This window comes from Durio zibethinus, chromosome 10 (genome assembly GCF_047325235.1).
Source record: "Durio zibethinus cultivar Kanyao isolate XHJ-2024 chromosome 10, ASM4732523v1, whole genome shotgun sequence".
Classification (NCBI taxonomy): Eukaryota; Viridiplantae; Streptophyta; class Magnoliopsida; order Malvales; family Malvaceae; genus Durio; species Durio zibethinus.
In genome coordinates, this window is record NC_143171.1 from 103,716 (window position 1) to 247,894 (window position 144,179).

Genomic DNA, 144,179 nt, shown 5'->3' on the forward strand with positions numbered 1-144,179 from the left:
GAACTGAAACAATTATTTTATGACTAAATAAAAGGTCAAAATTATTTGAAATAGAAATTGTTCTAATAGTCTTAACTATTTGAATTAGATCAGTAAATATATTTATTTTTTAAATTCTCATTAATTTTTAGAATATTGTTAATTTAGCAATATTTTACTTTGAATAAGCTCGTATGAACAGAAACAAATGTTTTAGGATAAAACAAAGATCATAATAATTTGATATAGGTAATTGTTTAAATAGTCATAACTATTTGAACTGGTTTCGTCAAGATTTGTTTTTAAATCTCTTATTAATTTTTGAAATAGTAATAAACTATTATTATTTTATTCTAAATAATTTTGTATGAATAGAAACAATTGTTTTATGACAAAACAAAATGTCATAATGATCTGAAATATATAATTGTTTAAATGGACATGACTATTTGAACTTGTTCAGTAAATAGAATAATTTTTTAAATCTTCAACTTATTAATTTTTAAAATATTAATAAATTAGTATTATTTTATTCTAAATAAACTTGTATGAATAGAAACGGTTGTTTTATGACAAAACAAGAGATCATAATGATTTGAAATAAATAATTGTTCAAATAATCAAAACTATTTAAACTCGCTCGGTAAACAATTTTATTTTTAAAATTTTTTACTTATTAATTTTTGAATATTAATAAATTAGTATTATTTTATTCTAAAATAGCTTGTTTGAATAGAAACAATTGGTTTATGACAAAACAAATTGTCATAATGATTTAAAATAGATAATTATTCAAATAGTCATAACTATTTGAAGGTGTTCAGAAAATAGCTTCATTTTTCAAAATTTTATTGTTAATTTTTGGAATATTAATAATTTATATTATTTTATTCGAAATAAGCTTGCATGAATAGAGCCAATTGTTTTATGACAAAACAAAAGGTCATAATGTTTTGAAATAGATAATTGTTCAAATAGTCATAACTATTTCAACTTGTTTGGTAAGCATATTCATTTTTTTTATTCTCCTACTCTGTAATTTTTAGAATATTAATAAATTAATATTATTTTATTTCAAATAAGCTTATATGAACTAAAATAATTGTTTTATTACAAAACAAAAGGTCATAATGATTTGAAATAGATAATTATTCAAATAGCCATGACTATTTGAACTTACTCAAAAAACATATATATATTTTAAATCCTTTACATACAAATTGTAGAAATATTAATAAATTAATATTATTTTAATTTGAATAAGCTTGTATGAGCAGAAACAATTGTTTTATGCTGAAACAAAAAGTCATAACAATTTGAAATAAATAATTATTCAAATAGTCATAATGATTTAAACTTGTTCGATAAACATATTTATTTTTTAAATCTTTTATGTATTAATTGTCTTAATATTAATAAATTTGTATTATTTTCTTCAAAATAAGCTTGTATGAATAGAAAAAATCATTCTATCATGAAACAAAAGGTTATAGCAATTTCAAATAGATAATTGTTCAAATAGTCATAATTATTTAAACCGGTTAGGTAAACAAAATTATTTTTTAAATCTCTTACTTATTAATTTTTAAAATATTAATAAATCCATTTTATTTTATTTCGAATAAGCTAGTATGATTTGAAAAAATTATTTTATTACAAAACAAAAGGTCATAACGATTTGAAATAGATAATTATTCATATAGTCTTAACAATTTGAATTGGTTCAGTAAAAAATTTATTTTTTAAATCTCTTAGTTTTTAAATTTTGGAATATTATTAGATTACTATTATTTTATTTCAAATAAGCTTGTATGAACAAATATAATTGTTTTATGATAGAACAAAAGGTTGTAATGATTTGAAGTATATAATTGCTTAAATAGTCATAACAATTTGAACTGGTTTGGTAAACAGATTATTTTTTAAATCTCTTACTTATTAATTTTTGAAAAATTAATAAATTAGTATTATTTTATTTCGAATAAGCTTGTATGATAAAAAACAACTATTATATGACCAAACAAAAGGTAATAATGATTTGAAATAGATAATTGTTGAAATTACCATAATTATTTAAACTAATTTGGTAAACAGATTCCCTTTTTAAATCACTTATTAATTTTTGGAATATTATTAAATTAGTATTATTTTATTTCGAATAAGCTTGTATAAACTAAAACATTTGTTTTATGATGAAGCAAAAGGTCATAATGATTTTAAATAGATGATTGTTCAAATAGTTGTAACAATTTAAATTTGTTCGGTATACAAATTATTTTTTAAACTCTTGCTTATTAATTTTGAAATATTAAGGAATTAGTATTATTTTATTTTGGATAAGCTTTTATAAACTAAAACAATTTTTTTATGACAAATCAAAAGGTTATAACGATTTTAAATAGACAATTGTTCAAATAATAATAAATATTTGAACTTTTTCAGTAAACAAATTTATTTTTTTAAATATTTTCTTATTGATTTTCCAAATGTTAATAAACTAATATTAATTTATTCTGAATAAGCTTGTATGAATTGAAACAATTATTTTAAGACTAAACAGAAGATCAAAATGATTTGAAATACATAATTATTCTAATAGTCTTAACCATTTTGAACTGATTTAATAAGCAAATTTATTTTTTAAATCTCTTACTTATTAATTGTTGAAATATTATTAAATTAGTATTATTTTAATCCGAATAAGCTTTTACGAACAAAATAATTGTTTTACGATAAAAGAAAAGGTCATAACGATTTGAAATAGATAATTGTTCACATAGTCTTAATTATTTGAACTGGTTCGACATTAGATTTATTTTTTAAATTTTTTGGTTATTGAGTTTCAGAATATTATTAAATTAGTATTATTTTATTTTGAATAAAATAGTATGAATAGAACCAATTATTTGATGACAAAATAAAAGGTTATAACAATTTGAAATAAATAATTATTCAAATAGTCAAAACTATTTAAAATGGTTTGGTAAACAGATTTATTTTTTAAATCTCTTGTGGATTAATTTTCTAAATATTAATAAATTAGTATTTTTTTTATTTTGATCAAACTTATGTTGTTTTATGACAAAACAAAAAGTAATAATGATTTCAAATAGATAATTGTTCAAATAGTTATAATTATTTAAGTTGATTCAATAAATAGAATTATTCTCTAAATCTCTTATAAAATTTTGAAATATTAATGAATTAGTTTTATTCTATTCTGAATAAGCGTGTATGAGTTGAAATAATTGTTCTATTTCGAATAAGCTTGAAATAAATAATTGTTCATATAGTCTTAACTATTTGAATTAGTTTGGCAAACGAATTTATTTTTTAAATCTTTAAGTTATTAATTTTCAAAATATTCCTAAATTAGTATTATTTTATTCTGAATAAGTTTATATGACCAGAAACAATTGTTTTATGATAGAACAAAATGTTATAACAATTTAAAATAGATAAATATTCATAGTCATAGCTATTTGAACTGATTCAATAAACAAATTTATTTTTTAAATCTCTTAGTAATTCTTGAAATATTAATAAATTAGTTTACTTTATTTTGAATAAGCTTGTATGTTGAAAAATAATTGTTTTATGACAAAACAAAAGGTAAGAATGATTTGAAATAGATTGTTATTCAAATGGCTAAAATTATTTGAACCGATTCAATAAATTGATTTATTTTTTAAATCTCTCACTTATTAACTTTTGAAAAATTAATATAGTAGCATTATTTTATTTTGGATAAGCTTTTACGAAACTAAAACAATTGTTTTATGACAAAACAAATGATCATAATGATTTTAAATAGATAATTGTTTAAATAGTCATAACTATTTGAACTTTTTTGATAAACAGATTTATTTTTTCAAATCTTATGCTTATTAATTTTTTGAAAGTTAATAAATTAGTATTGTTTTTTTTCCAAATAAGCTTGTATCAACTGAAACAATTATTATATAACTAAACAAAAGGTCAGAATAATTTGAAATAGATAATTATTTTAATAGTCTTAACTATTTGAACTAGTTCAGCAAACACATTTATTAAACACATTTATTTTAAATCTCTTATGAATTTTTGGAATATTATTAAATTAGTATTATTTTTATTTGAATAAGCTTGTATGATTAGAAACAATTGTTTCATGAGAAAATAAAGATCATAATGATTTGAGATTCATATTTGTTCAAATAGTCATAACTATTTGAACCGGTTTGAAAAATAGCTTTAGTTTTTAAATCTCTTACTTACTAATTTTTGAAATATTAATAAAGTAGTATTATTGTATTCTAATAAGATTTTATGAACTGAAATAATTGTTTTATGATAAAACAAAAGGTCATAATGACTTTAAATGGATAATTATTCAAACAATCAAATCTATTTGAACTTATTTAGCAAACAGATTTTTTTTAAAAATATTTTGCTCACTAATTTTTTGAATGTTAATAAATTAGTATTATTTTATTTTGAATAAGCTTGTATGAACTTAAATAATCATTTTATGACTAAACATAAAGTCAGAATGATTTCAATTAAATAATTATTCTAATAGTCTTAACTATTTAAACTAGTTTGGCAAACATATTTATTTTTTAAATCTCTTACATACTAATTTTTGGAATGTTATTAAATTAGCATTATTTTAATCCGAATAAGCTTGTATGGAAAGAAACAATTGTTTTATGACAAAATAAAGATCGTAACTATTTTGGATAGACAATTATTCAAATAATCATAACTATTTAAACTGTTTTGGTAAACAGATTTAGATTTTAAATCTCTTATTAATTTTCAAAATATTAATATATCAGTATTAATTTATTTTGACTAATTTTGCATGAACAAAAACAATTTTTTTATGACAAAACAAAAGGTCATAATGATTTGAAATAGATAATTGTTCAAATAGACATGACTATTTGAACTTATTCGATAAACAGATTTATGTTTTAAATCTCCTACCTTTTAATTTTTAGAATATTAGTAAATTAGTATTATTTTATTGCTAATGAACTTGTATGAATAGAAACAATTGTTTTATGATAAAACAAAAGATTATAACTATTTAAAATAAAAAATTATTAAAACAACCATAACTATTTTAACTTATTCGGTGAACAAATTTATTTTTAAAATTTTTTACTTATTAATTTTTAGAATATTAATAAATTAGTATTATTTTATTTCGAATATGCTTGTATGAACAGAAACAATTGATTTATGACAAAGCGAAAGGCATAACTATTTAACGTGTTCAAAAAATAGATTTATTTTTAAATTTTTACTTATTAATTTTTAGAATATTAATAATTTATATTATTTTATTTGGAATAAGCTTGTATGAGCAAAAACAATTATTTTATGACAAAACAAAATGTCATAATGATTTGAAATAAAAAATTATTCAAATAGTCATAACTATTTGAACTTGTTTGGTAAATAAATTCATTTTTTAAATCTCTTACTTATTAATTTTTACAATATTAATAAATTAGTATTATTTTATTTCAAATAAGCCTATATGAGCTAATATAATTGTTTTATGATGAAACAAAAAGGTTATAATGGTTTGAAATAGATAAGTATTCAAGTAGTTATGACTATATGAACTTGTTCGATAAACGTATTTATTTTTAAAATCTTTTACTTATTAGTTATCAAATATTAATAAATTAATATTATTTTTATCTGAATAAGCTTGTATGAACAAAAACAATTGTTTTATGACAAAAGAAAATGTCAAAATGATTTAATATAAATAATTGTTTAATAGTCATAACTATTTGAACTTATTCAATAAAAAAATTTATTTTTTAAATCCTTTTACTTTTTATGGTTTGAAGATTAATAAATTGTATTATTTTAATTGAAATAAGCTTGTATGAGTAGAAAAAATTATTTTATGACGAAACAAAAGGTTATAGCGATTTGAAATATGTAATTCTTTAAATAGTTATAACCATTTAAACTTGTTCAATAAACAAATTTAGTTTTTAAATCTCTTACTTATTAACTTTTGGAATATTAATAAATTAAAATTATGTTATTCCGAATATGCTAGTACAAATAGAAATAATTGTTTTGTGACAAAACAAAAGGTTATAATGATTTAAAATAGATTATTGTACAATTAGTCATAACTATTTGCATTGGTCAAGCCAACAGATTCATAATTCGTTACTTATTAATTTTTAGAATATTAATAAATTAGCATTACTTTATTTCAAATAAAGCTGCATCAATAGAAACAATTCTTTTATGACAAAACAAATTATCATAATAATTTGAAATAAACAATTGTTCAAATTCTTATAACTAATTAAACTAGTTTGGTAAACAGATTTATTTTTTAAATCTCTTATTAATTTTTAAAATGTTAATAAATTAATATTATTTTATTCCTAGCAAACTTATATGAACAAAAATATTTGTTATACAACAAAACAAAAGGTCTTAACAATTTGAAATAGATAATTATTCATAATAGTCATAACTATTTAAACTATTTTGGAAAATAGATTTAATTTTTAAATGTCTTATTAATTTTCAAAATATTAATAGATAAATATTATTTTATTTTGAATAATTTCACATGAACAGAAACAATTGTTTTATGACAAAATAAAAGGTCATAACAATTTGAAATAGATAATTGTTCAAATAGACATGACTATTTGAACTTGTTTGGTAAGCAAATTTATTTTTTAAATCTCTCACCTATTAATTTTTAGAATATTAATAAATTAATATTATTTTATTTTGAATAAACTTGTATGAATAGAAACAATTGTTTTATGACAAAACAAAAGATCATAACTATTTGAAATAAATAATTGTTCAACTAGTCATAACTATTTAAACTTGCTCAGTAAACAAATTTATTTTTTTAGATCTTTTACTTATTAATTTTTGGAACATGAATAAACTAATATTATTTTATTTCGAATATACATGTATGAACAGAAAAATTGGTTTATGACAAAACAAAAGGTCATAACTATTTGAAATAAATAATTGTTTAAATAGTCATAACTATTTAAATGTGTTTTATGACAAAATAATCTCAACTATTTGAGCTGGTTTGGCTAACACATTTATTTTTTAAATCTCTTACTTATTAAGCTTTGGAATATTATTAAATTAGTATTATTTTAATCCAAATAAGTTTGTATGAAAAGAAACAATTGTTTTATGATAAAATAAAAATCATAACGATTTATGATAGATAATTATTCAAATAGTCATTACTATTTGAACTGTTTCAGTAAATAAATTTAGTTTTTAAATCTCTTATTAATTTTCAAAATATTAATAGATCAGTATTATTTTATTCTGAAAAATTTTGCATGAACAAAAACAATTATTTTATGACAAAACAAAATGTCATAATGATTTGAAATAGATAATTGTTCAAATGGACATGACTATTTGAACTTATTTGGTAAACAGATTTATTTTTTAAATTGCTTGCCTATTACTTTTCAAAAAATTAATAAATTAGTATTATTTTATTCTGAATAAACTTGTGTGAATAGAAACAATTGCTTTATGACAAAATAAAAGATCATAACTATTTTAAATGAATAATTGTTCAAACAATTCTAACTATTTGAACTTAATCAGTAAACATATTTATTTTTTAAATCTTTTACTTATTAATTTTTGGAACATTAATAAAATAGTATTATTTTATTTTGAATATGATTGTATGAACAAAAACAATTGATTTATGATAAAACAAAAGGTCATAACTATTTGAAATAGATAATTGTTCAAATAGTTGTCTTAATGGTTTTGTGTTTGCCAGACGAATTTGGAAATGAAAAAAAAAATAACGGAGTTGCCACCAATCTTTTTTGGCTAGGTGCGATTGGTCACCTATTAAAATATATCCTTTTAATGAAATCTTAAAATTAATTAAAATTTATTAAGAGGATAATTTTAGGGTCTGTGCAACGGTCTGGGTTTGGGAGTTGGTTACGTGTGGGGAAGGATTAGCACCCCCACAACGCCCGTTTAAAATAGCACCAATTAACTATGTGTTATCCATTAATTTTAATATAAATAATCTTATTTTTGGTATTTGAAAAATAATTTTTTTCATTTGTTGGAAATTTTTTTAGTGCTCAAATTTTATTCGAGAAAAATAAATTAGAACCTTTTTATCGAAATAATTCTTAAAATGTTCAAATACGTTGGTAACATTAGAAGAACCTTTTCTCACCAAGAGATTTCTTAGGCATCGCTTCTCGAAATACCTTAGAATCCCATCCTTGGAGGCTCAAATTTACTTTTTGTAAAAAATCTATATCATGCATGCAATACAGAATGTTACCATGTTGACGCACACATTTTATTCTCTTTTTTAGAAATTTTATTAATTGTTTTATTAATATTTTCATTTAAAAATAGAAAAAAAGAGGAATTTTTATTATATTGAAGTTTTTCTATAAATATTCCAATACATTGGTAATATTTAAAGAAACCTTCTCACTTAGGGATTTCATAAAGCATCACTACTCAGAATACTTTTAGAATCCCATCATTGGATAAAATTTCCTTTTTCCTTATTTATATTACTATTTTTTATAAATTAATTAATTTTTATTTTTTATTAACAAAAAGGAAAATTTTATTGTATTGAAAACTTTTTATAAATACTCCAATACGTTGGTAGTATTTTAAAAAAAAATCTTCTCACCTAGAGATTTCTTAGGCATCACTACTCGAAGTACCTCTGAATCTCATCGTTGGATAAAAATTTCCTTTTCTTATATTTTTATTATTTTTGTATTATTATTAAGTTTATTTTTTATTTTTAAAGTTTATTTTAAGAATTAACAAAATTTTAAAAAAATTAACTACATATTTCATCATTTATTCTAAGAAATATAAATATTTTAATATGCAAAAATATTAATAAAATAATATATAAAAAAATTAAAAAAATTTTTTTTCCCTGAACCGGACCGATCAATGGTTCGGTCAATGCGAGTTTGGTTGGTTCGACAACTCGGTTAGGTCTAGTTGGTTCAGTGGTTCGAAATCGATCTTGCTCGATTTGGATCGGTTCAAAAGGATCAATTTGGGTCTAAGGGTGAGTTGGGTCATCGAGTCGGTTATGGGGACCCTGGGTCAGGTCTGTAGGTTGACGCGCAGATTCTGGTTGTTTAAAACGGTATCTTTTTGGTCTTTATTAAAACGACACAGTTTTGGTTCTAGCCATTTATATAAAAGACCCTAAATTTTTTTCTTTCGGTCATTTCTCCCCCTTTCCCCAAAAAGAACACTCTCTTCTCCCCTTTTTTTTTGAGATCAATTTGGGGCCAATGACTGTCCGTCTTGATGATCGTTGTATTCCTTACTATCGATGAGCTCCGACCGCCATCGTCGGTGATCGAAAAATTTTTCAAAAACACTGAATGTTCCCCACAACCTCTGGAGTCTAGATCTAAGCCTAGTTTTACGAAAATAAGCTCCAAACGACGTAGATCTGGCCTGAAAGATTCAATCAATTTTTTTTATTTTTTTGGTTTGCCTTTTTTTTTTGTTTAGCATTATGGTCCTCATTTCCAGAGGCTAAGTTTTGTTTGTGTTTTGATTCCTCTCCTTTTTTTACGTAGAAAGTTTTTTTTTTTTGAATCTAGCAATGTTTTTTTTTTTTGCAAGCTTTCATGGGTTTTTTTTATCGATGGCCCCCTCTCCCCTTTTTTCAGGTAACAAGCTCTATTTATTAAGCTTTTTGGGATTCAAGTCCCAGATTTTTTGGAATTCAAATCCAATATTTTCAACCCAAAATCCATACTGCCAAGTTAGGTAGTGTGTCAGGCGATTATCGGTGATGGTGATAGTCGTGATTTTGGACTTTTGGGGACAGTGCATTTAAAGCATTTAGATTCTTGTCAAGCTAAACTGAAAAAGAAAAGAAAAAGAAAAAAATAATAATATTCATAATAATAAAATAAATACAAAATGGTTGTTTGTTTGTCTTTTCCTCTCTTTGCCTATTTCTAAGAATCAGGAATAAAGCAAAGATAAACAAACAACCATTTTTTTCAGAAAGAAGAAACATTGAGCATAAAATTTTTTTTTTTACGGCTCCACAAGTTCAACAACATTTTTGAAAATTTAAAAGGCCCCTCTGAGCAGAGGCTCAATAACTTTTAAAAATTTAAAGAGGCTCTTCTAAGTAGAGACTCAATGACTTTTGAAATTTTGAAAAGGCTCATTTAAGTAGAGGCTCGAAAACTTTAAAAATCCATCTTGAGAAAGCTCTTCTAAGCAGAGGCTCAACAACTTTAAAATTCATCATTCTGGAAAAGCTCCTCCAATAAGAGGCTCAATGACTTTTGAAAATTTAAAAAGGCTCTTCTCAGCAGAGGCTCAACAACTTTAAAAATCTCATCTTGAAAAAGGCTCCTCTCAGTAGAGGCTCAACAACTTTAAAATTCATCTTGAAAAAGCTCCTCTCAGTAGAGGTTCAACAACTTTAAAAATCCATCTTGAAAAAGGCTCCTCTTACTAGAGGATTAACAACTTTAAAATTCATCTTGAAAAAGCTCCTCTTAGTAGAGGCTCAACAACTTTAAAAATCTTATCTTGAAAAAGGCTCCTCTTAGTAGAGACACAATAACTTTAAAATTCATCTGGAAAAAGCTCCTCTCAATAGAGGTTCAACAACTTTAAAAATCTTATATGTTCTTGAAACTGAGTTCTCATATTTGAACAAGTAAATTTCTTTCTTTTGAAATCTTTTGTTTGATCATTATCTTTATCCGAATATCAAAATCTTGTTTTTCATTAAGAAATGAAAAGTCTCTATCTTTATTATAACTGCTCATGGATGCATGTACTGAGTACTCTAAATGCAATGCATATAATGCAATCAAAATTATTCATTGTAGTAAAAAGGTTCTTGAACAGTTGCCATATGACCAATCTGTTCTTAATATCTGACCATTGTATTTTTCCCTACCAATACTTTTCTTCTTCAAAAGTCTACAACATTAATGTCTCGTCATGCCTTTCTCATCTTTTTCCATCTATCTTTGTCAACTTTTAAAAAGTAATGTTGAGATCTTTCATGTTTGTTTTCCTTTTCATCATTTTAAGTTCAAGACAAACAAAATGCAATCACACATTTCTCCTACTCAATTGTAAGGTGAACAAAATATCAAATGAGAATAAAGGAATGGATAGGCGTTATTTCCAAAGGAAAGATAACAATATTTCATTAGACAGATAACAAGTGCATGGTGAAGTTTTTGAGTCTAAACAAAGGTGCCTAAAATAATGATCATAAGATAATCCTGAGCAAAATATTCTCAGTTTCTTTTTCTAAAACTAAATTAGATGACTTCTTTAATTGTTCAGAGTTCATCAAACTACACTTACCCCATGTGTTGTAAGTACATCCAAGCTACCTTTTCAGGTTTTCAGCTTAGATAAGTCATCATTTTTTTTTCAAGCAAAATATTTCTTTACAGCATCTGAATTTATTGGAGTAGGTAAATCACTTCTATCCATTTTTGCCAAAATGAATGCCCCATCGAAAAAGGCCTTTTTCACCACGTACGGACCCTTCCAATTTGGTGTCCATTTTCCTTGATTGTCATGTTGATTTGGAAGGATCCTTTTCAGCACTAAGTCTCCTTCCCTAAAGCGACGGGGATGGATTTTCTTGTCATGTGTTTTCATCATCCTCTTTTGATATAATTGACCATGACAAAGTGCTATAAGTCTTTTCTCTTCAATGAGGTTTAATTGTTTGTAGCGATTCCGAACCTATTCTGCTTCTTCTAACTCTACCTCTATCAGGACTCTTAGTGAGGGAATTTTCACTTCGATCGATAACACAACTTCCATTCCATATACCAAAGTGAACAGGGTGGCCCTAATATATGTTCGGACTTATGTGCTATAAGCATACAAAGCAAAAGGTAACTTCTAATGCAAATCTTTGTAAGTATCACTCATTTTCTCCAAGATTCTTTTGATATTCTTATTTGTAACCTCCATTGTCTCATTCATCTTCGGATGATATGGTGCCAAATTAAGATGATGGATCTTGAATTGAGTGCACACTTCATTCATCATTTTGTTGTTTAAGTTTTTAGCATTATAAAAAATAATTGTCTTTGGAAGTTCATATCTACATATTATCTTTTTTTTTTTATGAACTTGCATACCACAGATTGAGTCACACTAGCATATGATGTAGCTTATACCAAATTTGTGAAGTAATTAATCATCATAAAGATGAATTAATGCCCATTTGAAGCTTTTGGAGTGATGGGACTGATGACATCCATGCCCCATATAGAGAATGGCCACAAAAGAGCCAAAACATATAATGCTGTTAGATGAGCATAGATCTTGTCAGCGTAGATTTGACTTGTGGCATCTTTTAGCATAACTAATATAGTCACTCTCCATTGTCAACCAATAATAGCTAGCTCTCATGATTTGTCTAGCCATCATATGACCGTTTGCATGTGCCCCACAGACTTCGTCATGTACTTCTTCAATAATCCTTTTCGTTTCAGCTGCATTCACACATTTTAAACATACTTGATCTTAACCCCTTTTATAAAAGACATCTCCATCTAGGAAGAAACTCATAGCCAACCTTCTGATAGTCCTCTTATCATTTTTTGTTGCATGTTCTGGGTATTGCTGGCTTTTAATGTATTGCATAATATCATGATACCATGGCCTCCCATCAACTTCTTCTTCGATACTTGAGCAATGTGCTGGTACATCTTTTACATCTAGCTTAATGGGTTGCATCTCAATATTTGCATCTATTCTGATCATTGCAGCTAGAGTAGCCAGTGCATCAACAATTTGGTTTTCCTCTCTAGGCAAATGCTTAAACTGAATTTCTTCAAATTGCTTGACCAACTCAAAGATGTATTTATGGTACTAAATCAACTTAGAATCTCTTGTCTCCCATTCTCCTCGTAACCCATAAATGACTAGAGCTGAATCTCTAAACACATCCAACACTTTGATCTTTTTTTCAATCATACTTGTAGACCTATAACACAGGTCTCGTATTCTGTCACATTGTTTGTGCAATTAAAATTCAATCTGGCTGTGACGGGATAATAATGTTCATCGAGAGATATTAAAATTACCCCAATACCATGGCCTAAAGCATTAACTGTTCCATCAAAATACATCCTCAAAGACTTCCCAACAGGTTCATTTTCTTTAATGGTCATCACATCTTCATTAGAAAAATCCAGTTTCATTAGCTCATAATCTTTGATTGCATGATGGGCAAGAAACTCGGCTATCGCACTTCTTTTAATAGCCTTCTGAGTCACATAAACAATATCATATTCTAAAAGCATAAATTGCCACTGCGCTATTCCCCCTGTCAATGAAGGCTTCTTGAAGATATACTTAATAGGATCTAACTTTGCTATGAGCTAAGTGGTATGATAAAGCATGTATTATCGGAGTCTTCGAGTTGTCCAGGCCAATGCACAACACATCTTCTCTAATGGAGAATACTTAGACTCATAATTAGTGAATTTCTTGCTCAAGTAGTAAATTGCTCGTTCTTTCCTATTGGTTTCATTTATTTTCCCCAGCACACATCCCATTGAATTTTCATGCACTGTTAAATACAAAATCAAAGGTTTTCCTTGGATTGGTGGTACCAACACAAGTGGATTTGACAAGTATTCTTTAATCTTATCAGAAGCTTCTTGGCATTCATCATTCCATTCTTTTGGATCATGTTTTCAAAAAAGCTTGAAAATAAGATTGCACTTGTAGGTGAGTCGAGAGATGAAGCGAGCAATATAGTTCAATTTTCCTAGGAAACCTCGCATTTCTTTTGGGGTACGAGGAGGAGATAAGTTCTAGATAGCTTGTATTTTATCCGGGTCCATTTCAATTCCTCTTTCATTAACCATAAAGACTAATAGTTTTCCTGATTTGGCACCAAATGTACATTTAGCAAGATTTAACTTCAGTTGAAATCTTCTTAACCTGTCAAATAGCTTTTTGAGATTGACCACATGATCCTTTCCTTCATGAGATTTTATGATCATATCATCCACATATACTTCTATTTCTTTATGCATCATATCATGAAAGAAAGTCACCATTGCTCTTTGATAAGTGGCACTAGCATTTTTCAACCCAAAAGGCATGACTTTGTAACAAAATATCCCTCACATGGTCACAAATGTGGTTTTCTCCATATCATTTTATGTCATCTTGATCTGATTATAGCCTAAAAAACCATCCATAAAGGAAAATATGGAGTGCCTAGTAGTATTATCCACTAGAGTATCGATATGGGGTAGAGGAAAGTTATCCTTAGGACTTGCCTTATTTAGGTCTTGATAAGCGAGACACATTCTCATTTTTTTATCCTTCTTGGGAACTGGCACTATATTGGCTACCCATTCAGGATATTTTGCCACCTCCAAAAATTCGACATCAAATTGCTTTTTCACTTTCTCTTTAATTTTAAATAGCATCTCTGGCTTTATGCACCTTAGCTTTTGTTGCATCGACTTGCATTCTAGTTTCAAAGGCTACTTGTGCTCTACAATATCAGTGCTGAGTCTTGACATATCCTAGTAAGACCATGTGAACACATCTATATATTCTCAAAGCAGTTCTTCTAGCTTTTACTTTTCAGCTGGTAAAAAGGATGTACCAACTTTGACCTCTATTTTATTTTCACTATCTTTCAAATTCACTAATTTGGTAATTTCTTGGTGGGGTTCAATTGGCTTATCTTCATGTTCTATTAATTTTAACAAATCAAGAGGCAGTGTGTAATTATCTGAATCTTCCTCTTTATCAAGTTCATCAACATGAATTAAGTTTTCAAAATCAAATTCAAGATTATTACCATGATTATCTTCGTGTTCATTATTAGGGACCCTGCAAAGGGTAAGATGAAGAGAATATTGGCACATAAAAATGGAATGGCAAGAAAATTATGAAAAGAGAAAATGGAAGGTAAAATGAATATGAAAACAATAAAAGAAATACAGATACATCTTTTAAGTCTTTTATTAAAACGATAAACATAAAGACACCACAAAAGATCACTAATGCTCATAAAAGTAATTAGGGATTTAAAGTTTCACAATACATTACTTTTCAGAAGTTTTAAAGACAACAGGCAGCTTTATGACTCTCTAGTTATCTAGCTCAAAATTTGGAGGACAAGGGAGCACGAACAGCTCTTCATTTTGACTATTCTTTTCTCTTTCATCCACCATTTGAATAACTAGCTCTGAAAACTCTTTCACAAATTCTACATTCAAGGTTTTAAGTGAATTTGGGTAGATATATCCTTCCAAACGAAAAGAATCATAGAGGTAGGGGATGACCATAGGCTTCGACTCTGGCTCATATCCCCCAAGATTAGCCATTCTCTTATCTTTTTTCTCATTCATCATTTTCATTATGTCCTTTCTTATTGGCTTATATCTCAAGCTAGATCTATCTTTTTTGTCATATATTGTTAGTGGCTTTATGATTCTTTGTAGGTTCTCTTCCCTGTTTCAAATCTAGGTTGCCATCCCATCTTGGTAAGCTTCTTAACAACCATTTTAAAAGTTGTAGATAGGTGTGGTGAATATTATTTAGATCCTTCAGTCACATATGTTGCGTTAACAATTTGGAAAGATCTATATGAGCACTCTAAGGCTTCATCTGCTGTTTCTACATAAGGAGTATTTATCGGTTGGGTAACCAGTAAATCTTTTTCTCCTACCACACATGCCAATTTTCCATCAATAATGAATTTAACTTTTTAATGCAATGATGTTGGAACTGCATTCGGCATATGAATCCATGGCCTACCCAACAAGCAACTATATAAAGGGAGAGATATCCATAACTTGGAATTTCACATTAAAAGTGCATGGGCCAATTGTAATGGCATTTCTATGTCTCCTAGCACCTTTCTTCGGGTTCCATCAAAGGTTTGCATTATCATATGACTAGGCTTCATATAAGATCCATCCATAAGTAATTTTGCCAATGTAATCATAGGTATAATATTGATGGATGAGCCATTATCGATCAAAACTTTAGCCATTATATGACTCTTGCACTTTATAGTAATGTGAAGAGCTTTGATACTTTTTCAACCTTCAGGAGGATCTCTTCATCACTGAAAGAGATATAGTTTGAAATTGTCAGATTGCTTACAAGCTGTTCTACGTACTCAACAGATACATTATGGGATACATATACTTGATTAAGTACCTTCAGCAGAGCATTACGATATGACTCTGAGCTTAGCAATAATGACAATAATGAAATTCTAGCTGGCATCTTGTTCAACTATTCTACAATGCTATATTCACTATGTTTTATTAGCTTTAAAAATTCGTAAGCTTCACTTTTAAAGACTAGCTTATGACATTTTTTTTGAGGCTGTGACAGGATTATTTTGACTGTCCTCTTCTTTTCATACCTTTGCTTTCTCTTTCCTGGCTTTCTCTAAAGCTTTTGGAGTATAACACCTTCCACTTCAGGTCATACCTCTTACACCTATTATATTTGTAGTATCTGGATTGACTACGACATCACAATCATATTTTCATGGTATTGCTTTGTCATTTTGGTATGGAAAAGGGCCAGAAACTTTAATTGTCATTACTGGTCGAGAGATAGGCTTTTCTAATTTTGGTGTCGACTTCTCATCGTAATAAATTGTTACTGGTCTATGCACAAAACTTATTCTTTGAATCAATGGTAGATATTTCAGCTTTCATCAACTCTTTTCTTTCTTTATAAAACTCTATCTAACCCATATCCATCAATTTCTGCACCTCTTAACAAAATTGGTGACAACTTTTGATAAAATGCCCCAAAGCACCTTTGTGATAATTACAGCTTTTGATTGAGTTAATCACTTCAGAGCAATTATGAGGTTCTATTAACTTTAATATGTCAGTTTTAACTAATACTTCAAACACCTTAGCCATTAAAGTCTTAACTTTAACTATTTTTTCCTTTACGTGGCTTCTTTGCCAATCAATTAAGGCATTTATTGATGGCCTAATGTGGTTCGATAAAGGGTTCCCATTAACATTTGGAGTCTTTTATTGGTTGGTCTCAAAATTTAACACCATTTCATTGATTAATCTCTGTACTTTGCACTTCAAAGTAGTATAATTTTTAGTGGAATGACCTAGGTTTCCATGGTGATAATCACAATACGCGTTGGGATCATACCATTTGGGAAATAGAGGTTTTAAAGGTTCAACAATAATAGGAACGAGTAAATATTTTTCAACAAGTCGAGGATACAAATCTGTGTATGTCATGGGCATGTGGTCAAATGTAGGTTTTTCTTGGGTATTTCTTAGGTTCTTGATTATTTGGACTAGGTCTCCATTCAGGTCTAGCAGGTGCAGCAGGACGATTGTAGAAATAGGTGGGTGTCTGAAAAGATGGCTGAAACTGAGGTGGATAAGCTGGTGGTTGTAATGACTAGTATAGCTAATATGGATGAGAAGTGGATATAATACTATTTATAGGAGGTAATGGGTTTGGTAGACTAGTGCAGGATAAGGCATGAAACCTCTGAACTGTTGCCCCATGTAGTTCATCGCTTGAGCTTCATTCTCTTTCTTTTTGGGAATTCCACCTTTCTTTGCTCCACTTGTCTCTCTTGCATCGAGCTTGTCATTCTTTATAGCATTTTCAATAATCTCACCCGATATCACCATATCTGCAAAGTTCTTGGTTGTATTGCCTATCAGTCTCTCATAGTATGCTACTTTTAGAGTGTTCATAAATAAGATAGTTGTCTCTTTCTCAGTGAAAGGAGGTTGAACTAATGTAGCCATATCTCTCCATCTCTATGCATACTCCTTGAAGCTCTTAGTTGCTTTTTTTTCCATACTTTGTAAAAATAAACGATATAGAGCTAAATCCCTGACATGTTGATATTGTGTAAGAAATATCTTTGTGAGTTCTTGCTAGGAATGAATACAAGTCCTATCTAATTGAACATACCATCTAGCTGCAAATCTCGTAAGGCTATCTTAAAATACATGCATCAACAACTTCTTATCACTAGCATGTGATGCCATCTTACGACATTACATGGTGATATGGGTCATCGAGCATTTTGTGCCATCATATTTTTTAAATTCAAGGACCTTGAATCTAGGTGGAATGACCATGTTTGGGACCAAACAAAAGTCAGCTACATCCATGGAGCCATAAAAATTCATTCCCTCTATGGCCCTAAGTCTTTCTTTTAATACTTTCATCTTCTATTGGGCACTGGTATCTTCTACTTTCTCGAGTGTCTTCATCCCTACCTTTTCTCTCTCATTGGGATCATCCAAGTTAGGGATCAAGATTGGCTCAGGTGGTTTTTCCATCATAATGGGATTAACAAAATTTTGGAATTGTCTTGGAGCAGGTGTAGATGTCATTCTTGGATAAGGATTGGGATATCCACCAAGAGTAGGAATTTGTACTCTAGTTCCTTGAAAAGGTTAGGTCAATCGTGGCTCAAACCCTAGAGGGTAAACAGGATCTACCATATTTAGTGATTGTTCTTGAAAGATGGAATTTTCTTCCACTGCTTTTCCCTTGTCAAGTTTCTTGAGCATATCCATTATTGTACTGAGATCCCTTCATAGTTCTTCTTAAGCTTTTTCAATTCTCTCAAATTGACTAGCTTGTTCTTATTCCATGATTCTTGTTTAAGTCTTAGTATTGTATGAATGACGAGTAGGTTGGGTCAAAATTTTTGATGGGCGAGCTATTCTTGAACCTTTATTACCACAGTTTTTTTGAAAAAGAAAAAAAATTAGAATGCCATGTGTTGAAAATTTTTTATTTTTTGAATAATTTTATGAAAATGATGTACATGATGCATGAATGCAAGTGGGAGATATTTGCTCTTAGACGAATTTCAACATTAGAAATTTTTATTGATTCCATACAACTTTTATTACATGGGATTTACCATCTTAGAATTATATCCATAGAAGCATTTGATTTGTTCATAATGGTCTTTTGCCTCATCTAGAAAGTTCAATAAGCATTGTCCATATTTTCCTATGGGATTGACTTCTCTTCTTAACGCTTTTACCTTTTCAACCATCTCCCATGCTTTTTTCACTACCTTGCAAACTTAATTGGTCAGGTGCTTTATGTACTGTTGCCTCTCTAAGCTTTTTGCTTTCCATCTCATGTGAGCATCCCTTTCTAAATCGCATGTGAAGATCCAATTTTTTTCCCTTCTATGCCACTCATCTATTATTGCTAAAATATGGCTCTTGTGGTCTTACAGTTGCATCTCTAACCCTTGGATCACCTGGTGAAGTGATTTTTTTTTCATTCAGTACTTCAAAGTGTTTTCTTCACTTTTTTGTGAGCATGGCTTTCAACCATTCCTTTTCTTTTTTGGCATTCCACCAATTTTACTAAGGTTGTAGAGTATAACCCCTTCTAATTCTGACATTCTTGAGAAATTCTGGTGATTTCCTTTTGCTTTTCTTAAGCTTTGCCCTTCTATTGGTTCATTTCCTCTCGAAGCTCATCCATTTCACGTTGCCGACTAAGGTAAGACTTGGTGGCTTTTTTGGTTTTGAATTGAACTCGTAATCTCTTATTTTCTTGGTGTAAATCTTTTAAATCATTGTTGGCCACATCTCATTCTTTTATGATTTTTTCCAATCTGCTCATTTGTATTTCAGCTTTATATTTTAACTTTTCCACCTTTTCATGAAGTCTTAAGTTTTCTCTTCTTATTTTTTTCCTTTTCAGCTTCTAATTCTTTCTTGACAAGTTTGACTTCTGATAATTGCATTTCTATCGAAAGATTAGCCGATTGGTGTGAGCTATCATCAGGATAGAGTACTATGTCTCTAGGCCATTTTGCTTTCCAAATTAGATAATCATGAGTGACCTTGTCGAGAGGTCCTAATCTCATTCTTCATATTTTCTTCCATGCTTGGATCAATTGCTCTAAGGTTTTTGGTGGATTTGGTTCCTCGTAAATGAATTCTACCTGAACCAGGCCATAAGTAGCAGGAACAAACTGCTTTGTACCAAATTGCCTAAGCACCATCAACGGAGTGTAACTTACAACACCCCATAGCCCTAACAGTGGTATCCACAGTTTTTTTCCTCTATGATACAACAAAGGCACACAAGGCATCCAAGGCGCCATCCATTCAATTTCATCCCCAATAAGCTTTCGTAAGAAAAGAACCCACTCTTCCTTAGTCTTCAATGTTGGCTATTGACTTTTGTAAAACTCTTCAATTGGTGCTTTGTTCTATAGATACGACTTTGAAAATGCACTCTTCCCGCACTTGAAATGACTTTTAACCCACACATATAATAGAGGTACACATCTTATGAATCGTCCTTTCCATTCAATCGATAGAATTTAATGACCTGATGGTTTTAGCTAAGACTGCTAGAGCGAGATTAATTGCTTGGGTTTCAATTTGCTTAAAAAAGCCTACCACAGTTATCTTAATATAACCCAAAGTCTTTGGAAAGATCATAATACCATACAATGCTAGAGCAAACACAGCCATACTTTGATCATCATTTAAATGCCCTTGAATGAAGTTTCAGAGAAAGTCCTAACTGATGCTGAGATGTTCACCTTTAGGCTTTGCAAATGAATCAATGGTTTCCACTTTAACCCCTACAAGCTTGGCCAACTTTTATGATTCGACTTTCGAGTAAACACTTTATCTGGACACTGTAGTTCTATTCCAAGCAAAATAGAATACTCTTCAATAGTTGGCACCAAATCTTCCTCATTAAAAGTGAAGCATCTATAGAATAGATCCCAAAATTGTATAGCTACCCTGACCAACTATTCATTGATCACTACTAAAATAAGGGATGTAATCTATCCATACTTCTTGTAAAAGTTTTCTTTTTTATTCTTTATTAACTGACCCCAGATGATGGCTAAGTCTTCAAAATCATTTCGTGTGAGATCCAAATACACTTTCTCGGTAATTTTGACACATAACTGATAGGCAAGCAATCTTCATTCTTTTGTTGAGCTTCTTTCGACCGAACATGTAATTTATTATACAGCTCACATGGGACACTGACTGAAGATGAGCAAATCTGTAGTTTTATAGGATCATTGAAAACTTCTTGGGAGAAATATATCATAGAGCAAATATCTCGATGCAAAACTGTATGATATGATTAATGCAAAAAAGAAAAAAATGAAGCAAAATTAAGTTAGTGTGAGGATGCGGTTTGAAAAAATATTTTTTGAGTTTTGAGATTTTTTTGTTTTGTTTTGTATTACACACAACTTTTATTCTTAGGAATTTCCTAGAAGAAGGTGGACGAGACTCTACCTAAGGCTAGTTTCCTAGGCTTATTACATGCTGAGTTTGGATTGACATGTGTCTAAAGGTTCTCAAATTGTTCCTTACTATCGTCCATAATGGACTAGTGAGGCACCTCTATCCTCACCCATTATAGGCTATGAATAGAAATGATTCAATTTAAGTAAAAGTATTTCGCTTGCCATTGGAGAGGCTATCACCTCACGAGGGTATAGGTACTCTACTTCCTCCTATAAAGGACAGAGCCTGGGTATAGAGCTCATGCATGAGATGCATTGTGTCATTGTGCATGCAAGTATATCCTAATTTATTGAGAGTAATATATACAAAAAAATAAACCATAAAAAGGCATAGTAAAATAAATATGAGTGAAATTGTTTCCTTTTGCTTTAGATTTTTTTTTTTGAAAGTGAAAAATAAAAATCTAAGAAACTGATTAGGACTGTTTAAATCAAAATTTTAGGATAATACGTAGTTAATTTTGGCTTGACTCTAAAAAATAAAAGGCATCCCCAGTGGAGTCGCCAAGCTGTCGTAACGATTTTGTATCCGCCCGATGAATTTGGAAACAAAATAAAAAATAACGGAGTCACCACCAATCTTTTTTGGCTAGTTGCGATTGGCCATCTATTAAAACATATCCTTTTAATGAAATCTTAAAATTAATTAAAATTTATTAAAAGGATAATTTTAAGGTCTGCACAACGGTTTTGGTTCGGGAGTCGGTTACATTTGGGGAAGGACTAGCTTGCAAACCATGGTATATACACATGCCTCGACAGCCATCGGGACATGTTGGCCCTTGGTCTTAGCACTTGCTTCGACCATCATTGGCACATACTGGCCCTTTGTACGAGTAGTTCCCTTGAACACCATCGGCACATGCTAGGTCATGCACTAAGTGTAGGTATTCTAGGCCATAGTCATGCATCATGTGCACCACAACCAAGCAGTAGGTGGGTTTAAGTGTCATAGTTCATAAGCTAGTACAAGACAAATGGTTCTCTCTAAGTTGAGTAGCAGTTCATGTTCTAGCGAGATAGAGTTTGACATTCAAGAGGACCAGGCTTTGAGGTTCACTAGATGTCTAAGTCATGGGGAACTAGCCCAAAACAATAGGGTAGGTAATGATAAAGACTCTAGAGGCCTAGAAAAGTGTTTAGGTTGGGTAAGATTGAGCTAGGCCTAGGGGTAGGCATTGGTGAGCATTGCACGAGCATTCAATCAAACCTAGGTGAGAGCATTGATGGTTAAGGAGTAGGTACAAGGTCGAGCCCAAGTGTAGGCACACCTAAACACAATCCTAGGAGGATCAATTTTTGGGGCTTTTAAAAGGCTTGATAATTAGCATGATTTTAGCAAGTCAAAGATTGTGCAGCAACACTAATCCCTTAGAATCAAGAATTGTATCTTATCTCCTAAAATCATAGGATTCAAGCCAGTGTAATCCCTAGAGTTTAGAAATGTATCTTGGCACTAATTGTAAGGGGGACTCAGTTATAAATAGAGAGATTCTTATCCTCATTGTACACACACTGGAACCATTGAGTAATAACATCCTTACTTTTAACTTAAACTTTATTTTATTCTTCTGTTAGCCTTTCTGCAAGCACTTGTTATGGCCTTTCATTTCGTAACTTACTAGGTGGCCAAGCCTTTTGGTCTAAAGTGTCCATGCACCGTTTCTTATGTTAGGCTAATTTAGAATGCAGAAGAGTCCATTCTTGTGTCTGGAGCTATGCGAGCCTGAAGCTTGAGTCTCAACCAGTGACATAAGCACATCTTCATATTTTTGCCATGCAAATGCCATTTTTATGGCTTGTAAATTCATAAAATGCTAACTAACACCTGCACCTAGGCTTGGCTTAATTCGGCAAACCTGAACATTGAGCCTAATCCTCTAGAGTCTTGATCACTGCCTCTAAATTCATAAAATGCTAACCAATACACACATATACACCTCTAAGCCTAGCTTAATTCTGTCAAACCTGAACACCAAGCCTAAGCTTCTAGAGTCCTGATCACTATCTGTTCCATTGTTCTAGTCTAGTTCACCATGACCTGGACCTTTAGTACACCTCAAGGCTTAGTCCCCCTAGCTTTCAGACCTTGTCCTACTAGAACTAGAACTGTTTCTCTACTCGAAAAGAACTTTTAGTTTTGGACCAACTTGTAGACCGTGACATATGCACATGCCTCAACTACCATCAAGACATGTTGGCCTTTGGTCTTGGCACATGCTTTGATTACCATCGACACATGTTGGCCTTTGGTGCAGGTAATTCTCTCAAATATTATTGGCACATGCTGGGCCATGCATCATGCAGATCATGACTGGGCAATAGTTGGGTTTAAGCACATCTTCATATTTTTGCCATGCCAATACCATTTTTATGGCTTGTAAATTCATATAATGTCCCTTATGCCTTCATGTGAAGTTTCATGGCAAGATGACTCATTTTCTATTTTTCATGATTTTTAAAATTTTTCATGGTTCGGGATTTTTTAAAATTTTTTAAATTTTTGTAAAAGGAGTTTTGGCCCTAAATTTAGTATACATGATCCTTGTATTTTTTAGGCATCCATAAAAAAATTTAGCTAAGAACTCAAAGTGTAGAAGATCTTATGGCCATTTGAAAAAAGTATCCCCATTTTAGACAGTTGAATGGCTACTGGTTGCAAACCTGTAAAAGCTTTTATGCTTTTTTAAGGGGTTGTGAGTTGCTGAGGTTCTTTGGGGGATAAAGGGCCAATATAAAGGCTAAGGACTAGCACCTATTATACATCACATGCACATACCCCCTGGCCTTATTCCCTAATTGTTGGAACCCTCAATGCCATTGACTAGGTTCTCCAATAATCTTTCAGTAATAGTGCCTTAGGTAAAAAATGCAGCACTAGTAAATGTCCGAGCATAGCATGTGCATCAGGGCCCAAAATCAAACTTTAGCCAAGGTCTCGACCATCATTAGCATATGTTGGCACATGGTATGGGTACATGCCTTGACCATCATCAGCACAAGCTGGCTTTTGGTAAGGGCACCTACCTCGACCACCACTGGCACTACTAGCTTTGGTATAGGCAATTACCTTAACCACCATTGGTACATATTGGCCCTTGGTGAAGGAACATGCATCGATCAGTATTGAAAGAAAATGACCTTTGGTGTAGGCAGTTACCTCAAACACCATCAGCATATGCTGGCCCTTGCTACGGGCACTTACCTTAAACACCATCAGCACATGTTGGGCCTTGGTGTGGGCACATGCCTCAACCACCATCAACACTTACAAACCCCCGTGCAAGATATACCTATTTGAAAGAAGTTTCCCATTATAGACACTTTAATGTCTACTGCTAACATATCTGTAAAATCTATCATGCCTTTTAGGGGTGATTGTCTAGTCCCCCTTTTACCCCCATAAGGGAGTAAGTGTGCATGATAGGCTTGTTGTTGCAAACATCCATGGCAATGTCCTTAGAACAAAGTCCAGGCCATGCATGCCTTTTGGTCATGTTATCAAGCAACTAGTTGCTTTGGTGACCTGTAAAAGCTCATGGCCTTAATTGGTTGGTGTACATATGGAAAAAGGGCTCAGTTGTGCTAAACTCAAGCCTATGCCTACAATTGATGCTGCCCTAAGCCCCAGACCAAGTCCCTAAATCGGGCAACAACTCTTTAAAGTGGTGCAAGCAGAAGCTACAGTCATTGGCTTAGTCTGGCCAAGTCTCTTAAGTATTTAGTAGTCCTGTGGTCCCTTATCATTGACCATAAAAATGCCTTGGCTTGGCCAAGCCCGTGCATGTAGCGCATGCTACCAAAGACCCTAGGAACAAATCCCTAAATCAAGCAACATCCCTTTAGGGTGGTGGTTGAGGAGGTTTCGTGTGTTGTCTCGACTAGACCAAGCATTGGTGGTGTCATGCCATTATTGCCTATTGGATGGCAAGGGCAATCTTATGGCCCTTGCTTGTGTTTTTCCCATGCCAAGCAGTTGTGGCATGGCCTTGTACACATTTCCTCCTCTCGCTCATCGAGTAATTGATTGGGTGGGTTGTGGACTAGTGTGCATGAATGCTGCCACTTGTATACAACAGGCATATGAGTGATGTTATGATTATGCATGTTGGTAGGCTCCATACTCGATGCATCAAATTGTCAACCCATCATCTTCTTTAATCTCCTTATATGGTCATCATACCTTGGGGGTGCAATCGGGATCTTATGCTACATAACTAAATTGATGGTAACTAGATGTCTTGCAATCCATCATTATTCTTGTATCTTTAAGGGTTATGGGTCGAACCTCAATCATGTGTTGTGTCCTAAGTGTGCCACCCAAACCTCTATAGCCACATTGGTGCACTAGTGTTCGATCATACTATTGGATGTGGAATGTTTTATGGGTATAGGCTCTCGACCTTTGCACATCTATTGTTATGCATTTTATGAGCTTGACATGCATGATGCTTGTGCTTTATGTTGGCTATCTCCATCACTCAGTCAGTGCATTGAGGCTTATGTAGTGCTAACATCCTGAAGGAATACTACTTGGTTGATCCTGCCAAGTAGTCATATGCTTGTCTCAAAGATTAAGCCATGCTTATGTAAGTTTGAACTAATTCAGATAGTGAAACTATGAATGGCTTATTAAATTAATTATAGGTTATTTGATGGTATCTACTACTAGGATAACTGTAGTAATTCTAGAGTTAACATGTGCAACAAACCCTAACTTTTGGAAGGGATGCATTCATTAGATAAAAGGTCTACACAAGTTTTACCCATTACTCTGATGATTCATGATAACTCGATAGATCACACAGCCTATATGCCAGAGATGCATCATTCAAAATTTTACCCTATCAACTTTTGATAGTAGGACAATGGCCTATTATGGTGGTGATGGGTGATGGAGAATTAGGGTTCGATTCCAAAGAGGGAGCCTGAGAAACATCTACCACTCCAAGGAAGGTAGCAGGTGCATAAATTACCCAATCCTAACATAGGGAGGTAGTGAAACTAAAGAACAATACCAAGCTTTATGAGTTTGGTAATTGGAATAAGTACAATTCCCTTAATGGGGATCCATTGGAAGGTAAGTCTAGTGCTAGCAGCTATGGCAATTCCAACTCTAATATAATATATTTAAATTGTTGCAGTTAAAAAGCTTATAGTTGAAACTAGGATTGGGTCATCCGGTCCACCTCACAGTGAGCACCAAGCTACTCTTCCCTATTACTGGTGAGGCACTCCTAGCCTTAATTGGCCAAGTCATTCCTCTAACATTGTTACTTTGAAGAAATTAGAGTGTTCAAAGTAGGCTTGTGCTTGTATACATTAGCATGGGATAACATCATATGATTTTAGTCTTAATGGGTTAGCCTTCGAGATAGGAGTAATGATTAACAGGGACAATTAGGGGCATTCAAATTTCATAGTTAAAGGTGAAATTTTTGGATTTATGAAAGATGAACAATTGCAAAAGCATTTGCCAAGGATGTTTTCATTAATCAATAATAAAAGTTAGGGCTCAAAGATGATTAAATACCATCCTAGTCTCAACCATAAATGATGTCAGCCAGGGATCGATGGATATTACTTTTAGAACTCCACCAGCACCATATGAGAAATCAAAGTCTTTGGGTTCCAGGGGAGTATGGTCGCAAGGTTGAAACTTAAAGAAATTGACAAAGGGGCATCACTAAGAGTAGAGCGTATGGCTTAATTTAACTTAAGAAAAAGAAACTTAATAGGTCTAGACATAGTGAGGATTGACAAATTGAGAGCTCTTTTTTTATTCTATGGGTGGTCATGCATGGCCGTTCTTAGTTGGTGAAGTGATTTGTCTAGCTAACTTCATTAAAGAACAAGACCTTAGCTTGTCAACTAGGTACGCGAGGTGATTCTTCGTGGCTAGCTTCTTAGAGGGACTATTGCCACTTAGGCCAAAAAAGTTTGAGACAATAATAGGTCTGTGATGCCCTTAGATGTTCTTGGCCACACACTTGCCACATTGATGTATTCAAAAAGTCTATAGCCTTAGCTGACAAGTCGGGTAATCTTTGAAATTTCATCATGATAAGGATAGATCATTGTAATTGTTGGTCTTTAACAAAGAATTCTTAGTAAGCGTAAGACATCAACTCATGTTGAGTACATTCCTACCCTTTGTACACCACCTATTGCTCCTATCGATTGAATGGTTTGATGAAGTGTTGAATCACAATGACATGGACAATTTGCTAGTTGTGACATCATGGGAAGTCCATTGAACCTTATCATTTAGAGGAAGGAGAAGTCGTAACAAGGTTTCAGTAGGTGAATATCTAGAAGGATCATTGTCCGAAGGATTATTGTCGAAACCCACTTAATGAATGACTCATGAACACATTAACGAAACACCGAAAGGGTGAGGGTGCCTTCATGCCCTGAGCCCCTTTAGCCTCAGACGGGTGTGACACTTCATTCTACCTTTCAAAAGGGTGAAATGATTGGTATTACTACCTGTGATTGAATAACAAAGCCATAGTGTGAATTGTGCTAAAGAACCAGAATGAAAAAGAATGCATGTGCTATCATCATCCTATTTGCGATGTGTGCATAGTCAACATTGTGACTCTTTTTGTCATAAAAAACCAAAAATGACTCTCAACAATGGATATCTCAACTCTTACATTGAAGAAGAATGTAGTGAAATGTAATACTTATTGCAAAATCTCGTGAACCATTGAGTCTTTCAATGTAATTTATGCCCCAAGCCATTAGGTCGAGGGCACACTTGCCTAGGTGTCATGCACTGTCATCCTTTCTAAACCCTTGCTTATCGAGCTCTAGGTGAAGGGGGTGGATGATGGCCTTTTGTGATCTTGTCGGTCATGGTTGGCCCAAAAGTGAGTCCTTGGCAATGATAGCGCTGTGACCATCAGTGGTAAAGCCCTTAATGTGCCTCATCTTTGATGACATGTACTTGTTGTCCATCCAGACCCTATTAGATCCCTCGCATCACTTGGTCGATGCTCACATCATGACCTTAGGTTAGTCAAGATTACCCACTAAGTTTAAGCATACCAATAAGTGAAGGAAATGAAATTAACCAAGATTCCTCTAGTAGTGGCGAGCAAACTAAAAATAGCCTAGCTTGAGAATTGGACACCTTTGATGTCCAAATTGTAGTTTGAAGAAGCATCCTCAATGGTAGACTAGGCCCAAGTACCCTAAAAAGGGTTGCTAAGAGGGTGAGAGCCCTATTGTGCCTGGACCTTTTAATAGCACTAGGCATTGTCTGTGAGTTGGTTGTTTGGGAATGTAGCCCTAATCAAAGGGTAAATTCTATCCAAGGCTAAATATGGGACCGATAACAAACAAGTACCGTGAGGGAAAGATGAAGAAGACTTTGGAAAAAGAGTCAAAAAATGCCTAAAATTGTCAAAAAGGAAGTAGATGGGGGTCGACAATACGCTTTGATCAGATGTAGAATAGTGAGAGCCGATTCACTGATTAGCTCAAGGCATGGATCAACATGGGTCATGATGGTGGCCTAAGCCTAGGCTTTCGATATGCCTATAGAGATGTTATCATCGTGATCATGGAATGCAACACACATCATCTCAGTGTGCGTTGACATCGGCATGCTCTAGGCATTAGCTTGTGGTCTCACCATCTGACCCATTTTGAAAGACAGACTAACAAGTCTAACATGTGTGCTAGTTAATGAGCTAAAAAACCCATAAAGTGTAAGGAAGCTGATTGGCAGGATCTCTCATAGGTGCACCACTGACTGACTTTGAACTTTTTTACGAAGGGTTCGAGTGTGAGCTGCCTGTTAGAACCCAAAAAATGGTGAACTATGCCTAAACAGGCAAAGCCAGATGAAACTTTAGTGGAGGCCTACAGTGATAATGATGTGTAAATCATTTATATGACTTGGGTATAGGGGTGAAAGACTAATCGAACTATCTATAACTGGTTCCCTCTAAAGTTTCCTTTAGGATAATTAGAGCCCTTCGCATGTTCTATAGGGTAAAGCCAATAATTAGAGGCATTGGATGGACAATGCCCTCGATCTATTCTCAAACTTTAAATAGGCAAGATGACATGCGTCACTAGCTAAGCTTTTTCTTAATGAAGCAATAGACCATGTGGCATTTGGATGGATGCTTCCCCGTAAGTAGCCAAGGATAGTTTGATATCTAAATAGGCAACCAACAAGCCATAAATTAATCTCAAGAATATATAATGATATATTGGGCCATATTAGGAGCACACCAAGGCAACCTTCAATGTTTTCATGAGAAAAAAAATTGTTTTATTAATATCAAAAAAGTACAACAAGTATAAAAAGAGCACCAAGTCTTCCCACCATCGTCGGGGCCAAAAAGGCAACCCTAGATGGGTGGTCTAACATGTACCTTAGTCAGTGAGGTAGCCCAATAATATGTCGATTGCTTAACCCCTCAAAAGAAATTAAGAGATTTTATACTGATGCTACTAAGAATCATTACAAAGTTTGAAATGGGGATATTTTTTCCAAGCCAATGAGATCTACCCTATTTTTTGGTAGCTTTACTTAATCATGGCCCTATACATGGGTGGCTTATTAAATCCTATGCTCGGTTGTGGCCCAATACAAGGTTGGCTCATGACATCCTCCCCAACCTCATTGACTTGTTGGCATAGAATTCTTCAATCTTTTGCTTGAATGCTTAGAGGACATGATCTCTTTCCCAACTAGTTTTTTCTAGTCCTAAGCTTTCCCACTCCACTAAATATTTGTGAACTATTCTTCGAGATACTTAAGATACCTTGTCAACTAAAATCCTTTTAACTCGATGTTCTGATGGTGGCTTTATGGTAATGGCAACTCTAGTTGATTTGCCTTAACTTGTATCGGTGGGGTTTGCATGATAGGGTTTTAAGTTGTTCACATGGAACACTGGGTTCACCTTCATCCATTTTGGTGGGTCAATTTTATAAGAGGCATTCCCAACTTTGGAAAGGATCTTCACTTGACCCTCATACTTATGCTCTAACCTATGATCCTGTTTCTTTAGGAACTTGGTTTGTTTAGGCACTAATCTGACAAGAACAAGATCACCAATTTTGAATTAATGTGCCTTTCGACCCTTATCTGCCCATTTTTTCATATGGTTTGATGCCTTCTCTAAGTCTGCTTGTACAATTTCTGTGTTTCGTATAAATTTTTTGCTAAGGTTGAAGGCTCATGATTTTTCCCTCAATATGGCTCAAGGGATGTATGTAGTGGTCTTCGTAGTTGTTCAGTGACCACTTCAAATGGACTTTTGTTTATGGAAGAACACTTGTTGGAATTAAAACAAACCTGAGCTACATCCAACAATAAAGGCTAATTCTTCTTATTAGCTTGAACAAAGTGTCTTAAGTACTCCTCCAATAACCCATTAAATCATTTAGTTTGACCATTAGCTTACAAGTGATAACTTGAAAAGATGTTTCTCTCAAGAATGACCTAGTGAATCTTGGATCCCTATCACTAACAATGTTTTAAGAAAGGCCTTAATACTTGATTACATGTTTAAATATTATTCAGGCCATATCTTCGATGATGTTATACTTTTGGGTGAGAATCAATGTAGCATATTTAGAGAAATGGTCAATCACTACTAGAACAGACACAAGATCACCAACCTTAGGAAGGCCCAATATGAAGTCAAGGGAGAAACTTACCTAAGGTCTGGTGGGCATAAGTAATGGTTCAAGTATGCATGTTGATTTCTTCTTTTCAACTTTGTCCTGTTGGCAAATGAGGCAAGCCTTTGTATAGTCCATCACATCTTACCATATGTGAGGCCAATAATAGCTTTGTTTCAGTAAAGCCAAAGTACATTGCCAACCAGGGTGACCCGCCCATGGTGTATCATGGCATTCCCTAGCATCTATCTTAGACCTCCTACTTTTGGCACAAACAACCAAGGACCTTTTGTCAATAAGACCCCATTTTCTTGCTAAAAGTACTTAGACTTCCCTTTTTCTACTAGCTCCAGGATGGCACTGGCCTGTGGGTCTTTCTTCATATTATCTTCAATTAGCTTACGAATATCTGTTGTGACTTTACTAGCTACCATTAGGGCAATTCTCCTAAGGGCAGCCAGCTTTGCCTATCTATTCAGTACATCTACCACTTGATTGGTTATTCCAGTTGTGTGTTCAAAACAAAATTCAAATTCGACTAGAAACTCTACCATCTAGCTTACTTAGCCATGAGCCTCAGTTGGGTGAGAAAATCACTAACTATCACATTGTCTATCTTAATTACAAATTGTGAACCTAACAAATAATGCCGCCATGGTTTCAAACAATGGATTACCATTAGAAGTTCTTTCTTTTGAGCCATATATTACTTTTTAGCTTCGTTTAACTTTTGACTTTCAAATGCTATAAGGTGCCATTCTTGTAAAAACACTCCCCCAATAGCGAAATTAGATGCATTTGTTTGAACTTTAAAAGGCTTCTTAATGTAAGGGAGAGTTAAGATAAGGTCCTTCATCATGGCTTTCTTCAAGCCCACAAAAGCCTCTTGACATTCACTTGTCCAACACCATTTATGCTCTTTTTTCAATAGCTCCATAAGAGCCATGATTCTACGAGAGTATCCTTCCACAAATCTCCTATAATAGTTGGTTAACCCCAAAAATGAGTGGAGTTCACCTAACATTCTTTGGTGTTGCCCAATCCTTTATAGCCCTAACTTGTTCCATGTCCATTCGAATATGGCCTTGCTCAACATTATAGCCTAAGAAATGGATTAATGTTTGAGCAAATGCACTTTTTTATCTTTTAACATACAATTGATGGTTTTGTAGAATTTGAAACATAAGATGTGAATGCTCTTGGTGCTCTTCTAAGGTAGAACTATAGACTAGTATGTCATCTAAATAGATTACCACAAACTTGTCAAGATTGTCATGGAACACTTGATTCACCAAGGTACAAAATATGGTAGGGGCATTAGTCAATCCAAAAAGCATAACAAGAAATTCAATTGCACCATACTGCCTTACACAAATGGTTTTTGGCTCATCTCTTTTAGCAATTCTAACTTGATGATAGCCAGATCTCAACTCTAATTTGGAAAAGAACTTAGCCTAGCTTAGTTGATCAAACAAATCTATAATAAGAGGAATTGGATATTTGTTTCTCATAGTGACTTTGTTTAATGCCCTATAGTCCATACATAACCACAAACTTTCATTAATCCCATCTTTGTAAATTGGCATAGCCACATAAAAAGGCTCTCTTCTCTTTACTTATTTTTTGAATTGTAATGTTGAAATCATTTTCTTCCTACTCTTATAAAGGATTGTGGCTGACACAACACATAAGCTTTTCCCTAAAAACAATAAACAACTAGTAGTAAGGATTGGGATTGCCTGAACCAACATCATGAAGCCAATTCTAGGACAACATCAAAGTTATCCATGAGGGAAATCATGAAGTCTACATTTCCATCCCATGGCCCTAACTTGGTCACACATTCTTGGAGCTTCCACTGATCACAAAGGCTGATGAGTTAACTACTTTCATTTACCCGCAGTGTTTATTAACCTAGAGACCACACCTTTTTGCTTTCTCTAGTGTGATGAATGTATCAATTGCATCTATATCTACCATGGCTTTTATGGTTTTACCATTGAGTACTAGGTCCATATACATTGAACCTCTCACAGATTCTTTCTTATCATGTTTAGTTGGGTACAAAAGGCATTAAGGAACCATATTGAGCCCATCCATGATGGCTCCTATTTAATTTCTTTAATAGTTTTGACTACTTTGGAGGACTCTTGAAAGGAGGCTCTCAAAGTATTAAAGGCACTTCTACGTAGGAATTTGGCCACCCGATGTGACCCATTGCATAAGAAATAGGCTAACAGTTGTTTCAGATTGAAATTCGATACATTGTTTGCCTTGGGTTGGGTATTGTCTCAACTAGAAGGCATCTTATCTAATCCTTCATTAAAAGGTCTATCTACTTTGACCATCTTTCTACCGTTCCCAAAGTTGGAGTTATTGCCACCTGATAGAGGGTTATTTCATTTTGAGGGGGCATTGTTATAGTCATTAAAATGTTTGGTGGCAGCCGTGGTTATGGCCACATCTTACACCTTTATCTTTGTAATTCCATCCTTGCCCAAGGTTTGAGGCCCTCAAGGAATTAGAACATCTTGTATTTTTTAGACTTGTCTCTAATGTCCAACATCAAGGTAGAAAAGCTCCTTACAAACTCTCACATTGTTCTTGTTTACACTAATTCTAGAAGCATCATTCGGACCATATACTCCACATTCTCAGGGAAGAACTCATTTTTCAATTGTAGCCTAAGATTTGCCCAAGTTTTAATAGGGCATTCATTACTTACAAATTTTGAACACCACTATAGCTTGGCATCCATGGCAAGGTATATTAAAGCCATTGCAACCTTATCCTCCTCTGATTATGTGTGCATAGCTTAAAAGAATTGTTCTATGTTAAATAGGAAGTTCTCAAGCTCTTTGACATCTCTTGCCCCCTCATTATATTGAGGCTCTGGCACTTTGGCTGTTTTCTCTTTCTCCATGAGCTAAAACTTGACTTGGCCATAGTCATTTGTAGTATACTCACTTGGGCCCTAAGCTCCTCAAACTCTCTCTAGAGGACACTCAAGGCATCTTTGGTCTCTTCACCCAAGCTATGTAGAGTATCAGACAACTCCCACTGGGATATCTTGATCCCCTTCAATGGATCATGAGTTACCATATGAACTTTTAGGGTAGCCACCATGGCCTCAAGCTCCTCGATTCTTTATTGATCATTAAATCCACCACTCATAACCATTTTATCAATTCTCTAGCAACTTTCAATTGTGCTCTAATACCACATGTCACAGGCTAAGCTTTCTCTCAATGAAGCAATAGACTGTGTGGCATTTGGATGGATATTTCCACATAAGTCAATCAAGGATAGTTTGATATATGAATAGGCAACCAACAAGCCACAAGTTAATCTTATGAATACACAACAATATATCGACGCATAATGGGAGTACACCAAGGTAACCCTCGGTGTTCTCATAAGAAAAAAATGTTTTATTAATATCAAGAATAGTACAATAAGTACAAAAAGAGCATTAAGTCTTCCCACCATCATCGAGTTCAGAGGGGCAGCCCTAAATGGGTGGTCTAGCACATACCTTAGCTAGTGAGATAGCTTAACAATACGTCGACTGGTCACCCCTTTAAAGAGCTAAAGAGATTTTACACCTATGCTACCATGAACCATTACAAAGTTTGAAATTGGGACATTTTTTCCTAGCCCATGAGATTTACCTTTCACCTTGGCACCTCTACTCAATCATGGCCTTATATATGGGTGGCTCATGACATCCTATGCTCGGTTATGGCCCTATACAATGTTGGCTCATGATAGTGTGGCTACTTTTTTAGCTGTGCCACAGCTTCGAGAGCTCTAAGTAGGCCATTTTTGGTAAGCATAATTGGTGATACGATATGAACTAGAAGTTAAGTTATGGTGCCCAATTGTGCTCTAACCTAGAACCCATAAGGGGTGTTGGTCGATTAAGATAGTAGGATGGTGTCATGGAAGTTAAAATCCACTAAGGAATGTGAAACAACTCACCTATCGGATCAACTAACCCAAAAAATGGATGGCGCTTAAGCACGTGACCTATACCTAGCTGTTGGGGCAAGGGCCAAGATTCAATGAATAGGAGGACATAGCAGTCGCCATAAAGCCCAGGGTGTGAACCTAGGTAGAGTGACCATCAATGCAGATTTGGTGGTAGTAGCCAATATTCAAATGAGAACTTTGAAGGCCGAAGAGGGGAAAGGTTCCATATGAATGGCACTTGCACATGGGTTAGTCGATCCTAAGAGAAAGGGAAAGCTCATCTGATAGCATGTCTAGCATGAGTTTCAAAAGAGATTTAGGTTAAATTCCTTAATTAGGATGCAACAGCTAACGACAACATTAGGGAGTTTGGAGAAGTCGATGGGAGCCTTAGGAATAGTTATCTTTTCTGTTTAATGGCTTGCCTACCCTGGAAATGGCTTAGTTAAAGGTAAGGTCCAACAACCAAAAGAGCACCATACGTCTTATGACATCAAGTGTGCCCTCGATGGCCCTTAAACATCTAGAAGACCAAGTGCCATCCATGCCTAGTCATACTTATAACTGCATCAGGTCTCTAAGGTGAATAGCTTTTAGTTGATGGAACAATATAGGCAAGGGAAGTCACAAAATGGATCCATAGCCTTAGGAAAAGGACTGGCTCTAAAGGTTAGGCATGAGGGTCCTAATCTTAAACCCGTCAGCTATCGATACATTGCTCAATCTACTTCCATGGTGAGAGCAAGTTGCCATGTGTTGATCAAAGGGAGTGGGAATTGTTCTCTTGGGGGCCTTTCCTAGGCAAGAGCAGTCAAATTAGAATTGGTATAGACAAAGGGAATCCAACTATTTAATTAAAACAAATCAATGCATATGGTTTCTGCATATGTCACAGTGAAGAAATTCAAACAAGCATGGGTAAATGACAAGAGTAACTATGACCCTTTTAATGTAGCCAAATGCCTCATCATCTAATTAGTGTTTTACATGAATGGATTAATGAGATTGTCACTATCCCTATCTACTATCCATCAAAACCATAGCCAAGGGAATAGGCTTGGAAGAAATAGCAAGGAAAGAAAACCTTGTTGAGTTTGACTATAGTCTGACTTTGGGAAATGACTTAATTGGTGTAGGATAAATGGAATGCTTCGAGTGAAATTGAAATACCACTACTTTTAATGTTATTTTACTTATTCCATGAATTGGAGGTGAGGCATGACCCCTTTTTTTGGACCTAATGCTAGCCTTGGTCAATCAATCTGGGTATAAGACATTGTCAAGTGGGGATTTTGGCTAGGGTAGCACATTTGTTAAAAGATAACACAGGTTTCCTAAGATGAGCCCAACAAGAACAAAAATCTCACATGGAACAAAAAGGTAAAGGCTCATTTGATTTTGATTTCTAGTACAAAAATGAACCATGAAAGCGTCGATTATAGATCCTTTAGACCTTCAAAATTTGAAGCTAGAGGTGTAAAAAAAGTTACCATAAGGACAACTAGCTTATGGCAGCCAAGCATTTATAGCGATGTTGCTTTTTGATCCTTTGATGTCGGTTATTCCTATCATTGTGAAGTAGAATTCACCAAGTGTTGGATTATTCACCCACCACTAGGGAATGTGAGCTGGGTTCAGACTGATGTGAGGCAAGTTAATTTTACCCTACTAATGGCAGCATTGCGCTAGTAATTCAACCTAGTATGATAGGAACTGTTGATTTACACAATTGGTCATTGTGCTTGGTTGAAGAGCTAGTGGCACAAAGCTACCGTGTATTGGATTATGACTGAATGACTCTAAGTCAAAACCTAAGCTAGAAGTGACATACGTGCCCATCACTCAATTATCAACCCATCATAGGGACACATGCTAGCCCTTTGTGTGAGTAGTTACCTTGAACATAGTCAACACATGCTAGGTTGCACACCATGCACCCCATGGCTTGGTAGTAGGTGGGTTCAGGCACATCTATTGTGCCGATGCCATTTTTATGGCTTCTAAATTCAAATAAGCATTCAATAGCACTTGCACCTAGGCCTGGCTTAATTTTGTTAAAACTAAACAATGTGCCTAAGACTTTGGTGTCTTGATCACTACCCGTACCATTATTTTAGGCTAGTTCCCCATGACCTGGGCCTCTGGTAGGCCTTAAGGTTTGGTCATTTTGGTAGTTGGACCCTGTCTTACTAGAATGCTCCCTGACTTAGAGAGAACCCCTAGGCTTGGACCAGCTAGCAGACTGTGATAGATGCACATGCCTCGACAACCTTTGGGACATGTTGGCCCTTGCTCTTGGCACATGCTTTGACCCCCATTGACACATGTTAGTCCTTTATGTGGGTAGTTCCCTCAAACACCATTGGCACATGCTGAGCCGTACACCACATGTAGGTATCCTAGGCTCAGGCTGCTCACCTTGCACACCATGATTGGAAAGTATGAGGGTTATGGCACATCTTAATTTTTCTTCCATGCCAATGCCATTTTTATGGCTTGTCAATTCATCTAAGTGCTCACTAGCACCCATACCTGGGCTTAGCTTAATTTCACTGAACTTGAACATTGTGCTTAAGCCTCTGAAGTCTTGATCACTGCCTATACCATTGTTTTAGTATGACCTGGGCCTCTAATAGGCCTCAAAGCCTAGTCCCCTTAGCAATTGAACCCTTTCATGCTAGAATAAGAACTGCTCCTTGACTTAGAGAAAACCAATGGGCTTAGACCAACTTGCAATTATGGCACGAGCACATGCCTCAATCATCATCAAGACATGCTAGCCCTTGGTCTCTATACATGCTTCAACCACCATCAGAACATGCTAGCCTTTTGTGTGGGCAGTTTCCTCAAACACCATTAACACATGCTAGGCCATGCACCAAGCACAAGTATCCTGGTCTTGGGCTATGCACAATGTGCACCACGATCAGGCAATAGGTGGGTTTGGCCTCATCTTCATATTTTTGCAATGCGAATGCCATTTTTATGTTCTATAAATTCATATAAGCGCTCACTAGGGCTTACACTTAAGCCTGGCTCAATTTTGCCGAACCTAAACATTGTGCTTAAGCCTCTTGAGTTTTGATCACTGCCCGTACCACTATTTTGGGCTAATTCCCTATGGCTTGGGCCTCTAGTTGGCCTTAAGGCTTGGTCCACCTGGTAATCAAACCATTTCCCACCAGAACTAATACTACTCCTTGACTTAGAAAGGACCCTTAAGCTTGGACTAGTTTACGGGTAACACATGTACATACCTTGACCACTATTGGGACATGTTGAACCATGGTCTTCACATATGATTCGACCACCATCGACACATGCTGGCCCTTTGTGTGGGTAGCTCCCTTGAACACCATTGGCACATGCTAGAATGTGCACCAAGCATAGGTATCCTAGGTTCGAACCATTCACTATGCGTACCATGATCAGGCAGTAGGTAGGTTCAAGCACATCTTTATATTTTTACTTTGCCAATGCCATTTTTATGGCTTGTAAATTCATATAATGCTCACCAGTTCTTGCACCTAGGTTTAGCTTAATTATGCCAAACCTAAACATCGTGCTTGAGCCGTTGGAGTCTTGATCATTGCCTATGCCACTATTTTAGGCTAGTTCCCCATGACTTGGACCTCCAGTATGCCTTAAGGCATGGTCCCCTAAGCTGTCAAACTATATCTCACTTAAACTAAAATGGCTCTTTGACTCAGAAAAAACCTATGGGCCTAGACCAGTTTGTCGACCATGGAACATGCACATGCCTCGAATGCCATTGAAACATGTTGGCCCTTGGTCTCGGCACATGTTTCAACCACCATTGGCACATGCTAGGTCATACACCAAGCATGGGTATCCTAGGCTCGGGCCATGCACCATGCATACCATGACTGGGTAATAGGTGGGTTTAGGCACATTTTCATATTTTTACCATGTTAATGCTATTTTTATGGCTTGTAAATTCATATAAGGTTTCACTGGTGCCAGCACCTAGGTCTGGCTCAATTTTGCCAAACTTGAACACTATACCTAAGCCTCTGGAGTCTTGATCACTACTTATACCACTATTTTGGGCTAGTTCCCCATAGCTTGGGCCCCAAGTAGGCTTTAAGGCTTGGTCCCCTTGCCATTTAGGCCCTATCCTGCTATAACTAGAACTGTTCCTTAACTCAAAGAGAACCCCAGGGCTTGGACTAGCTTACGGACTCTGACGTAAGCCTATCCTTGACAACCATCAGGACATGTTGGCTCTTGGTTTCAGCACATACTTTAACCACCATCGACATATGTTTACCCTTTGTTAAGGCAGTTCCATCAATCATCATTGATATATGCTAGGCTACACACCACACGTGAGTATCCTAGGCTTGAGCCGTGCATAATGTGCACCACGATTGGATAGTAGGTGGGTTTAGGCACATCATATTTCTGCCATGCCAATGCCATTTTTATAGCCTATAAATTCATATAAATGCTTACCAATGCCCACAATTAGGCCTAGTTCAATTTTGCCAAAGCTGAACACCGTGCCTGAGCCTCTGAAGTCTTGATCACTACCCATACCACAATTTTAGGCTAGTTCCCCATGACCTAGGCTACTATTAGGTCTCAAGGCCAAGTCCCCCTAATAATCAAACCCTTTCTCACTTAAACTAGAACTGCTTCTTGACTCAAAGAGAACCTTTGGGCATGGACTAGTTGTGGACTATGACACATGCACATGCCTCGACCACCATCGAGACATGTTGGCCTTGGTCTCTACAGAAGGTTTGACCACCATTGGCACATGCTAGCCTTTTATGTGGGTAGTTTCCTCAAACACTATCAGCATATGCTGGGCTGTATACCAAGCATGGGTATCATGGGCTCGAATTACGCATTGTGTGCGCCTAGACCAGACAATAGGTGGGTTCAAGCACATCTTTATATTTTTGCCATGCCAATGCCATTTTTATAGCTTATAAATTTATATAATGCTCACTAGTGCCCGCATCTAGGCTTGGATTAATTCTGTTGAACTTGAACATTATGTTTGAGCTACTGAAGTCTTAATCACTACCCATACTACTATTTTGGGCTAGTTTCCCATGACCTAGACCTCTAGTATGCCTTAAGTCCTAGTCCCTTTGGCTATCGACTCTATCCCGCTAGAACTAGAATTGATCTTCAACTTAAAAAGACCTCTAGGCCTAGATAGCTTGTTGTCCATGGCATATGGACATGCCTAAAATACCATTAGGAGATGTTGGCCCTTGGTCTTGGCATATGCTTTAACCACCATCCATACATGTTGGCCCTTTATGCAAGTAGTTTCATCGAACACCATCAGTACATGCTAGGTCATGCACCAAGTGCAGTTATAATAGGCCTGAGCCATGAACCATGCGCAACATGATTGGGTAGTAGGTGGGTTCAAGCACATCTTCATATTTCTACCATGCCAATGCCATTTTTATGGTTTGTAAATTCATATTACACTCACCAGCACTCATACCTAGGCTTGGCTCAATTCTATCAAACTTGAACACTGGGCTTGAGCCACTAAAGTTTTAATCACTGCCTGTACCACTCTTCTAAGCTAGTTACTTGTGACTTGGACCTCTAGTATTCCTCTAGGCCTAGTTTTCTTGGTTGTCTGACCTTGTTCTGCTAGAGCTGGAACTACTCCTTGACTCAAAAAGAAGCTCTGTGCCTAGACTAGTATATAGACCATGACATATGCACATGCCTTGACTGTCATTGGAACATGTTGGCCCTTGGTCTCGACACATGCTTCGACCACCATCGACACATTCTTTGACTACCATCAGTACATGCTAACCCCTGGTATAGATAGTTCCCTCGAGCACTAACTACACATATTGAGCCATACACCATGCACCATGCGTAGGTACCTTGGCCCCTGGCTATACACCTTGTGCACGATCGAGCAATAGATGGGTTCATGCACATCTTCATATTTTTACCATGCCAATGCCATTTTTATGGCTCGTAAATTCATATAACGGTCTCCTAAGCCTTCTTGTAAAGTTTCATGGCACGATGATTTACTTTCTATTTTTCATGAACTTTAGAATTTTTCACAGTTCAAGATTTTTTGAAAAATTTTTTAGATGAAGTTTTGGATCGATGTGCATGGATGCTACCACTTGTACGTAATGGGCATATGAGTGGTGCTATGGTTGTACATGTAGGTAGGCTTCATGCTCGATGCATAAAACTGTCGACCCATCATCCTCTTCAATCTTCCCCCATATAGTCATCATACCTTGGGGGCACAATTAGGATCTTGTGCTACATACCTAAATTAATAGAAACATGACGTCTTTCAATCTTGCACCCATCTTGTGTCCTTAAGGGCTATGGGTCAAACGTTAATTATGCCTCATGTCCTAAGCGTGCCTCCTAAACCTTCATGGCCACATTGGTGCACTGGTGTTCAATCGTGCTCTTAGATATGGAACATTTTATAGGCATAGGCTCTTGGCCCCTATTCATTCGATGCTATGCATTTTACATGCTTGACATGCGTGATGCTTATGCTCTGTGTTGGCTTTTTCCACTACTAATGAATGCTACCTAGTTGATTTGGCACTGCATGTGCATAGGCATCTTGAAAGAATATGCTTGTCTTGAAAGAATATGCTTGAAAGAATTTGAGGCCCATGCAGTGCCAACATCTTGAAAGAATGCTACCTAGTTGATTTGGCTAGTAGTAATATGCTTGTCTTAAAGATTAAGCCATGCATGTGAAAGTATGAACTAATTCAGATTGTGTAATTGTGAATGGCTTATTAAATCAATTATAATTTGTTTGATGGTATCTATTACTCGGATAACCATAGTAATTCTATAGCTAATATGTGCAATAAACCTTAACTTTTGAAAAGGATGCATTTATTAGAAAAAAGGTTGAAGTGGGCTTTGCCTATTGCTTTGATAATTCATGATAACTTGATGAATCGCACAGCCGTTGTGCCAATGACGCATCATTCAAAATTTTCCCTATCAACTTTTAATGGTATGATAGTGGCCTACTATGGTGGCGATGGGTGACAGAGAATCGGGGTTCAATTCTAGAGAGGGAGCCTGAGAAATGGCTACCACATCTAAAAAAGGTAACGGGTGCATAAATTACCCAATCCTAACATGGAAAGGTAGTGACAATAAATAACAATATTAGGATTTATGAGTCTGGTAACTAGAATGAGTACAATCTAAATCCCTTAAAGATGATCAATTAGAGGGCAAGTCTGGTGCTAGCAGCCACAGTAATTCTATCTCCAATAGCATTTATTTAAGTTGTTGCAGTTAAAAAGCTAGTGGTTAAAACTAGGGTTAGGTCATTTGGTTTGCCTCACAGTGAGCACTGATATACTTGTCCCTCCTATTAGTGATGCACTCCTAACCTTAATTGGCAAGGTTATTCATTTGGCACTATTACTTTGAAGAAATTAGGGTGCTCAAAGTATGCCTACACTTGTATACATTAGCATTGGGATAACATCATAGGATTTTGATCCTATTGTGTTAACCTTCAGGATTGGAGTAATGATTAATAAAGACAATCAAGGGCATTCATATTTCATAGTCAGAGGTGAAATTATTGAATTTAAAAAAGATGAACAACTATGAAAGCATTTACCAAGGATGTTTTCATCAATCAAGAACAAAAGTTAAGGGTTCAAAGATAATCAGATACTATCCTAATCTCAACCATAAATGATGCTGACCAGGGATTGGCAGATATTACTTTTAGGACTACGCCAACACCTTATAAGAATCAAACTCTTTGGGTTCTAGAGAAAGTATGGTTGTGAGTTTGAAACTTAAAGGGATTAATGGAAGGACACCACCAAGAATGGAGCCTACAGCTTAATTTGACTCAACATGGGGAAACTTACTAGGTCTAGACATACTAAGGATTGATGGACTAAAAGCTCTTTCTTGACTCTATTGGTGGTGGTGCATGGCCATTCTTAGTTGGTAGAGCGATTTGTCTAGTTCATTCCATTAACAAATGAGATCACAGCTTGCTAACTAGCTACATAGAGGTGATCCTTCATGGTTAGCTTCTTAGAGGGACTACGGTCACTTAGGCCAAGAAAGTTTGAGGCAATAATAGGTCTACAATGCCCTTAGATGTTCCAAGCCACATGTGTGCTACACTGATATATTCAACGAGTCCATAGCATTGGCCAACAAGCTAGGTAATCCTTGAAATTTAATCATGATGGGGATAGATCATTGTAAATGTTGGTCTTCAATGAGGAATTCCTAGTGAGCATGAGTCATCACCTTGCATTGACTACATCCCTACCTTTTGTACACATCACTCATTACTCCTACCAATTGAATGTTCTGGTAAAGTGTTCAAAAATAAGAAGGTAGTGACAATAAATAACAATACTGGGCTCTATGAGTTTGGCAATTAAAATGAGTATAATCTAAATCCTTTAATGAGGATCCATTGGAAGGCAAGTCTAGTGCTAGTAGCTATGGTAATTCTAGCTCCAATAGCATATATTTAAGTTGTTGTGTTAAAAAGCTCATAGTTAGAACTAGGGTTAGGTCATCTAGCTCACCTCACGATGAGCAACAATTTACTCAGCCCTATTATCAATAATGTGATCTTGGCCTTATTTGATTGGGTCATTCTTTTGGCACTATTTAGTATAGGGTAACATCATAGGATTTCAATCTTATTGTGTTGGCCTTTGAGATTAGAGTAATGATTAATAAGGATAGTCAGGGGCATTCATATTTCACAGTCAGAGGTGAAATTCTTGGATTTATGAAACATGAACAACTATGAAAGCATTTGCCAATGATGTTTTCATTAATTAAGAATGAAAGTTGGGAGCTTGAAAATGATCAAATACCATTTTAGTGTCAACCATAAATGATGCTGACTATGGATCGATGGATGTTACTTTTTGGACTCTACCAACACCTTATGAGAAATTAAAGTCTTTGGGTTTCGAAGGGAGTATGGTCACAAGGCTGAAACTTAAAGGAATTGATGGAAGGGCACCACCAAGAGTGAAGCTTGCAACTTAATTTGACTCAACACAAAAAAACTTACCAAGTCCATACATAGCAAGGATTGATGGATCGAAAGATCTTTTTTAATTTTATAGGTGGTGTTGCATGGCCATTCTTAGTTGGTGGAGTGATTTGTCTTGCGAATTCCATTAATAGGGCACCACCAAGAGTGGAGCTTGCAACTTAATTTGACTCAACATAAGAAAACTTACCAGGTCCATACATAGCAAGGATTGATAGATCGAAAGATCTTTCTTAATTTTATAGGTGGTGTTACATGGCCATTCTTAGTTGGTGGAGTGATTTGTCTTGCTAATTCCATTAATGAACAAGACCTCAACTTGCTAACTAGCTACACAGAGGTGATCCTTTGTGGATAGCTTTTTAGAATGACTATGGCCACTTAGGCCAAGGAAGTTTGAGGCAATAATAGGTTTGTGATGCCCTTAGATGTTCTGGGCTGCATGCATGCTAGACTGATGTATTCAATAAGAGGTAATCTTTGAAATTTCATCATAATAGGGATAGATCATTGTAATTGTTGGTCTTGAACAAGGAATTCCTAATAAGTGTAAGTCACTAGCTCATGTTGACTATGTCCTTACCCTTTGTACACATCACCCATCGCTCTTACTAATTGAATGGTTCAATGAAATGTTTGGATTATGGCAATGTGGATGGTTCATTGCTCATGATGTTATAAGAAGTATATTGAACCTTATAATTTAGAGGAAAGAGAAGTCATAACTAGGTTTCTTTAGGTGAACCTATAAAAAGATCATTGTATAAACTTGCTCAATTAACAACCCACAAATACGTTAACAAAACACTAAGGGGGTGAGGGTGCCTTTATGCCTTGAACCCCTTCTGACCCTAGGTGTGTATGACGATTGATTTGTTTAGCCTCCCAGGCAGGTGAAATGATTAGTATCATCACTTGTATCTAAATAACAAACCCCTAGCACGAACCACACCATGAAATTGAAATAAAAAAGAGAGCATGTGCCATCAACATCCTATTCATAGTATGTGTACAGGTGACACCGTGACTCTTTTTGTCCTAAAAAAACTAAAACAACTCTCAGCAATGGATATCTTAGCTTTTGCATTGATGAAAAATGTAACAAAATATGATACTTGGTGTTAATTGCAAAATCTTGTAAACCATCAAGTGTTTGAACACAAGTTGCACCCAAGCATTAGGCTGAAGGCATGCTTGCCTGGGTGTCATGCATCGTCTCCCTTTCTAGCCCCTCACCCATCGGGCTTCAGTGAGAGGGGTGAAAAATAGCCTTCTGTGATCTCATTGATCATAGTTGGCCTAAAAGTAAGTCCTCGATAGTGACAGCACTGTGACTATTGATGGTAAAGCTCTTAAGGTACCTTGTCTCTGGTGATGTGTGCTTATTATCCATTTGACCCCATCAGATCCCCTACATCTCTTGATCAATGCTCGTATCGTGACCTTAGGTCAAGCAGGATTACATCGTAAGTTTAAGCATATCAATAAGTTGAGGAAAAAAAACCTACCAAGATTCTCCTAGAAACAATGAGCAAATCGAGAAGAGACCAACTTGAGAATTAGGCACTCATGACATCCTAATTATAGTCTAAAAAAGCATTCTCACCAGTAGACTAGGCCCAACTCCCTTGGAAAAAGATGTTAGAGAGGGCGAGCCCATTGTGCCTAGACCTTATCGCACCATAAGGCATTGTGGATGAGTTGGGTTATTTAGGAATGCAACCCCAATCAGACAGTAAATTTTATCCAAGGCTAAATATTGGTGAGAGATCGATAGAAAACAAGTACCATTAAGGAAAGATAAAAAGGACTTTGAAAAAAGAGTTAAAGAATGCTTGAAATTGTTAGAAGGGAAATGGATGGGAGCCAATGATGCACCCCAATCGAATGTAGAAAGGTAAGAGTTGGTCCACTAATTGGCTCTAGGTGTGGACTAATGCAAGTCATGATGGTGGCCTAAGCTTAAAGTTTTAATATGCCCATAAAGACATTGTCACTACGATCATAAAATGCAGCATGCACTGTCTTGACATACCTTATCACCTATGTGCTCTTGACATTGGCCTACGAGCTCCCCATCTGGCCCATCTTGAAACACAAGCCAAGGAGTCTGATATGTGTGTGAGTCAATGGGCTGGAAAACCTATAAGGCAAAGGAAGTTGATTGGCAGGATCCTTCACGGGTGCACTACCAATTGACCTTGATCTTTAGAGAAAGGTTTGAGTGTGAACATGCTTGTTAGAACCCAAAATATGGTGAACTATGCTTAAGCAGGGCAAAGCCAAAGGAAATTCTAATGGAGGCCTATAGTGATACTAACGTGTAAATTGTTCACCTAACTTAAGTATAGGGATAAAAGACTAATTGAACTGTCTAGTAGTTATTTCCCTCTAAAGTTTCCCTCAAGATAGCTAGAGCCCTTAGTGAATTCTATTGGGAAAAGCCAATGATTAGAGGCATCGGGTGCATAATGCCCTTAACATATTCTCAAACTTTAAATAGGTAGGATAGCACGGTTGCTTCTTTGAGCCATACCATGAAATCGAGAGCTCAAAGGGAGCCAATCTTGGTAAGCAAAATTGGCTATGCAGGATGAATCGAAAGCTAGGTTATGGTGCCTAATTGCATGCTAACCTAGAACCCACAAAGGGTGTTGGTTGATTAAGATAGTAGAACTATCACACAACCCAAGATGTGAGCATAGATGGAGTGGCCATCAGAGCAGATCTTAGTGGTAGTAGTAAATATTCAAATAAGATCTTTGAAGGCTAAAAAGGGGAAAAGTTCCAAGTGAACGACACTTGCACATGGGTTAGTCAAACCTAAGAGATAGGGGAAGCCCATTTGATAGTGTGTCTAGTGTGAGCTTCGAAAGGGAATTAGGTTAAAATTCTTGAATTAGGACACAACGGCTTACAACAATGTTAAAAAGTCTAAAGATGTTGGCAGAGGCCTCGGTAAGAGTTATCTTTTTTATTTAATGACCTACGGACCCTAAAAATAGCTCAACCAAAGGTAAGGTCTAGTAGCTGGAAAAGCATCGCACATCATGCAGTGTCCAGTACACCATTGATGGCCGATGAAAATTCAGAGGAGTAAGTGCCATTCATGCCCTATCATACTCATAACAACATCAAGTCTCCAAGGTGAACAACCTTTGGTAGTTAGAACAATGTAGGCAAGGGAAGTCAGTAAAATAGATTCATAACCTTGGGTAAAGGATTTGGTCTGAGGGCTAGGCATAGGGGTCCTAGTCCCAAACCCAGCAACTACTAGTGCACTACTTGAGCTGCTCATCGAGTGACAAACAATCGACTCAAAACTAGTATAGACAAGGGGAATCTAACTATTTAATTAAAATAAAGCATTGTGATGGTCCCTGTAAATGCTCACAGAATGTAATTTTTGCCCAATGCTATGAATGTTAAAGCAAAGAAATTCAACCAAACGCGGCTAAATGGTGGGAGTAACTATGACTCTCTTAAGGTAGCCAAATGCCTTGTCATCTAATTAGTGACGTACATGAATAGATTAACAAGATTCCCACTATCCCTATCTACTATCCAATGAAACCACAGCCATGGGAATGGGCTTGGAAAAATCTACTAGAAGAAAAGACCATGTTGAGCTTAACTCTAATCTGACTTTCTGAATGACTTAAGAGGTGTAGTATAAGTGGGATCCCTTAGGAAAAATTGAAATACAACTACTTTTAATGTTATTTTACATATTTCATAAATCGAAGGTTGGTCACAACCTTTTCTTTTGGACCCAAGGTCAGCCTTAATCAATCAATACTGGTAAAAGACATTGTCGGGTGGAGAGTTTGGCTAGGGTGGCACATTTGTTAAAAGATAATGCAGGTGCCCTAAGATGAGCTCAACTAGAACAGAAAGTGTGGTCTTTACAAATGACTTAAATATGTGATAGGGTGCTATAAGTAGCCAAGTGGCCTTGCAACCACAATCCATTGAGATTCAGTCCTTTGTCCCTTTAATTCATCCCTCCCCCCATGACACTACCTAAAGTCCTCTCAATTTTTTTACACCATACCCCTCTAAGGTTAGGGATGAATGGTGTTCTCTATTGCAACTGATTTAGTCAGGTGATGACATTCCTCCCTTGATCATCTAAGTACATGACAACTAAATGCCTTTGATATTTGTTACAGTGATGGGCTTGCCCTTGGTGCGAACACTTGCCTTAAACTCCATCGGCACACCTTGGCCCTTGGTTTAGGTTGTTGCCTTAAACGCCATCAACAATATTTGGCCCTTGGTTGGTGCAGGCAATTGTATCCAACACCATTAACAAATGCTGGCCCATTGTTGCCTTTAACACTATCAGTAGATGCTAGCCCCTTAGTGCGAGATGTTACCTTAGACACCATCACTAAAAGCTAGCACTTGCCTTAACCACTATTAGTGCAAGTAGGCCTTTGGTACGAATTGTTGCGTCAGACACCTTTTTGGTAGATGCTAGCATTTGGTGTAGCACGTGTACCATGAACCTCTCACCCAAGGCACTTGTCTACCCCTTGATCACAATCAACACCAAATGACGTTCGGTGTATGTATCACAAGCTTTGGTCTTAAGTCAAACTTTGTGTGACCTTAGACAGGGAATTGATTTCATCTGCCAAACTTAGCCTATAAAACTCAAGTGCTTAGCATAATTCTAGCTTGTGAAAAATTATGCTTTAGTACTGGGCCTTCAAGAAGCCTATAATTTTGATCCTCCTAAGACTGTGTTCAGGTGTGCATACATTTGGGTCTAATTGTGCACCTGTAACTCAGTCATCAGTGCCTGCATTTAGGTTTGACCAAGCACCCGTACCTTAATAATTAGTGCCAACACCTGGGTCTGACTGTCTACCCATGCATCCTTTACCAGTGCCCACACCTAGTCTTGGCTCAATTCTACCAAGCCTAAACATCATGCCTGAGCCTTTGGAGTTTTGATCACTACCTATACCATTGTTCTAGGCTAGTCCCCTAAGACCTAAGCCCGAGAATTGAGCCACTCCATTCATTATCCCCTTTTATTTTTATCTAAGCTGCCCTTTCAGGTTTTTAACTCAGATATCTTTTAAATTCATTTTACTTTTTTTATTTTTTTAAGCATAATACTTTGTTACTGCATCGACATTGACTGAATTTGATAGATCATCTCTATCCATTCTTGTCAAGATCAGTGCCCCACCAGAAAAAGCTTTTTTCACCATGTATGGGCCTTTCTAATTAGGAGTCCATATTCCTCGAGGATCCTGTTGGTTAGGAAAAATCTTATTCAATACTAATTTTCCCTCTCAAAATTGTCATGGGTGAACTTTATTGTCACGAGCTTACATCATTCTTCTTTGATATAGCTGGCCATAGCAAAGTGTAGCTAATCTCTTTTCTTCAATTAGATTCAATTGTTCATATTGAGTGCGAACCCACTTAGATTTTTCTAAGTCAACCTCCATGAGAATACGTAAGGAAGGAATTTCAACTTCGATGGGTACCACTGCCTCCATCTCATATACCAATGAAAATGGTATAGCTGCTGTAGATGTCTGTATCCAAGTTTGATAAGCATGTAATGCAAATGGTAGCTTTTCTTACCAATCTTTATACACATCTATCATCTTTTCAATAATTCTCTTTATGTTTTTATTGGTCGCTTTAACTGCCCCATTCATCTTTAGACGATAAAGTGTTGATTTATGGTGTTTGATTTTAAACTGAGCACAGACCTCAGTCATCATTTTATTATTCAAATTAAGAGCATTATTTGAAATGATCCTTTCTAAAAGGCCATATCGACATATGATTTCTTTCTTGATGAAATTGCAAACCACCATTCTTGTCACATTGGCATATGAAGTCGCCTCTACCCACTTTGTGTAGTAATCAATTACCACTAAAATGAATTGATGTCCATTTAAGGCTTTTGGTGTAATGGGCCCTATCACATCATTCCCCACATAGAGAAAGGCTAAGGTGTTGACATAATACACAAGGACATTAGAGGAACTTGAATCTTGTTTACATAAATTTCACATTTGTGGCATTTTTTAGCATACTCACTACAATCTTTTTCTATTGTCAACCAAGAGTATCCTACTCTTATTATTTATTTAGTCATCATATGACCATTTGCATAAGTTTCACAAAGACCTTCATGAATTTCTTCTAGTAACTTTTTGGCTTTAGTAGCATTCACACATCTCAATAGTGTTTGGTCTCGACTTTTCTTATATAAAATTTCTCTATCTAGAAAGAAACTCATTGCCAACCTTTTCAATGTTTTCTTATCATTCTCTGATATGTGCTCTAGGTACTATTGATATTTAACATATTGTAATATGTCAAAATACCATGGTTTTCCATCAACTCCTTCATTAACATTTGAACAGTGAGCTGGTTTCTCTCGTAAGCTCAATTTGATGGGTTAGATTTCAGCATTTTCATTTAATTTGAACATTACTGCCAATGTAGCCAATGCATCAGCCATATGATTCTCTTCTCGAGGTAAATGATGAAACCAAATGATCTCAAATTCTTTGATGAATTTTGATATGTACTTTTGGTATAAAATCAATTTTGAGTCTCTGGTTTCCCATTCTCCTCGCAATTGGTATATGACTAAGGCAAAGTCTCCATAAACTTTTAAAGCATGGGCCTTTTTTTCAAGAGCAACTTGAAGACCCAGAACATATGCTTCATATTCTACCATATTATTGGTGCAATCAAAATTTAGTTTTGTAGTGATTGGGTAGTAATCCCCTTCTAGAGATATCAAAACTACTCCAATACCATGCCTCAAAGCATTTGATGCACCATCAAAATACATCTTCCATATATCTTCATTCTACTCTTCTTTTTCTATGTGACGTACAGACATTAAGTCTTCATCTAGAAAATCAAATGTCATAGGCACATAATCCTCATGAGCACGTTCTGCAAGAAATTCAACAATAACACTTCTTTTGATTGCCTTTTGGGACACATACAGTGTCATATTCATAAAGTAACACTTACCATCTATTCTTCCTGATAATGAAGGTTTTCCAAAGATGTACTTGAATGGGTCTAATTTTGTAATGAGCCAAGCAGTATGATACAACATGTATTGTCTAAGTCGATGACCTATCCAAGCTAATGCACAACACATTTTTTCTAATGGTGAATACTTTGACTTGTAATCAGTAAACTTTTTGCTCAGGTAATAAATGGCTTGTTCTTTCCTTCCTGTTTCATCATGTTACCCTAAAACAAATCCCATTGATTTTTCATGCACCATTAAATACAAGATAAGAGGTATTCCAAAGACATACGACATTAATACTGGTGGGTTTGATAAGTATTCTTTAACTTTTTCAAATGCCATTTGATAATCTTCATCCCATTCTCTTAACCCGTGTTTTAGAAGAATCTTAAATATGGGATCACATTTAGTTGTAAGTTGGGAAATGAAACGAGCAATATAATTCAATCTCTCTAAAAATCCCCTTACTTTTTTTTGTGTATGTAGAGGTGGTAGTACTTGGATGGCATGTATCTTATATGGATCCACCTTTATTCCTTTTTTACTGACAATAAATCCTAGTAATTTTTCTGAGGTTGCACCAAAAGTGCATTTAGCTGGATTGAGCTTGAGCTGAAACTATCTTAATCTCTTAAATAACTTTTTGAGATTAGTCACATGATTTTTTTCTTCATGGGATTTGGCAATCATGTCATCCATATACACCTCTATTTCTTTGTGCATCATATCATGGAATAGAGTTACCATGGCTCTTTGATAAGTTGCCCTAGCATTTTTCAAACTGAAAGGCATGACTTTATAGCAAAATGTTCCCCATACTGTTACAAAAGTAATCTTTTCCTTATCTTTTTGTGCCATCTTAATTTGATTATAGCCTGAAAATCCATCCATGAATGAAAATAGATAATGCCTAGTGGTATTGTCCATTAAAGTGTCAATATGAGGCAACGGAAAATTATCTTTTGGACTTGCTCTATTCAAATCCCAATAATCAACACACATTTTCACTTTGCCATCTTTCTTGGGTATTGGGACTAAATTTGCCACCCATTCAGGATATTCTGCCACTTCTAAGAATCCTGCATCAAATTGCTTTTTCACTTCTTCCTTTATTTTCAACAACATTTCAGGTTTCATCCTTCTTAGCTTTTATGTAATTGGTTTGCACTCAAGCTTCAATGGTAGCTTATGCACTACAATTTTAGTATCCAACCCTGGCATATCTTGATATGACCAAGCAAATACATCTACATATTCATGTAGTAACTTTATCAACTCCTGCTTTATTGGTGATGACATCCAAATACCAATCTTAACTTTTTTTCTAGTTTCTTCATCCCTCAAATTAACAACTTTAGTGGCTTCTTGATGAGGCATGATTTGCTTCTCTTCTTGTTCCACTAATTTCAATAATTCTGGGGATATTGCATGGTCTTCCACACTCTCTTCATCATCGAGTTCACCAATATAAATAGAATTTTCAAAATGAAATCCTAGAATATTGTGATGATGATTTTCATATTCATTATTCAAATACCTGAAATGTAGAATGATGTATCGTAATGCAAGGAATTGAAATGAAAGAGGCAAAAGAAATGGACAAATGTGCTACACTTGTCATTTATTCAATTGAAAATGAGGAAACAAACACACATAAGACATTTATTTAGATTTGGTTCAACACATTACTTTGGAAGAAATTTAAAAACAATAGGTAGCTCCTCAACATGCCAATTTTCAATTATGTACCATGAGGAGTAAGATAAACCCATGGACAGCCTGGATCTTCGCTTTCTTTTTTTTACCCACCATTTGTATTGAAAATTCAACGAAGATAATTTTTAATGATAGTGTAAACTCTTTCTCTATGTTTCTTGCTACATCTAGATGGATATAGCCAGCTGAGATGAAAGTCTCATAAAAGGGAAGAAATGATAGGCCTTCAGTCTCTACTTCTTACCCCAAAAAATGAGCCAACCTTTTTTCTCTTTTCTCTTTTATGAACTTTATTCTTCTTTTTCGAGTTGGCTTGTACCTCAACCCAAACTAATTGTCCTTCTTAGGCATCATCCATGGTCATTGTATTCCTTGCAAGTCAGCCTACACTTGTTGTCCTTTCCCTACCATTTCTTTAAGTGCCATTTTGGAAGCTTTGGATAGACATAGAATAGGCACTTTTGATCCTTCATCAACATAGTTTGCATTAACGAATTTAAAGGATTTGAAAGAAGATTTTGGAGCTTTCTCAACTGCTTGAATATATAATGCGGTAAAGGGTTTAGTCACCAACAGGTCTTCTTCACCAACAATAATGACCACCTTTTCATCAATTATGAATTTTACTTTCTAATGCAAAGTGAAAGGAATAGCTCTTACCATGTGAATCCATAGTCTTCCCAAAAGACAATTATAGGAAGAAGTGATATCCATGACTTGAAAGACTATATCAAAAGTACATGGTCTATTTTGGATTGGTAGCTCAATATCGCCTATCACTTCACGACGAGTCCCATCGAAAGCCCTCACTATCATATGACTCATTTTCATGTAAGATGTCAACTGGCAATCTAGATAGTGTAGTCATAAGCATGACATTCAAAAAAGATCCATTATCAATGAGCACCTTTGCCAATGTATGATCCTTGTGTCTTGTGGAGATATGTAAGGCCTAAGCATCACCTCTACCACCAAGTGGAATTTCATCATCACTAAATGATATATAATTTCCCACTATGATATTTCCCACTATGCGATCAAGTTTTTCCACGGATATATTATGAGCTACATAAGCCTCTTTGAGTACTTTGAGCAAAGCATTTCTATGAGGCTCAAAATTTAACAATAACGAGAGCATAAAAATCTGAGCTGGTATGTGATTTAATTGCTCCACCACACTATATCACTTTGCTTAATAAGCTTTAAAAACTCATAAGCCTCTTTTTTTATAACCGAATTTTTACATTCTCAATCTAAGATTAGGGTTGGGTGAATCTCTTAATTGTTGGGTGATTTATCTTCTTTTTCTAATCTCATTTTCCTTTCTTTTTCTTTTTCTTTTCGTGTTTTCTTAAGTGCTTCTGGGGTATAACACCGCCCATTTGGAGTTATGCCCTCAATGTTAATTATATTTGTTGTACTTGCATCACATGAGCCATATTGAAGAGAACCATTATCCAAACCTTGTGACATGATATTACAATCATATTTCCAAGGGACTGCCTTATTTGATTTGTACGAGAATGGGCTAGAGACCTCAATTGTCACATTTGGCATAGTTGTACAAATTAGTTCATTAATCTTAGCACTTAATTTTTCATCATAAAAGATCATGACAGTCTCAAAATTCATATGAACTGGCTTATTAACCTTAACACTTGGTTTCTCTTCATAGAAATGGTAACAGGCTCAAAATTCATTTGGTAAGGCCTATTTTTAGATGAGTCTTCTGTCATAACATTCACTGAACTTTTTTCATATTTTTCATAAAATTCAACCAAGAAAGAATCCATCATTCTCTATAACTCTTATCGAAATGCTTTACAATCTTGAAGCGAATGACCAACCATCCCCATATGGAATTCACAAGTGTGATATGAATTATATGAGAAATTTCCATCATCTAAGTTTTCAGGTATTGGATGAATCACATTTGTTTTCACAAGGGTAGCAAATATTTCATCCATAGGGGTTCTATTCTTACTTACTTTTCTTTTAATATTCTGAGTTGTCTCACTATTTAAAGCATTTATTGATCCTTCATCATGATTAGGTAATGGATTGGCCTTCACACTTGATCCAACCTTAGTTATGAAATTTAAAATTTTGTTATCAATCAAGCTTTGCACCATACATTTGAAGGCCATACAAATTTCTAGGGGTGGCCTGAAATTCCATAATGATAGTCCTAAAAAGCTTCAGGATCATACCACTTCAGATATGGAGGTTTCAAAGGCTCTATGGGCTATCGAGCCATCAAGTGTTTTTGGAATAACTGAGGGAACAATTTTGTGTATTTCATAGGAATCAAATCAAATCATTATTGCTCTTGATTATTTTGAGGTTCCCTTCAATTAAATCTGTGGCATTTGCCTGAGGGGAAAGTCGTGGTAAAGGTGCTCGGGTGTGAACATTGGCTTGAAAAGTAGGTGTTTGGGTTTGCATTGGTTAGTAATGGTATGTGTTTTGGGAAATATTGGAAATGATTGGGTAAGAAGGTTGGTATATAGGAAATGAATGGTATAGGATAAAAGGTCTTGGTTTTGGTTTTTCAACGGTGATAGCTTGTGCTTCTGCTTTTTTTTTTCTTGGATGGTCCTTCTTTCTTTAATCCAAAAACATCACTTCCATCAATCTTTCCTTTTTTAATGGCATTTTCTATTATCTATCCCATAATCACCTTATCAGCAAAGTTTTTTATGGCATGATCAATAAGCCTATCATAATATAGTGCTCGAAGAGTATTGATGAATAGAATAGTTGTTTCTTTCTCGATGAAAGAAGGTTGAACCTGAGTAGCAACATTTCACCATCTCTGGGCATATTCTTTAAAATTTTCATTAACTTTTTTTTTCATGTTTTGCAAGGATAATCTATCTGGAGTCAAGTCTGTGACATACTTGTATTGAGTAATAAATTCTTTGGCCAGATCTTTCTATGAATGAATACAACTCCTATTTAATTGAATATACTATCTAACAGCAGATCCAGTAAGACTATCTTGAAAACAATGGATAAGCAACTAGTCATTGTTTGTATACCCAGTCATTTTTTGATAGAACATAGTGATATGTGCCTGAAGGCATATGATTCCATCATATTTTTCAAATTTTGGTACTTTAAACTTTGGTGGGATTACCAAATGTGGAACCAAACTGAGTTCACTGGCATCAATTGTACCAAAAATATTTGCACTTTCAACAGCTCATAGCTTTTCTTCCAAGAGATCTAACTTTTATTGTGCCTTTGTATTCTCAGATTGTTCAAGCATGCCTTTCTTTAGTTTCTTTTGTTCTTTTGGGTCATCTAAATCTAGGACCATAATGGGTTCAACATGACTTGCCCTAATATTTAAACTAACATGTCCTTGACTACGTGGTTGAACTTTGAATGAAGGTAAATTAAACTAAGCATGTGGCTGCCTTTTAAGGCTATGTCATTTATGGATGCATTTGATGAGAGGTTTGAGCATAGGGTAGAGTAAACCCTGGTGGATACAATGGATCTTCCCTATCACTAGTATTTTCTTGGGCTTGAGGCTCTTTCTCAGTAGTTACTTCTTCAGCAACCCCTTTTCTTTTGGTCATTTTCCTCATCATGTCCATCATTGCAGCCATTTCTTTTCGAGTCTCTTCTTAAGTCCTAGTCATTTGTTCTATCAATTCTTGTTGAAACCTAATCATTTGCTCTTACAAATCAAATTGAGCTTTCTCTATCCTTTCTATTCTAGATGCATGCTCGCTTTCCATGATTATGACTTATGAGTGAATGTTGTAATGATGACAAGTGGTTTGATCTATGTTTGCTTAATGGCCTAACTATCTTTGCACTTGATTGAGTTAAAGGAAACTCTTTGAGATTTGTTATTTTGAGGTTTCTTTCTTTTAGTCACGATGCATTTTTTTTAAAAATGAAACACATATATGATGCATGAATGCATGAATGCAAAAGATGTGCTTATTATATATCCAATATTTGCAAAAGATTTTAAGTATAAACTTGAACCACCATATCATAACTTCACATTATCCTTACTAAATATTTTTTTCATTACAATATTAAAATTTTCAAAAAAAGACCCTACATGCTTGTACTGCTCATAACCAATCTCTAGAAAATTGGTCAAGCGTTGGCTATGATGTCCTAGATAAACCTCTTCTTTCATTTCTTTAGCTTCTTAGGCCATGTCTCTTACTTTGAAGTTGACTTCTCTTATCTGTTCTATTAGACTAGTGGCTTGAAATTCTTTCAACTGATATTCTTCCTTCCAATACTGTGCTTTATGTTCAAATTGATTTCGTTCCTCTCTCAAAACTTGAATGGCTTCACATCGATAATGCATTTATTATTTCAAGTCATCTACGAGACCTTGTAGTTTCTTTTTTTCTTCCACAGATTGACTAAGCTCTTCTTCCTTAGATAATAAATTGGACTGAAGCTGTTCTGCATTTTTCTTGGATCTTTCAAGCTCTGTAGCCATTGTGGCGATGGACTTATGCCAGCTTTCAAAGATATTTTCTTATTCTCTTTCAAGCATTCAAAATTTTGCTTCACTCTTATCATTCTTGTCTTTCCACTCATTAATCTTATGCCAAAGCCTCTTCTTTTCAAGCTTTCATATTTCTTTTTCTTCTTCAAATTTACGTTTCATAATCTTCATATCCTCAAGAATCTTTTCATAATGGGTGTCTTCTTGGTGGCATGGTCTGTTTTCTTTAGGACCAACTTTACTTGTGACTCATTGACTTCTCCATATCAAATATGTAGATATGGCTTTGCCTGTTTATCCCCCACAATCTACTCTTCGAGTTTGCTTCCACTCTTTGATAATCTCTTTTATCTTTCCCATAAATCTTGATTCTTCAAATGAGAATTCCAATTCTTAAAGCCCATAAGTCATTGAGACAAATTGCTCAGACCCTAATTGTCAACGAACTAGTATTGGAGCATAGCTTATACGTCCCCACACTCTTAAGAGTGGAACCCATGGCTTGTCACCACACTTGTATAACATGGCTTCTCGTGGCATCCATGAAGCTCTCCATATAACCTGAACACTAGTGAGATCTTGCAAAATCAATACCCACTCTTCCTTGGTCTTTGATTCTGGCCACTCAACATTATAGCATTCTTTAATTGGCCTACTTTTATTACTATAAGTAGGACAAAATTTACCTATAGGATGTTGAAGATGACTTTTTGCCTAAATGTAGAGTAACTATACACACCCTATGAAACGTCCTCTTCTTTTTCAGTAATGATTTAATGATCTAAAAGTTTCTTCCAGTATAGAAGGAACAAGATTGATTTTATTGTCCACCTGCTCAAGAAAGTCAATCACTGATACCTCAATGTGCCCTAAGACCTTTAGAAAAATAATCAAGCCATAAATTGCCAAAGCTATCATTCTCATGCCTCGTTCATCCTCTAAGTGTTTGATGATGTAATCACGTAAGATTTCCCACAGGATGCAATCACTTTTGCCTTTTGTTTGGATATACGAGTTCGCATTTTGAGTGGGGACCTCCATCATACAGACGAGTTTCTTTTGAGATCCAAGTTTTTGACCTCACCAATAGATTTTGTCTAGATTGGGAAGATATAACCAAAACAATGTAGTATACTCTTCAATCGTTGGGGTTATATCTATTTCATTGAATATGAAACATCTGTATATAGGATCCCAAAATTGAACTAAAGCTCTTATCAATTGATTTTTCATAGGCACCTCAAGCAGTTAAGCAATATGACCATATTATTCCTTGAAAGCCATCTTTCTAGAAGTTGTTACACAATGCCAAATCTCGACCAACTCAAAAATGTCATTTTGTTGAAGTCCCAAGTTGATTTCTTTAGGCAAAATTTCTTGTTCAGATTCTTTCAAACAATTTCCCATTCTACTTTGGGCTTCTAATGATAAAGTTATCACCACATTGGTCTTTTCACATATGGTGAGCTTCGAAGCTGAGAACATCATGATGGTGTTTTTAAAGCAAGACTAAAAATCTTCTTACTGATATTGGCATATTGATAAGCACATCCCATATGCAAGTGTTTATGATGATGCATGATCATGAAACAAAAGGAGATCAAAACAAAATAGGGTTAGTAATCACATTAAAATAAATATTCCCTCATGTGTCCTAATTTACGGTATAGTAAAAAATGGTATGGCCCTATCTAAGGTTGGTTTCTTAAGGTTCACTATATGCATGGTTTGGTAATTAACATAGGCTAAAAATGTTCCCAAATTGATCGTCACTATCATCCACTCTGGACTAGTAAAGCCCCCAATCCTCATCCATAATGAGCTGCCAACGGAAAGGGTTCAACTTGAGTAGAAGTATTTCACTAGCCTAAGTAAAGGCATTATAACCTTATAAAAGCGTAGGTACTCTACTCCCTCCAAAAAGGAATAGATTTAAGAGCCCGGGTATAGAGCTCATGCATGAATGCAAATGTGCATGTGTGTGACGGAATGTAACAAATAAAATTAACAATATAATTAGCAATAATATAAAATAATAATATATCAAAACCAAATGAAACCAAAAAAAAAAAAATTTAAAATTTAGAGATAAGAAATTAAAATTAAATATCAAAAAGATAATAAAATCAAATTTTGGATGACGCATGTTTAATTTTTGGCTTGACTCTCATTTGTCCCCAGTGGAGTCACCAAGCTATTATAACAATTTTTCATCCGGGGGGCTCAATCACTAGACTTGGTGAAAATTTTCGAAGCCGCCACCAATCTTTTTATAAGGTGTGATTGGTCACCCAAAATATCATCTTTTAGTAAAAAAATTTTAAAATTAATTAAAACTTACTAAAAGAAATTTAGGTCTATAAAATCAAGACTAGGTCCAGGAGTACGGTTACGAGTGAGGAAGGTATTAGCACCCTCTCATCGCTTATTCGAAGAACGGTACCATTTAAACATGCATAATCCTATAATTTTGATAACGGGGTCTTTTTTATTTAAGTTTAATTTCCTAAAATTTATTTCAAAACATTTTTCTCTGTTTCAAAATTAACATTATTATTATATATATTCTATAAATTCTCGAACGCTTTGGTGGAATTTATAGAAAATCACTATTTAGAAAATATTTCGAGAAAATTGATAATTCACAAAATTCTTGAAACTTCATCATAAGATATTTTAATTATTTATTTAAAAAGGATTTGAAGAACATCCTGACTCTTTGGTGAGTTCTCAAAATTTTGAACAAATTTTAAGATTATCCCGACTCTTCAGTGAAATCTAAATATTGTGGTTATTTTAAAATTTTGTATTACTTATTCTTTAATTATATTTTATAAGAAGAAATTTAGATTATCCTAACTCACTGGTGAAAAATAAATATTAATCTCTTGTTTGTATTAAAGAAAATCGAACTCTTTTAACTTTTTATTCTTTTAAATACAAAATATCAATTATTATTATTTTCATTTTTTATTATTTTTTATTATTGCTTTACATTGTTTAAATCAATCTTTATTTTAGTGAAAATAATTTTCGATTATCCCAACTCTATGGTGAAATTCAAAAAATTATTTTTACTTGCAATAATTAAAGAAAACTAAACTCTTTTTGCTTTCTCTAAAAATTACATTTAAAAGATTCATTTAAAGAATTTATTTTCTTTTTTTTATCAATTTTTATTTATTTTTTAGCAAAAATTATTTTTTAAAATTATCCCAACACTTTATTAAAATTTAAATAATATTTTTGCTTGTAATAAAATTTATTTCCTTTAAGTAGTTATTATTATTAAATTTTTTATTTATATTTTTTTAAGTCTTTATTTTATTTCAGTTTCATTTTTTATTCTATTTATTTATTTATTTTTTTAAAAAAATTTACCAATAATAATATAAAATAACAACAATAATAAAAAAAACATAAAAATCAACGTAAAAATTAAAAATCAAAATCAAAATGGAAAATAAAAAGAAAAAGAAAAGGAAAAACCTACGAAATGGGTCGAGTTACCGTGCAAATCCTACACGGGTCAAGTTTGGTCCAGACGTCCAAAATGACGTCATTTTAAAGGGCCTATAAAAGGCCTGTTTTTGGTTTTTTACCTTATTTTCTCCCTTCCCCTTTCTCTCTCTACCCAGAGCTCCTCTCTCTAGAAAACCTAGCCCCTATGCCGGCCACCATGGAGCCTAGTTTTCGATCGGTTGTCGTCATGCATCGATGGTCGAAAAATTCAATGGTCACCAAAAAATTCAAACTTTTCTAGATTCCAGTGCCAAAAAATTCAACGATTGCCGAAAAATTCAAACTTTTCCAATTTCTGGTGACCCAAAAAAAGTTTTCAAAAATTCCCAAAAATTCTCCCAATGATCCTTTCTGCTTTCTAAACACCTTTCCAAGCCCATATTTTTCAAAAAGAATCTACAACTTCCTAGATTGAGAATTTCATTCTCGAAAAAAAAATTTTTGTGTTTGCTATTTTTTTTTATTGTGTGTTCCCTCTTATTGTTCTTTTTTTTTTTTGTCTGTTCCTTGTAGAGATTAGCTCTATTTATAGAGCTTTTGAGAATCAAGATCCCAGATCTTCTAGGATCCTTTTGTGGAAAATTTGGTTGTCTATCCGGTGACTTTTGGTCATCGAATTTCATGTTGCCATGTTAGACAATGCCAGGAAGAAATTTGGACCACTCTAGCAGCTTGATTTTGGCTGCCATAGTTGAAATCAAAGATTTTTTTTCTCTTTTTTTTATACTTTTTTTCCTTTTGTTTTAAAGATTAATAACAACAATAATAATAATAAACAGAATTATATATAATAAAAAAATAACAAAATTATATAATAATAATAAAAAAGAAAAACAAAATTGGTACCTATGAGGACGATTAGGGGCATCATATTTCATAGTCAGAGGTGAAATTCATGGATTTTTGAAAGATGAACAATTGCAAAAGCATTTGCCAAGGATGTTTTCATTAATCAAGAATGAAAGTTGGGGGCTCAAAGACAATAAGATACCATCCTAATCTTAACCATTAATGGTGCCTACCCGGGATCAATGGATGTTACTTTTAGGACTTTGTCAACACCTTATGAGAAATCAAAGTCTTTGGGTTTCAGGTGAGTATGGTCTCAAGGCTAAAACTTAAAGGAATTGATAAAAGGGCACAACCAAGAGTGGAGCTTACGGCTTAATTTGGCTTAACACGAGGAAACTTACTAAGTTCAAACATAGTAAGGATTCATAGACTTAGAACTCATTCTTGATTCTATGGGTGATGGTGCATGGCTAATCTTAGTTGGTGAAGTGATTTGTTTGGTTAATTTCATTAATGAATGAGAGCTCAGCCTACGATGTCACAAGAAGCCCATTAAACCTTATCATTTAGAGGAAAGAGAAGTCATAAAAAGGTTTTCATAAGTAAACCTACGAAAGGATCATTGTTGAAACCCGCTTAACAAAGGACCCATAAATGTTTTAACGAAACACTAAGAGGGCAAGGATGCTTCTGTGCCCTAAGCCTCATGCCTCTTCTGGCCTTAGACATGCATGACGGTTGCTTCATTCTGGCTCTCGAGCAAGTGAAACGATTGGTATCATCACCTAGGGCTAAATAACAAACCCCCAACACAAATCCCACTAAGAAATCAGAATGAAAAAGAGTTTGTGTGCTATCACCATACCATTTGTAATGCATGTATGAGTGCTACCATGACTCTTTTTGTCATGAAAAAATAAAATGAGTCTCGACAATGGATATCTCAACTCTCACATCGATGAAGAATGTAATGAAATGCGATACTTGGCGTGAATTGCAGAATCTTGTGAACCATCAATTCTTTGAATGCAAGTTGCACCTTTAGCCATTATGCCAAGGGCATGCCTGCTTGGCTATCATGCATCATCACCCTTTCTAACCTCTCGCCTATCGAGCGGTTTATTATGGTTGGCCCAAAAATGAGTCCCTAGCAATCAAAGCCCTATGACTATCAATGCTAAAGCTCCTAGTGTGAATCATCTTTGGTGACATGCACTCATCCAACAGAACCCATTGGACCCTCCACATCACTTAGTCAATGCTCACATTGTGACCCTAAGTCATGTAAGATTACCTATTGAGTTTAAGTATATGAATAAGTAAAGGAAAAGAAACTTACCAAGATTCTTCTAGTAACAATGAGCGAACCAATAAAAGCCCAAGTTGAGAATCGAAAACCCTTGGAGTCCAAATTGTAGTTTGGTGAAACATCTTCAATGATGGACTAGGCCTAAGTCCCATAGAAAGAGGTGTTAGAGAGGCTGAGAGTCCTGTTATGCTTGGATCCTATCGCACTATAAGACTCTATCTATGAGTCAGGTTGTTTGGGACTGCAGCCCTAATCGGTTGGTAAATTTCATCCAAGGCTGAATACAAGTGAAAAACCAATAGTGAAAAAGTACTACAAGGGAAAGATGAAAATGACTTTGAAAAGGGAGTCAAAGAGTGCTTCAAATTATCGAAAGGGAAATGGATAAGGAACGATGATGCACCCTAGTTAGATGTGGAATGGTGAAAGCCAGTCGATTGATTAGCTTAGGGCATGGACTAACATGTGTCACAGTGGCTGCCCAACCCTGGGCTTTCGATATACGCATGGAGACATTGTCGCTATGATCGTGGAACATAACACACATCATCTCAACATACCTCAAAACTCGTGTGCTCCTGGCATCAGCCTACAAGCTCCTAATCTAGCTTGTCTTGAAACATAGACCAAGAAGTGTGACATGTGTGCAAGTTAACATGCTAGACAACCTATAAGGTGCAAGGAAGTTGGTTGGCGAGATCCCTCACAGGTGCACCATCGATCAACCTTGATCTTCTAAGAAAGGTTCGAGTGTGAGATTACCTATTGAGGTGAACTATGATTGAGTGGGGCTAAGCTATGGGAAACTCTAGTGGAAGCCCGTAATGATACTAATGTGTAAATCATTCATCTAACTTGGGTATAGAGGTGAAAGACTAATTGAACCATCTAGTAGCTAGTTCCCCCTAAAGTTTCCTTAAAGATAGATGGAGCCCTTAGCGAGTTCTATTGGGTAAAGCCATGGTTAGAGGCATTGGGGCACAATGCCTTCAACCTATTCTCAAACTTAAATAAGTAGGATGATGTAGCTACTTCATTGAGATGCTCCATGGAATCGAGACCTCAAAGTGGGCATTTTTGGTAAGTAGACCTGGCGACATAGGATGAACTAAAAGTTGGGTTACAGTGGCTAATTGTGTGCTAACTTAGAACCCTCAAAGGTGTTGGTCAATTAAGATAGTAAGACAGTGATCATGGAAGTCAAAATCCTTTAAGGAGTGTGTAACAACCCACTTGTCAAATCAACTAGCCTCGAAAATAAATGGCGCTTAAGCATGTGACCTATACTAGATCATCGAGGCAAGGGTGAAGCTCTAATGAGTAGGAAGATATAATGGTTGCTGTAAAACTCAGTGCGTAAGCTTGTGCAAAGAGACTATTAGTGCAGATCTTGGTAGTAGTAGCAAATATTGAAATGAAAACTTTGAAGGCCAAAAAAAGGAAAAGTTCCATGTGAACAGCACTTGCACATAGGTTAGTCAATCCTTAGAGATAGGTCCAACATGAGCTTTGAAAGGAAATTGAGTTGAAATTCCTAAACTAGGACACAATGGCTAACAACAACATTAGGGATTCCAAAGACATCGATGGGGGTTTTAAGAAGAGTTATCTTTTCTATTTAATGACCTGCCCACCCTAGAAACAACTCAATTGGAGGTAGATTCCATTGGCCAAAAGAGCAACACATGTCACATTATGTCCTATTTACCCTAGCAGCCCTTGAAAATATGGAGGAGTGAGTGCTATTTATGCCCAGTTGTACTCATAATTGCATGGGTTTCCAAATTGAACAAGCTCTAGTCGATGGAATAATGTAGGTAAGGGAAGTCAGCAAAATGGATCTCTAACCTTGGGAAAATGATTGGCTCTAAGGGTTGGGCATAGGGGTCCTAGTCTTGAACCTTTTGGCTATCAATGCACTACTCGAGCTGCCCCCACGATGAGAGTAATTCGATACATGTAGGCTGGGGGATAGACTAAGAATGGCTCCTTCGGGGGGCCTTCCCTATGTGATGAATAGTCAACTCAAAACTAGTATGGACTAGGGGAATTCGACTGTTTAATTAAAATAAAGCATTGCGATGGTCCCTAGGGATGCTCACTTAATGTGGTTTTTGCCTAGTGCTTTAAATGTCAAAGTGAAGAATTTCAACCAATCATGGGTAAATGGTGGGAGTAATATGACTCTTTTAAGGTAGCCAAATGCCTTTACATCTAATTAGTGACACAAATGAGTGGATTAACAAGATTCCCATTATCCCTTTTGACTATCCAACAAAACCACAACCAAGGGAATGGGCTTAGCAGAACCAACAGGAAAGAAGACTTAATTGAGCTTGATTCTAGTCTAACTTTGTGAAATGACTTGAGAGGTGTAGGATAAGTGGGAGCCCTCTGATGAAATTGAAATACCATTTCTATTAATGTTATTTTACTTATTTCATGAATCAGAGGTAGGGCACAACCTTTTTTTTTTTACATAAGGCAAGCCTCGGTTGGTCAATCTAGGCAAAAGACATTGTTAGGTGGGGAGTTTGCTGGGGCAGCACATCTATTAAAAGATAACACAGGTGTCCTATGATAATCTCAATGAGAACAAGAATCTCATGTGGAACAAAAGGGAAAAGGCTCATTTTATTTTGATTTTCAGTACAAATATGAACCATGAAAGCATGGCCTATTGGATCTTTTAGACCTTTGAAATTTGAAGCTAGTGGCATTAGAAAATTAGCTTGTGGCAATGAAGTATTCATTAGCAACATTGTTTTTTGATCCTTTGATGTCACTCTTCTTATCATTGTGAAGCAAAATTCTCTAAGTGTTGGATTGTTCACCCACCAATATGAAATGTGAGCTAGGTTTAGACTATTGTGAGATACATTAGTTTTACTCTATTGATAGCAATATTACAATAGTAATTGAACCTAGAATGAGAAGAACTGTTGACTTGCACAATTGGTCATCGTGCTTGGTTGAAAAGCTAGGGGTAAAAAGCTATCATGTGCTGGATTATAATTGAATGCCTCTAAGTCAAAATCTAGGCTAGAAGTGGTTCACGTGCCCATCATCCAATTACCGACCTATAGCATGGATGCATGGCCCCTAACGGCATGTGTCATAGGTGCAACCCCTATTACGGACAAGCTATACAAGCCTCATTAGAGCTCAATTCCTATTGAGCGATGAGTAAAATCTTTTGCAGATGACTTAAATATGCAATGGGGTATTGTAAGTGGCAGAGCAACCTTGCTACCATGATCCACTGAGATTCAATCCTTTGTCGCTTCAATTCATCCCTCCCTCTAACTGGTAGAGTTACCTTGAACACCTTTTTGGTAGATGTTGGCACTTGGTGTGGCATGTGTACCATAACCCTCCCATCCAAGGCAGTTGTTTGCCTCTCAATTGCTATTGGCACTAAATAACGCTCGATGCATGTGTCATGAGCTCTAGTCTTAAGCCAAACTCTGTGTGGCCTTGGACAGGGAATTGACTCCATTTGCCTAAGTCAGCATATAAAATTCAAGTGCTTAGCATAATTCTAGCTCATCAAAGATTGTGTTATAGTATTGGGCCTTCTAGAAGCCCATATATACTGCTCCTCCTATGACTGTATCCAGGCATGCTCACACCTAGGTTTGGCCATGTTTTCATACCTCGATCATCAGTGCTTGCACTTGGGTCTGACTGTGTGTTAGTGCATCACTCACCAATGCACGGACCTAGGCCTGGCTCAATCCTACTAACCTAGACACCATGCCTGAGCTTTTAGAGTCTTGATGATTGTCGATACCACTAGTCTGGGCTAGTTCCCCATGATCTAGGTCTCTAATAAGCTTTAAGTCTTGGTCCCCCTGGCTATCAGACCTTGTTTCACTAGAGCTAGAATTACTCCTTGACTTAGAGAGAACCCCTAGGCTAGTACCAGCTTGTGGACTATGACACATGCACCTGTCTCAACCACCATCGAGACATGTTGGCTTTGGACTCAACACATGCTTTGACCACTATCAACACATGTTAGCCTTTTGTATGGGTAGTTCCCTCAAATACCATTGGCACATGTTAGGCCATGAATCATGTGCGGGTATCTTGGTATCGGCCATGCACCATGCACACCATGATCAAGTAATAGGAGGGCTTAGCACATTTTTATATTTCGGTTATGCCAATGCCATTTTAATGGCTTGCAATTTCATATAAGTGCTCACTAGTGCCTGCACATAGGCTTGGCTCAATTTTGCCAAACATAAACACTGTGTTTAAGTCGCAGAGTCTTGATCACTGCCAATACCACTATTTTGGGCTAGTTCCCCATGACCTAGGCCTCCAATAGGCCTCATGGCTCAATCCCCTTAGCTGTTAGACCTTATCCTACTAGAATTATAACTACACCTTGTCTTGAAAAGAACCTTTACGTTTGATTATCTTATAGACCAAACATATGCACATGCCTCGACCCCTATTGGGACATGTTAGCCTTTGGTCTTAAAACATGCTTCAACCACCATCGGCACATGCTAGGCCATGCACCATGCGTATGTATCCTGGGCCTAGGCCATGCACCATGTGCACCATGATCGAGCAGTAGGTGGATTTAGGCACATCTTATTTCTGCAGAGCCAATGCCATTTTTATGGCTTGTAAAATCATATAAGCACTCTCCAATGCCTGTACCTAGGATTGTCTCAATTTTGCCAAACATGAACACCAAGTCCTAGCCTCTAGAGTCTTGATCATTACTTATACCACTATTTTAGGCTAGTTCCCCATGACCTAGGCCTCTAGTAGGCCTCAAGAACAAGTGTTCATGGCTATTGGACCCTATCTTGCTGGAACTAGAATTATCCCTTAACTCAAAGAGAACCACTAGGCTTATACTAGCTTGCGAACCATTACACACACACATGCCTTGACCTTCATCGAGACATGTTGGGCCTTGGTCTTAGCACATGCTTTAACCATCATCAGCACATACTGGCCCTTTGTATGGGCAGTTCCTTTAAAAACCATCAGCACATGCTGGGTCATGCTATCTTGGGCTCGAGCCATGAACCATGGGAACCATAATTGAGTGGTAGGTGGGTTTAAGCAATTTGTTCATTTTTGCTAAGCCAATGCCATTTTTATGGCTTCTAAATTCATATAAGTGCTCACCAACACTCGCACTTAGTCCTAACTCAATTTTGCCAAACTTGAAAACCATGCATAAGCCTTTGGAGTCTTGATCACTACTCATACCACCAATTTAGGCTAATTCCCCATGCCCTAAGCCTTTAGTACACTTCAAGGCTTGGTCCCTTTAGTTGTCAGACCCTATCCCACTAAAATTAAAACTTCTTCTTGACTTAAAAAGAACCCATTGGCTTGGGCCAGCTTGCAGATTGTGACACATATGCATACCTTGACCACCATCATCACCCAATGACCCTCAGTGCATGTGTCAAGGTCTGCAAGTTGGTCCAGGCCTAGGGGTTTTTTCCAAGTTAAGTAGTAATACAAGTTCTAATGGGATAGAGTCTTATAGTTTAAGAGACCTGGCCATAAGGTGCGTTAAAGGTTCAAGTCACATGGAACTAGCCTAGAACAATAGGGCGAGTATTGATCGAGACTCTAGAGGTTTAGGAAAAAGGATAAGGTTAGGCAAGATTGAGCCAGGCCCAAGGACAGGCACTAGTGAACAATGGGTGGGCACCTAGTTAGACTAAAGTAGAAGCACTAATGATCGAGGTATGGGTGCATGGTCTTGGCATGCATGAACACAATCCTAGAAGGATTATATTTAAGGGCTTCTAGAAGGCTTGGTGCTTAGCATGATTTTAGCAAGTCAAAAATCATGCAATAGCACCAAATCCCTCAAAATCAAGGATTGTAATCTCTAGAGTTTAAGAATGTATTTTAGGCTCTGATTATAAAGGAGACTCAGCTATAAAGAGAGAGTCCTCCATTTTTATTACGCACACACTAAAACCATTGAGTAATAACATTTTTACTCTTGTTTTAAACTTTTTGTTGTTCTTTTAACCTTTCTTCAAACACTTATTATGCCCTTTTGTTTTGCAATGTACTAGGCAGCCAACCTCGCAGTCTAGAGTGATCATGCATTATTTCTTATCTTAGATTGATCTAGGATGTAGAAGAGTTCATTCCCCTATTATGGAGCTATACGATCCTAGAGCTTGAGTCTTAGCCTATGATAAGTTGTATCAAAGTCTAATTTAAGGGAGTTAGGAGTAGGTAGCAAAACCAAATACTAGGGGGTATCAAAGCCTGGATCAAACCAAAGGTGGTGACTAGAGCCTTGGTTAGTGTGCAACAGATCCCTACTCATGACATGAGGAGCCAGAGTTGTCGTAAGAGCTAAAGTTGGTGTGAAAAGCCAAAGTTGGCATTAGTGCAAGTTAGGGGACTTACATGCGAGCATCCTAGTGTGGTGTGTAAGAACTATGGTAAGTTGTGCAAGCATGTTTTAGGCTATAGCATGTTTAGGGAAAACCAGAGAAGAGGCTAAAGAGAGGTGCTTGAAGAGTGCCCACCTATAGACAAATGGGGGAAAGCTTTAGAAAGATATGTGCCAACAAGCACTAGATTAGCAAAGTATGGGAGTCTATTTTGTAAATAATAGATTGGTTTAGAGATGTTAAGGGACCCTTGAATAAGGCACTAGAGAAGTTCATGCAATGTAATGAGGCATTAGAGTCCATGGTGACAACTTTGTGAGAAGAGCTAGCTAGGCTCAAGGTTGACCATGCTACATTACGAGCTGCTAAGGTTGCTGATGCAAGCTTATAACCGAGAGTGGAGGTGCCTAAACATTTCATTAATAGACTAATGCCATGGGTCAAGGTCAAGCTGTAATGAAAAGGCATTTAAAAGTTGAGTCGGGCTAGAGTTGCTATAGAATCATTAACTCAGGTTGAGTGCACCAAGTTTCCAAGGCCAAAAAAAAAAAAAAGAGTGTGAGAGACACCGATGGTAATTCCTTAAGAGAGGAAAAGGCTATGAGGAAGCCTAGATTTAGCAAAATTGATAAACTATCAACAAAGGCATGAGGCCCATGAGTTGCTATTTTTTTGCCAGTCCATATTGGGTTAGGGAGTGCCTAAAGCTTTCAACCATCAAAAAGGAAGAGACGTTGTCCAAAGGCAAAGTGGCAATGGTAAACAACCCTAGAAAGGGCCCAACAAGGAGCAACTAGGTGCTAGTCGAGACTGTTAAGGGATTGAGACCTCTCAAAAAGATGATAAAGGGAAACCAATGGTAATAGAGTGCACAGTATGAGTTCCATAGTACAACCAAATTCCTCATAAGAGAGGGTGCAATAGATAACTCAAAATCAAAAGTGTCGACAGCATAAGTTAAAGGGACCAGCACCTGTACCTAGGCCTGGCTCAATTTTGCTAGACCTGAACACTATCCCTGAGCTTTTAGAGTCTTGATCACTACCCATACCACTATTCTATGCTAGTTCCCCATGACTTGGGCCTCTAGCAGGCCTTAAAGCCTAGTCCTTCTAGTTGTTAGACCTAGTACCACTAAAACTAGAACTGTTTCTTGACTCGAAGAGAACCCTTGGGCTTAGACTAGCTTGTGGATCATGACACATGCACATGCTTCGACCACCATTAACATAAAATGACCCTCAATGCATTCATATACCTCGACCATTATCGAGACTTATTAGCCCTTTGTCTTGGCACATGCTTCAATCAGCATTGGCATAAGCTGGCCCTTGTATAGGTAGCTCCCTTAAATGCCATGCACTACATGTGAGTATCCTAGGCCTAGGCCACACACCATGCACACCATAATTGAGCAGTAGGTGGGTTCAAGCACATCTTTGTATTTCTACCATGCCAATGCCATTTTTATGGCTTGTAAATTCATATAATGGTCTCCTAAACTTTCATGTTAAGTTCATGGCAAGATGACTTGTTTTCTATTTTTCATGATGTTTGGAATTTTTCATGGTTTAAGATTTTTTAAAATTTTTTTAGAAAGAGTTTTGGCCCTAAATTTGGTACATGATGCTTGTATTTTTGTTGGCATTCATAAAAAATTTAGCTAAAAATTTGAAATGTAGAAGATTTTGTGGCCATTTGGAAAAAGCATCCCCATTTTAGACACTTGAATGGCTACTGCCTATGAACTTGTAAAAGCTCTTATGCTATTTAAAGAGGTATGAGTTGTTAAGGTTCCTTGGGGGATAGGGGAGCAATATAAGGGCCAAGGGCTAGTACCCATCACACATCATGTGCACACGCCCCTAGCCTTTCATCCTTAATCGTCAGAACCCTTAGTGCCATCGATCAAGTTCTCTGATGATGCTTCGAAGATTGTGCCTTAGGCAAAAACACATGCTTGAGGCTAGCATGTGTACCGTGACCTAGAATCAAACTTTAGCCAAGGCCTTGACCATCAACGACACATGTTGGTACATGGTGTAAGCCTATGCCTTGACTATCATCAATACTAACTGGCCTTTGGTATGAGCACTTACATTAACTACCATCGTCACAAACTAGCCTTTGGTATGGGTACTTGCCTCGACCACCATTGGCACATGCTAGCCCTTGGTGTGAGCACATGCCAACCTTTGGTGCAAGCATATACCTCGATTAGCATTGGCACAAGCTAGACCTAATATGAGCACATACCTTAATTAGCATCGATAGAAGATGGCCCTTAGTGTAGGCAGTTGCCTCGAATACCATCGACACATGTTGGCCCTCGCTACTAGCACTTGCCTAAAACACTATCAGCATATGCTAGGCTTTGGTGAGGGCACATGCCTTGACCACCATCGGTACATACAAACCTTTAGTGTAAAATATGCCTGTTTGAAAAAAGTGCCCCCATTTTAGACCCGTTAATGTTGACTACCAGTACATCTATAAAATCTCTCATGCTCTTTAGGTGTTCATGATGGGCCTGTCATTATGTACATTTGTGGTAACATCCTTAGAGCAAAATCTAGGCCATGCATGCCTTTTGGCCATGTTGTCTGATGACTTGTTGCTTTGGTGACTCGTAAGCAACCCATGGCCTTGACTGGTTGGCATGCATATGTAAAAGGGCTTGGCTATGCCAAGCTCAAGCCCATGCCTGTAGTTGATGCTACCCCAAACCTTAAACCAATCCTTGAATCAAGTAATGGCACTTTGGGTTGGTACAAGCAGAAGCTATGGTTACAGGCTTGGTCTAGCCTAGTCTATCGGGTATTTGGCAATATCATAGTCTTTTTTCATCGACCACAAAAATGCCTAGGCCTAATCAAGCCCGTGCATGCAGTTGATGCTGCCCAAGGCCCTAGGAACAAGTTCCTGAATCGATCAATGTCTTTTTTGGATGGTGACAATAGAGTTTGTGTGTACCATCCTAGCTAGAGTAAGCATTGGGGGTGTATGCCATTGTTGCCTATTGGATGGCAGGGGTAGTCTCATGGACATTGCTTGTGTTTCTCCCATGCCAAGCAATTATGGCATGGCCTCGTACGTTGTTTCATCTGCTCGCTCATCGAATAATTGATTAGGTGGGTTATAAACTAGTGTATGTGGATGCTATTGGTTGTAGTAATAAGCATAAGAGTGGTACTACAGTTGTGCATGTTGGCAAGCTCTGAGGTTGATGCATCAAATTGTTCACCCATCATCCATTTCAATCTACCCCTATGTGGTCATCATACCTTGGGGGTGCAATTAGGATCCTATGCCACATGTTGAAATCAATGGAAATCAAATGTCTTGCCATCCCTAATCAATCTTATGTCCTTAAAGGCTAGGAGTCAGACCTCAATTATACCTCATGACCCAATTATGCCATTGTTGCCTATTGGATAGTAGGGGTAGTCTCATGGACATTGCTTGTGTTTTTCCCATGCCAAGTAGTTGTGGCATGGCCTCGTACATTGTTTCATCTGTTTGCTCATCGAATAATGGATTGGGTGGGTTATAAACCAGTGTGTGTGGATGCTACCTTGTAGTAATAGGCATAGGAGTGGTGCTATGGTTGTGCATGTTGGCAGGCTTTAAGCTTGATGCATCAAACTATTGACCCATCATCTATTTTAATCTACCCCTATGTGGTCATCATACCTTGGAGGTGCAATTAGGATCCTATGCCATATACTGAATCAATGGAAATTGGATGTCTTGCCATCCCTCATCAATCTTATGTCCTTAGAGGCTACGAGTCAAAACTCAATCATGCCTCGTGACCCAATTATGCCACTCAAACTGCCATGGCTACATTGGTGCACTGGTGTTCGATAGTGCTCTTAGATGTGGAACATTTTGTAGGCGTGGGCTCTCTACCTTGCTCATCTAATGCTATGCATTTTATATGCTTAACATGCAAGATGTTTGTGCTCCATGTTAGCTCTCTTCGCTACTTAGTTGGTGCGTTGAGGCCTATGTGCTATTATAAACTAATTCAAATTGTGAAACTATGAATGGCTTATTAAATTAGTTATAGTTTATTTGATGGTATCTACTACTCGGATAACCATAGTAATACTAGAGCTAATACGTGCAGAAACCCCAACTTTTAAAAAGGATGCATTTATTAGATAAAAGGTCGACACGAGCTTTGTCCGTTATTTTGATGATTCATGATAACTTAATGGATTGCATGGCCTTTGTGCTATGCTAGCAACACATCATTCAAATTTTTGCCCTATGAAGTTTTGATGCTAGGATTGTGGTCTATTATGATGATGATGGGTGATGGAGAGTTAGGGTTTGATTCTGAAGAGAGAGCCTGAGAAATGGCTACCCCATCCAAGGAAGGCAGTAGGAGTAGAAATTACCCAATCTTGACATAGGGAGTTGGTGATAATAAATAACAATATTGAGCTTTATAAGTCTAGCAATTGGAATGACTACAATCTAAATCCCTTAGCGAAGATCCATTGGAGGGCAAGTCTGGTGCCAATAGCCATAGTAATTCTAGCTCTAATAGCATAAATTTAAGTTGTTACAGTTAAAAAGCTCATAGTTAGAGCTAGGGTTAAGTCATCTGGTCCACCTCACAATAAGCATCGATTTACTTGTCCCTACTACTAGCGATGTGCCCTTGGCCTTAACTGGCTAGGTCATTCCTCTGACACTACTTCTTTGAAGAAATTAGAGTGCTTAAAGCAAGCCCTTGCTTGTATGCATTAGCATGGGATAACATCATAGGATTTTAGTCCTATTGCATTGGCCTTCAAGATCAGAGTAATGATTAACAGAAACAATCAGGGGCATTTGTATTTCATAGTCAAAGGTGAAATTTTTAAATTTATAAAAGACGAACAACTACAAAAGCATTTACCAAGGATATTTTTATTAATCAAAAATGAAAGTTAAGGGCTAAAACATGATCAAATACCATCCTAGTCTCTACCATAAATGATGCCGACCAGGGATCAATGGATGTTACTTTTAAGACTCTGTTGGTACCTTATGAGAAATCAAAGTCTTTGGGTTTCAGGGGGAATATGGTCGTAGGGCTAAAACTTAAAGGAATTGATAGAAGGGCACCATTAAAAGTAGAGCCTATAGCTTAATTTCAGTCAACATGGGGAAACTAACCCGGTCTACACATAGTAAGGGTTGATAGATTGAGAGTTTTTTATTGATTCTATGAGTGGTGGTGCATGGCCGTTCTTAGTTTGTGGAGTGATTTTTCTAGTTAATTCTATTAATGAACAAGATCTCAACCTACTAACTAGCTATGCGAAGGTGATTCTTCATGGCTAGCTTCTTAGAGGGACTATGGCCATTTAGGCCAAGGAAGTTTGAGGGAATAACAAGTCTATGACACCCATAGATGTTTTGGGCTACTCATACACTACACTGATGTATTGAACGAGTCTATAGCCTTGGCTGACAGGCTCAGGTAATCTTTGAAATTTCATCATGATGAAGATAGATCATTGCAATTGTTAGTCTTCAATGAGAAATTCCTAGTAACCATGAGTCTTCAGCTGATGTTGACTATTTTTTTCCTTTGTAGACACCACCTATTGCTCTTACCGATTGAATGGTCCAGTGAAGTGTTTGGATCATGGTGATGTGGATGCTTTATTGCCAAAAATGTTGTAAGAAGTCCATTGCACCTTATCATTTAGAGAAAGGAGAAGTCGTAACAAGGTTTTCATAAGTGAAACTATAAAAAAAATCATTGTCAAAACCTACTCATCGAATGACCCGCAAACGCATTAATGAAACACCTAGGGATGAGGGTGCCTTTATGCCCTAAGCTCTTTTTAGCCTCATGCATGTGTAGCGGTTGATTCATTTTACCTTCTAAGTGGGTGACATGATTGGTATCATTGCCTGTGGCTAAATAATGAACCCTTAACATGAATCACACGAAGGAACCCTAATGAAAAAGAGTGTGTGTGCCATTGCCATCCCATTTACTATGTGTGTGAAGGCGACACCATGACTCTTTCTATCATGAAAAACCAAAATGACTATTTGCAATAGATATCTTGGCTCTCTCATTAATGAAGAATGTAGCAAAATGCGATACTTGGTGTGAATTACAAAATGGCATGAATCATTGAATCTTTGAAGGCAAGTTACTTCCCATTCCATTAGGCTAAGGGCACGTCTACCTAGGTACCATGCATTGTTGCCCTTCCACCCCTTGTCTATTAGGCTTTTGGTGAAGGGGTAACAGACGGCCTCTTATGATCTCGTCAATCATGGTTGGCCCAAAAGTGAGTCCTTGGCAATGATAGCACTAACCATCAGTGGTAAAGCTTTTGATGTGCCTCATCTCCTATGACATGCACTCATTATCTATTTAGACCCTATCAGGCCCCTTACATTGCTCGATCAATGCTTGCATCACCACTCTAGGTCAGGTAGGATTACCTATTGAGTTTAAGCATATCAATAAGTGGTGGAAAAGAAACTTACCAGGATTCCCCTAGTAATGGCAAGCAAACTAGGAAGAGCCTAGCTTGAGAATCAGGCACTCCTAGTATCCAAATTGTAGTCTAAAGAAGCATCTTTAGTGGCGAACCAGGCCTAAGTCCCTTGGAAAAAGGCACTAAAAAAGGTAAGAGCCCTATTGTGCCTAGACCCTATCCCACAATGAGGTACAGTCTGTGAGTCAAGTTGTTTGGGAATGCAACCCAAATTGAGCAATAAATTCTATCCAACGCTAAATGCAAGTAGTGACTGATAACAAAAAAGTACTACAAAAGAAAGATGAAAAGGTTTTTGAAAAGAGATTCAAATAGTGCTTGAAATTGTTATGAGGGAAGTAAATGGGGGTTGGCTATGCACTTTGGTCAGATATGGAATGGCAAGAGCCGGTCTATAGATCAACTCAAAGTATGGACCAATACAGGTCATAGTGGCAGCCTAAGCCTAGGCTTTTGATATGCCTATAGAGATGTCATTTTTGTAATTGTGGAATGCAACACAAGTCATCTCAGTGTGCCTTGGCACTCATATGCTCCTGACATTGGCCTATAGGCTCTCCATCCAGCCTATCTTGAAACATGAACCAAGGAGTCTGACATGTGTGCAAGTCAACAAGCTAGAAAACCTATAAGGTGTAAGGAAGCTAATTGATGAGATCCCTCACGAGTGCACCACTAACTGAACTTGATCTTCTAAGAAGGGTTCGAGTGTAAGCATGCCTGTTGGGATCCTAAAAGATAGTGAACTATGCTCGAGTAGGGTAAAGCTAGAGAAAACTCTGATGGAGGCCTACAGTGATATTAACGTGCAAATCATTCATCTGACTTGGGTTTAGGGGTGAAAGACTAATCGAACCATCTAGTAGCTAGTTCCCTCTAAAGTTTACCTTAAGATAGTAGGAGCCCTTAGCAAGTTCTATTAGGTAAAGCCAATGATTAGAGACATCAAAGGTGCAATGCCTTGAACCTACTCTCAAACTTTAAATAGGTAGGATGGTGTAGCTACTTCATTGAGCTGTGCCACAGAATCAAGAGCTCTAAGTGGGCCATTTTTGGTAAGCAAAATTGGCAATAAGGGATGAACTGAAAGCTGAGTTATGGTGCCCAACTGCATGCTAACCTAGAACCCATAAAGGGTGTTGGTCGATTAAGATAGTAGGATGGGGGTCATAAAAGTTGAAATCCACTAAGTGTGCAACAACTTACCTATCGAATCAACTAGCCTAAAAAATGGATGGCATTTAAATGTGTGACCTATACGCAACTATCAGGGCAAGGGCAAAGGCCAGGTCCTAATGAGTAGAAAGGCATGGTGGTCACTGCAAAGCCTGTGGCATAATCTTGGTGGTAGTAGCAAATATTCAAATGAGAACATTAAATGCTAAAAAGGGGAAAGGTTCCCTATGAATTGCACTTGCACATGGGTTAGTTGATCCTAAGATATGGGGAAAGCATATCTGATAGTGTGTCTAATGTGAGCTTTAAAAGGGAATTTAGTTAAAATTCCTAAACCAGGATGCATTGGCTGACAGCAATATTAGGTAGTCTAGAGGTGTTGGAGAGGGCCTTGGGAAGAGTTATCTTTTTTATTTATGGCCTGCCCACCCTAGAAATGGCTCAGCCAGAGGTAGGGTCCAGCAATCAAAAAAGCATCACAAGTCACATGGTGTTTTGTGTACCCTCAATGACCTTTAAAAATATGGAAGATCAAGTGCTCTCCATGCCCAATCATATTCATAATCACATCACTCTCTAAAGAGAATAGCCTCTAGTCAATGGAACAATATAGGCAAGGGAAGTTAGCAAAATGGATCGATAACCTCAAGAAATGGATTGGCTTTGAGGGTCAGGCACGGGGTCCTAATCCCAAACTCATTGGCTGTTGATGCACTACTTGAGCTGCTCTCATGGCAATAGTGGGTCGTTGTGTGTTGATCAAGTACGGACTTGGAAAGGCTTCCTTGAAGGTTTTCCCCGGGCAATGAATAGTCAACTTAGAATTGATATGGATAAAGGGAATCTAACTATTTAATTAAAACAAAGCATTACAATGGTCCCTACGAATACTCATGCAATGTGATTTTTGCCCAGTGCTTTAAATGTCAAAGTGAAGAACTCAACCAAGTGAGGGTAAACGACAGGACTAACTATGACTCTCTTATGGTAGCCAAATGCCTCATCATCTAATTAGTGAGCACATGAATGGATTAACATAATTCCCATTGTCCCTATCTACTATCCAATGAAACCACAATCAAAGGAATGGGCTTGATAGAATTAGCAGGGAAAGAAGACCTTATTTAGCTTAACTCTAGTCCAACCTTTTGAAATGAATTGAAAGGTGTAGGATAAGTGGGAACCCTAAGTCAAAATTGAAATACCAATACTTTTAACATTATTTTACTTATTCCATGAATCGGAGGTAGGGCAAAACCCCTTTTATTTGGCCTAAAGCCAACCTTGATCGATTGATTAGGATAAAAGACAATGTTAGGTGGGGAGTTTGGCTGGGGTAGCACATTTGTTAAAAGATAATGTAGGTGTCCTAAGATGAGCTCAACGAGAATAGAAATCTCATATAGAACAAAAGGATAAAAGCTCATTTGATTTTGATTTCTAGTAGGAATAAACTATGAAAGGATGGCCTGTTAATCTTGGAGACCTTCAGAATTTGAAGCTAGAGGTGTCAAAAAAGTTATCAGAAGGATAACTTGCTTATGATATACAAATGTTCATAGTGATGTTGCTTTTTGATCCTTCAATGTTGGCTCTTTCTATCATTATGAAGCAAAATTCACCAAGTGTTGGATTATTCACCCACCAATAAGGAATGTGACCTAGGTTTAAACCATCATGAGATAGGTTAGTTTTACCATACTAATGGTAGCGTCACAATAATAATTCAACCTAATACGAGAAGAATCATTGAGTCACACATTTGGTTATCCCACTTGCTTGAAAAGCTAATAGCATGAAGCTACCTTGTGCTTCATTATGACTGAATGCCTCTACATTAGAATCTAGGTTAAAAGGGACACATGCATCTGTCACCTAACTATCGACTAGTAGTAGGGGCCTATGCCTTGAAGGACACATGTCATAGGTGTAGCACCCATAGCAAACAAGCCATACGGGCCTCCTTGGAGCTCAATTCCCATCGAGTGGTGGAAAAAATCCTTTGTAGATGACTTAAATATATGATAGGGTATTGTAAGTGGTAGAATGGCCTTGTTGCCATGATCCAATGAAATTCAACCTTTTTGTTGCTTTGATTCACCCCTCCTTCCACCATAGCCACTGAAGTCCTCTCACTTTATTTTTTTTTTCACCACACCTCACTAGGTTTAGGGATGAATGGTGTTCTCTATTGCAATTGATTTAGTCGGGTGATGATGTCCTTTCCTTAAGCATACAAGTAAACAACAATTGAATGCTCTTGGTATTTGTTACAGTGATGGGCTCACTTTTGGTGTAAGAACTTGCCTTAAACTCCATCGGCACATGCTGGCCCTAATACAGGTTGTTGCCTTGAGCACCATCGACAAGATTTGGCCCTTGGTTGGTGCAGGCAATCACATCCAACACCATCTGCAAATGCTAGCCCCTTGGTGTGTGATGTTACCTTAGACACTAAAGCTAGATGTTGGCACTTGCCTCGACCATCATCGATATAAGTGGGCCCTTGTTATGGGTTGTTGCCTTAAACACCTCTTTGGTAAATGCTGAAACTTGGTGCAGCATGTGTACCATGAACCTCCTACCTAAGGCACTTGTCTGCCCCTCGATTACCATTGACACTAAATGATGCTCAGTGCATGGGTTATAGGTTCCAATCTTAAGCCAAACTCCATGCAGATTGACCTCATCTACCTAAGTTAGATTACAAAACTCAAGTACTCAGCATAATTCTAGCTTGTCAAAGATTGTGTTACTGTGTTAAGCCTTTTAGAAGCCCTCAAATATGATCTTCCTAGGACTATGTTCAAGTGGGCCCATACCTAGGTATGACCATGCACCCTCAACTAGGCTTGACCATGCACTCACACTTCGGTCATCAATGCCCACACTTAGTTCTGACTATATGCTTACGCATCGTTCATCAATGCTCGCACCTGGGCATGGCTTAATTTTTCCAAATTTGAACACTGTGTATAAGCCTTTGAAGTCTTGATCACTGCTCATACCACTATTTTATTTTAGTTCCTCGTGATCTAGGCCTCTTATAGGCCTTAAAGCTTGGTCCCCCTGATTGTTGTACCGTATCTTGCTAGAACTCGAACTGCTCCTTAACTTGGAGAAAACCCTTGGGCTAAGACCAGCTTGCAAATTGTGACACATCATATAACTCAACCACCATTGAGACAAGTTGGCCCTTAGCCTTAGTGCATGCTTCAACTATCAATGGTAAATGTTGCCCTTTTGTGCAGGTAGTTCCTTCAAACACCATTGCAACATGTTGGGCTATACACTATGTAAGGGTATCCTTTGCCCAGGCTATGCACCATGCACACCACTATCGGGCAGTAGGTAGGGTCAAGCACATCTTCAAATTTTTACTGTCTTAATGGTATTTTTATGGCTCGTAAATTCATATAGGCACTCACCAATGCCCACACTAAGGCCAAGCTCAATTTTGTCGAACATGAACACCATGCCTGAGCCTCTAGAGTCTTGATCACTACCCATACCCTTATTCTGGGTTGGTTCCCTATGACTTGTGCCTCTTATAGGCCTCAAGGCTTAGTCCTCCTAATTGTCGAAACCTATCTCGCGAGAACTAGAATTGCTCCATGAATTAGAAAAAATCCCTAGGCTTGGACCAGCTTGTAGACCGTGACACATGCACATGCCTCAACCACCATTGGGACATGTTAGCCATTGATCTTGGCACATGTTTTGACCAGCACTAGCACATGTTGGGTTATGCACCACGCGAGAGTATCCTAGACCCAAGCCATGCACCTTTCATATGATGATCAAGTAGTAGGTGGGTTCAAGCACATCTTCATATTTCTACCATGCCAATGCCATTTTTATGGCTTGTAAAATCATATAAGCACTCATTAGCAACAACACTTAGGCCTGGCTCAATTTTGCCAAACATGAACACTATGCCTAAGCCTCTAGAGTCTTGAACACTACCCATACCATTGTTTTATGCTAGTTCCTTGTGACTTGGGCCTCATTAAACCTCAAGGCCTGGTCTCCATGACTATTAGACCCTATCCCATAAGAATAGGGACTGTTCCTCTACTCAAAGAGAACCCTTGGACCTAGACTACCTTGCAAACCATGACACATGCACATGCCTTAACCACCATCAACATCAAATGACCCTCGATGCATATGTCACAAATCGTAAAAAAGTTCAAGACCAAAAGAGTCATGTGACGAGACTTGCTTATGATGATATGGGTAATGAACTAGGAAAGATTGAAATAGAGGCTGTAAAGGCACTTACTTTACCCAAGTGTGTGGGTCAAGCCAAGGCCAAAGTGTAAGCACTCAAGGTAAGTTGTATAGTGATAAGGATGAAGGCTACTCATTAGAAGTTTTTAGAAAGCCCTAAGATGCGGCATAAGCAGTCAAGCACAAAAAGGCCTAATAGAACCACCTGGAGATAGGCTAGGCTTGCGAGCATAAAACTTTTAGATAAACCTAGAGATAGGCTAAATGGGTGGGTATGAAAGGGCTAGAAAAGCTTGGAGGCAAGCAAGGTGTGAGGGCACTGAAGGTTTTAGAAGGATTAGGCACACGCACAGTGATGGGCACTATAGAGCCTATATGAGGAAGCCTCTAGAAAGCTCTAATTGCAAGTAGAGTGGCACTAAATGGAAAAGGCTCTGGAACTAGCTAGGCATGAGCACTCAAAGTAAGTGCTTAAACTTTTCCAAACCAAGGGGCTCAACAGGGAAACTAAAACTAGCAGATCTCTAGAAAGGCCTTAGCCAACCTTAATAGAGCCTAGGCACCGTATAACTATCTATAAGGCCTTTAATGGACATACACTTGGATTCATTCTAACTACAAATGCCAAGGGGGATCAAGTATAAATAGGCAAGTCTCCCCCTGATTTGTACATAAGCCATAATCAAGTGACAACAAGAGAAGCAAGAGTATAAAGCATTAAAGACTTAGGCCTTGAGAGCCTTTGTAGAGAACACATAAGGACTGTGTTCTAAGAGTAAATGTACATACCCCATCAAGTAAATAAACTACTCTTGCCTTAACCATTTCCTTTCTAGCATTTTTCTAAACTCCTAGGAGGTTTGTCGAGTTTCAGCACAAGTGCATAGCACAAAAAGTCAGTTAAGGGCTGACTTAGGCATACGGATGATAGTTTCCTACCTAAGGTTGCACAATAGCTAGACATGTAGATGGTAGTTTCTTGGGCTACGCACCATGTAAATCAAGATCGGATAGTAGGTAGGTTCAGGCACATCTTTATATTTTTACCATTTTAATGCCATTTTTATGGCTTGTAAATTCATATAATGGTCTCTTAAGCCTTCATGGGAAGTTTCATGGCAAGATGAACCATTTTCTATTTTTCATGATTTTTAAAATTTTTTACGATTTAGGATTTCTTAAAATTATTTTAAGAGTTTTGGCCCAAAATTTGGTATACATGATTTTTGTATTTTTGTTGGCATCTACAAAAAAATTCAGCTAAAAAATCAAAGTATGGAAGATTTTGTGGCCATTTGAAAAAAGCATCCCCATTTCAGACATTTGAATTGTTATTAGATGTGAACTTGTAAAAGCTCTTATGCTTATTAAGGGGGGAGAGTTGTCAAGGTTCTTTAGGAGATAAGGGGCCAATATAAGGGTTGAGGACAACACCCATCGCACATCATGCACTCACTCTCTAACCCACCACCCCTAATTATTAGAACCCTTAATACCACCGATTAGGTTCTCTAATGATGCTTTAGTGATGGTGCTATAAGCAAAAGAATGCAGTGCCAGCACATGTCTGAGCCTAACATGTGCATTATGGCCCAAAATCAAACTTTGGCCAAGGCTTCAACCATTAATAGCACATGCTACTGCATGGTGCAGGCACATGCCTTAACCATCACCAGCATAAGTTAGCTCTTAGTACAAGCACTTACCTCGATCAGCATTAGCACAAGCTAGCCTTTGGTATAGGCACGTGCCTTGATCACCATTGACACATGCTGGCCCTTGGTACAGGTACATGCATTGATCTGGCCCTTGGTGCAAGCACATACCTCAATTAGCATTGGCACAATCTGAACTTGGTACAAATATATACCTCAATCAGCATCAATACATGATGGCCCTTGGTGCGAGCAGTTACCTTGAACACTATCGATACATGCTGGGCCTTGGTACAGAAACATGCCTCGACCACTATTGGCACCTATGGACCTTTAGTGTAGGATATGCCTATTTGAAAAAGTGTCTCCATTTCAGACACTTTAATGTCTACTATTGAAATATTTGTAGAATCTTTCATGCATTTTAGAAGGTGATTGTTTGGGCCCCTCTCTCCTTCCCATGAAAAGAAAAGGTGTGTGTGATGAGCTTGTCATTACATACATCCATAACAACATCTTTGGAGCAAAATCCAAGCCATGCATGCCTTATAGCTGTGTTGTTAGGTGACTGGTTGCTCTAGTGACCTGTAACCATCCATCGCCCTAATCGGTTGGCATGCATGAGAAAAACTTAGCTATGCCAAGTTCATACCCATGCCTACAGCTGATGTTGCCCTAGACCCTAGACTAAGTCCCTAAATTGGGCAATGGCTCTTTAAGGTGGTGCAAGCAGAAGCGGTGGTCACAAGCTTGGTCTGGCCAAGTCTTTTAGGTATCTGGCAACCTCGTGGTCTTGTTTCATCAACCATAAAAATGCCTTAGCCTAGCCAAGCCAATGCATGTGTCATGGGTAAAGGGCTAAAGTTTAGCACCCGTACAGCCATAGTTGGAAACTACCATCCATTTGCCTAAGTTGGCCTTTTTTTCCAACTTTGTGCTGAACGCTTGTGCTGTGCACTCCATTGGCTCTCTAGCAACTTGAGAAAAAGCTAGGAATGAGAGTTAAAGCAATTGTATTTCTATTTACTTGACACTATGTATAATTACCCATTGTCCTTACAATGACTTCTATGTCTATCTCCAAGTCTCTATGTATGGCTAAGTTTAAGACTTGGTTCTTTTAACTTCTCTCTTGTTATTGCTAACTTTTTACAAATGAGAGGAAAGACCCTTATTTATACTTAAGTTTCCCTAGCATATATGGCCTTTATTGATCCAAGTGTGTCACCATCATATGCCTTTAGTCTATTACATAGTCCTTAGACACTTTCTAGGTTGGCTAAGGCCTTTACAAAATCTAGCTGGTTCTAGGCTCCTTATTGAGCCTCATGTTTGGAAGTGTTTGGGCACACTAGTTGACTGCCCATGCCTAGCAGGTTCTAGAACATTCCCTATTTAATCACTATTCTACTCAGAGATAGGGCCTTTCAAAGCTTCCTCATTTGGGCACTATAATACCTATTGCTATTCCTACACATGGCCCTTCTATAACCTTTAATGGCCATGCATGTGGCCTACCTCTAGGCTTTTCTAGACTCTTTTGCACTTGTGTGCCTAGCCTGTCTCTAGGCTAATCTAGAGCCTTTTGTGCCTACCTTCTCATGCCACTCTTCTGGGGCATTCTAGATCTTTCCAATGGGTAGTCCCTATTCTCGGTACTAGGCTGCTCACCTTACCATACTCTTGCACCTTAGCCTAGGCCCTAGCTTGCTCACTGAGCCTAGTATGTGCCCTTAGGACCTTGGTCTCAATCCTTCTAGGTCTTTCACCTACACTAACTTGAAAAAGCTGAGTCTATCAACTAACTTGGCTTAGGACTTTGTGCGCAAACCATGACATTCTCTTGCACTTGTCAGATCGATGTCCCATTCTCGTCTTGATGGTCTTTGGCACACAATGGTTCTTGGTACATGATGGTTCTTAGTACAACATCATAGTCATCCCGTGTTCTGGTCATAATCCCAATATGGTTCCTATGAAACCAATGCTTGTCAAATTAAGTAGTGCCTCAGTTGGTGACATGCCATTACCCTCTCTTCATGCTCAATTGGCCCTTTAGGGTATACAGCACTTGCATCACATAGGCTTCTATGATCCTAGCTTGTTGAACCATACAATGCCTCTATGCCTAATGTGCCATTACCCTCTTCTCTACACCATGGGGTCCTTTCCCTCTCCTAGCACTCAATGGGCCTTTTTAGGTGTACAGTGCATAAGTGTAGGGCATCCATGCTCATGTCTAGGCCATTACCCTTTCTTCAACAAACCATCCATCTTTAGGGCCGGTGTCATTTATGCCTCCACCTTAATAAGGCAACATCAGTAAGATACATAAAAACGGTGCTTACCTTAGTAGCATCGTCCTGTATACTCATGGCCTAGAAGTACTACTCCATCCCCCATAGATAATTGTCTACTTTCTTGGCTATCTTAGTCCCCTTAAACTCCTTGGGCTTGGAAATTTCCACACAAGTCTTAGACACTCCAATAATCATACCATTCTCAATGGCTATCTTGCAAGCAACAAACCACCATTTGACCTCCTCCATTTCCTTATGCATAGTCTCCACCTGGGCCTCTAAGGCTTCATTCCTTTGGGTGATCATGTCAATTGCCTTATCAAAGCCACTTGCAACTCACTATTGAGCTCTTCCTCCATGGAGTCTAATGCCTCGATGTGAGTTTCAACCTCGTCAAGCTTCTCCTTCACATCGTCCATTGTCACCTCCACCTTAGATAGCCTCCCATCCATGGTAGACTAGATGTCCCTTGAACTAGCTTTCTTCCCCTTTCCACAGCCTTACTCTTAGGCCTTGAGTTGTTGGCTAGCAACATTACTCTGGGATGCCATTTTTGTAAATGCCTTGAGTGTGATCTAAACATCACCGAACACCTACACAGAACCTACTCTGATACCAATTATCATAGGCTTGGATCTTTTAAATTGAAATCCATGCAACCTTAGACTAGGAATGAGCTCCTTATGTCTAAGTTAGCCTATGAACCAAGTGTGCAGGCACTAGACCAACTAGAAATGCAGAATATGCAAGTTTGAAAAAATAAGAGAATGTTGGAATATGTTGTATATTACTATAGACAAAATGTGTCTAATTATGTACAACTATGGGTGGGGTGACCCTCTATTTATAGTTGAGGCCTTAATACTAATTATGGTTGCTTCCTAAAATCAAAAGATTATATGATTCCAAGAATTAAGGGATTTACACATTAATACACATATTAAACCCTGATTCTAAGGACCCCTCTTGATTCTTAGGGTTGACTAGATCCTCCCATTGAATGCTACCAATCCTAGATGCCTCTAGAAGATTTTGGATCTACTAATCTCCCCTGAGTCCATCTAGGTGCGATGTGGGCATGTTGCAAGCTTGGTCCTGGCTGGGCGGTTTGGACATTTCTCCCATGCTTACTATGCCAACCCTTGCAACTGTCCCTAGTGCTTGAGCCTATTAATATTTAAACAATTAATAAGTAAAAAATTTTAAAAATAGATCTGTTTATCGAATAAGTTTAAATAGTTATGATTATTTTAACAATTATTTATTTTAAATCGTTATGACTTTTAGTTTTCTCATATAACAATAGCTTTTGTTCATACAAGCTTATTCAGATTAAAATAATATTAATTTATTAATATTTAGACAATTAATAAGAAAAAAAATTTTAAATAAATATGTTTACCAAACAAGTTCAAATAGTCACAACTATTTGAGTAATTATTTATTTCAAATCATTATGACATTTTGTTTTGCCATAAAACAATTGTATCAATTCATATAAACTTATTCAAAATAAAATAATACTAATTTATTAATGTTCCCAAAATTAATGAGTAAGAGACTTAAAAAATGAATCTATTTACCGTACAAGTTCAAATAGTTATAACTAATTGAACAATTATCTATTTCAAATCATTATGACCTTTTGTTTCGTCATAAAACAATTGTTTTTGTTCATTCAAGCTTATTTCAAATAAAATAATATAAATTTATTAATATTTCAAAAATTACTAAGTAGAAATTTAAAAAATAAATCTATTTTCTGAACACATTCAAATAGTTATAACTATTTGAACAATTATCTATTTCAAATAGCTATGACCTTTTGTTTTGTCATAAACCAATTGTTTCTATTCATATAAACTTATTTGAAATAAAATAATACTAATTTACTAATATTCCAAAAATTAATAAATAAAAGATTTAAAAAATAAATTTATTTATCGAGCAAGCTCAAATAGTTATGACTGTTTGACAAAACAAAAGTCATAACGATTTGAATTATATAATTGTTCAAATAGTCATAACTATTTAAACTTATTTGGTAAACAAATTCATTTTTTAAATCATTTACTTACTAGTTGTCAAAATATTAATAAATTTATATTATTTTAATTGAAACAAGCTTTTATGAATACAAAAAAAATATTTTATAATAAAACAAAAGGATATAGCGATTTGAAATAGGTAACTGTTCAAATAGTCATAACTATTTAAACTTGTTTGATAAACAGATTTAGTTTTTAAATCTCTTACTTATTAATTTTTGAAATATTAATAAATTAAAATTATGTTATTTCTAATCAGTTGTATAAACAAAACAATTGTTTTGTGACAAAACAAAAGGTCATAATGATTTGAAATAGATAATTGTTCAAACAATTATAACTATTTGTACCAGTCATGCCAATAGATTCATATTTTAAATCCATTATTTATTAATTTTTAGAATATTAATAAATTAGCATTACTTTATTCCAAATAGGATTATATCAATAGAAAATTTGTTTTATGACAAAACAAATAGTCATAACAGTTTGAAATAAATAATTGTTCAAATTGTTATAACTAATTGAACTAGTTTTATACAGATTTATTTAATTGTTCAAATTGTTATAACTAATTGAACTAGTTTTATACAGATTTATTTTTTAAATCTCTTATTAATTATCAAAATATTAATAGATTCATATTATTTTATTATAAATAAACTTATATGAATAAAAACATTTGTTTTATGACAAAACAAAAGGTTATAATGATTTGAAATAGAGAATTGTTCACATAGCCGTTAAATCTCTTAGTTATTAATTTTCATAATATTATTAGATTAGATTACTTTATTTCGAATAAGATTGTATGAGCATAAATAATTATTTTATGACGAAACAAAAGATTATAACTATTTGAAATATATAATTGTTTAAATAGTCATAATTATTTGAACTGGTTCAATAAGCATATTTATTTTTTAAATCTCATACATATAAATTTTTGAAATATTAATAAATTAGTATTATTTTATTCTGAATTGGCTTGTATGATGAAGAACAATTGTTTTATGACAAAACAAAAGTTCATAATGGTTTAAAATAGATAATTGTTCAAATGTGTTAGCTTTATAGGTGAGATGACGACCAAGAGGGGGGTGAATTGGATTTCTCCAAATTCTTCCCAAACAATGATTTCAATTTAGTTGAATGAAAATTAAAACAATAAGCACTTTTGATGAAAATATAATGCAAACAATAACAATTAATGAACCTAAAATCAAATATAAGCAATAATAAATTGTAAAGAAATAGGGATAGAGAAATCAAATACAATGATTTATAGAGGTTCGGTCCTTCTCCACAAGGCACCTACGTCCTCTCTTCTTGGTTGTCCACACCAAGGCTTCACCCCACTATTCTTGAATTGAAAATACAACCTATCTTTTTCTTTCTAAGGCTTAAGATAGAAACCTCTACCCTTTGTAGTATTTTACCCAATCTCACTACAAAGCTCTCAAGAAGATACCTCACCTCTTGTTCTCTTCCACCCTTGTATATCAAAGGTAATTTTTCAAACAATAGAACAACTTCTCTAAGGCTAAGTGTTTGCTAAGTTTAAGTACATGAAAATGATGAATGAACAACAAATTAAAATTGGATACAATAAATACAAAGATATGGACTTTGAAGCTCTAAAAACTCTTGATTTTTTTTTATACAATGAAAATATAGCTTGTTGGCTCTTGCTCTCTTGATTTATCAATCCTCTTGGTGTGTTGGAGTGCCAAATTTATAGAGAAATTGAAGAAGTAGCCATTGGGGAAGCTTGGGAAGTGAAAGTACCCATTGAATGCATGAAAAAAATAGCTGTTGGTGTGATTCCACCCAGACCCGATTGATCCCTTCCTTAAGGGGATCGATCTTGTCAATGGCTAGGTGGTTATCTTCTATTTGCACTCTACCCACTAATTTGATCATATATTGAGTTATATAAATCCAAATCACAAAAAGTTTGAAGATTTAGAAACTATACTTAAAGGGCTTTCTATCCATATAAAATTCATCACCTAATTCATTGAGTATGAATTATAGTGAATTTTTAAAATTACCCCTTTGTGCAGTTTTTCTAACAACTGCAGAGTGTCTAGTAAAAATTCAAAATCTTTTCTTAGAAAATTTGGATTTTGATTTTGTTTATCCATTAGAAAGTAGACTCAAAGAACTTTCCAACCATATAAAATTCAAATATTAAAACTTTGTGAATTAATACAGAAAAATAAAATAAATTCATTGTTGGAAAACTTTGTTCTTGTAAAACAGCTTTCTTAAGTTAATCTTTTTCTCAAAACCAATATTATCAAAATTGTATTAAGTCCAAAATAAATAAATTCACTTTAAAAACAACAATTGAACTTTCATTTAAGCTCAAATAAATAATCTTTAATGATAGATTTGGTTTGAGAAATATGAAACCAAGAAAGGTTTGTTTAAACTTTGAAAATCATATTATTTATTTAGTACCAAAATATAAAACTTAAGAATATGTACTAAATAAATCTTTTTCAAAATTTTGATCAAGTTTATTTATCTTTAATGTTTTGTCATTTCAAAATAAAGATCAATTCAAGGCTAACAAAATGGCTATAATTATTTAAACTGATTTGATAAACTGATTTATTTTTTAAATCTCTAACTTTTCAATTTTTTAAATATTAATAAAGTAGTATTATTTTATATTGGATAAGCTATTATGAACTAAAACAACTGTTTTATGATAAAACCAATGTTTGATAAATAGATGTTTTTAAAAATTTCTTGCTTATTAATTTTCTGAATGTTAATAAAATAGTATTATTTTATTTCAAATAAGTATATATGAACTAAAACAATTATTTTATGACTAAACAAAAGGTCATAACGATTTTAAATAGAAAATTATTCAAATAATCTTAACTATTTAAACTAGTTCTGTAAACATATTTATTTTTTAAATCTCTTGGTTATTAATTTTTAAAATAGTATTATTTTAGCAATATTTGACTCCAAATAAGCTTGTATAAACAGAAATAATTTTTTATGACAAAACAAAAATCATAATGATTTGAGATAAATAATTGTTTAAAAAGTCATAACTATTTGAATTGGTTCAATAAGCAGATTTAGTTTTTAAATCTCTTATTAATTTTTGAAATATCAATAAATTATTATTATTTTATTTTGAATAATTTTGTATGAATAAGAATTTGTAAACAAAATGTCATAACGATTTGAAATAGATAATAGTTTCAATGACATGATTATTTGAACTTATTCAGTAAATAGATTTATTTTGTAAATTTTCAACTTATTAATTTTAAGAATATTAACAAATTAGTATTATTTTATTTCAAATAAACTTGTATGAATAGAAACATATGCTTTATGACAAACAAGAGATCATAACGATTTGAAATAAATAATTGTTTAAATAGTCATAACAATTTTAAGTTGCTAGGCAAATAGATTTAATTTTTTAATTTTTTACTTATTAAATTTTGAAATTTTAATAAATTAGTATTATTTTATTCCAAATAAGTTTTTATGAATAGAAACAATTAGTTTATGATAAAACAAAAGGTAATAATGATTTGAAATAGATAAAATCATTATAACCTTTTTGTTTTGTCATTAAATAATTATTTATGTTCAAAGAAATTTATTCAAAATAAAATAATACTAATCTAATAATATTATTAAAATTAATAACTAAGAGATTTAAAAAATAAATTTGTTTGCTAAACCAATTTAAATAATTAAGCTATATGAATAATTTTCTATTTCAAATCGTTATGACTTTTTGTTTTGTCGTAAAACAAATATTAAGTTTGTTCAGAATAAAATAATATTAATTTATTAATATTTTGAAAATTAATAAGAGATTTAAAAAAAATATGTTTACCAAACTAGTTCAATTAGTTATAACAATTTGAACAATTATTTATCTCAAATCTTTACGACCATTTGTTTTGTCATAAAATAATTGTTTCTATTAATACAATATTATTCAAAATAAAGCAATGCTAATTTATTAATATTCTAACAATTAATAAGTAACAGATTTTAAAAAATGAATCCATTGGTTTGACCCATGCAAATAGTTATATTAGTTTGAACAATTATCTATTTCAAGTTGTAATGACCTTTATTTTGTCAGAAAATAATTATTTCTATTCGTACAAGCTGAATCTTCAAAATATTAATAGAATAGAAATAATTGTTTTATGACAAAATAGGAGGTCATAATGATTTGAACTAGATAATTGTTCAAATGGACATGACTATTTGAACTTGTTCAGCAAATATATTAATTTTTAAATCTCCTACCTATTAATTTTCAAAATATTTATAAATCAGTATTATTTTATTATGATAAACTTATATGAATAGAAACAATTATTTTATAACAAAACAAAATATAATAACTATTTGAAATAAATAATTGTTCAAACAGTGATAACTATTTGAACTTGCTCAGTAAATAGATTTATTTTTTAAATCTTTTACTTATTTATTTTTGGAATATTAATAAATTAGTATTATTTTATTTCAAATATGCTTGTATGAATAGAAACAATTGGATTATGACAAAACAAAAGGTCATAACTATTTGAAATAGATAATTATTCAAATTATCATAACTATTAGAATGTGTTCAAAAAATAGATTTCTTTTTTAAAATTTTACTTATTAATTTCTAGAATATTAATAAATTTATATTATTTAATTCAGACTAAGCTTTTATGAATAGAAACAATTATTTTATGATAAAAACAAAAGGACATAACAATTTGAAATAGATAATTGTTCAAATAGTCATAACTATTTGAACTTGATCGAAAAATAGAATCATTTTTTAAATCTCTTACTCATTAATTTTCAAAATATTAATAAATTAATATTATTTTATTTTGAATAAGCCTATATAAACTGATACAATTGTTTTATTATGAAACAAAAGATCACAATGATTTGAAATGGATAATTATTTAAATAGTTACGCCTATTTGAACTTGTTTGATAAACATATTTATTTTTAAAATCTTTTGCTTATTAATTGTCAAAATATTAATAAATTAATATTATTTTAATCCGAATAAGCTTGTATAAACAAAAACAATTGATTTATGACAAAACAAAAAGTCCTAAGAATTTGAAATAAATAATTGTTCAAATAGTCATAGCTATTTGAACTTATTCAATAAACATATTTATTTTTTAAATCTTTTATTTATTAGCCATCTGAATATTAATAAATTTGTATTATTTTAATTGAAATAGGCTTGTATGAATAGAAAAAATAATTTAAAACAACTTGTTCGATAAACAGATTCAATTTTTAACTCACTTATTTATTAATTTTTTGAATATTAATAAATTAGAGTTATGTTATTCTGAATAAGCTTATACAAAAGAAACAATTGTTTTGTAACAAAACAAAAGTTCATAATAATTTGAAATAAATAATGTTTCAAACAGTCATAACAATTTGTATTGGTCAAGCCAACAGATTCAATTTTTAAATCTGTTACTTATTAATTTTTAGAATATTAATAAATTAGCATTACTTAATTCCAAATAAGATTGTTTCAATAGAAACAATTATTTTACAACAAAACAAATTGTCATAACGATTTGAAATAGATAATTACTCAAATACCCTTAACTGCTTGAACTGGTTCAACAATATTTTATTCTGAATAAGCTGGTATGAACATCAATAATTGTTTTATGATAAAACAAAAGGTTATAATGATTTGAAATATATAATTGTTCAAATAGTTATAACTATTTAAACTGATTCAGTAAATAGATAATCTCTTACCTAGTAATTTTTGAAATATTAATGAATTAGTATTATTTTATTCCAAATAGGCTTGTTTGATGAAAAAAAATTGTTTGATTACAAAACAAAAGTTCATAATGATTTGAATTAGATAATTGTTCAAACAGCCATAACTATTTGAGTTAATTCGATAAACTAATTTATTTTTTAAATCTCCAACTTCTCAATTTTTGAAATATTAATAAAGTATTATTATTTAATTTTGGATAAGCTTTTATGAACTGAATAATTGTTTTATGATAAGTAAAAGGCCATAACAATTTTAAATAGATAATTGTTCAAATAGTCATAACTATTTGAACTTGTTTGGCAGCAGATTTTTTTTAATTCCTTATTAATTTTTTGGATGTTAATAAAATAGTATTATTTTATTTCGAATAAGCATGTATGAACTGAAATAATTATTTTATAACTAAACAAAAAGTCAGAACAATTTGAAATAGATAATTATTCTAATAGTCTTAACTGTTTAAACTAGTTCATCAAACACAATTATTTTTAAATCTCTTACTTATTAATTTTTAGAATATTATTAGTTTAGCAATATTTACTCCAAATAAGTTTGTATGAATAGAAACAATTGTTTCATGATAAAACAAAGCTCATACAAATTTGAGATAGATAATTGTTCAAATAATTCTAACTATTTGAACCGGTACAGTAAATAGATTTAGTTTTTAAGCTTATTAATTTTTGAAATATTAATAAATTAGTATTATTTTATTCTAAATAATTTTGTATGAATAGAAACAATTGTTTTACGACAAAACAAAATATCATAATGATTTAAAATTGGTAATAGTTCAAATGGACATGATTATTTGTACTTGTTTGGTAAATAGATTTATTTTTTAAACTTCCAACTAATTTTTTGAATATTAATAAATTAGTATTATTTTATTTCAAATAAACTTGTATGAATAGAAATAATTGTTTTATGACAAAACAAAAGATCATAACAATTTGAAATAAGTAATTATTTAAATAGTCATAACTATTTGGACTCACTCGGTAAATAGATTTATTTTTTAAATCTTTTACTTATTAAATTTTGGAATTTTAATAAATTAATATTATTTTATTTTGAGTAAGCTTTTATGAACAAAAACAATTGGTTTATGACAAACTAAAAGGTCATAACAATTTGAAATAGATAATTGTTCAATAGTCAGAACTATTTGAACGTGTTCAGAAAATAGATTTATTTTTAAATTTTTGCTTATTAATTGTTGGATTAGTAGTCAGTTTATATTATTTTATTTAGAATAAGCTTTAATGAATTGGAACAATTGTTTTATAACAAAACAAAAGGTCATAACGATTTGAAATAGATAATTATTTAAATAGTTATAACTATTTGAACTTGTTCGATAAATAGATTCATTTTTTAAATCTCTTACTCATTAATTTTTGTAATATTAATAAATTAGAATTATATTATTCTAAATAAGCTTGTACGAACAGCAACAATTGTTTTGTGACAAAACAAAAAGTCATAATGATTTGAAATAGATAATTATTCAAACAATCATAATTATTTGCATTGGTCAGGCCAACAAATACATTTCCTAAATCCTTTACTTATTAATTTTCAAAATATTAATAAATTAGCATTACTTTATTCTGAATAAGACTATATGAACAGAAACAATTATTTTATGACAAAACAAATGGTCATAATGATTTGAAATAAATAATTGTTCAAATAGTTATAACTAATTGAACAGGTTTGATAAACAAATTTATTTTTTAAATCTCTTATTAATTTTTAAAATATTATAAATTAATATTATTTGATTCCAAACAAACTTATATGAACAAAAACATTTGTTTTATGACAAAACAAAAGGTAATAATGATTTGAAATAGATAATTGTTCAAATAATCATAATTATTTGAACCGGTTCGACAAACATAATTATTTTTTAAATCTCTTACTTAATAATTTTGAAATATTAGTAAATTTGTTTTGCTTTATTCCAAATAGGTTAGTAAGCACTGAAAATTTGTTTTACGACAAACTAAAAGGCCATAACAATTTGCAATAGATAATTGTTCATACATTGTTAACTATTTGAAGTGGTTTGGCAAAAAAATTTATTTTTTAAATCTCTTAGTTATTAATTGTCAGAATCTTATTAGATTAGTATTATTATATTTCAAATAAGCTTGTATGAAAAAAATTATTATTTTATGACAAAACAAAAGGTTATAATGATTTGAAATATATAATTGTTCAAATAGTTATAATTATTTGAATTGGTTCAGTAAATAAATTTTTTTTAAATCTCTAACTTTTAAAATTTTGAAATATTAAAAAATTAGTTTTATTTTATTACGAATAAACTTGGATGGGATGAAATAATTTCTTTATGACAAAACAAAAGGTAATAACAATTTAAAATAGATAATTCTTCATATAGTTTTAATTGTTTTAACTAGTTCGGCAAACTGATTTAATTTTTAAATCTCTTAGTTATGATTTTTAGAATATTTTTAATTTTGTATTACTTTATTTCGAATAAACTTATATGAACGAAAATAATTATTTTATGATAAAACAAAAGATTATAACAATTTGAAATAAATAATTGTTCAAATAGTCATAACTATTTGAACTGGTTTAGTAAATAGATTTATTTTTTGAATCTCATACTAATTCTTGAAATATTAATAAATTAGTATTTTTTATATAAAATAAGCTTGTTTGTTCAAAACAATTGTTTTATGACAAAACGAAAGGTAATAACAATTTGAAATAGATAATTATTTAAATAGTTATAATTATTTGAAGTGATTCAATAAACTGTTTTATTTTTTAAATCTTTTACTTATTAATCTTTAAAATATTAATAAAGTAATATTATTTTATTTTGGATAAATTTTTATGAACTGAAACAATTGTTTTATGATAAAACAAAAGTTCATAATGATTTTAAATAAATAATTGTTCAAATAGTCATAACTATTTGAACCTGTTCGGTAAATCAATTCATTTTTTCAAATCTCTTGCATATTAATCTTTTAAAAGTTAATAAATTAGTATTATTTTCTTCCAAATAAGCTTGTTTGAATTGAAACAATTATTTTATGACTAAACACAAGGTTAGAATGATTTGAGATAGATAATTATTCTAATAGTGTTAACTATTTGAATTGATTTAGTAAACACATTTATTTTTTAAATCTCTTACTTATTAATTTTCAAAATAATATTAAATTAGTATTATTTTTATCCGAATAGCTTGTATGATCAGAAACAATTATTTTATGACAAAAGAAAGATCATAATCATGTGAGATTGATATTTATTTAAATAGTCATAACTATTTGAACTGGTTCAAAAAATAGCTTTAGTTTTTAAATCTCTTGCTTAATAATTTTTGAAATATTAATAAAGTAGTATTATTTTATTTTGAATAACCTTTTATGAACTGAAACAATTGTTTTATGATAAAACAAAAAGTCATAGCAATTTTAAATAGATAATTGTTTAAATAGTTATATTTATTTGAACTTGTTTAGTAAATAGATTTAATTTTTAAAATTTTTTGCTTATTAATTTTTTGAAAGTTAATAAGTTAGTATTATTTTATTCGAAATAAGCTTGTATTAATTGAAATAATTATTTTATGACTAAATGAAAGATCAAAATGATTTGAAATAGATAATTATTCTTATAGTCCTAACTATTTGAACTGGTTCGACAAACATATTTAATTCTAAATCTCTTACTTATTAATTTTTTGAATATTATTAAATTAATATTATTTTAATCCAAATATGCTTGTATGAAAAGAAACAATTATTTTATGACAAAATAAAGATCATAATGATTTGAGATAGATAATTATTCAAATAGTCATAACTATTTGAAACTGTTCAGTAAACAAATTTATTTTTTTAAAATTCTTGCTTATGAATTTTTCAAAAGTTAATAAATGAGTATTATTTCTTCCAAATAAGCTTGTATGAACTGAAACAATTATTTTATAACTAAATAAAAGGTTAGAATGAGTTGAAATAGATAATTATTCTAATAACCTTAACTATTCAAACTAATTGAGTAAACACATTTATTTTTTAAATCTTTTACTTATTAATTTTTGAAATATTATTAAATTAGTATTATTTTTATCTGAATCAGCTTATATGATAAAAAACAATTACTTTATGACAAAACAATTATCATAACGATTTAAGATTGATATTTGTTTAAATAGTCATAACTATTTGAACTCGTTAAAAAATAGCTTTAGTTTTTTAATTTCTTACTTAATAATTTTTGAAATATTAATAAAATAGTATTATTTTATTTCAAGTAAGTTTTTATGAATTGAAACAATTGTTTTATTACAAAACAAAAGGTTTTAACAATTTTAAATAGATAATTGTTCAAGTAGTCTTATCTATTTGAACTTATTCAGTAAACAGATTTATTTTTTTTAAATTTCTTGGTTACTAACTTTTCGAAAGTTAATAAATTAGTAATATTTTATTCTGAATAAACTTATATAAACTGAAATAATTGTTTTATGACTAAACAAAAGTTCAAAATGATTTGAAATAGATTCTAATAGTCCTAACTATTTGAATTGGTTTAGCAAATGTGTTTATTTTTTAAATCTCTTACTTATTAAGTTTTGGAATATTATTAAATCAGTATTATTTTTATCTAAAATGCTTGTATGAAAAGAAACAATTGTTCTATGACAAAATAAAGTTCACAACAATTTGAGATAGATAATTGTTCAAATAATCATAACTATTTAAACTGGTTAGATAAACAGATTTAGTTTTTAAATCTCTTATAAATTTTCAAAATATTAATAAATCAATATTATTTTATTTTCAATAATTTTGTATGAACATAAACAACTTTTTTATGACAAAACAAAAGGTCATAACAATTTGAAATAGATAATTGTTTAAGTGGACATGACTATGTCAACTTGCTCAGTAAACAAATTTATTTTTTAAATCTCCTACCTATTAAATTGCAGAATATGTATGAATAGAAATACTTTTTCTACAACAAAACAAAAGTTCATAATAATTTGAAATAGATAACTGTTCAAGTGCATGTGACTATTTGAACTTGTTTGATAAACAAATTTATTTTTTTAAATCTCCTACCTATTAAATTGCAAAGTACTAATAAATTAGTATAATTTTATTCAGAATAAACTTGTTTGAATAGAAATAATTGTTTTATGATAAAACAAAAGAGCATAACTATTTGAAAAAAATAATTGTTCAAATAGTCATAACTATTTTAACTGGCTCAGTAAACATATTTATTTTTTAAATATTTAACTTATTAATTTTTGGAATATTAATAAATTAGTATTATTTTATTTTGAATAAGCTTGTATGAATAGAAACAATTGGTTTATGACAAAACAAAAGGTCATAACTATTTGAAATAGATAATTGTTTAAATAGATAAATAGTCATAATTATTTGAATAGGTTTAAAAATATATTTATTTTTTTTATTTTGACCTATTAATTTTTGGAATATTGATAAATTTAATTATTTTATTCAGAATAAGCTTGTATGAATAGAAACAATTGCTTTATGACAAAATAAAAAGGTCATAATGATTTGAAATATACAATTGTTCAAATAATCATAACTAATTGAACTTGTTCAGTAAGTAGATTCATTTTCTTAAATCTCTTACTCGTTAAATTTTAGAATATTAATAAATTAGTTTTATTTTATTTAGAATAAGCCTATATAAACTGATACAATTGTTTCATAATGAAACAAAAGGCCATAACGATTTGAAATAGATAATTATTTAAATAGTTATGACTATTTGAACATGTTCGATAAACAAATTTATTTTAAAATCTTTTACTTATTAATTGGCAAAATATTAATAAATTCATATTATTTTAATCCAAATAAGTTTGTGTGAAGAAACAACTGTTTTATGATAAAACAAAAGGTCATAACAATTTGAAATAAATAATTTTTCAAATAGTCATAACTATTTGAACTTATTAGGTAAAAAGATTTATTTTTTAAATATTTTACTTATTAATTTTATTTGAAATAAGCTTGCATGAATAGAAAAAAATTGTTTTATGACAAAATAAAAAGGTGATAGCAATTTGAAATAGATAATTGTTCAAATTGTCATAACTATTTGAACTTATTCAGTAAATAGATTAATTTTTTAAATCTCATGCTTACTAATTTTTGAAATATTAATAAATTAGAATTATATTATTTCGAATATGCTTGTACAAACAGAAACAATTATTTTTGTGATAATACAAAAGGTCATAACGATTTAAAATAGATAATTATTCAAACAATCATAACTATATGCACTGGTTAGGCCAATAGATTTGTTTTTTAAATCCATTACTTATTAACTTTTAGAATATTCATAAATTAGCATTATTTTATTCCGAATAAGACTATATGCATAGAAACAATTATTTTATGACAAAACAAATGGTCATAATGATTTGAAATAAATAATTGTTCAAATAGTTATAACTAATTGAACTGGTTTAGTGATAGATTTTTTTTTCTTAAATCTTTTACTTTTTATTTAAATCTTTTACTTTTTAATTTGCAAAATATTAAGAAATTAATCTTGTTTTATTTCAAACAAACTTATATGAAAAAAAAACATTTGTTTTATGAATAAACAAAAACATTCATTTTATGTCATAACAATCTAAAATAAATAATTGTTCAAATAGATATAATTATTTGAACTAGCTTGGCAGAAAAAATTATTTTTTAAATCTCTTACTTATTAATTTTTGAAATATTAATAAATTTATTTTATTTTATTTCGAATAGGTTACTAAGAACTGAAAATTTATTCTAAGGCAAAACAAAAGGTCATAAGAATTTGAAATAAAAGAATTGTTCATATAACCTTAACTATTTAAACTGGTTTGGCAAACAAATTTATTTTTTAAATCTCTTAGTTATTAATTTTTAGAATATTATTACATTAGTATTATTTTATTTTGAATAAATTTGTGTGAATAGAAATAATTGTTTTATGACATAACAAAAGGTTATAATAATTTGAAATATATAATTGTTCAAATAGTCATAACTATTTGAAATGGTTTGGTAAATAGATTTATTTTTTAAATCTTTTACATATTAATTTTTGAAATATTAGTAAATTAGTATTATTTTATTTTGAATAAGCTTGAATGATAAAAAACATTTGTTATATGACCAAAAAAAAGGTAATAATGATTTAAAATAGATCATTGTTGAAATGGCCCTAATTATTTGAAATGATTCGGTAAACAGATTCATTTTTTAAATTACATACTTATTAATTTTTGAAATATTAATAAATTTGTATTATTTTATTTCAAATAAGCTTATATGAACTGAAACGATTATTTTATGACAAAACAAAAAGTCAAAATGATTTGAAGTAGATAATTGTTCATATAATCTTAAATGTTTGAACTACTTCGGCAAATAGATTTATTTATTTAAATCTCTTAGTTATTAATTTTTGAAATATTATTAAATTAATATTATTTTATTTCGAATAAGCATATGTGAAACTGAAACAATTATTTTATAGTAGAACAAAAGATTATAACGATTTGAAATAGGTAATTATTCAAATAGGAATTGGTTCGGTAAACAGATTTATTTTTTAAATCTCCTACTTATTAATTTTTGAAATATTAATAAATTAGTATTATTTTATTCCAAATAGGTTTGTATGATGAAAAATAATTGTTTTATGACAAAACAAAAGTTCATAATGATTTGAAATAGATAATTGTTGAAATGGCCAAAATTATTTGAATTGATTCGGTAAACAGATTCACTTTTTAAATCACTTACTTATTAATTTTAGAAATATTATAAATTATTATTATTATTATTATTTTATTTCAAATAAGCTTGTAAGAACTGAAACAATTGTTTTATGACAAAACAAAAGGTCATTATGATTTGAAATAGATAATTATTCAAATGACCAAAATTATTTTAACTGATTTAGTAAACAAATTTATTTTTTAAATCTCTTATTAGTTTTAGAAATATTAATAGATTAGTATTATTTTATTCCATATAAGTTTGTATTAACTAAAACAATTGTTTTATGACAAAACAAAAGGTCATAATGATTTTAAATAAGTAATTGTTCAAATAGTCATAACTATTTGAGCTTATTTGGTAAACAGATTTATTTTTTCAAATCTCTTGCTTATTAATTTTTTGAATGTTAATATATTAGGATTATTTTATTTCGAATAAGCTGGTATGATATGAAACAAATATTTTATGACTAAAACAAGGTCAAACGATTTGAAATAGATAATTATTCTAATAGTTTTAACTATTCAAAAGCACATTTATTTTTTAAATCTCTTATTAATTTTTGAAATATTAATAAATTAGTATTATTCTATTTCGAATAAGCTTGTCTAATAAAAAACAATTGGTTTATAACAAAATAAAAGGTTAGAATGATTTGAAATAGATAATTGTTTAAATGGCCATAATTATTTTTACCGATTCAATAAACAAATTTATTTTTAAATCTCTTATTAATTTTAGAAATATTAATAAATTAATATTATTTTATCCGTTTAAGCATGTATTAACTAAAACAATTGTTTTATGACAAAACAAAAGGTCATAATGATTTTAAATAGATAATTGTTCAAATAGTAATGATTATTTGAACTTATTCAATAAATAGATTTATTTTTTTAAATCTCTTTCTTATTAATTTTTAAATTTTAATAAATTAGTATTAATTTATTCCAAATAAACTTGTATGAACTGAAACAATTGTTTTATGACTAAACAAAAGGTCAAAACGATTTGAAATAGATAATTGTTCTAATAGTCTTAACCTATGAACTGGTTTGGTAAATAAATATATTTTTTAAATCTCTTATTAATTTTTGAAATATTATTAAATTTGTATTATTTTAAACCAAATAAGCTTGTACAAAAAAAAATTTGTTTTATGATAAAACAAAGGGTCATAAAGATTTGAAATTGATAATCGTTCATATAGTCTTAATTATTTGAACTGGTTCAGTAATTAGATTAATTTTTTAATTTTCTTGGTTATTAAGTTTAGAAATATTATTAAATTAGTATTATTTCATTATGAATAAAATAGTATGAATAGAACCAATTGTTTGATGACAAAACAAAAGGTTATAATGATTTAAAATAGATAATTATTACAAATAGTCAAAACTATTTGAAATGGTTTGGTAAATAGATTTACTTTTTAAATCTCTTATTGATTAATTTTCTAAATATTAATAAATTAGTATTATTTTATTTCAAACAAACTTATATGAATAAAAACAATTGTTTTATAACAAAACAAAAAGTAATAATGATTTGAAATAGGTAATTGTTTAAATAGTTATAATTATTTGAACTTGTTTGGTAAATAGAATTATTTTTTAAATCTCTTAGTTATAAAATTTTGAAATATTAACAAATTAGTTTTATTTTATTCCAAGTAAACTTATATGAGCTGAAATAATTGTCTTAAAACAAAATAAAAGGTCATAATGATATGAAATAGATGATTGTTCATATAGTTTTAATTGTTTGAACTAGTTCGACAAACAGATTTATTTTTTAAATCTCTTAGTTATGAATTTTCAAAATATTATTACATTAGTATTATTTTATTTTGAATAAACTTGTGTGAACAGAAATAATTGTTTTATGCAAAACAAAAGGTTATAACAATTTGAAATAGATAATTGTTCAAATAGTCATAATTATTTAAACTAGTTCGGTAAATAGATTTAATTTTTAAATCAATTACTAATTCTTGAAATATTAATAAATTGATATTATTTTATTTTAAATAAGTTTGTATGTTGAAAAACTATTGTTTTATAACAAAACAAAAAGTATTAACAATTTTGTTCAAATGGCTATAATTATTTGAACTGATTTGGTAAACTAATTTATTTTGTTAAATTTCTTACTTGCTAATTTTTGAAATATTAAAAAAAGTAGTATTATTTTATTTTGGATAAGCTTTTATAAACTGAAACAATTGTTTTATGATAAAACAAAAATTCATAATAATTTCAAATAAAATCATTCAAATAATCATAATTATTTGAACTTGTTCAGTAAACAAATTTATTTTTTCAAATCTTTTGTTTATTAATTGTTTGAATGTTAATAAATTAATGTTTATTCTGAATAAGCTTTTATGAACTAAAACAATAGTTTTACGACTAAACAAAAAGTTAAAACAACTTGAAATAGATAATTATTCTAATAGCCTTAACCATTTCAACTGATTTGGCAAACATATTTATTTTTTAAATCTCTTACTTATTAATTTTTGAAATATTATTAAATTAGTATTATTTTTATGTGAATAAGCTTATATGATCATAAACAAATTTTTTTTGACAAAACAAAGATCATAAAATTTAAGATTGATATTTGTTCAAATGGTCGTAACTAATTGAACTGGTTCGGAATATAGGTTTAGTTTTTAAATCTCTTACTTAATAATTTTTGAAATATTAATAAAGTAGTTTTATTTTAGTTTGGACAAGTTTTTATAAACTGAAACAATTGTTTTATGACAAAAGAAAAAGGTCATAATGATTTTAAATAGATAATTATTCAAATAGTCATATCTATTTGAGCTTGTTTGATAAACATATTTATTTTTTTTAAATCTCTCACTTATTAATTTTTTTAATTTTAATGAATTAGTATTATTTTATTTCGAATAAGGTTGTATGAATTGAAATAATTATTTTATGACTAAACAAAAGGTCATAACGATTTGAAATAGATAATTGTTCTAATAGTTTTAACTATTTGAACTGGTTCAGCAAAACACATTTATTTTTTATTATTAAATTAGTATTATCTTAATCTGAATAAGCTTATATGAAAAACAACAATTGTTCTATAACAAAATAAAGATCATAACGATTTGAGATATATGATTATTCAAAAAGTCATAACTAATTGAGCTAGTTTGATAAACAGATTTATTTTTTAATACTCTTATTAATTTTCAAAATCTTAATGAATCAATATTATTTTATTCTAAATAATTCTGTATGAATAGAAACAATTGTTTTACTATAAAATAAAAGGTCATAATGATTTGAAATAGATAATTATTCAAATGAACATGACTATTTGAACTTATTTGGTAAACAGATTTATTTTTTAAATCTCCTACCTATTAATTTCTAGAATATTAATAAATTAGTATTATTTTATTTTGAATAAACTTGTATGAATAGAAAAAATTATTTTACAACAAAATAAAAGATCATAACTATTTGAAATAAATAATTGTTCAAACAGTCATAACTATTTGAGCTTGTTCAGTAAGCCTATATGAATTGACACAATTGTTTTATGATGAAACAAAAGGGCAAAACGATTTGAAATAGATAATTACTAAAGTAGTTTATGACAATTAGAACTTGTTCGGTAAACATATTTATATTTAAAATCTTTTACTCATTAATTGTCAAAATATTAATAAATTAATATTATTTTAATCTAAATAAGCTTGTATGAACAAACAATTATTTTATGAAAAAACAAAAGTCATAACGATTTGCAAAAAATAATTGTTCAAATAGTCATAACTACTTGAACTTATTTGATAAACAGATTTATGTTTTAAATCTCTTAATAATTAGTTTTCTAAATATTAATAAATTTGTATTATTTTAATTGAAATAAGCTTGTATGAATAGAAAAAATTATTTTATGAAAAAACAAAAGGTTATAGCAATTTGAAATAGATAATTATTCAAAGAGTAGTAACTATTTGAACTTGATCAATAAACAGATTCAGTTTTTAAATCTCTTACTTATTAATTTTTGAAATATTAATAAATTAAATTTATGTTATTTCAAGTTAGCTTGTACGAATAGAAACAATTATTTTCTAATAAAACAAAAGGTTATAACACTTTAAAATAGATTTTGTTCAAACAGTTATCACCATTTGTATTGGTCAGTCCAATAGATTCATTTTTTAAATCCGTTAGTTATTAATTTTGAGGATATTAACAAATTAGCATTGCTTTATTTTGAATAAGACTGTATCAATAGAAATAATTATTTTATGACAAAACAAATGATTATAATAATTTGAAATAAATAATTGTTAAAATTATTATAACTATTTGAACTAGTTTGGTAAATGGACTTACCTTTTAAATCTCTTATTAATTTTAAATATTAATAAATTAATATTATTTTATTTTGAACAAACTTATATGAACAAAAACATTTGTTTTACGACAAAACAAAAGGTCATAACGGTTTGAAATAGATAAATATTCATATAGCCTTAACTATTTGTATTGGTTTAGCAAAAAAATTTATTTTTTAAATCTCTTGGTTATTAATTTTTATAATATTTAACATTGTATTCCAAATAAGCTTGTATGAACATAAATAATTGTTTTATGAAAAAAAAAAGGTTATAATGATTTGAAATATATAATTGTTCAAATAGTCATAACTATTTGAACTGGTTCGGTAAGCATATTTCTTTTTTAAATCTTCTACTTATTAATTTTTGAAATATTAATAAATTAGTATTATTTTATTCGAAACAAGCTTGTATGATGAAAACATTTGTTTTATGACAAAACAAAAGATCATAAATATTTGAAATAGATAATTATTCAAATGGCAAAATTATTTGAATTGATTCGATAAACTAATTTATTTTTTAAATCTTCAACTTCTCAGTTTTTGAAATATTAATAAACTAATATTATTTTATTTTGGATAAGCTTTTATGAACTAAAACAATTGTTTTATGATAAAACAAAGGGTCATAACAATTTTAAATAGATAATTGTTCAGATAGGCATAACTATTTGAACTTGTTCAGTAAACAGATTTATTTTTTTAAACTTCTTGCTTATTAATTTTCTGAATGTTAATAAAAGAGTATTATTTATTATTTATTTTGAATAAGGATGTATGAACTGAAACAATTATTTTATGACTAAACAAAAGGTCAGAATGATTTGAAATAGATAATTGTTCTAATAGTCTTAACTATTTGAACTGGTTTAATAAACACATTGATTTTTTAAATCTCTTACTTATTAATTTTTAAAATATTATTAGTTTAGCAATATTTTACTCTGAATAAGCTTGTATGAATAGAAACAATTGTTTTATGACCAAATGAAGATCATAGTGATTTGAGATAGATAATTGATCAAATAGTCATAACTAATTGAAATAATTTTGTAAACAAATTTATTTTTTAATTTTCTTTTTAATTTTTGAAATATTAATAAATTAGTATTATTTTATTTTGAATAATTTTGCATGAATAAAAACAATTGTTTTACGATAAAATAAAATGTTATAACGATTTGAAATAGATAATAGATTAATTGGACATGATTGTTTAAACTTATTTGGTAAACATATTTATTTTTTAAATCTCCAAATTATTAATTTTTAGAATATTAATAAATTAGTATTATTTTATTTCAAATAAACTTGTATGAATAGAAACAATTATTTTATGACAAAACAAAATATTATAACAATTTGAAATAAATAATTATTTAAATAGTTGTAACTATTTGAACTCGCTTTGTAAACAGATTTATTTTTTAAATCTTTTACTTATTAAGTTTTGGAATTTTAATAAATTAGTATTATTTTATTTCGATTAAGCTTTTATGAACAAAAACAATGGGTTTATGACAAAACAAAAGGTCATAATGATTTGAAATAGATAATTGTTCATATAGACACCCAATTTGGTCTAGGCCCGGATCAATTGGGCCTGGTCCAAATGGGTAAGCCCAATTTTGTTTTATATTTTTATTATTTTTATTTTTATTTTATATTTTATGTATATATTTTCTTTTGTATCCTATGTATTTATTATTTATTTATTTATTATTACTATTTATTAATATATATTTTTTATTTTTTTTCTTTCTTTTTCATTTTATTTTATATGTATTTTTATTTATCTAGTTATATATTCATTTATCTGTTATTATTATTTTTTTATTTTATTTATTTATCTTGTAATATTTTGGATTTATCTTTTTTTTCTTCTAATCGTCTATTTTTTTTTTATTCGTTTATCTGATTTTTTTTTCTCTTTTTTTTGGGGTTGAGATTGAAGACTTTGAAGAATCTACCGTGAATGGGGATTCAATTAGAATCCAGATTGGATTCAAAAATTGAATCCCCATCCAAAAAAGAATAGGGATTGATCAGAAACTCTTTTGATCAATCCCTATAAATAGGTACTGGAACAGAAGGAAGAGGACACAAAAAATAGAAGCAAAAAAATACTGGTTCAGGGAAAAAGAGATACAGAGAAGATTTAAAGGTTAGGAAGGTTTTGGTGCGTTTAGAACAGCTCTAGGAATTAGCAGGAATTTTTGGAGAATTTTTACGATTTTTTTCTGGGAATTTCTGGAAAATTCCAAATTCCGGTTGAATTTTTTGGCGAAAGTTGAATTTTTCGGTGACAATTCCGGCCAAGTTTGAAGTTTTCGACCAGCTACCCAGTTTTCGGTGAAGATTCCCAGAAACCGACCAACTTTTCGATTAACTTCCGGTGAAAAACCTAGATTTCGGTGAAAATATCCAGAATCCGATGAATATTCAACCGGAGTTCTTCGACCGTTTTAGAGAGAAGCGAGAGAAAAAGGAAGGAAGAGAGAGAGGGGAGAAGGTTTTTGTTGAAAAACGAAAGAAACAGCCTTATATACCTTCCCAAAATGATGTCATTTTTGCGTTAAATAACCCAGAGGATCCGCGCATTTTGCCAAGATCCAACCCGATCCGAACGTTGACCCGTTTTTTGACCCGCACGTGTTCCACCTCCCCGAGCCGTTAGCCGAGCCGAGCTGACATCTCGACCCACTTTTCCAAGTCGTTTTTCTTCCTTGAGCTGAGCCAAGCCGAGCCGTTCTTCGAGCCGCTCTAGTTTTTTTTTTTATATTTATATTTATTTATTTATTTGTTTTTTTATTATTAAATTAGGATTATTTAATGTTCTTTTATCTTTATTTTATTATTTTTTTTTACTTTTCTTTTTTTATTTTCACTTTTATTTTGTTTTATATTTTATTTTCTTTAAATAAAATCCAAAAAAAAATATTTTTGGGGAAAAGTTGAAAGTACCAATTTTTCTTAACAATAAATTTTCAAAAAAAGATTTTTTTGCGAAAAAGTTGAAAGTATCAATTTTTCTTAAAAATAAATTTTCAAAAAAGATTTTTTTTTAGGAAAAGTTGAAAGTATCAATTTTTCTTAAAAATAAATTTTCAAAAAAAAAAGTTTTTGAGGAAAAGTTGAAAGTATCAATTTTCCTCGAAAATCAAAGTTTCCAAAAAATATTTTTGGGGAAAAGTTGAAAATATCAATTTTTCTTAAAAATAAATTTTCAAAAAAATAAATTTTTGAGGAAAAGTTGAAAGTATCAATTTTCCTCGAAATTAAAGTTTCAAAAGATATTTTGAGAAAAAGTTGAAAGTATCAATTTTCCCTACACAAAAACAACCATTCTTTTCTTCCATTTTTTTGTTAAATAATCCGACGATGGAGCCTCTGCAAGTGAAACAACAGTTTTCTTGCATACTCTTGAGGTGAGAGAATTTTTTCAATTTTCTGCTAAAAGTATTAGAGTCAATTGAGAATAATTTCCAATAATTAAGTACTTGGTAAAATTTTAAGGCTCATTGGACAACACAAATTTAAGCTGGTACCATCTTTCGATGGGCATTGTGAGGGTGCTATAACCTTTCTCACACATAACCGAACTCCCGAACTCTGTTCTGGTTAGTAGACCTGAACCTATTCTTTTAGGGACCCTTAAACTTAGGTGTTCCCTGAAAGGACAGATTCCTTAGGTAACCAATCGCACCTAGATAAAAAAGATTGGTGGTGACTCCCTTCAAGTCAATGTCTAGCGATAGATCCCTGGATCTAGACGTTATGACAACTTGGCGACTCCACTAGGGAATTTGAGAGTCAGGCCAGCAAATAATTTGTGTTATCCAAAAGCCTAATAAAATTGCACCTTTTTATATATGTGTTATTATTCATCCATGTTTATTTACTTTATTAATTATGTCATTCATATGCATATGCATAATATGAGCTCTATACCCGAGCTCCGTCCCTCTAGGAGGGAGTAAAGTACCTATTGCTTTCATGAGGTTTAATGCCTCCGCAGTGGCTAGCGAAATACTCCCATTCAAATTGAATCTTTTTCGCTTGTAGCCTGTAATGGGTGAGGATTAGGGTGTCTTACTAGTCTATGATGGACAATGATGTAAGGAGCAATTTGGAAACCTTTAGATTTTAACCTTGAACCACATATAGTGAACCTTAGAAGTGCCTAACCCTAAGATAGAGCCCTTTCTACCCAATGATAGATATACCCTAAAATTAAGACACAAAAAGGGTGTTTATCTAATCATTTTGACTATTTAACTTTGTGCATCATTTTCATTATCATATGTAACATTATGCATCAGCATCACTTTCATTTCATCCATGAAACTAACTATGTTATTTGTCTGATTGTATGCATCTGCATTACTTTCATGATCATGTTTTAACACAATCATTTGCATCCATTTCATATTAGATTTCATTCAGGAAAATGTACATTTTATTCGTACATCAAAGCATCATACATAAAGCATAGCATAACATTTCTAATTATAATTGTAGGGCTAAAGGTTCAAGGATAGCTCCATCTAGTAAGAACCCTGTCCATCGATACAATACAAGATCCAGAGCTAGACAAATAGAGCAGGAAAATTCTCACAGATTCGAAAAGATAGAAAAAGCATAGGAAAAGATTGAAAATGAGTTAAGCAAGATTCTGGATGCTCTTAATAGGCTGAATAAGGGAAAATGAGTTGAAGAAGATACAAGCCAACAAGTTCCCTCGTTGCAATAAGTGGCTGACCCTTTATATCCTTCAGGTTTTGGCCCACCTTAAGCCCAGTCTACTCAAGAGGTTCCATCACAACACTTCACATATCCAACATATCCTGGAATACCATCAGCTTCCAACCTGAGGCATTATAATAGCTATGTAAATCCTGTCTTTACTGAAAAGATAGTAGAACCAATTCCTGATCTAAATGATCTAAAAGAGAAGGAGAAAGAAAAGATAAAAGTGGAAACTCAGGAAAGCTCCAAGATTAGTATGCTAGAGCAAAGGCTACAGGCTATGGAAGGATTTAGTTTTTATGGGTCAGTTGATGCTCCTGGACTCTGCCTAGTCCCTGATGTGGTCATTCCTCATAAGTTCAAAGTACCAAAATTTAAAAAATATGATGGTATGAAATGCCCCAGAACTCACATCACCATGTATTATCGGAAGATGGCAGCTCATGCTCATGATGAAAAACTTTTAATGCATGTTTTTCAGGATAGCCTTACTGGCTCTGCAGCCAGATGGTATGTTCAGCTGGACAGAACCCGCATTCACTCTTGGAGCGATACGGCACATGACTTCATCTATCAATATCGACATATTATCGATTTGGCTCCTGATCGTTTGTCTTTACAGAATCTGAAAAAAAAAAAAGCAAACAAGTCTTTTAAAGAGTATGCCCAGAGGTGAAAGGATGTTGCTTCTCAAGTACAACCTCCTCTGACTGAGAAAAAAACTACAGTGTTATTTGTCAGCACTTTGAAGCCTCCCTATTTTGAAAAGATGATAGGGAATGCAACAAAGAATTTCGTTGACATGGTAATCTCTGGAGAAATTATTGAAAGTGCCATAAAAAATGGCAAGTTGAAATAAGGAGAAACCAAGAAGGCATCAAAAAATAAAGAAGCTGAAGCTCAAGCTGTGAGCTTTGATAGACAACAATTCTGGGATTATCAACCCTATCCATCCCAAGGTTACTTTCCATACTATCCTGTTGTGAATAATGCCTCATCCTACCCATACCAGCTAGCTCTACAACCACCTTATTCATCCACATACCGATCAATTTTTAGCCCTCAAGATTGTACATATAGCCTTAACATTCAAGCTCCTGCAAGAACCCAAATTCACCCTACTAACCTAACAAGTGGTTCACGAGAACAACGGACTACTCGAGAAAAACCTGTATTTGATCCAATCCCTATGACTTATACAGAGTTATATCGAGAACTCTATAATAGCCATTTGATTGCCCCCAGCCATGTGGAGCCGCTTAAACCACCTTATCCAAAGTGGTATGATCCTACAGCCACTATGACTACCACTATGGAATTACTGGCCATTCTACTAAAAATTGCACTGCTTTAAAGTATAAGGTGGAACGGTTGATCAATGATGGAATGGTAAGTTTTGATCAAGGAAAAGCAACAACACCTAATGTTAGCGTTCTGAGTGAAAGTCAAGAACATAAAGGTTCTGGAGAGTCACAATGAATTAAGGGGCAAGATGTCAATAGAGATTCTTGACCTGATCGCATAGGGGGACAATTTTAAAGGATGGAGATAAGGCTGGTTGAAGGTTTCTTTTGTCATTTTAAGATTTCTTTTCAAGTAATTGTTAGATTTGTTTTTGCAATATGATTTCACTTGTTATCATCTTAATAAAGGTAAGTTAATGCATTTCATTACATTTTTCTCTTTCACTTGACCATTACTCCATGCTCTGTTACCTTTCATAACTTTATACTCCCATTCTTAAATTTCAAATGATGAATATTTAGACATTGATAACAATAATTCTGAGATTTAATTTTGAGAACTCATCCACATTAATATGAGGAGATGATTTGAATAAAAAAAAAAGGGGTAAGCCATTACCAAAGGTGAAAGAGATATGTCTTAAAGATATGTAATCTTTTATACAGGATCATGAGCTTTGTTCAATAGATAATGTTCAAGAAAAGTATTCACAATTGAGATGAAAAATGGCCATCTTTCTTTTACCATTCGAAAAACCATTTATTGCTACCCCTTTGAGCCTATTATAATTTTTTTTTCTGAGGAACCCCAACCAAAGATCACCCTCTACACTGGGGGGTAACAAAAGGTCTCAAAGATGGAAAGAGAAAGAAAAGTAAAAGAAAAAAAATAAATGCCACATATGATTTGGGGTAAAATAATGAGAATCTTTTGTGTGAGGAAAGAAAAAGCAGTGAAATGATGTGGGGCAAAATGCCAAGTTACATCAAATGATCCTTGGTTTTGAACCTTTTTAATACATGTTTTGAGCCTATTATATCCATTTCTTTTATGACCCCTCACCTTGACCTACATTACAACCTCGAAAAGCCCATTTGGATCAAGTGTGAATGCTTAACTCGAATGATCATATGTTGAGCGAGGGCATGCTCATGATGAAACAATGGAATCATTGCTCTAATGTTTGATGTATGGAAGATATCAACAATGGATGAAAAATGAAAAAAAAAAGAAGATAAAAAAAAAGAAAAAATGAGAAAATGAAAAAAGACATTCAAATTGAAAACCTGAGAGGGTGATTTTGGTAGAAAAAGATCCAGGTCAAATGGTTCATATGGATAAAAGATCAAAGACATTTGAAGACCCCTCAAAGACTGGGGCAAAGTTCACCAAGCTCAAAATGACTCCAACAGTAAATGGAATGAGTTTTTGAAAAAGAATCCTAGATTAATGTTGAGAATTGCCTGGATATTCATTGTTTGGACATACCATTCATCCCAATGACATGTATCCAATTTATTTCCTTTCCCATTTGTTTTGTACCAAAATAGTTCTTCATTGATTATCTTTACCATAATTCACCTTGTGTTCTCTTATTGTTCCACCCCTAGAATGAATTGAGAAAATGTTTGATTACATTGTATTTGTCAAGAATTGAAATGATAATGAATGAATGAATATGTGTTTAAAAGAGTCTTGCATTCATTTGAAAAGAAATCTAAGATGATGGTGGTAACAAAATAAAGAAATGGTAGAAACCTAAAAGAGATGATTTCGAAGGATATATGATGCCACCAAATGCAGAATATGATGAGGCAAATCTTGAAAAGTGGTATAACCAAATGATGAGTACAAGGATGAATTGGTCGATATGACTTGCAAGTTACGATTGAATGATGAAAACAATCAGTGGATACAGTTTGTTTTGGAATGGTTAATGCTAATACAGCCATGAGTAATGACCCAGTGATGGTAGATGAAACTTGTTCTGAAATCTGTTAGTGCTGAGAAGTCCATGAATGGTGGTCAAGTGATTATTGATTGATGAAACTTGTTTCAAAATATTGAGAAATTGAACAAGGAAGACATGGGAATGGTGGAGTTTTGAGAGCCATATCACCACAATTATTTAGAATTTATTGCATAGACATTCGCATTACATGCATCATGGTGACATCGTCGCTTAAATAGTACATGCACATAATTTGATGAATTAAACTTTGTTTGGACATGCATGGCACTATGAGAATATAGGTAACCGCGTTTGCATCATTAAGAAGGCATTTGCATCTTTGGTCATAACATTCATTCATGCAAGTTTTTGAGTCACTTGAAAAATAAATTGTAAATATTTTGATTTTTTGAGAACTCAAATGAGAATCTTTGAGTTTCAAAATGAGAATCTTTGAAAGGTGAAACCCTAAAGTTCATCGAATGTGAATCTTCGAACAAATGAAAAGTTTTAAGCTTTTGGATGTGGATCTCCAAAATACAAAGCTTCAACCTTTTGGATATGAATTTCCAATGTTTTAAATGAGAGCCTTTGAACTTAGATGTGAAACTCTAAGTTTTATTGCATGTGAGCCTTTGAACTCAAATGAAAAGCTTTGAATTTTTGGATGTGAATTACCAAAATTCAAATGAAAAGCTTTAGATTTTTGGATATGAATTCCAAGTTTGCCAAATGAGAACCTTTGAAAAGCCTTGAACTTTTGGATGTGAGCCTCCAAAATTCAAATGAGGATCTTTGATGCGAGTCTTGCAAGTTGCAAATGCAAATCTTGAGATCTTGCAAATTTGAATGAAACTGAAATTTTGAGAATCAAATTTTAGTAAATTCTTACAAAGTTAGAAGGTTCTTGCGAATCTGAACCTATGAATGTTAAACTCAAATTGTGAATCTTTGAGTTCCCAGTACAAAATTTTTTCCAATCACAATCTATAACTCCTTTGGACATGATTGTCAAGGAGCAATTTATTTTCCAAAGTCATGGTGCCTCTGTTTAGAGGAGCAATTTACTTTCCAAAGTCATGGTGCCTCTGTTTAGAGGAGCAATTTACTTTTCAAAGTCATGGTGCCTCTGTTTAGAGGAACAATTTATTTTTCCAAAGTCGTGGTGCCTCTGTTTAGAGGAGCAATTTACTTTTCAAAGAGGAGCAATTTACTTTTCAAAGTCATGGTGCCTTTGTTTAGAGGAACAATTTATTTTTCCAAAGTCGTGGTGCCTCTGATTAAAGGAGCCATTTATTTTTCCAAAGTCGTTGAGCCTCTGCTTAGAGGAGTTTTGATCAAATCTTAAAAAATAAAAAGTGTCGAGTTGAGTCTTGATTGGGTGTCTACGTCTTTGCACAATTTTTGTTTCACAGAAAATGTGCAAAGAGGAGCAACTGTAGACACCCAATTTGGTCCAAGCCCAGATCAATTGGGCCTGGTCCAAATGGGTAAGCCCAATTTTGTTTTATATTTTTATTATTTTTATTTTATATTTTATGTATATTTTTTTTTTGTATCCTATGTATTTATTATTTATTTATTTATTATTACTATTTATTAATATATTTTTTTTTATTATTTTTTTCTTTCTTTTTCATTTTATTTTATATGTATTTTTATTTATCTAGTTATATATTCATTTATCTATTATTATTATTATTTTTATTTATTTATCTTGTAATATTTTGGATTTATCTTATTATTATTTTTTTCTTCTAATCGTCTATTATTTTTTTTATTCGTTTATCTGATTTTTTTCATTTATCTGATTTCTTTTTTTTTCTCCTTTTTTTGGGGTTGAGATTGAAGACTTTGAAGAATCCTACCGTGAATGGGGATTCAATTAGAATCCAGATTGGATTCAAAGATTGAATCCCCATCCAAAAAAGAATAGGGATTGATTAGAAACTCTTATGATCAATCCCTATAAATAGGTATGGAACAGAAGGAAGAGGACACAGAAAACAGAAGCAAAATGAATACTGGTTGAGGGAAAAAGAGATATAGAGAAGATTTAAAGGCTAGGAAGGTTTTGGTGCGTTTAGAACAGCTCTAGGAATTAGCAAGAATTTTTGGAGAATTTTTGTGATTTTTTTTTTGAGAATTTCTGGAAAATTCCAGATTTCGGTTGAATTTTTCAGCGAAAGTTAAATTTTTCGACAACAATTTCAGCCAAGTTTGAAGTTTCCGACCAGTTACCCAGTTTTCGGTGAAGATTTTCAGAAATCGACCAACTTTTCAGTGAACTTTTAGCGAAAAACCCAGATTTCGATGAAAAATTCCAAAATCTGATAAATATTCAACCAAAGTTCTTCGGCTGTTTTAGAGAGAAACGAGAGAAAAAGGAAGGAAAAGAGAGAGAATGGAAAAGGTTTCTGCTAAAAAACGAAGGAAACAACCTTATATACCCTCCCAAAACGACGTCGTTTTTATGTTAAATAACCAAGAGGATCCACGCGTTTTGCTAAGATCCGACCCGACCCGAGCGTCGACCCGCTTTTCGACCCGCGCGTGTTCCACCTCCCCGAGCCATTAGTCGAGCCGAGTTGACGTCTCGAGCCGCTTTTCCAAGCCTTTTTTCTTCCTTGAGCCGAGCCGTTCTCCGAGCCTCTCCAGGTTTTTTTTTTTATATTTATATTTATTTATTTATTTGTTTTTTTATTTATTTGTTTTTTTATTATTAAATTAGGATTATTTAATGTTCTTTTATCTTTATTTTGTTTTTGTTTTACTTTTTTTTTTCACTTTTTTTTGTTTTATTATTTTATTTTCTTTAAATAAAATCCAAAAAAAAATATTTTTGGGGAAAAGTTGAAAGTACCAATTTTTCTTAAAAATAAATTTTCAAAAAAAGATTTTTTTGAGAAAAAGTTGAAAGTATCAATTTTCCTCGAAAATCAAAGTTTCCAAAAAATATTTTTGGAGAAAAGTTGAAAGTATCAATTTTCCTTAAAAATAAATTTTCAAAAAAAAAAGTTTTTGAGGAAAAGTTGAAAGTATCAATTTTCCTCGAAAAAAAAGTTTTCGAAAAATATTTTTGGGGAAATTTTGAAAATATCAATTTTCCTTAAAAATAAATTTTCAAAAAAATAAAATTTTGAGGAAAAGTTGAAAGTATCAATTTTCCTCGAAATTAAAGTTTCAAAAGATATTTTGGGGAAAAGTTGAAAGTATCAATTTTCCTCGAGATTAAAATTTCTAAAACATATTTTGGGGAAAAGTTGAAAGTATTAATTTTCCCTACACAAAAACAATCATTCTTTTCTTCCATTTTTTTGTTAAATAATCCGACGATGGAGCCTCTGCAAGTGAAACAGTAGTTTTCTTGCATACTCTTGAGGTGAGGGAATTTTTTCAATTTTCTGCTAAAAGTGTTAGAGTCAATTGAGAATAATTTTCAATAATTAATTACTTGGTAAAATTTTAAAGCTCATCGGATAACAGAAATTTAAGCTGGTACCATCTTTCGATGGACGTTGTGAGGGTGCTATAACCTTCCTCACTCGTAGCCAAACTCCCGAACTCTGTTTTGGTTAGTAAACCTAAACCTATTCTTTTAGGGACCCTTAAACTTAGGTGTTTCCTGAAAGGATAGATTCTTTAGGTGGTCAATCGCACCTAGATGAAAAAGATTGGTGGCGACTCCCTTCAAGTCAATGTCTAGCGATAGATCCCCGGATCTAGTCGTTATGACAGTTCAAATAGTCATAACTATTTGAACGTGTTCAAAAAACAAATTTATTTTTAAAATTTTTACTTATTAATTTTTGAAATATTAATAAATTTAAATTATCTTATTCAAAATAAGCTTTATTGAACAGAATCAATTGTTTTATGTTAAAACAAAAGGTCATAATGTTTTGAAATAAATAATTGTTTAGGTAAATAGATTCATTTTTTATTTCTCTTACTCATTAATTTTAGAATATTAATAAATTAGTATTATTTTAGTTTAAACAAACTTATAAGAACTAAAACAATTCTTTTATTACAAAAGAAAAGGTCATTGTGATTTGAAATAGATAATTATTCAAATAGTCATGACTATTTGAACTTGTTTAGTAAACATATTATTTTTTCAAATCTTTTACTTATTTATTGTCAAAATATTAATAAATTAGTAATATTCTAATATGAATAAACTTGTATGAATAGAAACAATTGTTTTATTACAAAACAAAAAGTCATAAACAAGTTGAAATAAATAATTGCACAAAATATTCGTAACGATTTGAACTTATTCGGTAAACATATTTATTTTTTAAATCTTTTACTTATAAATTGTCTTAATAGTAATAAATATGTATTATTTTTTTTTTAAATGAGCTTGTATGAATAGAAAAAAAATTCTTTTATAGCAAAACAAAAGGTTATAGTGATTTCAAATATATATTTGTTCAAACAGTCATAATTATTTAAACTTGTTCAGTAAATGATTCATTTTTTAGATCTCTTTATTATTAATTTTTGGATTATTAATAAATTAGTATTATTTTATTCCCAATAAGCTTATATGAACTGAAACAATTCTTTTATGATAAAACAAAAGGTCATAATGATTTGAAATAAATAATTATTTAAATAATCATGATTATTTGATCTAGTTTGGTAAACATATTTATTTTTTAAAATTTTTACTTATTAATTGTTGAAATATTAATAAATTAGTATTGTTTTAGTCTAAATAAGCTTGTATGAACATAAACAATTGTTTTATAACAAAACAAAAAGTCATAACGATTTGAAATAAATAATTGCTCATATAGTCATAACTATTTAAACTAGTTTGATAAATAGATTTATTTTTTAAATCTCTTATTAATATTAGAAATATTAATAGATTAGTATTACTTTTTTTCGAACAAACTTATATGAACAAAAACATTTATTTTATGATAAAACATATAGTCATAATGATTTGAAATAGATAATTGTTCAAATAGTCATAATTATTTTGGACTGGTTAGGTAAACAAAATTATTTTTTAAATCTCTTACATATTAATTTTTGAAATATTAGTAAATTCGTTTTATGTTATTCCAAATAAGCTAGTATAAATTCAAAAAAACTTATTTTATGACAAAACAAAAGGTCATAATGATTTGAAATAGATAATTGTTCATATAGTTTTAAATATTTGAACTGGTTCGAAAGACAAATTTACTTTTTAATTTTTTTAGTTATTAATTATTGGAATATTATTATATTAGTATTATTTTATTCCGAATAAGCTTATATGAACAAAAATAATTGTTTTATGATAGTACAAAAGGTTATAAGGATTTGAAGTTTACAATTGTTCAAATAGTCATAACTATTTGAACTAGTTCGGTAAATAGATTTATTTTTTAGATCTTTTACATATTAATTTTTGAAAGATTAATTAGTATTATTTTATTTTGAATAAGCTTGAATGTTCAAATATAATTTTTATATGACCAAACAAAAGGTAATAACTATTTGAAATAGTTAATTATTGGCATCACCATAATTATTTAAACTTATTAGGTAAATAGATTTATTTTTTAAATCACTTACTTTTCACTTTTTGAAATATTAAAAAATTATTATTATTTTATTTTGAATAAGTTTGTATGAATTGAAACAATTGTTTTATGACAAAACAAAAGGTCATAACAATTTGAAATAGATAATTGGTCATACAGTCTTAACTGTTTCAACTGCTTCGGCAAACAGATAATTTTTTAAATGTCATAGTTATTAATTTTTGGAATATTATTAAATTAGTTTTATTTTATTTTGAATAAGTTTATATGAACTAAAACAATTATTTTATAACAGAACAAAAAGTTATAACAATTTGAAATTGATAATTGTTCAAATAAGAACTGGTTTGGTAAACAAATTTATTTTTTAAATCTCTTATTTATTAATTTTTGAAATATTAATAAATTAATATTATTTTATTTTGAATAGGCTTGTATGATGGAAAACAGTTGTTTTATAACAAAACAAAAGTTTGTAATAAATTGAAATAGATAATTGTTCAAATGGCCAAAATTATTTGAACCAATTCGATAAATTGACATATTATTTAAATCTCTAACTTATCAATTTTTGAAATATTAATAAAGTCATATTATTTTATTTTAGATAAGCTTTTATGAATTGAAACAATTGTTTTATGATAAAAGAAAAGGTCATATTTATTTTAAATAGGTAATTGTTCAAATAGCCATAACTATTTGAACTTGTTAGGCAAATAGATTTATTTTTTGAAATTTGTAGTTTATTAATTTTTTGAATGTTAATAAATTAGTATTATTTTATTTTGAATAAGCATGTATGAATTGAAAAAAAATTTTTATGACTAAACAAAAGGTCAAAACGATTTGAAATAGATAATTATTCTAATAGTCTTAATTATTTGAACTAGTTCGGCAAACACATTTATTTTTTAAATCTCTTACTTATTAATTTTTAGAATACTATCAAATTAGCAATATTTTACTTTGAATAAGCTGGCATGAATATAAACAATTGTTTTATGACAAAACAAAGATTATAACGATTTGAGATAGATAATTATTTAAATAATCATAACTATTAGAACTGGCTCGACAAACAAATTTAGTTTTTAAATCTCTTATCAAATTTAAAAATATTAATAAATTGGTATTATTTTATTTTGAATAATTTTGTGTGAATAGAAACAATAGTTTTACAACAAAATATAATGGCATAATGATTTGAAATAGAGAATAGCTCAAATGGATATGACTATTTGAACTTGTTTGGTGAACAAATTTATTTTTTAAATCTTCAACTTATAAATTTTTAGAATAGTAATAAATTAGTATTATTTTATTTTGGAATAAACTTATATGAATAGAAACAATTGTTATGACAAAATAAAAGATCATAGTGATTTGGAATAAACAATTGTTCAAATAGTTATAAATAGTTGAACTCGTTTAATAAACATATTTATTTTGTTAAATCTTTTACTTACTAATTTTTGGAATTTTAATAAATTAGTATTATTTTATTCTAAATAAGTTTTTATGAATAGAAAAAATTGGTTTATGACAAAATAAAAGGTCATAATGATTTGAAATAGATAATTATTCAAATAGTCATAACTATTTGAACGTGTTTAGAAAACATACTTATTTTTAAAATTTTTACTTATTAATTTTTCAAAATATTAATAAATTTATATTATTTTATTCAAAATAAGCTTGCATGAATAGAACCAATTTTTTTATGACAACAAAATGTCATAATGTTTTGAAATAGATAATTGTTTAGATAGTCATAACTATTTGAACATGTTCGGTAAACCTATTCATTTTTTAATTCTCTTACTCATTAATTTTTGGAATATTAATAAATTAGTATTATTTTATTTCAAATAAGCTTATATGAATTGAAACAATTGTTTTATTACAAAACAAAAGGTCACAATGATTTAAAATAGATAATTATTCAAATAGTCAGGACTATTTGAACTTGTTCAAAAAACATATTTTTTAAATATTTTACTAATTAATTTTATTTATATTAATAAGTTTGTATTATTTTATTCAAAATAAGCTTTTATGAATAGAAAAAATCATTTTATGACAAAACAAAAGGTTATAGCAATTTCAAAAAGATAACTGTTAAAATAGTCATAATTATTCAAACTTGTTCGACAAACAGATTCATTTTTTAAATCTCTTAATTATTAATTTTTATAATATTAATAACTTAGTATTATTTTATTTCGAATAAGCTTATATGAACTGAAATAATTTTTTATGACAAAACAAAAGTTCATAATGATTTGAAATAAATAATTATTCAAATAGTCATGACTATTTGATCTAGTTTAGTAAACATATTTATTTTTTTACTTTTTCTACTTATTAATTGGTGAAATATTAATAAATTAGTATTATTTTAATATGGATAGGCTTGTATGAATGGAAACAACTATTTTATAACAAAACAAAAAGTCATAACAATTTGAAATAAATAACTGATCAAATAGTCATAACATTTAAACTCATTTGATAAATAGATTTATTTTTCAAATCTCTTATTAATTTTTGAATATTAATATATTAGTATTACTTTATTCCAAACAAACTTATATAAACAAAAACATTTGTTTTATGACAAGACAAAAGGTCATAATGATTTGAAATAAATAATCATTCAAATAGTCATAATTATTTAAACTGGTTAGGTAAATAAAATTATTTTTAAATCTCTTATTAATTTTTGAAATATTAATAAATTCATTTTATTTTATTCCAAATAAGTTAGTATGAATTGAAAAAAACTTATTTTATGACAAACAAAAGGTCATGATGATTTGAAATAGATAATTGTTCATATAGTCTTAAATGTTTGAAATGGTTCGGCAAAAAAATTTATTTTTTAATTCTCTTAGTTATTAATTTTTGGAATATTATTAGATTAGTATTATTTTATTTTGAATAAGCTTGTATGAACAAAAATAATTGTTTTATGATAGAAGAAAAGGATATAATGATTTGAAGTTTACAATTGTTCAAATAGTTATATATTTGAATTAGTTTAGTAAACAGATTTATTTTTTAAATCTCTTACTTATTAATTTTTGAAAGATTAACAAATTAGTATTATTTTATTTCAAATAGGTTTGAATGATCAAAAGCAATTGTTATACGATGAAACAAAAAGCCATAATTTTTTATAAACAGATAATTGTTCATGTAGTCTTAATTGTATGAACTACTTTGGCAAATAGATTTATTTTTTACATCTCTTAGTTATCAATTTTTGGAATATTATGAAATTGGTATTATTTTATTCCAAAAAAGCTTATATGAACTGAAACAATTATTTTATAATAGAATAAAAAGTTATAATGATTGGAAATAGATAATTGTTCATATAAAAATTGGTTCAGTAAATAAATTTATTTTTTAAATCTCTTACTTATTAATTTTTAAAATATCAATAAATTAATATTACTTTATTCCGAATAGGCTTATATGATGAAAAACAATTATTTTATGACAAAACAAAAGTTCGTAACAATTTGAAATAGATAATTGTTTAACTGGCAATAATTATTTGAAGTGATTCAATTAATTTACTTATTTTTTAAATCTTTAACTTTTAAATTTTTGAAATATTAATAAAGTAATATTATTTTATTTCAGATATGCTTTTATGAATTGAAACAATCGTTTTATAATAAAACAAAAGGTTATACTTCTTATAAATAGATAATTGTTCAAATAGTCATAACTATTTAAACTTGTTTAGTAAACAAATTTATTTTTTAAATTTCTTGTTTATTAATTTTTTGAATGATAATAAATTAGTATTATTTTATTTTGAATAACCATGTATGAACTGAAAAAATTATTTTAAGACTAAACGAAAGGTCAAAATGATTTGAAATAGATAATTGTTGTAATAATCTTAACTATTTAAACATGTTTAACAAACACATTTGTTTTTTAAATCTCTTACTTATTAATTTTTAGGATATTATTAATTTCATAATATTTTAATTCGAATAAGCTTGTATGAATAGAAATAATTGTTTTATGACAAAACAAAGATCATAAGGATTTGAGATAGATAATTATTGAAATAGTCAAACTATTTGAACCGGTTTGATAAATTGATTTAGTTTTTAAATCTCTCATTAATTTTTAAAATATTAATAATTTAGTATTATTTTATTCTTAATAATTTTGTATAAATAGAAATAATTGTTTTACGACAAAACAAAATATCATAACTATTTGAAATAGATAATAACTCAAATGGACATAACTATTTGAACTTGTTTGGAGCATAGATTTATTTTTTAAATCTCTAATTCATTAATTTTTAGAATATTAATAAATTAGTATTATTTTTTTTGAATAAAATTATATGAATAAAAACAATTGTTTTATGACAAAACAAAAAGATCATAATATTTGAAATAAATAATTGTTCAAAGGGTTATAACTATTTGAACTTGCTCGGTAAATAGACTTATTTTTTTAAATCTTTTATTTATTAATTTTTGAAAGTTTAATAAATAAGTATTATTTTATTTTGAATAAGCTTTTATAAATAGAAACAACTGATTTATCACAAAATGAAAGGTCATAACGATTTGAAATAGATAATTGTTCAAATAGTCATAACTATTTGAATGTGTTAAGAAAACATATTTATTTTTTAAAATTTTACTTATTAATTTTTGGAATATTAATAAATTTATATTATTTTATTCAAAATAAGCTTACATAAACAAAACCAATTGTTTTATGACAAAACAAAAGGTCATAATGTTTTGAAATAGATAATTGTTCAGATAGTCATAACTATTTGGAAATGTTCGATAAACAAATTAATTTTTGAATTCTCTTACTCATTAATTTTAGAATATTCATGAATTAGTATTATTTTATTTCAAATAAGCTTATATGAACTGAAACAATTGTTTTATTACAAAACAAAAGGTCACAATGATTTGAAATAGATAATTATTCAAATAGTCAAGACTATTTGAACTTGTTCAATAAACATATTTATTTTTTAAATCTTTTACTTATTAGTTGTTGAAATATTTATAAATTAATATTATTTTAATATGAATAAGCTTGTATGAATAGAAAAAAATTGTTTTATGACAAAACAAAAAGTCATAACAATTTGAAATAAATAATTGTTCAGTTAGTCATAAGGATTTGAACTTGTTTAGTAAACAAATTTATTTTTTAAATCTTTTGCCTATTAATTGTCTTAATATTAATAAATTGTATTATTTTATTCATAATAAGCTTGTATGAATAGAAAAAATCATTTGGTGACAAAACAAAAAGTTATAGTAATTTCAAATAGATAATTATTCAAATAGTCATAATTATTTAAACTTGTTCAGTAAATAGATTCATTTTTTAAATCTCTTAATTATTAATTTTCAAAATATTAATAACTTAGTATTATTTTATTTCAAATAAGCTGATATGAAATAAATAATTTTTTTATAACAAAACAAAAGGTTATAACAATTTGAAATAAATACTTATTCAAATAGTCATAACTATTTGATCTAGTTTGGTAAACAATTTATTTTTTAAAATTTTGCTTATTAATTGTCAAAATATTAATAAATTAGTATTTTTTTATATGAATAAATTTTTATGAATAGAAATTATTGTTTTGTAATAGAACAAAAAATTGTAACAATTTTAAATAAATAATTACTCAAATAGTCATAACTTTTTAAAGTAGTTTTATAAATAGATTTATTTTTAAAATCCATTATTAATTTTTGAAATATTAATAGATTAGTATTATTTTATTTTGAACAAACTTATATGAATAAAAACATTTGTTTTATGACAAAACAAAAGGTCATAGAAATTTGAAATAAATAATTGTTCAAATAGTCATAATTATTTGAACTGGTTAGGTAAATAGATTTTTTTTTTAAATCTCTTACATATTAATTTTTGAAATGTTAATAAATTTATTTTATTTTATTCTGAATAAACTAGTATGAAGTGAAAAAATTATTTTATGACAAAACAAAAACAATTTGAAATAGATAATTGTTCATATAGTCTTAACTATTTGTACTGGTTTGACAAACAAATTTCTTTTTTAAATCTCTTAGTTATTAATTTTTGGAATATTTTTATATTAGTATTATTTTATTTCAAATAAGCTTGTATGAATAGAAATAATTGTTTTATGATATAACAAAAGGTTATAACGATTTGAAGTATACAATTGTTCAAATAGTCATAACTATTTAAACCAGTTTGGTAAATAGATTTATTTTTTTAAATCTTTTACTTATTAATTTTTGAAAGATTAATAAATTACTATTATTTTATTTTGAATAAACATATATGATTAAAAACAATTGTTATATGACCAAATAAAAGGTAATAATGATTTGAAATAGATAGTTGTTGAAATGGCCATAATTATTTAACCTGATTCGGTAAACAAATTCACTTTTTAAATCACTTACTTATTAATTATTGAAATATTAATAAATTAGTATTTTTTTATTTTAACTAAGCTTGTATGAATTCAAACAATTATTTTATGACAAAACAACAGGTCATAATGATTTTAAATAGACAATTGTTCAAATAGTCATAATTATTTGAATTTGTTCGATAAGCAAATTTATTTCAAACTCTTGCTTATTAATTTTTGAATTATTAAGAAATTAGTATTATTTTATTTTGGATAAGCTTTTATGAACTAAAACAATTGTTTTATGTCAAAACAACTGGTCATAATGATTTTAAATAAATAATAGTTTAAATAATCATCACTATTTGAACTTGTTTGGTAAACATATTTATTTTTTCATATCATTTCCTTTTTAATTTTTTGAATGTTAATAAATTTAGATTATTTTATTCCGAATAAACATGTAAAATATGAAACAAATATTTTATGACTAAACAAAAGATTAGAATGATTTAAAATAGATAATTATTTTAATAGTTTTAACTATTCGAATTGACTTGACAAACACATTTATTTTTTAAATATCTTACTTATTAAATTTTGAAATATTATTAGATTAGTATTATTTTTAATGAAATAAGTTTCTATGATCAGAAACAATTGTTTTATGATAAAACATAGATCTTAACGATTTGAGATTAATAATTGTTTAAATAGTCATAACTATTTGAACCGGTTCGATAAACATATTTATTTTTTAAATCTCTTACTTATTAATTTTTGAAATATTAATAAATTAATATTATTTTATTTCGAATAAGCTTGTGTGATAAAAAACAATTGTTTTATGACAAAACAAAAAGTCATAACCATTTGAAATAGATAATCGTTCAAATGGCTGTAATTGTTTTAACTAATTCAATAAACTGATTTATTTTTTAAGTTTCCTACTTATTATTTTAGTAAGTATTAATAAATTAGTATTATTTTAATCAATCTAAGCTTGTATTAATTGAAACAAATGTTTTATGAGAAATCAAAAAGTTATAACGATTTTAAATTAACAATTATTAAAATAGTAATAACTATTCGAACTTGTTCGGTAAATAGATTTATTTTTTTAAATCTATTTCTTATTAATTTTTTGAATGTTAATAAATTAGTATTAATTTATTCTGAATAAGCTTGTATGAATTGAAACAATTGTTTTATGACTAAAAAAAATATCAGAACGATTTCAAATAGATAATTGTTCTAATAATCTTAACCATTTGAACCGATTTAGTAAATAAATTTATTTTTTAAATCTCTTACTTATTAATTTTTGAAATATTATTAAATTAGTATTATTTTAATCAAAATAAGCTTGTATGAATAAAACAATTGTTTTACGAAAAAAGAAAAAAGTCATAATGATTTGGAATAGATAATCGTTCATATAGTCTTAACTATTTGAACTGGTTCGACAATTATATTTATTTTTTAAATTTTCCTAGTTATTAAGTTTTAAAATATTATTAAATTAGTATTATTTTATTCTAAATAAAATAGTATGAATAGGACCAATTATTTGATGACAAAATAAAAAGTTATAATGATTTAAAATAGATAATTATTCAAATAGTCAAAACTATTTGAAATGGCTTAGCAAATAGATTTACTTTTTAAATCTCTTACTAATTAATTTTCTAAAATATTAATAACTTAGTATTATTTTATTTCGAACAAACTTATATTAAGAAAAAGCAATTGTTTTATGATAAAACAAAAAGGTCATAACAATTTGAAATAAATAATTATTCATATAGTTTAACTATTTGAACTAGTTCAGCAAATTGATTTATTTTTTAAATCTCTTAATTATTAATTTTTAGAATATTACTAAATTAGTATTATTTTATTTCAAATAAGCTTATATAAACAAAAAACAATTGTTTTATGATAGAACAAAAGGTTATAACAATTTGAAATAGAGAATTGTTCAAATAGTCATAACTATTTGAACTGGTTTGGTAAACAGATTTTATTTTTTAAATCTCTTATTAATTATTAAAATATTAGTAAATTAGTATTATTTTATTTCGAATAAGCTTCTATATTGAAAAGAAATTGTTGTATGAGAAAACAAAAGATAACAACAATTTGAAATAGGTAGTTATTTAAATGGCCATAATTATTTAAACTAATTCAGTAAACTGATTTATTTTTTAAATCTCTTACTTATTAACTTTTGAAATATTAATACAACTTTATTTTATTTTAGATAAGCTTTTATGAACTAAAATAATTGTTTATGAAAAAACAAAAGGTCATAACAATTTAAAATAGATAATTGTTGAACAAGTTTGATAAAAAGATTTATTTTTTAAATCTCTTATTAATTTTTGTAATATTAATATATTAGCATTATTTTATTCCAAACAAACTTATATGAATAAAAAAATTTGTTTTATGACAAAACCAAAGGTGATAATGTTCAAATAGTCATAATTATTAGAATTGGTTAGGTAAATAGAATTATTTTTTAAATCTCTTACTTATTAATTTTTGAAATATTAATAAATTCATTTTACTTTTTTCTGAATAAGCTACTATGAATTGAAAAAATTGTTTTATGACAAAAGAAAAGGTCATAATGATTTGAAATAGATAATTGTTCATATAGTCTTAACTATTTAAACTAGTTCAGCAAACAAATTTAATTTTTAAATCTCTTAGTTATTAATTTTCATAATATTATTAGATTACTATTATTTTTTTCAAATAAGCTTGTATAAACATAAATAATTGTTTTTATGACAGAACAAAAGGTTTATTTTTTTAAATAATTGATTTGAAGTATACAATTGTTCAACTATTTGAACTGATTTGGTAAACAGATTTATTTTTTAAATCTCTTACTTATTAATTTTTGAAAAATTAAACAATTAGTATTATTTTATTTTGAACAACCTTGTACAATAAAAAACAATTATTATATGACTAAACAAAAAGTAATAACAATTTGAAATAGATAATTGTTGAGATGACTGTATCTATTTGAGCTTGTTTGATAAACATTTTTTTTAAAATCTTTTGCTTATTAATTTTTTGAATTTTAATAAATTAGTACTATTTTATTCTGAATAAGCTTGTATAAACTGAAATAATTATTTGTTGACTAAACAAAAGGTTAGAACGATTTGAAATGGATAATTGTTCTAATAGTTTTAATTATTTGAATTGGTTTGAAAAAACTCATTTATTTTTTATTATTAAATTATCTTAATCTGAATAAGCTTATATGAAAAGAAACAATTGTTCTATGACAAAATAAAGATCATAATGATTTGAGATATATAATTGTTCAAAATGTCTTAACTATTTGAACTAGTTCGATAAATAGATTTAGTTTTTAATAGTCTTATTAATTTTCAAAATCTTAATGAATCGATATTATTTTATTCTAAATAATTTTGTATGAACAGAAACAATTGTTTTACGATAAAACAAAAGGTCATAACGATTTGAAATAGATGATTTTTCAAATGAACATGACTATTTGAATTTATTTGGTACACATATTTATTTTTTAAGTCTCCTACCTATTAATTTTTAGAATATTAATAAATTAGTATTATTTTATTTCGAATAAACTTTTATGAATAGAAACAATTGTTTTATGACAAAATAAAAGATCATAACTATTTGAAATAAATAATTGTTCAAACAGTCATAAGTATTTGAGCTTGTTCAGTAAATAGATTCATATTTTAAATCTCTTACTCATTAATTTTTGGAATATTAATAAATTAGAATTATTTTATTTTGAATAAGCCTATATGAACTGATACAATTGTTTTATGACGAACATTTGAAATAGATAATTATTCAAGTAGTTATAACTATTAGAACTTATTTGGTAAACATATTTATTTTTAAAATCTTTTACTTATTAATTGGCAAAATTTTAATAAATTAATATTATTTTAATCCGAATAAGCTTGTATGAACAAAAATAATAGTTTTATGACAAAACAAAAAATCATAACGATTTGAAATAAATAATTGTTCAAATAGTCATAACTATTTAAACTTATTTGATAAACAAATTTATTTTTTAAATCTTTTACTAATTAGTTATCTAAATATTAATAAATTTGTATTATTTTAATTGAAATAAGCTTGTATGAATAGAAAAAATTATTTTGTGACAAAACAAAAGGTTATAGTAATTTGAAATAAATAATTGTTCAAAGAGTCATAACTATTTGAACTTAATCGATAAACAGATTCAGTTTTTAAATCTCTTACTTATTAATTTTTGGAATATTAATAAATTAGATTTATGTTATTCCAAGTCAGCTTGTATGAACAAAAACAATTATTTTGTAACAAACAAAAGGTTATAATACTTTGAAACAGATAATTGTTTAAACAGTTATAACTATTTGTATTGGTCAGGCCAACAGATTCATTTTTTAAATAAGTTACTTGTTAATTTTTAGGATATTAACAAATTAGCATTACTTTTATTTCGAATAAGATAGTATCAATAGAAAAAATTATTTTATGACAAAACAAACGGTTATAATGATTTGAAATAAATAATTGTTCAAATTGTTATAACTATTTGAATTGATTTGGTAAATACATTTACTTTTTAAATCTCTTATTAATTTTTAAAATATTAATAAATTAATATTATTTTATTTTGAACAAACTTATATGAGCAAAAACATTTGTTTTAAGACAAACAAAAGGTCATAATGGTTTGAAATAGATAATTATTCATATAGCCTTAACTATTTGAATTGGTTTGATAAAAAAAATTGTTTTTTAAATCTCTTAATTATTAATTTTCATAATATTATTAGATTAATATTATTGTATTCCAAATAAGCTTGTATGAACATAAATAATTTTTTTATGACAAAACAAAATGTTATAATGATTTGAAATATATAATTGTTCAAATAGTCATAACTATTTGAACTAGTTCTGTGAGCATATTTATTTTTTAAATCTCCTACTTATTAATTTTTGAAATATTAATAAATTAGGATTATTTTATTCAGAATAGGCTTGTATGATAAAAAAATAATTGTTTTATGACAAAACAAAAGATCATAAAGATTTGAAATAGATAATTGTTCAAATGGCAATAATTATCGGAACATCTTTAGTAAACTGATTTATTTTTTTAAATCTTTAACTTCTCAATTTTTGAAATATTAATGAACTAATATTATTTTATTTTAGATAGGCTTTTATGAACTAAAACAAATGTTTTATGATAAAACAAAAGGTTATAACAATTTTAAATAGATAATTGTTCCAATAGTCATAACTATTTGAACTTGTTTGATAAACAGATTTTATTTCTTTAAACTTCTTGCTTATTAATTTTTTGAATGTTAAACAAAAGTATTATTTTATTTCGAATAAGAATGTATGAACTGAAACAATTATTTTATGATTAAACAAAAGATCAAAATGATTTGAAATAGATAATTGTTCTAATAGTCTTAACTATTTCAATTGGTTCAGTAAACACATTCATTTTTTAAATCTCTTACTTATTAATTTTTAAAATATTATTAGTTTAGCAATATTTTACTTTGAATAAGCTTGTATGAATAGAAAACAATTGTTTTATGACAAAACAAAGATTCTAATGATTTGAGATAGATAATTGTTCAAATAGTCATAACTATTTGAACTAATTTGGTATACAAATTTAGTTTTTAAACCTCATATTAATTTTTGAAATATTAATAAATTAGTATTATTTTATTTTGAATAATTTTGCATGAATAAAAACAATTGTTTTATGACAAAATAAAATGTCATAACAATTTCAAACAGATAATAGTTCAAATGGACATGATTGTTTAAATTTATTCGATAAATAGATTTATTTTTTAAATCTCCAAATTATTAATTTTTAAAACATGAATAAATTAGTATTATTTTATTTCAAATAAACTTGTATGAATAGAAACAATTATTTTATGACAAAACAAAAGATTATAATAATTTGAAATAAATAATTGTTTAAATAATCATAACTATTTGAACTCGCTCGGTAAATAAATTTATTTTTTAAATCTTTTACTTATTAATTTTTTGGAAGTTTAATAAATTAGTATTATTTTATTCCAAATAAGCTTTTATGAACAAAATCAATGGGTTATGACAAAACAAAAAGTCATAACGATTTGAAATAGATTATTGTTTAAATAATCACAACTATTTGAATGTGTTCAGAAAATAGATTTATTTTTAAAATTTTTACTTACTAATTTTTGGAATATTAATAAATTTAAATTATTTTATTCGGAATAAGCTTGCATGAACAGAACCAATTGTTTTATGATAAAACAAAAAGTCATAATGTTTTGAAATAGACAATTGTTTAGATAGTCAAAACTATTTGAACTTTTTTTGTAAATAGATTCTTTTTTTAATTCTTTTACTCATTAATTTTTGGAATATTAGTAAATTAGTATTATTTTAGTTCAAGCAAACTTACATGAACTGAAACAATTGTTTTATTACAAAAGAAAAAAGGTCATTATGATTTGAAATAGATAATTATTTAAATAGTCATGACTATTTGAACTTGTTCTGTAAATATATATATTTTTTAAAATCTTTTACTTATTAATTGTTGAAATATTAATAAATTATATTATTTTAATTCGAATAAACTTGTATAAATAGAAACAATTATTTTATGACAAAACAAAAAGTCATAACAAGTTGAAGTAAATAATCACACATATAGTCATAATGATTTGAACTTATTCAGTAAAAAAATTTATTTTTTAAATCTTTTACTTATTAATTGTCTTAATATTAATAAATTTGTATTAATTTTTTTTAAATAAGCTTGTATGAACAAAAAAAATTCTTTTATAACAAAACAAAAGGTTATAGTGATTTCAAATAGGTAATTGTTCAAATAGTTATAATTATTTAAACATGTTCAATAAACAGATTCATTTTTTAAATCTCTTTATTATTAATTTTTGGATTATTAATAAATTAGTATTATTTTATTCCCAATAAGCTTATATGAACTGGAACAATTCTTTTATGACAAAACAAAAAGTCATAACGATTTGAAATAAATAATTATTCAAATAATCATGATTATTTAATTTAGTTTGGCAAACATATTTATTTTTAAAATTTTTTACTTATTAATTGTTGAAATATTAATAATTTAGTATTGTTTTAATCTGAATAAGCTTGTATAAATAAAAACAATTGTTTTATAATAAAACAAAAAGTCATAACGATTTGAAATAAATGATTGCTCAAATAGTCTTAACTATTTAAACTAGTTTGATAAATTGATTTATTTTTTAAATCTTTGATTAATATTCAAAATATTAATAGAATTGTATTACTTTATTCCGAACAAACTTATATGAACAAAAACATTTGCTTTATGAAAAAATAAAAGGTCATAATGATTTGAAATATATAATTATTTAAATAGTCATAATTATTTGAACTAGTTAGGTAAATAAAATTATTTTTTAAATCACTTACTTATTAATTTTTGAAATATTAATAAATTCATTTTATTTTATTCCAAATAAGCTAATATGAATTAAAAAAACATATTTTATGACAAAATAAAAAGGTCATAACAATTTGAAATAGATAATTGTTTATATAGTCTTAAATATTTGAACTAATTCGGCAAACAAAATTTTTTTAATTCTCTTAGTTATTAATTTTTGGAATATTGTTAGATAAGTATTATTTTATTTCGAATAAGCTAGTATGAACAAAAGTAATTGTTTTATAACAATACAAAAGGTTATAAGGATTTGAAGTTTACAATTATTCAAATAGTTATAACTATTTGAGATAGTTCGGTAAATAGGTTTAATTTTTAAATCTATTAGTTATTAATTTTTGAAAGATTAATAAAGTGGTATTATTTTATTTCAAATAAGCTTGAATTTTAAAATATAACTGTTATATGACCAAAAAAGGGTAATATCATTTGAAATAGATAATTGTTGGCATGGCTATAATTATTTGAACTAATTCAGTAAATAGGTTTACTTTTTAAATCAGTTACTAATTTTCAAAACATTAATAAATTATTATTATTTTATTTTGAATAAGCTTGTATGAACTGAAATAATTATTTTATGACAAAACAAAAGGTCTTAATGATTTGAAATAGATAGCTGTTCATATAGTCTTAATTGTTTGAATTGATTCAATAAACAGATTAATTTTTTAAATCTCTTAGTTGTTAATTTTTGGAATATTATTAAATTAGTATTATTTTATTCTGAATAAGTTTATATGAACTACAACAATTATTTTATGACAAAACAAAAGGTTATAACAATTTGAAAGAGATAATTGTTCAAATAGGAGTTGGTTTGGTAAATAGATTTATTTTTTAAATCTCTTACTTTTTAATTTTTGAAAATTAATAAATTAATATTATTTTATTTTGAATAGGCTTGAATGATGAAAAACAATTATTTTATAACAAAACAAAAGTTTGTAACAATTTGAAATAGATAATTGTTCAAATGGCTAAAATTATTTGAACCAATTCAATAAACTAACTTATTTTTTAAATCTCTAACTTATCAATTTTTGAAATATTAATAAAGTAATATTATTTTATTTCGGATAAGCATTTATGAACTAAAACAATTATTTTACGATAAAACAAAAGGTCATATTTATAATAAATAGATAATTGTTCAAATAGCCATAACTATTTGAACTTGTTCGATAAACAGATTTATTTTTTTAAATTTGTTGTTTATTAATTTTTGAATGTTAATAAATTAATATTATTTTATTTCGAAAAGGCATGTGTGAACTGAAAAAATTATTTTCTGACTAAACAAAAGGTCATAACGATTTGAAATAGATAATTATTCTAATAGTCTTAATCATTTGAATTGATTCAGCAAACACATTTATTTTTAAATTTGTTATTAATTTTTAGAATACTATTAATTTAGCAATAATTTACTACAAATAAGCTTGTATGAACAGATACAATTAGTTTATAATAAAACAAAAGGTCAGAACAAATTGAAATAGATAATTTTTCAAATAGTCATAACTATTTGAACGTGTTCAAAAAAACATATTTACTTTTAAAATTTTTACTTATTGATTTTTCAAAATTAATAAATTTATATTATTTTATTTGAAATAAGCTTGCATGAATAGAACCAATTATTTTATGACAAAACAAAATGTCATAATGTTTTGAAATAGATAATTATTTAGATAGTCATAACTATTTAAACATGTTCAATAAAACAAATTCATTTTTTTATTCTCTTACTCATTATTTTTTGGAATATTAATAAAATGGTATTATTTTATTTCAAATAAGCTTATATGAACTAAAATAATTGTTTTATTCCAAAACAAAAGGTCACAATGATTTAAAATAGATAATTATTCAAATAGTTAGAACTATTTGAACTTGTTTGAAAACATATTTTTTACTTAAATATTTTACTTATTAATTGCCAAAATATTAATAAATTAATATTATTGTAATTTGAATAACCTTGTATGAACAGAAAAAATTGTTTTATGACAAAACAGAAAGTCATAAGAATTTGAAATAAATGATTATTCAAATAGTCATAAGATTTGAACTTATTCGATAAACAGATTTATTTTTTAAATGTTTTACATATTAAGTATCTTTATATTAATAAAGTTTTATTATTTTGTTCGCAATAAACTTGTATGAACAAAAAAAATCTTTTTATGACAAAATAAAAGGTTATAGCAATTTCAAAAAGAAAATTATTGGAATAGTCATAATTATTTAAAGTTGCTCGACAAACATATTTATTTTTTAAATCTCTTACTTATTAATTTTTGTAATATTAATAACTTAGTATTATTTTATTTTGAATAAGCTTATATGACAAAACAAAAGGTCATAATGGTTTGAAATAAATAATTATTCAAATAGTCATTACTATTTAATTTAATTCAATAAACATATTTATTTTTAAAATTTTTTACTTATTAATTATTGAAATATTAATAGATTAGTATTATTTTAATCTGAATAAACTTTTATGAACAAAAACAATTGTTTTATAACAAAACAACAAGTCATAACTATTTGAAATAAATAATTGCTCAAATAGTCAAACTATTTCAACTCATTTCATAAATAGATTTATTTTTTAAATCTCTTATTAAAATATTAATAGATTAGTATTATTTTATTCCAAACAAACTTATATGAACAAAAATATTTGTTTTATGACAAAACAAAAGATATAACTATTTGAAATAGATAATTGTTCAAATAGTCATAGTTATTTGAACTGGTTAGGTAAATAGAATTATTTTTTAAATCTCTTGTTAATTTTTGAATATTAATAAATTCATTTTATTTTATTCCAAATAAGCTAGTATAAATTCAAAAAAACTTATTTTATGCTAAAACAAAAGGTCATAATGATTTGAAATAGATAATTGTTTGTATAGTTTTAAATATTTAAACTGGTTCGACAAAGAAATTTATTGTTTAATTCTCTTAGTTATTAATTTTCAGAATATTATTAGAATAGTATTAATTTATTTTGAATAAGATTGTATGAACAAAAATAATTGTTTTATGATAAAACAAAAGGTTATAATGATTTGAAGTTTACAATTGTTCAAATAGTTACTAATTTGAACTAGTTCGATAAACAGATTTATTTTTTGAATTTATTACTTATTAATTTTTGAAAGATTAATAAATTAATATTATTTTATTCCAAATAGGCTTGAATGATAAAAAAGATTGTTATATGACCAAACAAAAGGCCATAGTTTTTGATAAATAGATAATTGTTCATATAGTTTTAATTATTTGAACAATTTCGACAAACAGATTAGTTTTTTAAATCTCTTAATTATCAATTTTTGGAATATTATTAAATTAGCATTATTTTATTCCAAAAAAGCTTATATGAACTAAAACAATTATTTTATAACAGAACAAAAGGTTATAATGATTTGAAATAGATAATTGTTTAAATAAAAATTGGTTCGATAAAGAGATTTATTTATTAAATCTCTTACTTATTAATTTTTGAAATATTAATAAATTACTATTATTTAATTCCGAATAGGCTTGTATGATGAAAAACAATTGTTTTAAGACAAAATAAAAGTTTATAACGATTTGAAATAATAATTGTTTAAATGGCCACAATTACTTGAAGCGATTCGATAAACTAACTTATTTTTTAAATCTTTATCTTTTCAATTTTTGAAATATTAATAAAGCTATATTATTTTATTTCACATAAGCTTTTATGAACTGAAACAATCATTCTATGATAAAACAAAAGGTCATACTTCTTATAAATATATAATTGTTCAAATAGTCATAACTATTTGAACTTGTTTTGTAAATAGATTTATTTTTAAAAATTTTTTATTTATTAATTTTTTGAATGTTAATAAATTAGTATTATTTTATTTCAAATAAGCTTGTATGAACTGAAAAAATTATTTTATGACTAAACAAAATGTTAAAACATTTTTAAATAGATAATTATTCTAATAGTCTTAACTATTTGAATTAGCTCGACAAACACATTTATTTTTTAAATCTCTTACTTATTAATTTTTAGAATATTATTAATTTAGCAATATTTTACTTCGAATAAGCTTGTATGAATAGAAACAATTGTTTTATGACAAAACAAATATCATAACAATTTGAGATAGATAATTGTTGAAGTAGTCACAACTATTTGAACTAGTTTAATAAATAGATTTAATTTTTTAATCTTTTATTAACTTTTGAAATATTATTAAATTAGTATTATTTTATTTTGAATAATTTTGTATAAATATAAATAATTGTTTTTCGACAAAACAAAATGTCATAACCATTTAAAATAGATAATAGCTCAAATAGACATGACTATTTAAACTTGTTCGATGAATAGATTTATTTTTTAAGTCTCCAACTTATTAATATTTGGAATATTAATAAATTAGTATTATTTTATCTCAAATAAAATTGCATAAATAGAAATAATTGTTTTATAACAAAACAAAAGATCATAACATTTTAAAATAAATAATTGTTCAAAGAGTCATAACTACTTGAACTCGCTCGGTAAATAGATTTAGTTTTTAAAAATCTTTTACTTATTAATTTTTTGAATTTTAATAAATTAGTATTATTTTATTTTGAATAAGCTTTTATGAACAAAAACAATTAGTTTATGACAAAACAAAAAATCGTAATGATTTGAAATAGATAATTATTCAAATAGTGACAAATATTTGAACGTGTTCAAAAAACATATTTATTTTTTAAATATTTTACCTATTAATTGTCTTAATATTAATAAATTATATTATTTTATTCAAAGTAAGCTTATATGAACAGAAAAGATCATTTGGTGACAAAACAAAAGGTTATAACAATTTGAAATAGATAATTGTTCTAATAGTCATAATTATTTAAACTTGTTCAATAAATAGATTCATTTTTTAAATCTCTTAATTATTAATTTTTAGAATATTAATAACTTATTATTATTTTATTTCGAATAGGCTGATGTGAACTAAAAAAAATTTTTATGACAAAACAAAAGGTCATAATGATTTGAAATAAATACTTATACAAATAATCATGACTATTTGATCTAGTTCAGTAAACAAATTTATTTTTTAAATTTTTTACTTATTAATTGTCGAAATATTAATAAAATAGTATTACTTTAATTTGAATAAGCTTTTATGAACATAAATTATTGTTTTGTAACAAAAGAAAAAATAATAACAATTTGAAATAAATAATTGCTCAAATAGTCATAACTTTTTGAATTGGTTTGATAAACATATATTTTTAAATCTATTATTAATTTTTGAAATATTAATAGATAAGTTTTATTTTATTTTGAACAAACTTATATGGACCAAAACATTTGTTATATGACAAAAGAAAATGTCATAGTGATTTGAAATAGATAATTGCTCAAATAGTCATAATTATTTGAACTAGTTAGGCAAATATAATTATTTTTTAAATCTCTTACATACTAATTTTTGAAATATTAATAAATTCATTTCGTTTTATTCCGAATAAGCTAGTATGAATTGAAAAAATTGTTTTATGACAAAAAAAAAACAATTTGAAATAGATAATTCTTCATATAGTCTTAATTATTTGAACTAGTTTGGCAAACAAATTTGTTTTATAAATATCTTAATTATTAATTTTTGGAATATTTTTATATTAGTATTATTTTATTTCGAATAAGCTTATATGAACAAAAATAATTGTTTTATGATAGAACAAAAGGTTATAAGGATTTTCAGTATGCAATTATTCAAATAGTCATAACTATTTAAACTGGTTCGATAAATAAATTTATTTTTTTAAATCTCTTACTTATTAATTTTTGAAAGATTAATAAATTACTATTATTTTATTTCAAATAAACATATATAATAAAAAACAATTGTTATATGACCAAACAAACAATTTGAAATTGATAATTGTTGAAATGACATTAATTTTTTGAACTGATTTGGTAAACATATTCACTTTTTAAATCACTTGCTTATTAATTTTTGGAATGTTAATAAATTAGTATTATTTTATTTTGACTAAGCTTGTATGGATTCAGATAATTGTTTTATCACAAAATAAAAGGTCATAACGATTTAAATAGACAATTGTTCAAATAGTCATAACAATTTGAATTTGTTTAGTAAACAAATTTATTTTAAACTCTTACTTATTAATTTTTGAATTATTAATAAAGTAGTATTATTTTATTTTGGATAAGCTTTTATGAACTGAAACAATTGTTTTATGTCAAAACAAAAGGTCATAATGATTTTAAATAAATAATTGTTCAAATAGTCATCACTATTTGAACTTGTTCGATAAATAGATTTATTTTTTCAAATAATTTCCTTATTAATTTTTTGAATGTTAATAAACTTAGATTATTTTATTTCGAATAAGCTTGTAAGATATGAAACAAATATTTTATGACTACACAAAAGGTCAAAACGATTCGAAATTAATAATTATTCTAATAGCTTTAACTATTTTAATTAGCTCAGTAAACACATTTATTTTGTAAATTTCTTACTTATTAATTTTTGAAATATTATTAAATTAGTATTATTTTTAACCAAATAAGCTTCTATGATAAAAATCAATTGTTTTTTGACAAAACAAATATCTTAATGACTTAAGATTAATAATTGTTCAAATAGTCATAACTATTTGAACTGGTTTAATAAATATTTTTATTTTTTAAATCTTTTACTTATTAATTTTTGAAATATTAATAAATTAGTATTATTTTATTTCATATAAGCTTGTATGATCAAAAACAATTGTTTATGAAAAAAAAAAGGTTAGAATGATTTAAAATAGATAATCATTCAAACAGCTATAATTATTTTAACTAATTCAGCAAATAGATTTATTTTTTAAGTTTCTTACTTATTATTTTAGTAAGTATTAATAAATTAGTATTATTTTATTCCATCTAAGCTTGTTTTAACTGAAACAATTGTTTTATGACTAATCAAAATGTTATAACGATTTTAAATAGACATTTGTTCAAATAGTAATAACTATTTGAATTTGTTCGTTAAATAGATTTATTTTTTTAAATCTCTTTCTTATTAATTTTTGAATGTTAATAAATTAGTATTAATTTATTCTAAATAGGCTTATTGAACTGAAACAATTGTTTTATGACAAAACAAAATGTTAGAACAATTTCAAATAGATAATTATTCTAATAATCTTAACCATTTCAAATGATTCGACAAAAAAATTTATTTTTTAAATATCTTATTTATTAATTTTCAAAATATTATTAAATTTGCATTATTTTAATAAAAAAAAGCTTGTATGAATAAAACAATTATTTTACGACAAAAGAAAAAGGTCATAACACTTTGAAACAGATAATTGTTCATATAGTCTTAACTATTTGAATTGGTTTGACAATTAGATTTATTTTTTAATTTTCTTGGTTATTAAGTTTTAGAATATTCTTAAATTAGTATTATTTTATTTTGAATAAAATAGTATGAATAGGACCAATTGTTTGATGACAAAATAAGAAGTTATAATGATTAGAAATAGATAGTTATTCAAATAGTCAAAACTATTTGAAATGGTTTAGTAAATAGATTTACTTTTTAAATCTCTTACTGATTAATTTTCTAAAATATTAATAAATTAGTATTATTTTATTTCGAATAAACTTATATTAACGAAGACAATTGTTTTATGAGAAACAAAAGGTCATAACAATTTGAAATAAATAATTGTTCATGTAGTCTTAACTATTTGAACTAGTTTAGCAAATAGATTTATTTTTTAAATTTCTTAGTTATTAATTTTTAGAATATTACTAAATTAGTATTATTTTATTTTGAATAGGCTTATATGAACAAAAACAATTGTTTTATGATAGAACAAAAATAGATATTGTTCAAATAGTCATAACTATTTGAACTGGTTTGATAAACAAATTTATTTTTTAAATATATTATTAATTCTTGAAATATTATTAAATTAGTATTATTTTATTTTGAATAGGCTTCTATATTGAAAAGCAATTGTTTTAGGAGAAAACCAAAAGTAATAACAATTTGAAATAGATAGTTGTTTAAATGGCCATAATTATTTGAATTGATTTATTTTTTAAATCTCTTATTAACTTTTGAAATATTAATACAATAGTACTATTTTATTTTGGATAAGCTTTTATGAACTAAAACAATTGTTTATGACAAAACAAAAGGTCATAATGATTTTAAATTGATAATTGTTCAAATCATCATAACTATTCAAATTTATTCGATAAAAAATTTTATTTTTTCAAATCTCTTGCTTATTAATTTTTCGAATGTTAATAAATTAATATTATTTTATTCCAAGTAAGCCTGTATGAACTGAAACAATTATTCTCTAACTAAACAAAATGTTAAAATGATTTGAAATTAAAAATTATTCTAATAGTCTTAATTATTTGAACTAGTTCAGCAAACACATTTATTTTTTTTAAGTCTCTTACTAAGTTTTAGAATATTAATAAATTAATATTATTTTTATCTGAATAAGCTTGTATGATAAAAAAATAATTATTTTATGAGAAAACAAAGATCATAATGATTTAAGATTGATATTTATTCAAATAGTCATAACTTACTTTTTATTTTTTGAAAATTAATAAAGTAGTATTATTTTATTTTAGATAAGTTTTTATGAATTGAAACAATTATTTTATGATAAAACAAAAGGTCTGATGACTTTAAATAGATAATTGTTCGAATAGTCAAATCTATTCGAACTTGTTCGATAAATAGATTGTTTTTTAAATCTCTTGCTCATTAATTTTTTGAATGTTAATAAATTAGTATTATTTCATTCTGAATAAGCTTGTATGAATTAAAATAATTGTTTTATAACTAAACAACAGGTCAAAACGATTTGAAGTAGATAATTGTTCTAATAGTCCTAACTATTTGAACCGGTTCAATAAATACATTTATTTTTTAAATCTCTTATTAATTTTTGAAATATTATTAAGTTAGTATTATTTTAATCCGAATAAGCTTATATGAAAAAAAACAATTGTTTTATGATGAAATAAAGATCATAATGATTTAAGATAGATAATTGTTCACATAGTCATAACTATTTAAATTATTTTCTATAAACAAATTTAGTTTTTAAATCTCTTATTAATTTTCAAAATTTTAATAGATTAGTATTATTTTGTTTTGAATAATTTTGCATGAACAGAAACAATTGTTTTATTCAAAAACAAAAGGTCATAAAGATTTGAAATAAATAATTATTCAAATGGACATGACTATTTGAACTTGTTTGGTAAATGGATTTACTTTTTAATCTCCTACCTATTAATTTTTAGAATATTAATAAATTAGTCTTATTTTATTTCAAATAAACTTATATGAATAGAAACAATTATTTTATGACAAAACAAAAGATCATAACTATTTGAAATAAATAATTGTTCAAATAGGCATAATAACTATTTAAACTTGCTTGGTAAACAAATTTATTTTTTAAAATCTTATTAATTTTTGAAATATTAATAAATTAGTATTGTTTTATTTCAAATATGCTTGTATGAACATAAACAATTGGCTTATGACAAAACAAAAGCTCATAACAATTTCAAATAGATAATTGTTCAAATAGTCACAACTATTTGAATGTGTTTAGAAAATAGATTTATTTTTTAAATTTTTACTAATTCATTTTTTGGAATATTAATAAATTTATATTATTTTATTTGGAATAAGCTTATATGAACAAAAACAATTATTTTATGACAAAACAAAATGTCATAATGATTTGAAATAAAAAATTGTTCAAATAGTCATAACTATTCAAACTTTTTGGTAAATAGATTCATTTTTTAAATCTCTTGCTCATTAATTTTTGGAATATTAATAAATTAGTATTATTTTATTTTGAATAAGCCTATATTAACATATATAATTATTTTATGATGAAACAAAATGTCATAACGATTTGAAATAGATAATTATTCAAATAGTTATGAACATTTGAACTTGTACGGTAAACATATTTATTTTTAAAATCTTTTACTCATTAATTGCTGAAATATTAATAAATAATATTATTTTAATCCAAATAAGCTTCTATGAACAAAAAAATTTGTTTTTTGACAAAAAAAAAGTCATAATGATTTGAAATAAATAATTGTTCAGATAGTCATAATTATTTGAATTTATTTAGTAAATAGAGTTGTTTTTTAAATCTTTTACTTATTAATTGTCTGAATATTAATAAATTTGTATTGTTTTAATTAAAATAAGCTTGTATGAATAGAAAAAATTATTTTATGGCAAAACGAAAGGTTATAGCAATTTAAAATAGGTAATCACTCAAATATTCATAACTATTTGAACTTATTCAATAAACAAATTCAATTTTTAAATCTCTTATTATTTTTTAGAACATTAACAAATTAGAATTATGTTATTCCGAATAAGCTTATAGGAATAGAAACAATTGTTGTGACAAAACAAAAAGTCATAATGATTTGAAATAGATAATTGTTCAAACAATCAAAACTATTTGCACTGGTCAGGCCAACAGATTAATTTTTTAAATCTGTTACTTATTAATTTTTAGAATATTAATTAATTACATTACTTTATTCCGAATGAGATTGTATTAATAGAAAAAATTATTTTATGACGAACAAATGGTCATCATGATTTGCAATAAATAATTGTTCAAATTGTTATAACTAATGGAACTGGTTTGGTAAATAGATTTATTTTTTAAATCTCTCATTAATTTTTAAAATATTGATAAATTAATATTATTTTATTCTGAACAAACTTATATGAACAAAAACATTTGTTTTATGACAAAGCAAAAGGTCATAATGATTTGAAATAGATAATTATTCATATAGCCTTAACTATTTAAACTAGTTTAGCAAACAAATTTATTTTTTAAATCTCTTAGATACTAATTTTCATAATATTTCTAGATTAGTATTATTTTATTTCGAATAAGCATGTATGAACATAAATAATTGTTTTATGACAAAATAAAAGGTTATAATGATTTGAAAAATATAATAGTTAAAATAGTCATAACTATTTGAACTAATTCGATAAACAGATTTATTTTTTAAATCTCCGACTCATTAATTTTTGAAATATTAATAAATTAGTATTATTTTATTCCAAATAGGCTTTATAATGAAAAACAAATGTTTTATGGCAAAATAAATGTTCATAACGATTTGAAATAGATAATTGTTTAAATTGCCATAATTATTTGAACTGATTCGATAAATTGATTTTATTTTTTAAATCTCTAACTTCTCAATTTTTGAAATATTAATAAATTAATATTATGTTATTTTGGATAAACTTTTAAAAACTTAAACAATT

General features: G+C 30.3%; 2 non-coding genes and 10 pseudogenes across 2 annotated transcripts; all 12 read left to right on the top strand.

Annotated features, from left to right (window-relative positions):
- Positions 1-25,885: 25,885 nt before the first annotated feature.
- LOC149516261 (18S ribosomal RNA) lies at positions 25,886-27,681 on the top strand (annotated as a pseudogene).
- A 302-nt stretch (positions 27,682-27,983) lies between these two features.
- Positions 27,984-28,132, top strand: LOC149516262 (5.8S ribosomal RNA; annotated as a pseudogene).
- Positions 28,133-28,365: 233 nt separating this feature from the next.
- LOC149516263 (25S ribosomal RNA) lies at positions 28,366-36,961 on the top strand (annotated as a pseudogene).
- Positions 36,962-41,671: 4,710 nt separating this feature from the next.
- Positions 41,672-42,777, top strand: LOC149516264 (18S ribosomal RNA; annotated as a pseudogene).
- A 544-nt stretch (positions 42,778-43,321) lies between these two features.
- Positions 43,322-44,804, top strand: LOC149516265 (18S ribosomal RNA; annotated as a pseudogene).
- A 292-nt stretch (positions 44,805-45,096) lies between these two features.
- LOC149516266 (5.8S ribosomal RNA) lies at positions 45,097-45,250 on the top strand (annotated as a pseudogene).
- A 253-nt stretch (positions 45,251-45,503) lies between these two features.
- LOC149516267 (25S ribosomal RNA) lies at positions 45,504-47,206 on the top strand (annotated as a pseudogene).
- Positions 47,207-62,517: 15,311 nt separating this feature from the next.
- On the top strand, positions 62,518-62,673 carry LOC149516268 (5.8S ribosomal RNA). The gene has a single exon (XR_016346020.1). It is a non-coding gene; the product is annotated as a 5.8S ribosomal RNA (ribosomal RNA).
- Positions 62,674-62,864: 191 nt separating this feature from the next.
- Positions 62,865-66,197, top strand: LOC149516269 (25S ribosomal RNA; annotated as a pseudogene).
- Positions 66,198-73,213: 7,016 nt separating this feature from the next.
- Positions 73,214-75,071, top strand: LOC149516270 (18S ribosomal RNA; annotated as a pseudogene).
- A 290-nt stretch (positions 75,072-75,361) lies between these two features.
- Positions 75,362-75,517, top strand: LOC149516271 (5.8S ribosomal RNA; annotated as a pseudogene).
- Positions 75,518-75,745: 228 nt separating this feature from the next.
- On the top strand, positions 75,746-79,102 carry LOC149516272 (25S ribosomal RNA). Its single transcript, XR_016346034.1, has one exon. It is a non-coding gene; the product is annotated as a 25S ribosomal RNA (ribosomal RNA).
- The last annotated feature ends 65,077 nt before the right edge of the window (positions 79,103-144,179 follow it).